The sequence below is a fragment of the Neovison vison genome, chromosome 12 (genome assembly GCF_020171115.1).
Source record: "Neovison vison isolate M4711 chromosome 12, ASM_NN_V1, whole genome shotgun sequence".
Classification (NCBI taxonomy): Eukaryota; Metazoa; Chordata; class Mammalia; order Carnivora; family Mustelidae; genus Neogale; species Neogale vison.
Genome location: NC_058102.1, coordinates 21163928 through 21306934, shown reverse-complemented (window position 1 = coordinate 21306934; position 143007 = coordinate 21163928). Strand labels below are relative to the sequence as shown.

At 36.6% G+C, this 143007-nt stretch overlaps 1 protein-coding gene and 2 pseudogenes across 3 annotated transcripts; all 3 read right to left on the bottom strand.

Annotated features, from left to right (window-relative positions):
* Positions 1-34629: 34629 nt before the first annotated feature.
* Positions 34630-142764, bottom strand: UHRF1BP1L (UHRF1 binding protein 1 like). Of its 3 annotated transcripts, XM_044228341.1 has the most exons (22): positions 142504-142763; positions 130487-130617; positions 106509-106671; positions 104659-104697; positions 103286-103377; positions 98242-98431; positions 97527-97667; positions 96204-96374; positions 89808-89988; positions 87773-87856; positions 79598-79780; positions 78837-78955; positions 73911-74052; positions 69365-69558; positions 66035-67533; positions 65687-65862; positions 60499-60638; positions 59660-59810; positions 56179-56432; positions 55720-55828; positions 39907-40100; positions 34630-37482 (listed from the first exon to the last, which is right to left on the bottom strand). In XM_044228341.1, the coding sequence occupies exons 3-22, from the start codon at positions 106569-106571 to the stop codon at positions 37363-37365; spliced, it is 4242 nt and encodes a 1413-aa protein (XP_044084276.1). In that variant the 5' UTR covers positions 106572-106671; positions 130487-130617; positions 142504-142763; the 3' UTR covers positions 34630-37362. The 3 variants fall into 3 exon arrangements, with proteins under 3 accessions (XP_044084276.1, XP_044084275.1, XP_044084277.1); XM_044228340.1 differs by lacking the exon at positions 130487-130617 and having other exon boundaries at positions 142504-142764; XM_044228342.1 differs by lacking the exons at positions 34630-37482; positions 39907-40100; positions 56179-56432; positions 130487-130617 and having other exon boundaries at positions 55726-55828; positions 142504-142764.
* LOC122892164 lies at positions 52411-54375 on the bottom strand (annotated as a pseudogene).
* LOC122892723 lies at positions 78973-79081 on the bottom strand (annotated as a pseudogene).
* Positions 142765-143007: the final 243 nt, after the last annotated feature.

Here is a 143007-nt window from a genome sequence, read left to right as displayed (position 1 = left end):
CGGCGGCGGCGGCGGCCCGCGCACCCGAGCGCCGGGTCCCGACTCTCCTCAGCTCGGCGGTTAGGCGGCGACGTTCGCGGCTCGAGACGGAGAGGAGCGCGGCGGCTGCGGCTCGGGCGGCCCTGGTCCACGCAGAGACAGGGCGGTGCGAACGAGCCGCGGCGGGCGCGTGCCGAGGGCGGCGGCGACGGCGGCGGTGGTGGTGGCGGCGGCGGCGCAGGGGCTGAGGCAGAGCGGGCGGGAGGACGCCCCGGTCCGCCGGCGGCGGCTCTGAGGCCTGGCGCGCGTGGCGGCCGGGGTGCGGGGGGCGTGTGCGCGCGGGCAGGTGCGGCCAGTGGGTCCGTCCCGAGTCGGGAGGGGGGAGTGGCGGCGGTAGGGGGTGAAGAGAAGGGGGGAGGGGGCCGGCCCGCGATGGGGGCGGGGCGCCGGGATGATATTATCTTCGTTTTCGTGGGCGGGGACCCTCCCTCCTCCAGTCTCCTTGCGGGAGGTTTAACCGTGTGAGGTCTGGAGTTCTTCGGTCGCGGTGACTCCTCGTCAGCGGGGCCGGCGCGGGCGCCACGCCTCGGGTCAGTCACGAAGCTTGAGGAAAAGCCTCCATGACGGGGATGGCGAAGCTGGTGGTGCTGGGAAGGGGCCCTTCTGCGGTTGCTTCTGTCCTGGCAACTCGACCTCCGTTTCGCCCTTCCGCTTACCTCCGCGAGACGAAGGAGAGCTCCCCTTGGTTAGAAAGGTTTGTTTTATCCTAGTTTCGGTGGCACTGGCCACTGTACAGTTTGTGACTGTTCCAGTTTTTCTAGTCTTTAACGAGCCCCACATTTCAGCTGGGCTTTGGAGAGCAACTGACGTCTAAAAATATCAGGGAAAAGGCTCTAATTGAAAATTCCTCCACATGCCCACTGGGATAAGCATTATAAATGGACATGGATTAGAGACCCACTTTTAATTTGCATAAATATCATCAGCAGTTCATTGTGCGTGGTTGGCTTGAATTTGTTCCATTTTTTTTTTTCTCTCCTTGCCCATAGTAGGGAACACGAGTTTATTTGCTTTTGAAACTTACTGTGATACCTTGTGCTTTCTTTGCCTTGCCCTAGGAATACACGATAAATGTTAACTTGTTGAACAGCGACTGTGAGAAAAGGGTCAAGATAGGCCCTTTCCTCACAACGACTCAGTGAACTGGGTATTACCAACGTATATCCATTTTGGAAATGAGGAAATAGTGGCTCAAAGGGTTAATTAAATGACTCAAGATGTCGCACACAGTAAGTGGTAGGTCGGATCTGGACCCCAGAACCGATCCTCTGTAGAGCCTGTGTTCTTCGCAATACACTTTACTGCCCCCATGAAAGGGTAAAATGGGCTGACAAGGAATTACTACAAACATTGCTGAACGGGTCCTTATGTGCCAGGCACTTTGCCACATGTTTTATCCGTATGTTTTATCAACCTTCCTAAAAATTCCATGAGACAGGTACCATTTTTATCCTTACAGTTGAACAAACAGGTTAGCCCAATATGCGGCTAGAATGGAACTGAACCCAGGCTTAAATCCAGAGCTGCCTGCTATAGGCAGAGATTTTAAATAAATAACTGGGGAAAACTTATAACGCGTTCAGAGATAAATAACAAATACAGTTTTTTAAATGTTCATGGAATTCAGTGTTTTGAGATTTCATTTGGTTCAAAGTAGGAGGTAAATTACGGTTATTTATAGGAAGTTTACTGAAGGAAATTTCGAGCTAGTGTGGCTTTTTGTTTGTTTTTGTTTTAGAATCTGCTCTAATGATAAGATGACATTATATGTGCTAATAATATGATCCTTCACATAATGAGACTAGCAAACAAGTTAAAGAAACCAGTTAAAGTAAAGAGCTATTGAATTCATTTTGAAGATGGCTAGGGAACTCTTTCTTCCATTTTCCTAATGTTTTCACCCAAGCAAAACACACCTTTCTCAGAATATACGATAAGTAGTCAGTTGGTTAGAGCTAAAAATTCACCCTCAAGTTTTTGCAAGGAACATTTAATCATGGCTGATGTAGTGATGGGATGGCTAATGAGTTATTATCAGAAATCAACCCCATTGGGAAAACCATTAGTAATGTTTAACTCTAAGAACCAGTTCCACAGTTCCAGGCACTCTAGTGGTTTATTATATTCAAAGTCAGCTTTTCAGCTATGAATGCCTTGTTTTTACTTACATCATAGCTTCTTGACAAAGAGGATAGAGGTTCGAATGCTTAGAAACTAAATGCAAATTTAAAGTGAAAACATTCTTCCAAAAATCTGAAGAGGCAAAAAAAAAAAAAAGAAAAAAAATTTTTTTTTTTCAACATCCAGATTTCATCAAGATAGTTTGCATCTGTGTATAAGTGGAAAAAGCCTGAAAATCTCAGGAACCATTTAAACAGGCCACATCTCAATTTGCACATACGTAAAATTCAAAAGTCGTATCTGATGGTCTCCATTGGCCTTTACAGTCCTAACAATTTATGCATATGATGAAATACAGACTTAGTCCATTAAATTATATGCATAATTGGAGTTAGAAATCAAGTAAGGAGATAGATTTGAATCAATTTCTGTTCTGTTTTTAATTACAAAAATAAAAATATATTATCCTCCATTTTTTTCATTGAAATATTTTCCATAAAAATCTATCTTTACTGGGATGCCTGGGTGGCTCAGTCAGTGAAGCTTCTGCCGTCGGCTCAGGTCATAATCCCAGGGTCCTGGGATCAAGCCCTATATCAGGCCCCCTGCTAAGATGAGAGGCTGCTTCTCCTGCTCCTTATGCTGTTCTCCCAGCTTGTGCTCTCTGGTGCATGCTCTCTCTCTCTCTCTCTCTCTTTCAGTAAAATAAATAAATAAAATCTTTAAAAATTAAAAATAAGTCTATCTTTACTATTCTCAGTGAACAGTATTTACAATAGTAGTAAATACATATTATGGTTCAGGAATGATACTAGAGTCTTTCTCATTTTATATATATGACATATATCATATTGTATGTGTATATATATACACACACACTTGTTATATATATGTTGAAACATGTCATTATTTACATATACTGTTGTATATGTTTTATACATGTGCACATATTAGTGCACATACTAGTCAGGATTAAATGAGACAAAGAATCTAGTATCATTTGTAGTACATGATAACATAATACACATTTTATTTCTTATAGGTACATGATCTGTATCCTGTGAGGTAGATAATATAATTATATATTACAATAATATATGATATCATATATATTTTAGATACATAATACAATAATAATAACGTAATTCGTGCAGAACTTCTGAATCCCTTAATTTTTTTAAAGATTTTTTATTTATTTATTTGACAGAGCGTGACCACAAGTAGGCAAAGAGGCAGGCAGAGAGGGGGATGCAGGCTCTCCACCAAGCAGGGAGCCCGATGCGGGGCTTAATCCCAGGACCCCAGGATCATGACGGGCCGAAGGCAGACGCTCAACCAGCTGAGCCACCCAGGTGCCCCTGAATCCCTTATTTTAAATTCTAAAATATACAGATCTAATGCTATACCTTTGGGCAAGCTGAGAATTACTGCTCCAATGTACAATGTACATATGTGCATATTGAGGTCAATTAATAAAAGAAGGGACTAGGAGTTAAACTAGAAAGGGGAGACAAAGTAAATATAGTGTTTGTATACACACACAGAGAGAGATTTTGGAAATATAAAATAAATGAAAGAACATGAATCCAGATCAGTTTAGAACTATGCACCAAGGTCTCTTTGTAGTGAGGAAGAGAATATCCTTATGACATAAAGTAAACTGATCTAAGATAGGGTAACCCTGTGATTTAACGTAGTGGGTTTGGAAAGTATCTACTTTCTTTATTTCGAGCTCGGCATATCTGAGGCTATTATGATGGGCTCTGGGACAGAAGGCAACAGTTCAGCTTATAGAATATGAAAATACTAGACAACTGAACAGAAGCCAAGTCCTTGCTCTCTACATTACATTTAAGTTTGTCTCCTATATCTGCCTAGCATAAACTTTGCCACTTGTCATCTTCCTGAGGAAATCCAAACACTAAATGTATCATGATGTTTGCATTCTAAATTTATGGTCACGAGTGTTGAAGGCCATGGAATGTGAATCACCCGTATTCTACTGGGTCAATTAGTATCTAATATCCTACAAAGTGTGGGGATTACTACTAAAACTAGACTGAAAATGAGACTAGGAATTAGCTCTCTGTAAATTGCATCCTGAGACTTGTCTGTGGAGAAAGTTAGCTTACAAATTTGACTTAATATGCCCAGCCAAGCTAAAGCTTGTCTCACATTGGAGTCAAAGGACTAGAGAGAGGGATAGGTTTCCAGACTCCCTTTGGAAAGCATTCTGAGATAGGTCCTGATCCAGCTATGCTCACCATCTTGGGGTAGAAAGCAGAGGAAAGCCCACTGCCTTTTAGTAAGCATGGCAAGAGAAAAAGAAAGCCACAATTGAACCTGTGTCTTGTTTTGAAAGCACTGGAACCCCAGCCACTGGTAAAGGCGTTCCAGTGGATACAAATAGGGAAAGAAACCAAAAGTGTTCAGTGTAATACAACTCCCTCTTGGAAAGATAAGGAGAAATTTCTTCCCTGTTAGGGAAGTTTGATAAAAATGAAGATCCCCAGGATCTTCATACCATACAACATTCCATCACCATCCTGTTTTTTCTGTCATTATCTGCCTCCTCTCTCAGAGCCACCATGCCTATATGCTACTACTTTTGAAAACCTATGTGCCCCAAGAGTGACCCAGCACACAGCCCACTGAAAAATGTAGTCTTGTCTCCACTTCAAACTAGTTATCTCAGAGAGGAGTCCCCTGAAATTCCAATAAATTTTCACCATCTCTTTTTATTTTCCTCTGAGGAAAATAGCTAACATTCTGATAAACCTATTATACAATCTCTCAGAGGGGCAGCTAAGAAGACACAAGAACACAGTATCCACTTTTAGCATCTTAACTCATCTTCTCCAAGGCTAATCCCAATCTGTCTTCTCCTTACACCTCATCCTCTACTTTAGTCTTTCTCCTATAGCAAGGCTTGCAAATTTTCCTGTAAAGGTCCATATAACATTTTCAGCTGTGTGGACCACACAGTCTCTGTCACACTACTCAGCTCTGCTGTTGTAGGATGAGCGTAACCATAGGTAACATCCAGATGAATGAGTGCGGCTGTGATCCAATAAAACTTTATTTATGGATGCTAAATTTTGAATTCTGTATAATTTTCATGTGTCACAAAATACTCTTCTTTTATTTTTTTCAACTATTTAAAAATGTAAAAACTATTCTTAGTTTACTGGCCGTAGAGGCTGTGGGTAGGATTTGGCCCACAAGCCATAAGCCTACAGATTTAGGAGTAATTTATTCTAAAGCCCCTTTGAGAGATACTGCTTCTTTGCTTGGCCTGATTATTTAGAGAGGGGAAGGGGGACAAGAGGCTAGAATCAAACTGTTCCTTCTAAGGCAGCCAAATGTGCCCAACCTGGACAGACAGGAACCCTCTCCATCAGCAAATCCTCTCTGATTCTCTCATATCTCAAGAAAGACCCATTCTCAGAACCTCTGTTGTGGTATTCTTACTAAGCATTTTTTTTTTTTTTTTTTTTTTTGCACTCCATGGATGTGCCCTTGTTTGCCATGATCACAGCAAATAGCTTACAGGAGGGCCAGTCTCCCCTCAGCTGAAACAGCCTATGAGAAGAGAGCTGATGCTGTTATCTCTGACCTCAGACAAGGACCCAGACCTATTAGGAGGGGAACCAGCTGGTTGGTGCTGATGTGTCTGAAGGAAAACAATAAATTCTGCATATTAGAAAAACTGCCAACTGGATTCAGCTACTGCTTCTAAAACAAACTGCCATACCAGGTTGAAGAAGTGCAGTGGAAGAAGGGCACTCTCTCGGGTGCCCTCTATCCAGAGATCCTAATGAGGACCTGAGAGCAAAGCAGCCATGTGGTTTGCAGAACAACACAAGAATACAGGAGAATGGGTTTAAAATTAAGAGATAATAACAAAATAACTAGCATAACTATCCCTTGAAAATTAGGTTAAACTAGTTCCAACTCTTCCCTCCACCATCTCTAATTTCACAACCAATGTCCTGTCCACAGCTTCAGAGAATTCCTGATTTCCTATCCTTACTCCTTAGGCTCTTGGATTTCTGTGCATGCCTAAATATTATGGACATTTTGGATTTTACTTCCTGCTCTACTCTAGTGGAGAACTCTATCCATTACTAGGTCCCATGAAAAATCCAATTACTTTCTTTGAAAAATTTGAAGAATGATACATTGTTTCTCACAGAATTTCACCAGTCACCTGCTAAACCTTTTATTCATCTCTTCAATCAGAGCTGTCTTTTTATACCCCCGTTTAAAGTTTAAAGGCTCCTGAATCCAAAAGTTGACTCCCCTTGCCAACAGAGCCCTCCCACTCACTGAGAATTATAGTCCAGTTGTAGCCTAACACATTCCAACTGTTTTTCAGGGGCAAACATCCTCCCTTATTTTGGGTGAATAATAATTTCATTATTTCGTTGTGTTTACAAGGAACTTAGAGGCACCTGCTTGAAACTTTAGAAGACTTATTGAAAGCATTGTGTGGATGTGGAATGGATAGTAAATGGAAATTAATAATACAGTCTCCATACAAGCATTTTGTTAGGAAATTAGAAGCCTGTCAGGGATTGCCAACCATTATATTAGAGTCATATCAATTATGTATAATCAGTGCTGTGTTTATAAAAAACATCAGAAAGCCCTTATAGACTTTTTTTTTCTCCAAATGATGCAAGTGGAAAACTATTCCAGAATCTCATTTTTATTAGTCATCAGTTGTTGGTAGAACGAAACACACAGAGGATATACTGTTAAAATGGAGTGTTTACATTAAATAACATGTTATTTATATGTATTTTACATTCCACTACATAATAAAATCAATCATGATCTCACCAGATTATTTTTTTTAAGATTTTATTTATTTATTTGACAGAGAGATCACAAGTAGGCAGAGTGTCAGGCAGAGAGAGAGGGGGAAGCAGGCTCCCCGCCGAGCAGAGAGCCCGATGTGGGGCTTGATCCCAGGACCCTGAGATCATGACCCAAGCCGAAAGCAGAGGCTTAACCCACTGAGCTGCCCAGGCGTCCCTCGCCAGATTATTTTTTTTAAGTTAGTACAATTTTTTTTTCCTACTTCTCCAAAGTTTGATTTAAGGCCAGTCTACCTTATAATTAAAACCAGAAGAAAAATGACAAGAGGGCAGATTAGAAGCAGTGGACTTAATATTTATTAATTTCTAATAGCTTATAACTCAGTGTTTACTTTTCTGTTTTTCTCAATATTTATTTATCTGTGTGGGGCGGTTGGGAGATGTATCATCTGATTTTAAAAGTGGAATTCTTGTTGAATACATCAAATTATGGTCATTTTGAGTTGTCATTCTGCTGCTTACACTAACGAGAGAATCAGAGATATTGAAAATAATTGAAATAAAGTCAGAGAATTAAGAAATTAATTAATTTCAGGGGATTGTTAAGAAATTAATTAATACATTGATTCTCATTAAGAAATACCATTGATAATGGGATTCCTCTCTGTCTAGATCCTCACCAACATTTGCTGTTTCCTGTCTTGTTAATTTTAGCCATTCTAACTGGTGTAATGTGGTATATCATTATGGTTTTAATTTGTAATTCCCTGATGCCAAGTGATGTGAAGCATTTTTTCATGTCTTCTGACCCTTTGGATGTCTTCTTTGTAGAAATGTCTGTTCATGTCTTCTGCCCATTTCTTGACTGGATTATTTGTTCTTTGAGTGTTGAGTTTGATAAGTTCTTTATAGATCTTGGATACTAGTTCTTTATCTGATATGTCATTTGCAAATATCTTCTCTGATTCCATAGGTTGCCTGATGGTTTCCTTTGTTGTGAAGAAGCTTTTTTATCTTGATGAAGTCCCAATAGTTCATTTTTGCTTTTGTTTCCTTTACCTTCAGAGAAGTGTCTAGCAAGAAGTTACTGTGGCTGAGGTCAAAGAGGACACAGGTCTGTGATTCATCAGTCTTGCACAATTCACAGAGCTCACCATAGCACAGGATTTGATGGATTCTCGTCTCATATTTAGGTATTTCATCCATTTTGAGTTTATTTTTGTGTATGGTGTAAGGAAATAGTCCAATTTCATTCTTCTGCTTGTGGCTGTGCAATTTTCCCAGCACTATTTACACTGTTGGTGGGAATGCAGCCACTCTGGAAAACAGTATGGAGGTTCCTCAAGAAGTTAAAAATAGAACTACCCTATGACCCAGCAATTGCACTGCTAGGTATTTATCCCAAAGATACAATTGTAGTGATCTGAAGGGGCATATGCACCCCAATGTTTATAGTAGCAATGTCCACAATAGCCAAATGGTGGAAGGAGCTGAGATGTCCATCAACAGATTAATGAATAAAGAAGATGTGGTTCATATACAATGAAATATTACTCAGCCATCAGAAAGGATGAATACCTACCATTGACATCTTTTTTTTTAATTAACATATAATGTATTATTTGCTTCAGGCATACAGGTCTGTGAATCAACAGTCTTACACAATTCATAACACTCTCCATAGCACATATCCTCCCCAATGTCCACCACTCAGCCACCCCATCCCACCACCCCCCTCCCCTCCAGCAACCCTCAGTTTGTTTCCTGAGATTAAGAGTCTCTTACAGTTTGCTCCCTCCCCATCCCATTAAAATAGACTTTCTTTTAAGAGAAAAAAACCTTGTCATTTTATGCAACTTTATAAAACAATTATAAGACATAAAAACCTTCCCTTAATTATCTTTTCCTATAATGGTACTTCTTAGTGATACCACATGAAATAATACTATAGAAGTTATTATACAAAAAGACTATCTGCTAACTATCAAATTGAAATCTAGAAATACCATTGACATCTATGTGGGTGGAACTGGAGGGTATTAAGCTAAGTGAAATAAGTCAATCAGAGAAAGACAATTATCATATGGTTTCATTCATATGTGCAATATAAGAAACAGTGCAGAGGATCATAAGGGAAGGGAGAGAAAACTGAATGGGAAGAAATCATGGAAGGAGATAAACCATGAGAGACTCTTGACTCTGGGAAATGAACTGAGGGTTGCTGAAGGGAAGGTGGATGGAGTGATGGGTTAAGTGGGTGATGAGCCTTAAGGAGGGCATGTGATGTGATGAGCACTGGGTGTTATATGCTACTGATGAATTACTGAACACTATATCTGAAACTAATGATGTACTATATGTTGGTTAAGTGAATTTAAATAAAAAATATATTGATAATGTACTAAAAATGTTTTGGATTTTAAAAATTAAATATGAAGCTTCTTGTCAATTAATTCTGAATAATTCTAACATTAAGGGAGGCAATTTGTGAGACAATGTTTTGGGATTATTTTAATTAAAAGGAATACTGTATATAACATGATTGAGTTGATATTGCTATCATCATCTCAAATCCTTCCATTGATTTATAAACCTTATACAGAAATAATGCCTTCCATTTGGTTAGGAGTAAAATTGGATGCTGAACAAATAATTGAAAAACATCGCAAAAATATTCAAAGGAATAGGCTCATTTGGGTGAATGGGCCAGCATATGGCAAGTGTGTTTCAACACAGACAAGTTTTATACTACTTTTTATAAGAGAAAACCCCAATTCATTCTTCAACAAAGAGCTTCATAAAATTTTCTTAAACTGTCTAGGACAAAATGTTTATAGAAGTAATGCAACAAAAAAGTTGATCAACCGAAATCTAAATATTAGAAAATAAATTTTTATATCCAGAGAACTTTTTTTCTTCAGCTAAGAGAGCAGTAGAGATGATTTATTGTACACATGTTACATTTAGCCACAAATGAAAACAGGATTAGTCCTGAAAGTCATGGTTCTTGGGCAGAGGACCAAAAGGGATTATTTTGGTAAAAGCAAGGTGGGTCCCTCAAAAATGATCATTGGCATCAGATGGCAATGTATGTTCTAGATCCATTGAATCAAGCTCTAGAAAGTAGGGATGCATGCAGTCCAACAATTTATACCAGCATCCCTGGCCTCTGGATTTTTTTTATTTCTGCTTCTGTGGCTTCCATGGGTGCACAAGCTAGCAGTTTACTTGGACCTCTGCCTCCTCTTTCTTCTTTTAGGCTTCAGCCTGCACATTCGCTTCTTCCTCCACTTGGCTCTCACGAAGCGGAGGTTTCCAAGAAGATGGCGCTAAGGCCAAGAGCTATATCCAAAGTATTTTAAATATCTTCATAAATTAAAGTACAATTATAGGTGTGGTATTTTTATACTGTCACATTACAAAGCTGGAGCTAAGTTTCCTAAAGTTCTGATCTCTTCATGGTCCCATTTTAGGAGCGGCCACAAAAGACACTGGCATAATATTTGGAAGACTAAGGTAAAATAGTGTACTCTGAAGGATGGTGCAGCGTAGCCATGCACTATTGAATCTCACACAGTTTGTCATTGATCTGCTGTCTCAACTTATTGGTATAAAGCAGATGCTAAGCCTCTTCCTTCAGTATCTTTTTCAATATCTCTTATTTTCAAATTCCGTGAGTGCTGGGGCCAGGTGCATGTGTAGTTCCATGGTGTAGGGTGTCAGATCCTGCTGTAAGCCACCCACATCATTGACATTAGAGAAAGTGAGAAACAGATGCAAATTCCTGTTTGTCTTCATGAGTTCCATTTGTCCTTGTGGGTTCCAGTGTGTCCTTATTCTCTCTGTCACTTCCCACTTACCCAACTGCTGGTCCTACTGATTTACAATAACTTTGGCCTACACCCTTAACTAAACTTATTTATCAGCTCCCCAAATCATATAAGGTAAATTTCTATTTAAAAATCCTGTTATTTGGGACACCTGAGTGGCTCAGTGGGTTAAAGCCTCTGTCTTCGGCTCGGGTCATGATCCCAGGGTCCTGGGATGGAGCCCCGCATCGGGCTCTCTGCTCAGCAGGGAGCCTGCTTCCTCCTCTCTCTCTGCCTGCCTCTCTGCCTACTTGTGATATCTCTGTCCGTCAAATAAATAAATAAAATCTTTAAAACAAAATCCTGTTATTCTATATCACTAATAATAGTTGTACTTTTCTAATGAAACCCTAATTGATACAAAAATTAGTATTGGACATGATCAGGAGACTAGAGTCTTTTTTTTTTTTTAAAGATTTTATTTATTTATTTGACAGAGATCACAAGTAGGCAGAGAGGCAGGCAGAGAGATAGAGGGGGAAGCAGGCTTTCTGCTGAGCAGAGAGCCCAATGTGGGGCTCAATCACAGGACGCTGGGATCATGACCCGAGCCGAAGGCAGATGCTTTAACCCACTGAACCACCCAGGCACCCTAGGAGACTAGAGTCTTACGAGTGGATTCCCTACATTGGTTTATTCAGAATTGATTGTTTGATCTGATTAGATTTGAGACATTAATGATCCTGTAGTCAGTGGTAAAGTGGACACTGGTAGTCCACTAAGATACAGTGATATTGAGGGTTTTGGTCATTGAAACCACCTTTAGGTAATATTCTATGGGAAATAATGGCTAAAACTTCTTTAAAGTTTTACCTGTGCCAGATATTTTTCATGGATTTTTCTCTAAATCCTCACAAGTTCTTGAGGTATATGCATCTAAAATGGCATCTTAAAAAATGCAGACTTTTTTTCCCTTCTTGTAGCATCTGCAGGGAGGGAACTTTAGGAACATTGCCTTAGGTATTCTAACCTTGGGCAACCAGTAGCTACGCGTTTGACCAATTCTGCCCCTTGACCCAAAGAGTAGCTTTCACTGAATTGCATTGTAATGCCATGTCCTTGGCTTTTATCAGCAGCCATCTGACATCTGGCTCTCATATGATATGTAGGAATGTTCTTGGAAACCCTGTCCCCTGCTTTAGGGAATTCTAAACTCTGTTAAGCCCCACATCTATAAAAAAAAATTGAACTGTACTAGGGAAGTTCTGCTACCTCTAAATTATTTTTTCTGGTAGTAATAACTAAGAAATTGACTGTTTCACTTTCCACTTTAGCTCCTAGAAAACTAAGTCAAATTAAAGTTTGACATATTTGTGATCTTTTTGCATCCTGGTCATTACTCTTTAATATTTCCATCTTGATTTTATTGAAATTTAGCAGTATTTTCTCCAGTATGTTTTTGTTATAAGAGATATGTATGTGTCTGTATTATTGAACTTGCTATATGTCAGGTACTGCTCTAGGTAACAGAGTGGGGAGTAAAAACATAGTCCCTGCCTTCATGGAGTTTCAGTTGAAAGTGATAATGCCAGGGCTCCTGAGTGGCTTAGTTAGTTAAGCGTCAGTCCAGCTCTTGGTTTCACCTCAAGTAATGATCTCAGGGTCTTGAGATCAAGGCCTGTATTGGGCTGCCCACTCAGTGGAAAGTCTACTTAAGGTTCTCTCTCTCTTCCTCTCCCTCTGCCCCTCCTCCAGCTTGCAGGCATGCACTCTCTCTCACTCTCTTTCTCAAATAAATAAATAAATCTTTAAAAAAAGAAAGTGAGGGGCGCCTGGGTGGCACAGTCAGTTAAGCACCTGCCCTCCACTCCGGTCATGATCCCAGGGTCCTGGGATCGAGCCCTGCATCGGAGTCCTGCAGCTTTTCCCTCTCCCATTCTGCCTGCTGCGTTCCCTCTCTCGCTGTGTTTCTCCCTGTTAAATAAATAAATAAAATCTTTAAAAAAAAAAACAAAAAAGTCATAATGCCAGAAATTAAGGAAAGATATACCTTTCTCTTTTTCTTTTTATAATCATTTCATATTATCACATGAAAGCAGGCATAGGGAATATTGTGGAGCTTAGTTTTACCTTCAAAAAGTACTTTGAGAAATAAACCTACTTTGGCCTTGAGGATACAAAGAACGTATGAATTTCTCGTCTTTTCATTCAGTCACCACCTACTGAGTGCCTTCTATGTGTCGGGAAATCTGCTAGATGCTGGTGATTCAGCAGTGAACAAGGCAAATATGGTCACAGCCATAGCAGAGCTTACGTTCTATTCCAGAAAAGAGACATGGGACAAGTACTAACAAATGTGACAACTTTTATAAAGAAGATGCCATAAACGCTATAGGTGTGAATAACGGGGACATCTAATTAGGTCTAATTAGTCTCCAAAGGAGATAGTCAAACTGGGACCTGAGAGATGAGTGGCACCTGGGAACAGGAGGGGGAGAAAGAATGTTCCATGCAGAGAGCTATGTGAGATTCACTACGCTTTGCCTTTGTCTAAAGGGCAGCTGGGAATTATATTTCTGAACTAAATCTCTGTGTTACCTCCTGCCATCTCTTTCTTTACCTCCACTGCTTCCTTGCTTTATTCACTCACATCTCCTAATCATGTTTGCACTGCTTATGAAATTTAAGTCTGTTGATGTTATTGAATGTTCTCAGTTTCAAAATTACATAAAATATTATCCAAATACTTTTTCAAAAATTAAATAAATTTGCTTTTTCACTTGTATATGGTCTCTAATTTCGTTTACTTTTTAATGGTTCTTTTTTTTCTTTTGCTTTATTTTAAGTAGGCTCCACACCCAACATGGATCTTGAACTCATGACCTTGAAATCAAGAGTTGCATGCTCCACTGACAGAGCTACCAGGCATCTCTCTAACTCCTTTTTAAATGAATATTCGCCCACTTCAAAGAAGCTTTCCTCTTTCTTCATATGAAGAAAACCAAAATAAGTAAACTGTGGCTTGTACTTTTTAAATGTCTATGTATACTTTATGGATCAATGAACAGGAATGGGTATAAACTGCATGAAACAACTTGAAAACAAGGCTAAGCTGAATATGAAAAAATGAATTATTAACTCTAACTATAATTATCCAACATGCATATGTTTTTTAATTCTTATACTAACAAAGAAACATGTGCAACTAATTCTCTATTTATTTGCCACAATCCAAAGTCCTCCCACCTTCCATATTCATGGGCCAGCATCTTGTTACCCAGCTGAGGTCCACGCCTGCCAATTGGGGGATCAAGCTGGGCTGGATTTGCAGCCAAGAACAGAAGGGGAGTAATTGTGAGGTTTTCCTGGCCTCAGTAGCTAATATTATCTGACTAATGTATGTGTCTTCTTCTACATTGGTACCTAAATGCTTTCCAAAGCACTCTTTCCATTAAAACACAAATTATGGTTTTGTATTAGAGAAAGCACCAGAATTGTGATTACAAGACCTGGGTTTCAATCCTGGTGTGACCTCTTCTTAGCTTAGAAACTTCGAGAGCCATGACTGTCTATGGAGAAATATTTATACCTCTACAAGTGCATTAGTTTGCTAGAGTTCCCATAACAAAGTACCACAGACTGGGCAGTTTAAACAACAGAAATTTATTTCCTCACTGTTCTAGAGCTAGAAGTCTGAGATCCAGGTGTCAACAGGATTAGTTAGTTTCTTTTGAGGCCTCTTTCCTTGCATAATACAGCTGGCCATCTTCTCCCTATGCCTTCACATGGTCTTCCCTCTACATGCATGTGTTCTAATCTCCTCTTCTTACAAACACACCAGTCATATTGGGCTAGAGCTCATTCTGATAACTTCATTTTTACTTAACTACATCTTTAAGGATGCTCTCTTCAAATGCACCCACATTTTCAGGGATCTAATGGTTAGCACTTCAATAATGAATTTGGGGAGCACATGATTCAGTTCATAATAGGGTTGGTTGATGTTTTGAGGATCAGACTGAATGAGATCAAAGAAATGAAGGCATTTGTTTCTTAGTAGATGTTCAATAAACGCTACTTAAATCTACACAAGTAATTTTTGAAATACCCATTATATCTAATGTTATCTAATGTAATGTTATAGAGAAACATTTGGTGTTGAAGGTAAACATTAAATAAGAAATCTGTATTTTCTATAGAGATACACAACTACAATCTTGTAACAAAAGTAATTCAAACGCTTGACTTCATGCCTTTGCTGCCTTTGAGATTCAGCAGTGATCAAGGAGAAGTTACTTCCCTTCAGTATCCATATGATCATATTGTCCATCAAGATCAAAAATTTTTCTTTTTGGGAATAATGAGTATTTTAAACACTTAGTAATTGGAATTAAATTTATTCAAGGTTTTATTTTTAAACAAGAGTCAAACTTTTAAGTTTGATTGCTTGATTCAGAAATCCAAAATGTGTATAAACGTGTATGTATGTATGTATGTATGCATGCATGTTATAGTAAAACTTTAAATTCAGAAAAATCCTCTGGTAGTATTATTAATTCCATTAATACATCAATAAGTACTAAATTAATATATAAAGTAGGTGAACCTCTTAGTACTTTTGCAGGGAACTATTGTAGGCAGTAAAGAGAAGACAGATAAGGATCTCCCCGATACCCCAGTCATTGGATTACTTTTCTTAAAAAACATCAGCCCTGTTTCTTGATGACTTTCAGTAGCTATGAAGCATCACATTTACTAATAGAAAAATATAGATATCACTTGATTCAAATAAATTTGATCTAAGATTTTTAATGAAAGAGGATAAAGAATTAAATCACTTACAGAATCTAAAATCTGAAACAAGCATTTTGCTTGTTTCCTGTTTGGCATATGTTGTTTTAGGTGAAGAAACACGAAGTAGATCATTACAGCCCAGCATGATAAGAAAGACATTGCAAACATTAGAGATTAGAAAAATGGGTGGGGGTGTTGGGATTATTTTCTAGTATCCGTAATTACAGAGGCAGAAGAAAGAAAATTCCAATGAATCTCAGGAATGAGGAAAGAAAATACTGAGACATTCAGATTGCTGGAGTAGGTAGGGACTTGTTGAACTACTTTTCTTAAAACACTATAAATAGACTAGCACACTAAAAACATCTTCAGGTAAAACATTTAAAACTCATCCTATTGGATAGCTTTCTTCTCTAAATATACATCAATTCACATATTTTTAAGAATGTAGCAAGATAAAACTTTAAAAAAAATCCCCCTCTCCCATTTCCCTTCCCTTTGTCCTCACCATCAGTAACCTCATTCCCCAACAAAAACAAAAACAAAAAACAAAACAAGATAAAACAAAAAATTCATGTACCCCATTTTTCAGAGGAAGCACCTGGTAAATAACTTGTAAGTTTGTTTCTTTAGTTTTTGCCTTCCAAAATACTACGCCCTTAGACAGATGAGGCATTTCAAACACAGAGAGAAGGGAAATCGAGGATGACAACTTTCCTCACTTCAATTCCTTCTTGGTACAGAAAGATATTCCTGGGTTAGGGAGATAGAAAAATTGCAGGAAGGGAAATATAAGAAAATGGAGACCATCTACCCCGTATAGCTTAACTATTAGTACTGAGAACTGAGGTCATCTGTGTCAACATGACTTAAATTTTTACTCTCAGAAATTCTTTACCAGGAGGATAATTCTATGAACCAATAAATAATGTCAATGTTTCCTTCAGCGACTTCATTATAATAAATTTAGCTGAACAAATATTTTGCTCATCTGAGTAAAGAGCCCCTTCCTAAAACTGTAGAGGTGAAAAGAAAAAAAAAGTGCTTTCATGGAGAACTATGCAGCATTTAGAGCATACCCTTCTAGGTTATATAATTCTGATTATAGGGAGATTCTGTTTCTTTCATTGCCTTTGAGCTATTTCACAACTCTATAAATTGCAGATAACTGATAGCAATGCAAAGTAATTCTTCTCTGTATACCCTTAAATAAATTGTCCAACAAATATCTAGTAGAGATATTATTGTATGGATAAAAATCTTGCATCTTCCCTAATTCTTTAAGCTTGCTTTATATTTTGATCTAAGAGGCAAATGACTTCTTTCATGACAATGCTCATAAATAAATAGCATTTTGAAGATATGTAAAACTGCAAATTAATCTGTTATACATATCTGTTATATATTTCTATATATATTTCTATATAACAGATATGTATAACAGATTTATTTGCATATATATTATATATATTAATTTGCATATATATATATATATATATAAAGATTTTATTTATTTTATTTATTTGACAGAGAGAGACACAGCAAGAGAGTGAACACAGCCCAGGGAGCAGGAAAGGGAGAACCAGGCCCCCATGCCAAGCAGGGAGCCGGATGCAGGGCTCAAACACAGGACCCTGGGATCATGACTGAGCTAAGGGCAGATGCCCAAGGACTGAGTCACCCAGGTGCCCCTTAAACTCTATTATATTTATCTAAAAAGTGGAAAGGGTTTTTTAATTATGCAGCCTTGGAAATTTTTATTTTTATTTTAAATCTTAAATGATTGTTACATTTCTTCTTAAATGACTGTTACTATGATAAAATATTTTTGCAGAAAACCATTTGTGAAATGCATTATCGATGGTTGGCAATGTGTTCATTTCTTTGTTAACAGAAATGCCATCCTTTTGGACTGCTCCTAAAGTCATATGATTAGAAGTTTGGGTTCAGAATCAGAAGTAAATAAAAAATATATTATCCTTCTAATGACAGATGATGATAGAGGTAGCAAATTTGATGGAAAATAAATAGCTAAATATAGATTTATTCATTTATAAATTTTTATTCCCTGTATATTATATTTGTTTTGGCAAATAATATGCTGTTTTTCACAGTAATTTGAGCAACACTTAACTCAAAAATATGGCTATAATTTTAAGGTATAGACATTGTGATCTCAAAATTAGCTGAGCAAACATATTTTTGATTACTTACACATTCTTTTTTTTTAAGATTTTATTTATTTATTTGACAGATCATAATAGGCAGAGAGACAGAAACAAGGGGTTTTTTTGTTTTTTTGTTGTTTTTTTTTTTTTTTTTTTTAAAGATTTTATTTATTTATTTGAGAGAGAGACAGTGAGAAAGAGCATGAGCGAGGAGAAGGTCAGAGAGCGAAGCAGACTCCCCATGGAGCTGGGAGCCCGATGTGGGACTCGATCCCGGGACTCCAGGATCACGCCCTGAGCCGAAGGCAGTCGTCCAACCAACTGCGCCACCTTTGTTTTTAAAGATTTTATTTATTCATGAGAGAGAGAGGGAGGGAGGCAGAGGCAGAGGGAGAAGCAAGCCCCCAACTGAGCAGGGAGCCTGATGTGGGACTCAATCCCAGGGCCCTAGGATCATTACCTGAGCTGAAGGCAGAGGCCTTAACCCATTGAGCCACCCAGGCACCCCGATTACTTACACATTCTTGAATTTGTTACAGATGTATGAGATTAAGAGGCAATTAAACTTCAAATAAATGGAGTTTTACTGGAAACTTTATTATTTATTTTTTTATTAATTATTTTTTATTATGTTTACTATTCCTTTAAATTAATAATCCCACAATTCCTAGTCTATTACTCAAATCATGATAGCTCTCAAATTTACAATATGATTGTATAGTTTTAAATATTATAACTGTACCGAACAAAGACAATTATGTTTTATAGGAAATGAATTATTAGGCATTTTTTTAAAGTAGGGCTCAAACCCATGACCCTGAGATCAAGACCTGAGCTGAGAACAAGAGTCAAAGACTCAACCAATTGCACCCTTTAGGCATTTTAAACTGAAGCATATTAGCAACTCAGCAACAATTTCGCTATTTGCTAAATAGCAATCCTTTCTTTTCTTTCTTTCTTTTTTTTTTTTAAAGAAACCACCTTGAGATTTAATGCATATACCCTTCAAATCATTATTGAAACATATTTATAGAACATAAAATTCACCCATTATAAGTGTTCGGCTGTATGAGTTTTGGTAAATATATCAAGATGTGCAACCGCCACTGGAATCAAGTTTTTAGAACAGTTTAATCACCTCCCAAATTCTCCTATGTCCCTTTGCAGTCAAACTCCATCATCCCAAGCCACAAGGCAAGCACTGACCGTCTTTGTGCTGTTATATTTCTGCATTTTCCAGAATTTTGTATTTGTATTTCATATATCTTTTGTGTCTGGTTTCTTTTACTTACCCTTATGTTTTTGAGATTCTTCCACATTGTTCTATAGACCAATAGTTGTACTATTTTCTTAGGTAAGTTATATTCTATCAAATACATATGCCTTATGTTCTTATACATTAACCAGTTGATGAATAGTTGAGTTGTTTCTATTGTTTAGTTATTATGAATAATGCTGCTATGAACATTCATGTACAAACCTTTGTGTGGACATATATTTTCATTTCTCTTAGGTAAGTATCTAAGAATGGAGTTACTGGGTCATATAGTAGGTGTATGTTTCAATTATTAAGATACTGACAAACTTTTCCAGTGACTGCACCATTCTGCATTTCCACCAGCAATGTAGGCGAGTTCCAGTTGTATACATCCTTCCCAATACTTGACATTTCATTCTTTTTTTTTTTAAGATTTTTTTTTTAAGTAATCTCTACATCCAACATAGGGCTCAAACTCACAACCCTGAGATCAAGAGACATGCTCCACCAACTGAAACAGTTGGGTGCCTCTGCCTTTCAGTCCTTTCTTTTTTCTTTTTTCTTTTTTTTTTTTTAAGTAGGCTCCATGTCCAGTGTGGAGCCCCTTTGGGGACTTGAATTCACAACCCTGAGCTCAAGACCTGAGCTGAGACCAAGAGTTGGACACAAGCTACTGAGCCACCCAAGCACCCCTCAGTCTTTTTAATTTAAGGTGTTCTAATGGGTATGTAGTAGTATCTCACTGTGGTATTAATTTGCATTTCCCTATTTACTAATGAAGTTGAGCAGCTTTGTGTTACATACCTGTACAGATATTTTCCTATTTCTTAAAATTGAGCTGTTTATCTTATCATTCAATTGTAAAAGTTCTTAATTATATCTGTAGACAAGCAAAAGATTTCAATTTTTTTAAAGCCTAGTTATCAGTCTTTTTTTTCATTTATGGTTCATGTTTTTTGTGTCTTATAGATTAGGTCACAAATCTATGCTTTTTTCTCCTATGCTTTATTCTGCAGGATGTATGAGCTATTCCAAAAACATTTCTTGAAAAACTATTATTTTCCTGTTGGATTTGACACTTTTACTGAAAATCGATTGACCACATAAGTGTAGGTTCATTTCTGGATTCTCAGCTCTGTTCCATTGATCTATATGTCTATCCTTATGAATCCTTTCATTTTTAATACTGCAGAACAGGATAATATTTAAAGAAAAATAATCATGTTCAATACCTTTCACTGAAGCATACAACTTATCAAAATTTAAATACCATAATAGCCAAACAAGTATGATTAATCTTTCTAAAAAATGTATTCATGTGGCATCTGGGTGGCTCAGTCGATTAAGTGTCTGTCTTTGGCTCACGTCATGATCTTGCAGTCCTGGGATGGAGGCCAACATCAGGGTCCCTGCTCAGCAGGCAGTCTGCTTCTCCCTCTGCCCCTCCTCCTGCTTGTGCATACCCTCTCTCTCTATTTCTCTCAAATAAATAAACAAAAATCTTTAAAAAAGAATAATAATTTTCAGGGGTGCCTGGGTGGTTCAGTTGGGTAGGCCTCTGACTCTTATCTCGGCTCAGGTCGTGAGGTTAAGCCCTGCATTGGGCTCCATACTGGGCATGAAGCCTACTTAAAAAAAAAAAAAAAAAAAAAAGGTAGAACTTTCAAGTTTTCAAATTTAAGAAGGTTGAATAAACATGATTTTGAGACAATTAAAGTGCAGTAAGAATATACATTGTTTCTTTAAACTGGTTCAAGTCTTTAACCACAGATGAATCATATCTATTGGTATAAAACAATACTAGGTAATGTAATGATAGAATCATTGTCAGTAATTTTGAGAAATGGAGAAGAACACAGGAGTTGCCAGAACACTGAAGATGAACAGATGTTTCCATTTTCAAAACATAAAAAATACATTCCAGAAACTAAATGCTGATAAGCATGATACTGAAAGCTGGAAAAATTATAAAACAGATGAAGCATATAGTTTACCCACATCTTTTCAAGCGATCATTAGAAAATAAAATGGGTTTTATACCAAACTAAATTATTTAAATTGCACACCTGAAAATGGCTCACACAGATCCTGAATTATTGCAAATGAATAATAAATATCTTTTTTAAAAATAAAGCAATACTAAAGTATTCTCTGGTAAAATCACATAATGGAGAGAAAGGAAAGAAATGAAGGGGAAAAAAAAAAACAAAAAAATTATTTTAAAAATATGTACAATTCAGGGCACCTGGGTGGCTCAGTGGGTTAAAGCCTCTGCCTTCGGCTCAGGTCATGATCTCAGGGTCCTGGGATCGAGTCCCGCATCGGGCTCTCTGCTCAGCAGGGAGCCTGCTTCCCTCTCTCTCTCTCTGCCTGCCTCTCCATCTACTTGTGATTTCTCTCTGTCAAATAAATAAAATCTTTAAAAAAAAAAAAAAGAAATTCACATGTTTGTATAGTGATAATAATATAGAAAAAAAGTGATGATGTAAGTAAAAAAAGAAACATTTCAGAAGAAAAAGTCTCGAATGCTTTAGAAGCAATAGTATTCGGCGTGAAAATTGAGAATTTGGCCACAGTTGGCAGCCGGTATGATTCACTCATGCAAGGTAGTATCTATAGGCACAGACATCATTAGACTGATAGATTTAGGGACTTTCAGGTTCAGAGGGTGTTCAGGTTTTCCAGGAAGCAGACACGGAGACAGAATGAGGAGCCTAAAGTGATTATTGGCGGGGGGGGGGGGGGGGGACGACTTCCATAAAAGGAAAAGACAAGCGTCAGAGGAGCCATCAGATACGTTGTAGACTTCTGCGATGCTACTGACAATCTGGGCCAGTCCAGCTCCAGAGTTAAGATCACTCATGAGAGGAGTCCCACCTTGGATGGAAATGGATGGATCCTCGCCTACTACCTTGCTCTGTCATTCACTGGGGGTCACTCAAAACGCGCATGGCCTCAGGTTGAAAGCTGAAGTGGACACTGAAATCATTAACAGCTGGCAGCTATCAGCCAAGCACATACCTGTCAACTGGGCAACACATCCTTTCTTGAAGGGGAATCTGAGTGGGTATATGACACAAAATGTACAAATTCTCTTTTGATTACTTTGTAATTTTTTTAAAAGATTTTATTTATTTATCAGAAAGGGGGGGAGAGAGAGCGAGCACAGGCAGACAGAATGGCAGGCAGAGGCAGAGGGAGAAGCAGGCTCCCTGCTGAGCAAGGAGCCCTATGTGGGACTTGATCCCAGGACGCTGGGATCATGACCTGAGCCGAAGGCAGCTGCTTAACCAACTGAGCCACCCAGGTGTTTGATCTTCACAGTGAAATAATAAGCAAAGACACGGGTTTCAGCAGAAAGAGAGAAGAAGGAGTTTTGCAGTTCTGTGGAAAGAGGAGAGGAAGCATGAAATAGTTGAAGAGCAGAACTGTTGAGTATGGAGGTATTACTAGGCAGCCGTGATATTCTAGTGTTTGGTGGATAAAAATTAAAAGCAGATTGGTCGTCTGCCTGCTTCAGTCTTTTAAGCATCTGCCTTCGATTCAAATCATGAGCCTGGGGTCCTGGGATCCAACCCTGTATGAGGCTCCTTGCTCAGTGGGGGAGTCTGCTCCTCCCTCTGCCCCTCTTCCCCCTTGTGCTCTGTCTCTCAAAAATAAATAAATAAAATCTTAATAAAAATAATCTATTTAGGGATGCCTGGGTGGCTCAGTTGGTTAAGCAGCTGCCTTCGGCTTGGGTCATGATCCCAGCGTCCTGGGATCGAATCCCACATTGGGCTCCTTGCTCCACAGGGAGCCTGCTTCTCCCTCTGACTCTGCCTGTCACTCTGTCTACCTGTGCTCGCTCTTGCTTTCTCTCTGACAAATAAATAAATAAAATCTTAAAAAAAAAAATAATCTATTTAAATTTAAAGCAAGATGAGCAGAATTATCAGGAAAAGAAGCAAGAATTGTCGACATAATTGAAGAAAACTTAGTATTAGATTTGAATCTACCAAGTTAAAAAGCCAAATGCTAAGAAAAATAGAAACCAATGATTATACATGATGTAGAGGCTTTTCTTTTTCATTTTAAATATTTTGGGGGCACCTGAGTGGCTTGGTGGGTTTAGGCTCTGCCTTCGGCTCAGGTCATGGTCTCAGAGTCCTGGGATCAAATCCCATGTTGGGCTCTCTGCTCAGCGGGGAGCCTGCTTCCCCCTCTCTCTCTGCCTCTCTGCCTGCTTGTGATCTCTCTGTCATATAAATAAATTAAAAATATATATATATTTTTTACACTAATTCTATCAATCAAGAGAACCAAGTTGTATGTAAAGAAACAAGTATCATGGGGCACCTGGATGGCTCAGTGGGTTAAGCCTCTGCCGTCAGCTCAGGTCATGATCTCAGAGCCCTGGGATAGAGTCCCGCATCGGGCTCTCTACTCAGCAGGGACCCTGCTTCCCTCTCTCTCTCTGCCTACCTGTGATCTCTTTCTCTCTCTGTCGAACAAATAAATAAAATCTTTAAAAAAAAAAAAAAAAAAGGAAACAATCATTAACAGCTGGAAGCTATCAGCCATACTGATAGCTGACCTCGTACTTCCCTGAAGGGGCAATAAAACAACATACAAAGTTAAACGTTGTTTACCGGGAGAAATAAACAACTCAGTGTGATCAGTATAAACAATAAAGCAGATATATTATTTCACATTAGAATTTTTGATTTGGCTCTGAGATTAATTTAGTGGCTCAAGGATGTGGGTTCTTTTGACATCATTCTGATTCACCAAGCTTAGGGTATCAGTCTTGTCCTCAGTTACTCATCTTTTTGTTCATAAGATGGTCCTACAGTACCAGGTATTACAAGTAGACATATGAAGCAGAAGAAGAAAGATCTCACTGGCTGGAGTCACTTCAAATGCCCATTCCTAAACCAATCACTTTTAAGGGGAATGCAGTTGGCTTAGTAAAGTGCATGGCTGGGTGGAGAAGGGTGAATTACTCAACAAAAGCAGAGTTCTCTTAATAAGAAAGAAGGGGAAATGGCTGTTGGGTAGGTAACCAACAGTGCCTCCTTCATGAGGGGAAAAAAACATTATAACTTGAAATTAAAAACCCACTCAGCTATCTTTTTTTTTTTTTTTAATGAGGGCAAATTCTTGGACATAAAAATACTTAGAAAAAATATACCACCCATAGTCCCTTGCTTAAAATTTTTTTGAAAATATTACATCTGACTGAGAAAAGAATAAAACAACTCAGAAAGGGCTGAGCATGTTATGTTATCATGTTTAAAGTCATGTTATGAAAGAGTTGGTGATAATCCAGTAAAACAAAATTTAAGTCTAATTATTTGTTTTTAATAAGTATCTCTGCAAATTATACTGAAAACTAAATAGTTAAATGATATTAAAAACAGAAGTGTTTAGACAAGCGAAGAATTGGAAAAAGAACATTGCAAATGGAAGGGACAATAATGTGAGCATTTCCTAAGGCTAGAGTGGAGATAAGCGCAAGATAGGTTAGGCAGGAGTCAAATCGTGCTAAGCCTTGGAGCCATGTTAAGGATTTGCAATTTTAAGTATACTGGAAGTCAATGATGTATTTTAGGTAGAGGAGTGACATATCTGCATTAAGATCATTTTAGTTACTCTTTATTTTCTTATTTCTTTAAGGGAGCCCAATGAAAAGCTTAAACTCAGGGCCTTGAGATCAAGACCTGAGCTGAGATCAGGAGTTGGACACTTTGGGTGCCTGGGTGGCTCAGTTGGTTAAGCATCTGTCTTTGGCTCAGGTCATAATTCCAGGGTCCTGGAATGGAGTCCCACATCGGGCTCCTTGCTCAGCGGGGAGCCTGCTTCTCCCTCTCCCTACAGCTCCCCCTAGCCACCTAGGTGCCCCTTTATACTACTTATTTTGTGGCACTCTGTTATAGCAGCCCTATGAAACTAATAGACCAGGTTGAATTACATTTGGTCACACGGTAAAAATTATTAAGTGGTCACATGATGAAAATCATTCCCGTGCATACACTCTGAATTCTTTTTGCCTTTCTCTTATTTTATTGTACTTGGTTAAAAAAAACAAAACAGGGGCACCTGGGTGGCACAGTGGGTTAAGCCGCTGCCTTTGGCTCAGGTCATGATCTCAGGGTCCTGGAATCGAGTCCCGCATCGGGCTCTCTGCTCAGCGGGGAGCCTGCTTCCCTCTCTCTCTCTCTCTCTGCCTGCATCTCTGTCTACTGTGATCTCTCTCTGTCAAATAAATAAATAAAATCTTAAAAAAAAAACCTGATTAAATCTAATTTTTAGCTCTATGACTATACCTGTATGGTAAAACCTGGCTTGAGTAAAATACACAGCCATTGGTCTCACTTAAGGTACAGGATTATATATTGCAATCGGATGTAATACTGTTTGGAAATCATATTGTATTTCTCTACTTCATTCATTCTTCTTCACTTCTATAAAACTCTTTTCATATCTTCTCTCTCCTAAAGCCTCCAACAGCACCTCCCTAATCTTCACTCTTGGCTAATGACATCACCACCTATTTTAATAAGAAAATACAAACCTACATAAGAAAATTTCAAACTCCCATGACATCACCTCACTCACCTGGATTTGTCCCCATTTTCTTTGCACTCTATCTGTGCTACTGGCTAAAACCAGTCATTGTACTTCTGTACTGTATGCCATCCCCTCTTGCCTATTCAAAGACATTTCTCCAAAAATGTCTTTTTTTGCCTCCATCGTAAAACTTCCCCTCAGAAGTGGAGATGCAACGTGGAGGATTTGGAGGGTAGGAAAAGAACAAATGAAACAAAATGGGATGGGGAGGGAAACAAACCATAAGAGACTCTTAATCTCACAAAACAAACTGAGGGTTGGGGGGGATAGGGAAAGGTGGGGTTATGGACATTGGGGAGGGTATGTGCTATGGTGAGTGCTGTGAAGTGTGTAAACCTGGCCATTCACAGACTTGTACCCCTGGGGCTAATAATACATCATATGTTTATTAAAATTTTTTTTAATTATAAAAAATAAAAATAAATTTCCCCTATCAGATCATTCCTATTAGCTACTATTTCTCCCTTCCTTAAACACACATACACACACCTTTTCTACCCCTCTTCCCTTTCAGTTAGAGCCCTCTCTTTCTCTTTTCCTTCATGAAATGGCATTCCAGTTTATACTCAATTATTACTTCATCAAATCTTGCCTTATTAATGGTGCTCTTTTCAAATGTGTTCCAGTTTGGATTGTGAATTATATGATCAGCCTATGTTTTAACGTAAAATTCCTTCAAAGAGTTATGTATGCTCATTCTCTCCGTTTTCTCACCCTTTATCCTTGCCTGTGTCCCACTGCAGATAGGTCTTGCTTCCTCCAATCTAGGGAACTGCTGTTTTGAAAGCCACCAACCATGTCTGTATTGTTAAATCTAATGGTCAATTTTCACTCCTCATCTTTTTGACCTTTGAGCAGCATTTAACACAGCCAATCATTCCCCACTTCAACAATTTCTTCACTTGGCTTTCAGGGCACCACATGCTTGTGATTTTCCTACTGTCACTGCTTCTGGGTCTCCTGTCCTGATTCTTCCTCACCTCTCTAATCTCTGAACACTGGAGTGGCAAAGAGCTTAGTCTTTAAACCTCCTCTGCTTTTATCTATACTCTTTCCCTCCTTGCTACTCTCCCAAGCTACTTAGGGAAGGAGCTAAAATCCATCATACTTTTCCCACAATACCCCACCCACATCCCCGCCAAAGAGATGTGCTCAAGATGATTCTTAACTTTGCCTAAGGAAGAGGGTTATTTGCAGGGATTTTGTTTTGCTGAATGTAGGTGTGTGATCACAAACCAATGATTCAAGTCCAGAGAGGTCAAACACTCCACTAGGCAATTCAGTAAATTGCTCAGATCAGAAACCACAGACCAACCCTAGATTCATATTTCACTAACCACATCCAATCCAATAGTAAATTCCCAATGGCAGCACCTATATTCAGGTTCCAACCACTTCTCACCGTTTCTGCTCTTTCAACAGTTCTGTCCCTATTCCTTTCAGTTGTTGATGTCACACACACACATTACATCTTCATAAATTGTATCTCTAAAAATATAAGCTACTAATTTTTGAAAGCATTAGTCTCTTATATAGAAAACAAAATATGGAGATACAAACCAAAATGCCAGTAATACTAGCTTTTAGACTAATAACTGTTTTTTAAAAAAAGTATTAGTCTCTTAAATCTTGTAGAAAACAAAAAGTACAGTTACACACCATTGTTACAATAATACTAGCTCTTATAATTGCCTCTGCATTTACCTTCACTAAGATTTAATTTCTTCATATGACTTTAAGGTACTTTATAATGTCTTTTCATTTCAATTTTGTTTGCTTTGTTTTTAAGATGACATTCATGACAGTTAAGAGTGCTTCTGAGGACACAAACTTTGTTTAAGCACTTTGGTAGTTTCTATTATGAGAAATTCATGGCTTTTAATGCAATTCTACTGTTGAGGACCTATCCTAAGAAATTAATGCAATATGTAGATAACCTTTGAGCACAAAAATGTTCATTTAGAGTTATTTACAATAGTGAAATACTGGGGAAAATCCCAGTGATTAATCATAGAGCAATCGTTAAACAAATTTTAGTATATCTATTCAATGAAACAGCATATAATTAAAAATTATAAAGAACTGAGTGATATCAGGTAAATGCTCATGATCTATTAAGGACAAAAAGTATTTAGTGATTACATAAATGTAAATGTGAAGTAATTTGTATAATTGGAAAAAATAATGAGAAGTAACATTTTAAAAATAGTATACTCAGATGATATTTTAGAACTAAGTGGAGGGGTGACTGGCTGGCTCAGTAGGTAGAGTAGTTGGTAGAGCTATGGGACTCTTGATTTCTGGGTCATGAGTTTGAGCCTCATGCTAGGAGTAGAGTTTACAAGAAAAGAAGGAAGAATGAAGGAAGGAGGGAAGGAAGAAAGGAAAAGAAGTCCTAGCCTCAGCAATTAGACAACAAAAAGAAATAAAATGCATTCAAATTGGCAAAGAACTCTCATTCTTCACAGATGACATGATACTATGTGTAGAAAACCCAAAGATTCTTCCCCCAAATTGCTAGAACTCATACAGGATTTCGGCAACATGGCAGAATATAAAATCAATGCACAGAAATCAGTTGCATTTCTGTACACTAACAGTGAGACAGAAGGGAAATTAAGGAATTGATCCCATTTACAATTGCATCCCAAATCACAAGATACCTAGGAATAAACTTAACCAAAGTGGTAAAGGATCCATAATCTAAAAACTACAGAACACTTATGAAAGAAACTGAGGAAGACACCAAGAAATGCAAAAGCATTCCATGCTAATGGATTGGAAGAATAAATAGTGTTAAAATGTCTATGCTACCCAGTGCAATCCCTATTAAAATACCATCGATATTTTTCATGGAGTTGGAACAAACAATCCTAAAATTTATATGAAGCCAGAAAAGACCCCAAATAGCCAAAGGAATGTTGAAAAAGAAATCCAAAGCTGGGGGCATCACAATGCTAGACCTTAAGCTGTATTACAAAGCTGTAATTATCACAGGCACAAAAACAGACAGATCAATGGAACAGAATATAGAACCCAGAAATGGACTCCAACTCTATGGTCAATGGATCTTTGATAAAGAAGGAAAGAATGTTCAATGGAAAAGGACAGTCTCTTCAATAAATGCTGCTAGGAAAACAGGGCAGCCACATGTAGAAGAATGAAACTAGACCATTTTCTTACACCGCACCCAAAACTAGACTCAAAATGGATGAAAGACCTAAATGTGAGACAGGAATCCATCAAAATCTTAGAAGAGAACACAGGCAGCAAACTCTTCAGCCTTAGCCATAACAACTTCTTGCCAGACACATCTCCAAAGGCAAGGGAAATAAAAGCAAAAATGAACTATTGGGACATCAAGATAAAAAGCTTCTGCACAGCAAAGGAACAGTCAGAAAAACTAAAAGGCAACCTATGGAATGGGAGAAGATATTTGCAAATGACATATCAGATAAAGATTTATAAAGAATTTATCAAACTCAACACCCAGAGAACAAATATTCCAGTCAACAAATGGGCAGAAGACATGAATAGACATTTCTCCAAAAAAGACATCCAAGTGGCCAAAAGACAGATGATAAAATGCTCCACATCACTCAGCATCAGGGAATATAAATCAAAACCACAATGAAATACCAACTCACACCAGCCAGAATGGCTAAATTAACAAGTCAGACGTTGGCTAGGAATGCTCTTACACGCTCCTGGAAGTGATCAAATTAAACCAAAGGTGGTTTAGGCAGGAATGCAATGTATTCTGACATAAGATAAAAGGGTACATCTGCTGAGGAATTTCTGGAAAGTTTTATTTAAAGGGAAAAGAGGAAAAACACCCTTCTCCACCTTAAGCCCCCTCCCCACGCCTGTGGATGTGGCTTTGTAGAGGTTTTTTTGGAGATGGCAGTGACACGTTGTAACCACACACTGTAACCATGAGGCTAAAATCCCCTGCACTGAGGATGGCAGAAACAATATAATCCTTCATAACATCAGTGAGCATCCAGAACCACCCTATCTCCAGATGTATGGTTTTGTAATACTAAACAATAAACTACTTCTATTTTAAAACTTTCAGGGTATCACTACTTTTAGGTGGGTTTTCTTTTAAGTTGTAGACGGAAGCATCCAAACTTATTTAAATGACAAAATTTTAAGAGGGACTCTGGCAAATTGGGGTACATCCAAATGACAAATAATGCAGTCTTTGGAAACTGTCTTTCAATGAGTAAGAGATTAGGGATGCTAAGCCTCGAAAAGAGACTTGGCAAGAGATATACAGCTTTTGCAATGTAGTGAGAACTGCAGGACCAACATGTAGTAAAAGGGAGATATTCTAATTCATGAATGGGGGGGGGAAAGATCAATTAGAACTACTTAAAACAGAAAGGTTTATGGGGTAGAATGTTTTCTCATTAGGAATTTCAGCTGTAATTTGGTGATTTCCCCATTGGAAACTCTGGACTGATATTGGGTGAGAAGCCAACGAGAGGACTCTTAAGTTTCCTTCCAACTCTTCCACAATTTCATTCTTTGACTTAATATCACCATATTGATTGTACAAGCAGGAAGGAAAAATGAATGTAAAACCATCAGTGTATATTTTTATATTATTTGTGATTCAATTTCTAAAATTCATCACACTATAATGGTCTCTGGGCATATTAATGAAGTTACACAAAAAGTGGACCAATACAAAATCAAAGTTAAAGCCTACTCAGCAAAGCGTACTTTTACAAGAAATTAAATTCTGAAGGCCAAAAGGTGGGGAGGGGACATATTAAAGGTACATGTAAAAACTGCAATGTATTAACTGTGTCCCACTGAAATTATGGAAAAGGCTTCCATACATGTTCACAGTAATTCTCAAATATCTGTACTAATGCAGCAAAAACTTACCACTTTTAGTAAAGATATACTTGGCTTTGGCATGTTTTTATATTGATACTATAATATGGGAATGCCTTAAATTCTGGAAATTTATAGAAACAGGATATTAAAAAGTTGATTACCTTGGTTATTCCCTATCCCTCTCTAGACATTTAGCCTTTGTTAACTCTAAAATTTAATGTGAAAAATCTCTTGTTCAACTGCAAGGGATGAAGTAAAAATAACTTCAGTGTGAAGAAAACAGCAAATGATTATCACAGCCATGCTAATAATGCTAATAAGTATTATGAAGCAAATATATTGAAATTTGGACAGAGTGCTAAGATGCCACATTATTGCTATACCAATAAAATGTCTACAATGGCAGGGGATGTCCTCACTCACTTTTCATGTTGAAATTAGAATTTTAATAGTTGTGGGCATATCATTTATTCAAGAACTGAATTTCTGCATGTGTCAATTTTTGCACATTAAATTTCAGAATTTCCATATCAATTTTTTGCTTTTAGTTTTAATTCAAGTGAATTGTTTACCATAAATCTTTTTCAAGTGCTTTATTATTGAGATACTATCCACTGTATTTCCTTACATTGTATTTGTCTACTATGGTTACTTCCAAAATTTCCTGCTCTAATTATACCATGTATCCATTTTAGAATTTTTTTTTCTTTTTTAAGATTTCATCCATTTTATTTGACAGGCTGAGCAGAGAGCCCGATGCGGGACTTGATCCCAGGACCCTGAGATCATGACGTGAGCCAAAGGCAGCAGCTTAACCCACTGAGCCACCCAGGCGCCCCACCATGTATCTATTTTAAATGGAGTGATTTTAAGTGTGAATGATGGACTTTGATCAGACCCCTATAATTTGACTCATATCCTGTAGAGATACTTCTGGTCTCTACTCATTTAAGCTTCCATATACCTATTTTTCATTCTCATTTATTCTTGATGACACTTGCGAGTCATTATTTTTCTGTCTTATCAGCCAAAACAATTCTGCTGAATGGCTGCAAGATAAAAACTAAATCACCTCACTGTACTCTCCTAATCTCCATAATGCACAAGTATTTCTTCACTAAATGAGCAAATATTTTTTCATATACACAGTAAAGAATTAAGAATGAGAAATTTTACTGGGGCGCCTGGGTGGCTCAGTGGGTTAAGCCGCTGCCTTCGGCTTGGGTCATGATCTCAGGGTCCTGGGATCGAGTCCCGCATCGGGCTCTCTGCTCAGCAGGGAGCCTGCTTCCTCCTCTCTCTCTGCCTGCCTCTCTGCCTACCTGTGATCTCTCTCTGTCAAATAAATAAATAAAATCTTTTAAAAAAAAAAAGAATGAGAAATTTTACTTAACATTGTTTAGTATAACTTGTAAGGAATAAATTGACTTTTGATTGATGACATAAGCAAATTGAAAATAAAATCTAATTTGTAAGTTTTTATATACTGCCTTTTTGTCTAAATGGTTTCAAACCTTTTAAGACCCAGTTAATTCTTCTTGGTGATTTAGTGATATGTTTTCTTCTAAGGCCAAAAAATTATCACACATGTTTTATTATACAAATAGAAAAAAAGACATTAAGCAGATTTCGTATTTTTCCTAAGTTTCAAAATTTCAGACCTGACAAAACTATAGTGTTAGCAATATATATGCTAAATTTCAATATTGTAACAGTAACATGAATTCCCCTCCACTATACAGTGATTCATTAGATAATATCTAATGGTTGATAAAAACTATCAAGCTTACATTTTTACTTCCTGTTATCTTAATTTTTGTATTTCTCAAAAAAGACAGCCAAAAATTTAAAAATTGCGAATTATAATTTAATGAAGAAACGAGTGTTTTAAAAACATAAATTAGTGCCTTAGTTTCTATATCCTGTGTAATTCCAGCTTTTAGTATTTTACATTTTTTAAAAGATTTTATTTATTTATTTGACACAGAGAGATTACAAGTAGGCAGAGAAACAGGCAGAGGGGGAGGGGGAAGCAGGCCCCCCACTGAGCAGAGAGTCGGATGGCGGGCCTCGATCCCAAGTCCCAGGACCCTGAGATCATGACCTAACCTGAAGGCAGAGGCTTAACCCACTGAGCCACCTAGGCGCCTAGTATTTTACATTTTCTAAAAGTAAACTTAGCATAGCTCAAAATTTACTTTCCTGGGATGCCTGGGTGGCTTAGTCGGTTAAGTGTCTGCTTTCGGCTCAGGTCCTGGGGTGGAACCGCGTATCAGGCTTCTTGCTCAGCAGAGAGCCTGCTTCTCCCTCTGCCTGCTGCTCTCCCTGCTTTGCTTGCTCAGGCCCTCTTTCTCTCTTTCCCTCTGACAAATAAATAAATTAAATATTTTAAAAAATTTACTTTTAGCATCTCTAGGCACAAGCTGAAATGAGATTGTTTGTACTTTAAGGAATTAGGCACAACTGATCCTGGGTATTAGTCAATTTGTCAAAATTTAAAACTATTTCAGCCACTACTCTTTTGGCCTTATTTCCATTTTGTTTAGCTGATAGGACTGTCAGATCTTGACAGCCACAACACCATATGTTACAACCAAAGCCAGATGACATTTTGGCATTGTAGCAGTTTTATGAAGAGATGTGGCAATTTTCTATTTTGTGATGGTTTGAGATAAATCAACTATAAGTTCAGATATTAAAAATTCTAAAGAAAACAGTATGGCAAATTTCTCCATTCCCCATCTTTTCCTTACCCTATGGACTCAAAGAGTCTGACCCTTGAAATAACTACCACCACCTACTTTCCTATGGTCCATCTCCTCTCATTTCAACTGAGAGGTAAAACTTAATACCTAAAAAATATCCTTGATACCTTATCCACTCATTTTATTCTTTCAATGTATTTACTGAGCACCTACTATGTACTAAACATGTATGAAGCATAAGGAATCCAAAATTGAACAGACAACAAAAACACAGTTCCTGTCCTCATGGAGTTTATAGTCTAGAGTCTACATTAACCAAATATGTATAATTACAAAGATGTTCAATGCTAAGTAGAGGTGTGTGTTCATGTGATAATATACAACAGTGGATCTTACTACGTGACTGAAATTAAGGAATCCTTCCCTGAGGAAGTGATGAATAAACTAAGATCTGAAATACAAATAAGAATTCAACTCGGCCATGAATAGGGGAAGGTATTTCAGGCCAAAGGAACATGAACAAAGGCTCCTTTGGTAGAAGCAGCAGTTTAATTCTCACTTATTCTATAGACTTCAAGTGCAATGAAGTACCAATTAGTAACTGAAACATGGTGTACAATGAGGCTAAGCAGCAGTAATAGCAACTAACCTCTACTGAATGTTTTTATTTTTTTTTAAGATTTTATTTATTTGATGGAGAGAGACACCAGAGAGCACAAGCAGGAGACATGGTAGAGGGAGAGAGAAGGAAGCAGGCTCCCCACTGAGCAGGGAGCCTGATGTGGGGCTCAATCCCAAGATCCTGGGATCATGACCCAAACGAAGGCAGACAATTAACTGAGTCACCCAGGTGCCCCTATTGAGTGTTTTTAAAATTCTGTGCGAGCCACTGTTTTAATATTTTGAGACATTAACTCTTTTAATGCTCAGAATTATACTAAAAAGTAAATACTGGCTCTAACATATAGGTCACATAAATATTTTTGTTTTCCTGTTAAGAGCAAGAAAAAGGCATTACAATGTCTCAAGGGGTGAGACAGGGGTAGGTGGGTTGCCTTCATTAAAACTGCACTTCAAAAGAGAATTCTGCCTGCAGTAGGGTGGATCAGAGGAGGGCCATAGTAGCTGTAGGAAGAAGAGTTAGGAGGCAACTGCAGTAAAGCAGATAAATGGTGCTGATTATAGTCAGGGAGATGGGGAGAAGCGGAAAGATGCAGACACATTTGAGAGGTGACAGGACCTGGTAAAAAACTGACGGAGGGGGGTGGGAAGAGTTCGGGAAAGTGTTTAAGAGTAGTTCTAGATTACTAGTTTGGGAACCAGGGTGATAGTGGTACCATTCACGGAAATAGGAAATGCCTTGATTAGAGTGTAGGTTAAAAATAAACTTGAAGTCAAACTCCTATAGGGACAAATATCAAACAACTACAATAAAAATCCAGAAAGGAGTTTCTGGTTAATATTCCACATGTATTTTTGTGCAATCACACATAGCCATTCCTACATCGCTTAAATTAAAATAACACTTCATCAAAACTAATGTCACATGGTGGTCTTTTGAAATTCCAGGACAAAATGAGAAAAGAAAAAAATACAAAATACCAAGAAAATGTTTATGATGTACACAAAATTAAAAGGCAAAACATGATTACCATTTCCTTCCCTGATCACTAACATCTCTGCTAGAGATTTAGGGGAAAAAAAAAATCAAAATATGGCAACTTTTTTTTCTAATTTATGGTCATTAAATAACTGGTAAGTTTATCATAGGGTTATTCCTATACTTCTCACACTGAAAAAGGTTGGCGATAACATAAACAAAAATTCTCCCATTATAGTTTGAAAAAATATACGCACATCACACACACAATTAAAAATATATTGATCTTTAAAAGAAAAACAGACAAAAGAAAATAAGGGATTCCTCTCTCCACCTCTGGCAAAATCTGTGAATTAATGAGGAAGGTAAAATAAAAGCATATAACTGGGATCTAAATCAAAAGGTCACATTAGTGTGAATATTTCAGTCAAATCACTTGTTCATTTTAAGCCTTAGGGTTTGTTTTTTTAGTATATGTGCTGCCGAAGCGAGCACCTTAGGGTTTGTTTTTTTTTAACTTCTAATATATGAGTAATACCTACCTCCCAGATTTGTTGTGAGAATTACATGAGATGTTTTTCAAAGTGCTTTATGAATTTTAAATCTCTATAAAAATAGTACTCACTATAAATTTTAAAAAATCCAACAAAGCATACAAGAATGCTCAGATCCATGTTAATTATCTCTACTGTTTATGTACTTTTCTTGAGAAGGCCAAGTAAACTGAAAAGGAATAAGTAAAACATTCAGCTTCTGTAAATGCTAAATAATCATACCATAAATTTAAAACTTCTATGGAGCAAAGGGGTCAATCCTGAGAAACTGTCAGATCTGAAGATATTAATGTCCATCAATCCTGCTTTTCTATAAGAGGCTGTTTTGTTGAATACTTATCTACAAATCAAAAGCACTCTAAACTATGGATATGAGCTATGTTTTAAATCCTTAACTAGACCTCTGCTTTTAATCTAAGACTATATAGTTTTAGGTTAACATGGTTTAATGTGATTTTTAAAATACTGAGGGTAAAAAAAAAAAAAAAAAAGTAATTTAATTTGTTCTTTGTTGTAACCTTAGCTCCCAAAACAGGGTCTGTACTATTAAATAATGAAAATGGATGTTACAGAAGGGGGAAAAAAAAAAAAGCCAGTATTATTTTCAGTGAAATCTAAATCACCCCAACACTTAATGTAAATGAAAGATGTATTTTCATCTAAGTATTCAGATACAGGGATGGCTGTATAAGTCATGCCTAACAAGCAAAGCACCATAAAGTATCATAATGTTGTTTAAAATTTTCAAGTATCTTAAAGAAAGAGTAGTCTGAGCTGTTTCATGTTATAGCTTGGATATATTTGTTTTAAGAATGTTAATTTTAAAATAGACCCACTTAATTCTATCAGAAATATATTGTAAATCTTTAAAAATGTCGGTTTCTTAAACACTCATAAACTTATTTCGTAACGCATGATTTTCTCTCTTGTGTTGGTTTCAACCTTAACAATCCCTAGAAAATAGAATTCAAAGTTTACCAATTATTCTTATTATAGAAGATAGTATTTATGTCACATACACTTTTAATCAAAACTAGCTTTATAAATACAGTATGTGCAAACATCTACCTAATGGTACTACAAGAATGGTATGAAATTATTTTATGTATATGAAAAAAAATTCTCTGAAAACATTCCCCTCCTTAAACAGAGAAAAGATAAATAATATAAATAGTACTAATTAAAATTTTTATAGTTACAAATGCTGCCAAATTTAGGATTGTTAAATTACTCTTTTACTTCTAACAGTAACTGTTTAAAGGAATGTACAAGTAATATTTTTTAAATCAGTTGGCCATATACTGTAATGTTTTGCTTTTTACAGTTTGTGCTTTTTATTTTTACATTTGTATGATCCTTTTAGTTGAAAATTATTATCTTTAACTTATACAGTTTATTCATCATTTTAAATGATTTCTTTTTCACACTCTCAAGTTACCTTGTAAGATCAGGAGGGTGATGATTTTCAAATCTTTGAACCCAGTCAATATAATTTATTAACTTGATTGGACTTTTCCACAGTAATTAAATAATTATAGATTTAAGTACATAATTCTAATAACATTTAAAATGTAAGCCTCCTTTTAAATTACATTAGCCCTAAAAGCATTTGAATCTTTGTAAATAATAGTAAATTATTAACAAATAGTGATAAATAAAATCAGCAATCTGTGAGAACACAACAGATTTCTATTTTTCTTTTTAAAAAGTGCCTATATTGTGATATCAAAATTAGGAAATGACATCTTTCCATCAGGCATGTGATTACTGTACAGTATTTGTTGACTTCCCTCTATCACACCAGTTTAAAAGAGTTTGATTAAACCCCAAAACACAAACCGAAGATTGTAATGCCGTACCTAATACCTTCCAAACTGGCTTTGGAACAGTCTACTACTTCATCACATTGTATTTTATTTTATTGTCTTTTCATGAAAAGGGAAGTCTTTCACTAACTGGCAACATAACATTATAAATATAACCTCCCTACTCCACAGCTCTAATTTGAATTTTTGACTGCCACTCCTGCTATTCAACTGTCATCTTCTTTATATGATGAAGAAGAGCATCTTTTTCCAAGTGAGCCTCTGCAAGAGCCATTTTCGCTTTGGCCAATTCCTGTTTAAGAGATTCATTCTCTTCCATGAGCTGAAATGATAAATTTGGAAAATAAGAGAATTTAATCATTTTAAGAAAATACAGACTATTCACATAGCATCTAAAGGTGTGACACATGGGGAAGTAAAAATACCCAATGCTGGAGAGAGTGACTTAAGCTGAAATTGCTTGGAGAAGCACTTTAAAATGTTCATAAGTTTTGACTCAGCAATTTAAAACAAGAATTCACTCCTAATTTCTAAATCTATTGGTGGTTTTGTTTAATTTCAGTTTCTCTGGACATCTCTGTGGTTTACACACTGCTCACCTTGCTCCTCCTTCCTAAGCCTCTCTCTTTTGACTTTCACGCCTCAGCTGTTTCAAGTTTATCTCTTTCCACCTACAGACATTTCTTCTCTTCCTCTGCTGCTTATGAACCCTTAAATTTTACTACACCGTTAGATTCCATAATTGGTCATCTTATCACTTGAGTCACTCTCTTAGATGATCTCATCTACTCCAATGGCTTTATCACATAACTTGATCCAGCACGAACCTCTGTCTTGAGCTACAGAGCCATATTCTGAATATCTCTGACCTATATTAAGAATATTCTCTTTAAATATTTTCATCTAGATGGCCAAAAGATCAAGATTAAGACTCAGCTCAGGGGTTCCTGGGTAGCTCAGTCATTAAGTGTTTGCCTTCGGCTCATGTCATGATCCTAGGGTCCTGGGATTTTGCCCCACATTAGGCTCCCTGCTTGGCAGGAAGCCTGCTTTTCCCTCTCCTACTCCTCTGCTTGTGTTTCCTTTCTCGCTGTGTTTCTCACTGTCAAATAAATAAATGAAATCTTTAAAAAAAAGAAAAGACTCAGTTCAAGTATATTATCCTCTTGGAACTATTCCCTAAACCCTAACCATGAAGATTTAATGATAAAAATAAGAACTTTCTCCCCCCCAAAATACATTTATACAAATATATTAATATATATACATTTAACTTCAAAGAATTCTCAGACTTCTTTTCTTTCTTTCTAAAAGATTTTATTTATTCAACAGACCGCGAGAGATCAGAAGTAGGTAGAGAGACAGGCAGAGAGAGAGAGGGGGAAGCAGGCTCCCTGCTGAGCAGAGAGGCAGATGCGGGGCTTGATCCCAGGGCCCTGAGATCATGACCTGAACTGAAGGAAGAGGCTTAACCCATTGAGCCACCCAGGCGCCCCTCTCAAACTTTTTAGTCCCAGCCTAAGAATTCCTGCCTTATAGACCAAGTTGGGTATTTCCCTATATTTCTCCAGTCTCCAACACAACACTTGATATGGTATGTTATGACCTCAAATTACACACCCCCAACTTTCCTACTAGACTTTTGAGTTTCATGATAGGGATGATACATTGTTCAATTTTACATTCTTAGCTCAAAGTTGACATCCAAAAAATCCTGGTGAACAGATGAATGAACTCATTCTTTGTTCTACCATAAAGAATTAATTTTAAAGCCTCTGCCTTCAGCTCAGGTCATGATCTCAGGGTTCTGGGATCGAGCCCCGCATCGGGCTCTCTGCTCGGCAGGGAGCCTGCTTCCCTCTCTCTCTGCCTGCTTGTGATCTCTCTCTCTCCCTGTCAAATAAATAAAGAATTAAAATTCTACTACATATTGTAATAACAAGAAGAACAGCTCAAATGTTAAAATATTAACAAATATTAAGAGGAAGGATAAGAAATGACAGTATATTCACAACCATGTTACTCTGCCATTAACAATAAATATGAAGCATATGTAGCAATATGGAAAAGTATTTGTTAAACCATGTTAAGTTAACAAAATATAGTGTATTACTAGAATAGTAATTGTTTTGAAAGATTTTAGAAGAGCCTGAGAGGAAAAGCTTTTAAAAATATATTGATAGCACTGCAGAAAGTCAGACTGTATTAAAGTTGTTTAAAAATATTTTCCAATTCTGGGACGCCTGGGTGGCTCAGTTGGTTGGACGACTGCCTTCGGCTCAGGTCATGATCCCGGAGTCCCGGGATCGAGTCCCACATCAGGCTCCCAGCTCCATGGAGAGTCTGCTTCACTCTCTGACCTTCTCCTTGCTCATGCTCTCTCTCACTGTCTATCTCTCAAATAAATAAATAAATAAAATATTAAAAAAAAATATTTTCCAATTCTGAAATATTACAATACTTTTGCAAAGTTAACAATTAAGACGAAAAAATAATTATGCTCCAGGAATCTTTTCCAGATTCCAAGAAGTAGTACTCTCCTAGACTACAACCTCTGTGAAGACGGAACATCCCAGTCTCATTCAACACTATTTCTATAGCATCTAACACAGTGCCTAGGCAAACACTCATAAACAAGCACTCAAGAAACATTATTCAAATAAGTAAATAAATAATGTTTTAACGTTTTCATATCTAATATTTTAATTGCCCAAACTGAATGAGAATAAATTAATTTTCCTATTACCTGTTCCCTAGTAAAGTCAAAGCAGCATTCAGGAAAGTTAACTGACTGAGAAGGCCAAGGAACCTCTGGACTCGTCTGAGTGGCTTGAGTGACACTGTGTTGTTTCTTCAGATCATACTTTTCACTGGTAAGCAGCAGTGAGTCACTTTTGACTTTTTTTTTCAAATCATTTCCAGTGTTAAGCATCTGAGAATCTGATCAAACAAACAAAATGCTCAAATAACATTGTAAAATATATGATAAATACTAAGTTCTATTGTTAAAAAATACTTTAAAAAATATATCTCTATTAGTATGAAGACATTATTATTAAACAGAAAAGCAATAAAATCAATAAACAAAAAATCTTGTTTACTGAAAAGATAAACAAAGTCAACGAAAGTTTAAACTGACAAAAAAAAAAAAAAGAAATTACCAGAATCAGAAATTAAAAAGGTTACATTACTATCAATCTTACAGAAATAAAAATGACTTAAAGAAATACTATGAACAATTGTATGCCAATAAATTAGATAACTTACATGAAACAGAATAACTACCAAACTACTAAAATGGACTCAAAAAGAAATGGACAATGCAAATATACATATAGCAAATAAAGAGGTTGAAATAAGAATAAAAAAAACTGACCACAAAGAAAAGTCCGGGCCCAGGGGGCATCAATGGTGAATTATATCAAAGGTTTAAATAACAATTAATTACAAATCTTTACAAACTTTTCTAAAAATTGAGGAGAAGCATTTCTGAATTCATTATGTGAAGCCAGACAAAGAAATCACAAGAAAACTAAAATCAATATCCTTAGAAATATGAACATAAAAATCCTCAACAAAATATTAGCAAACTGAACCCAGCAATGTATATAAAAAATTAGATACCATGGTCAAGTGAAATTTATCCCAGGAATATAAGAGTAATTTAATATCCAAAAGTCAATTAATGTAACACATCACATCAATACAATAAAACAAGAGCCACATGATCATCTCAATAGATGCAAAAAAAATTTAATAAAATCAACACTTTCCCATGAAAAAAACACTCTGCAGACAAGGAACAGAAGGAAACTTCCTCAACTTGATACAGATCATCTACAAAAAACCCACAGTTAATACCATACTTAATGGTAAGAAACTGAATGTTTTCCCACTAAGATCAGGAATAAGACAAAGATATTTGTTCTCAACATTTTTACTCAACCTTGTCCCAGAGGTTCTAGCCAATGCAATTAGGCAAACAAAGTAAAAGGAATCCTGATTAGAAAAGATAAAATGAAACTATCTTTATTCACAGACGACATGATCTTGTATATAGAAAAAAAAAAAAAACAACAACTAAAGAGTCCACTAAAAAACTCTTAGAACTAACAAATGATTTCAGACTTCCTTGCAAGATACAAAGTCAATATACAAAAATCAACTGTTAATTCTAAATACTTGCAATAAACAATCAAAACTGAAATTCAGAAACAATTTATTTAAAATGTCATCAAAAGGAATAAAATACTTAAAAATAAATTTAACAAAAGAAAGTATAAAATTTATGCTCAGAAAACTACAAGTTTTCAGTAGTCTCTTTGACATCAGCCACAGCAATGTTTTTCTAGATAAGTCTTCTGAGGCAAGGGTATCAAAAGCAAAAATAAACTATTGGGACTACATCAAAATAAAAAGTTTCTGCACAGCAAAGGAAACAATCAACAAAACTAAAAGGCATCCTAGGGAATGGGAAAAGATTTATTTATTTACTTATTATTTATTTATTTGAGAGAGAGCAAGCAAGTGTATGAGCAGCGGAGGGAGGGCAGCAGGGGCAAAGGGAGAGGGAGAATATCAAGCAGACTGTGCACTAAGCATGGAGCCAGAGGTGGGGCTCGATCTCACCACTCTGAGATCATGACCTGAGCTGAAACCAAAAGTAGGACACCTAACCAACTGTGCCACTCAGGTACCCTTAGGAGAAGATATTGCAAATGACATTGCCGATAAAGGGTTAGTATCCAAAAAATATAAAGAAGTGATACAACCCAACACCCAAAATCCAAATAATCCAATGAAAAAATGGCAGAAGAAATGAACTGAACAGATATTTCTTCAAAGAAGACATTCAGATGGCCAAGAGACACATGAAAAGATGCCCAACGTCACTCACCATTATCATGGAAATGCAAACCAAAACTATAATGAGATATCACCTCATACCTGTCAGAATGGCTAAAATCAAACACACAAGAAACAGTAAGTGTTGAGGATGTAGAGAAAAAGAAACACTGTACACTGATGGAGATAATGCAAACTGGTGCAGCCAATGTGGAAAATGGTATGGAAGTTTCTCAAAAAGTTAAAAATAGAACTAGCCTTTGACCCAGTAATCACAGTACTGGGTATCTACCCCCCAAAATACAAAAATACTAATTCAAAGGGATGCATGTACTACTAATAAGTTTATTGAAACATTATTTACAACAGCCAAACTATGGAAGCAGCCCTAATGTCCACAGATAGATGAATGGATAAAGAAGATGTGGTCTATACTAGAATGGAATATTATTAGCAGTAAAAAAGAATGAAATCTTGCCATTTGCAATGACACAGCTAAAGCTAGACAGTATAATGCTCAACAAAATAAGTCACTCAAAGACAAATGCCATGCAATCTCACATATACGTGGAATTTAAGAAACAAAACAAATGAGCAAATAAAAAAAGAGAGACTGACAAACCAAGAAACAAACACTTGAGTGTACAGAACAAACTGATGGCTACCACAGGATGGGGTGAAATAGGTGATGGGGCTTCAAGAATACACTTATCATAATAAAAAAAATAAACAAACCCAAAACTATTATGATAAACACTTCATACCCACAAATGTCTATAATCAAAAAGTCATTTAATCATGACTGTTGGCAAACACGTGAAGTTGGCACCCTCAAACACTGGTAAATATGCAGAATGATGCAGCCACTTTGGAAAATAGTCTAGCAATTCCTCAGATTATTAAAAATTTACCATATGTCCCAATAATTCTATTCTTAGATATATACCCAAGAGAAACAAACTTATACTATAGCAGTATAATTCATAATAACCAAAAAGCAAAAATGACTCAAATGTCCATTAAGCAATGGCTGGATAAACAAAATGCAGTGTGCCCCATATAACAAATATTATATTATTTGGCCATACAAAGGAATGAAATACTAATATACACAACACTAATGAATTTAGAAAATATCAAGAAAAAGAAGTCACAAAAGACAATAATATTGTGTGATTTCACTTTTATGAAGTATCCAGGATGGGCAAATCTATTGAGATGAAAAGTAAAGTAGTGGTTGCCTATAGCAGGAGAAGGATTAGGGAGAGACTGCTGGTAGGGATGGGGTTTTTGTTTAGGGTGAAGAAAATGTTCTAAAACTGTGGTGATGATTGTACTATTTGTGAGCATACTAAATACCACTGAGTTATGTATTTTAATTGGATGAATGGTATGGTATGTGAATTATATCTCAAAAATGTTTTTATTAAAAAATAATTATAAAACACAAAGCAGTGAGTATCTTCACACATCAACATATTTTCTTACTTTTTGGATTACACATAGAGCACTTTGGTTGCCAGGGAATAGAAGCCCAACTCAAAAAACTTGCTTTTAAAAAAGAAAATGCACCTAAAACTAATGTAACATTATGTGCCAACTCTGCTTCAATTGGAAAAAAAAAAAAAGTTTTAAATAAAAAAAGGAAGAATATTTGACTTGAACAGGGAGTCTAAGTGATGGTGCATTCAGTCATGGCTGGATACTGGGGTTCATAAAATGTCCTCAGGACTGTCATTTTAGGAACCTATTTCTTAAGTCCACGTTTCCTTTCCTTTGTGTTGGACCAGTTACATGATGGCAAAGGTGGTTACCGGTGACCCCCAAATGAGTAAGCTCTACAGCCTGTGACCCTTTCTCTCTCACTGTCCTTATCAATTCACCAAAAAGACTCAACACTTGGGTCACAGTCAACACGTGTCACTATGTCCCAAAGGCTGAAGTCTTTTGATTGGTCAAGCTATACCTTATTCCCACTTTTGTGATAGGGTCACATGATTATCAGTCCACCAAAATAACATGAAATCAGTGAACGGCAGTTTGCCAAATCAAATTATATTGAGTGGACTGAAGAGTAGTATCTGCTTAACATAGTATTCTCCTTAAAAAGATTCCAAGATGTGGATAAAGTAAAAAACAAACATTTTTTAAAGCTTTAAATTTTTAAAGCTTTAAATTTTACTGCCAAATTACCCTCCATGAAGATTCTCTCAATTTTACCCCTATTCTGTATATATATAGATAGACAGATTACATTATCTATGGAATAGTTCTATCTACATGGTTAAGTGCCATCAAGTTCAGTTTTGGTCTGTTCTTGGCTTCATTTTACAGTGGTCTCAAATCAGAAACTATTTTTTATAATACTGTCTTGGATCGATTATGTTCTTAGTAGTATAAGTAGAAAAAAACTACAAAAATTGTTGTACTGGTTCAGACTAGCATACCATTCAGCTTGGTATTGACTATAAGAGAAACCTAAACACTATGCCATGGGAAAGCCAAGTTCTCCAGTCTTTCAACCATAAAAAACTAGTAATTTAGTAATTTATAACATACTTTCATTCTCAAACTTTTAAAGGAACAAAACTTCTTTTAAAATGAAATCTGACCTGGAATGCTAATATAAACTAAAGATAAGAGTTGGGTTACATTGACTATAGTTAGGATAGTAGAGGACCCAGGACTTAATTCTATTTAGCTTACATCCCACTACTCATGGGATACTAATAATAATGAAAAAAACACTAAGTAGTTCTGAAATCCATTTATTTCAATCATTGTGAGATGGAATGAGGAGAGAAATGGGTAGGAGAGGGAGAGAAGGGAAGAGGAAGACATATGCGGAGAGGGGAAAAAAGGAATGAGATAGAGGAGGCGGAAGAGAGATGGAGAGTGGAGAAGGCAGGGGAGGAAGGATGGGAAGAAAGAGGGATGTATGGGGTGAGGGGAAATAAAGAGGGAGGGTATTTAGGGAGGAGGAGACAGGAAGAGAAAAGGAAGAGGGAAAAAAGGAAGGAAAAGGGAAAGGGGCAGCAGGAAGAATGGAAAGAGAGGGGAAGACAGAAAAACTGTGACTGAAGCGGGTGACTGGAGTCTGTTACAGTAGAAAGGCCTATTTCCTTTTATTTGCTTTAAAAGCGTTTCTTCCAAGTTTTTAGGACAAATTTTCATGAACAAATCTATGCCATTCACAGAGGAAATGTGCAGTATCTTACAGTAACCTACTTATCCCCCAGCACAGGCTCCTCCAACTTAAAGAAGTTACCTGCCACGTCTAAACTTAAATTTCTTCATTTGCAAAACAGAGGTGATAAGAATACTTGCCTCAATTATCTCAAAGGGTCTGTAAGAATGAAATTAGTTAATACTTAATGTAAAAGAACGTTATAAATTGGCAAGCATTATTCAAATATTAATCATTAATAATACCACAGTAGGTATTGATAAATATTTGACTTTTAAATACAGACTTTACTAGTTATTTGTTTATTCCAATAGAAGATTTCTATTCATTTTTCTTCTCTGGTCTCTTCTTCTCTGGACTCTTCAGAGTTTAGGTTTTACACAGTTCACCAGGTTTCATAACCTTCCCAGTTAGGAACCATTACAGCAATAATTCTAGGAAAGTGAACGGCAGAGTTTCTTATCACAGACCTTTAAATGTACAGTACCACTCCCCTACAGCATTCTGATAAAATCTAGTAGTCCCTTCCTCACAATCCTTTTGGTTGAGAACCAGTGCCAAAATAGCTATTGCTCCCGATGGGAGTATGCCAAGCCCCACCTGTACTGGGTTGGAAAAATGCTGTGAGCCAGTATACTACTATTAAAAGTAATTAATAATACCATATATACATGGCATGGTATATACACATACATCACATACATATATACACTCACCAACAAACATTTCCTTTTTCTCTTATTAGTAGTCTTATTAATATCTAATTAGTCATATTTCACTGGAACAAGAAATAAACTGTAGTTTAGTGATGTAATTTTTTGAAAAATTATAAGTCTCTCTAATTTAAAGCAGTTATTTAAAAACTGCTAATTGTATTTAAGAATGTCCCAAGAAAGTGTGAAGTACTATGATAAGCAGCAAAATAGGTACGAAAGCACTTATTCCTTTATGATTAGACCTTATTTAATCACATTAGAGCAGCTGCTAGTGTACCTCAGAAAAAAACTCAAAGAACAGGAAGAAATGAAGAACAGCATCAGGTAAGCTGCCATTACTTTATCACAGCAACAAACACCTACAACTAATTTTGAAATAGCTACCAATAAGATTCTTTTCAATTCTCTTCCTTGCTAAATACATCTGCTTCAGGGGAGGAAAAAACCCAGCATAGCTTACCATTCCTTAAAGAGCTGTTTGAGAAAGTCAGGCCATTCAAATCATCCCCCAATGCCTTTGTAACTTCTAAGCAGCACATAAAATTGTTAATAGTGATTTATTATGTCTGGTGTATTAGTTTAAGTCATATTTATAATACATTACCATACTAGCTATATGGGTGATATACTAGGCTATGTGTTACATTATATACTTCATGCACTGAAGACTAATGCAATTAATTTCCACATCATAAGAAAAATAACACAACATCAGTCATCAAATATTAACAATCTACTTCATGACACTGCTTTTAGGAACACATTAAAATAAAATATGATACACTCTATATAAAAACAAAGCATATCTGTTTAGGTTTAAAATATGCTCTTTCCAGTGCCAATGGAAAAAAAACTTTAAAATAAATTATCTTGGAGTTTGTACAATGCTAATATCCTGAGTAACACAACATACTTTTCCATCATCCCAATAAGTTTCTGAAAGGTATATCTACAATAATTTACATGTATGAGAGCTGCGGTTTAAATTCATATAGTACTCTGAGTCTTGATATTTTGATGCCTGAGTTCTCACACTTTGAGTTTATATTTTTTAAAAATCTAGGATATGCCTTTTCTTCTAACATGTCATCACTACCTAAACTGCTTTGCTGAAAAGATCCAAATAAGCGTCAATTTAAAGACATTAAGAAAAAAATATTCATAAAATATAATACATTTAATGAAGATCAGCTTCTAGTTTTCCAAAATGTAGAAATGAGGTAAATATATGTGAGACATGACATAATGAAAAAATAAAAAGATATTATCTTGCCTTCATTAGGGTAGACTAATAATTCAGATGTGGTTTTTTTTGAAACTCACACTTTTTTAAAAAATACTTTTTTATAAACATATAATGTATCATTAGCCCTAGGGGTACAGGTCTGTGAATCGCCAGGTTTACACACTTCACAGCACTCACCATAGCACATACCTGCCCCAAAGTCCATAACCCAACCACCGTCTCCCAACACCCCCCTCCGGCAACCTTCAGTTTGTTTTGTGAGATTAAGAGTTTCTTATGGTTTGTCTCCCTCCTGATCCCATCTTGTTTCATTTACTCTTTTCCTACCCCCCAAACCCCCCACATTGCATCTCCACTTCCTTATATCAGGGATATCATATGATAGTTGTCTTTCTCCAATTAACTTATTTCACTAAGCGTAATACCCTCTGGTTCCATCCACATTGTTGCAAATGGCAAGATTTCATTTCTTTTGATGGCTGCATAGTATTCCATTGTATAGATATACACCACATCTTCTTTATCCATTAATCTGTTGATGGACTTCTAGGTTCTTTCCATAGTTTGGCTATTGTGGACATTCCTGCTATAAACATTCGGGTGCACGTGCCCCTTCGGATCACTACATTTTTATCTTTAGGGTAAATACACAGTAGTGCAATTGCTGGGTCGTAGGGTAGCTCTATTTTCAAATTTTTGAGGAACCTCCATGCTGTTTTCCAGCATGGTTGCACCAGCTTGCATTCCCACCAACAGTGGAGGAGGGTTCCCCTTTCTCCGCATCCGAGCCAGTATCTGTCATTTTCTGACTTGTTAATTTCAGGCATTCTGACTGGTGTGAGGTGGTATCTCACTGTGGTTTTGATTTGTATTTCCCTGATGCCGAGTGAACACACAACTTTTTAGAAGACAAATGCAAACAGAATTTCCATACTGAAATGATCTTCATGCAAATATATATCTTTGCCTGATCAGTGATTTGCTTTTGCCTTTAACTAATGCATTAAAATACAGTATGCAATTGGCAAAATATATACCTAACTGTAAAACATAGATAAGAAATGAAGGAGAAAACACTCAAGTGGAGAAATTTCAAAGCACCTTGATTTTTTCTGTTTATTTAATTGAAAAAAAAATATTTTTTAAGTGAACTCTACATCCAACATGGAGCTTGAACTCACAATCCCAAGATCAAAAGTCACATAAAACACCTAGATTTTTAAATCAGATTTTATTCATCAAATTGATACTTAATTCTATTTCTCCAATATGTGTATGCAAGTGCATTTTTCCAGGTATTATAAACCTCTTATATACAACAATATTGTGTTTGTTTTCTTTAGCAAACTGTAATTATTTGGTAAGTAAGGTTATGCATTTAGGGATGGCAGAAATACCAAGAATCAATCTTGAGTAACAGAATTTTAGAGTGGGGAAGCCTTAGAAATAATCTAATCTCACTCCATTGCCAATAATTCCCCAAGAACTACTTCAAGGATGTCTTAAAAGCTATCAATTTATCATTATTTAATATAATATTAAAATCAATATTTTATTTTCTGCTGCTCTTTCCTGTTAATGACAAACCCAATTTCATTCAAAGGAGAGAAATGGTCTGCACGTTGTTATATTTCCTTGAGATTCAATAAACAGAAGTTTCATAGGCATTTAAAGTTACCTGTTTTTGAACCCAAATACATACTCATATAGACACATGCACATATACATGTATAAACACATATATACATAAAATTAGAGCTGTTAAACATGTTATTCCAATTCCCCGTAACTGATTTTTATGTACTTATTTCCTAAATATTTTTAAATGTACTCTGAAGAATGTTAAATTTTCTCAATAAAATTATAGTTTCTTAAGATATGATTCCAAACAGGTTTGCTCTATATTTTTCAATTATGTTGTTCGATGGATCAAGGTTTATGAATGGTGTGTATTTTCGGAGGTCTTTTATCAATATGAAATCTTTCTTTGGGGCCAACACCTTTAAGAGGCACTTCACCAAAGAAAATATACAGATGGCAAATAAGCATATGAGAAGATGCTCTACATCATATACCATCAGGGAAATAAATGCATATTAAAACAACTTACCACTAAATAATGATTTAGAATGGCCAAAATGCAGAACACACAACAAATGCTAGAGAGGATGTGGAGCAGTAAGAACTCTCATTCACTGCTGGTGTGAATATGAAATGATACAGCCACTTTCTTACAAAATTAAACATACTCTTATCATAATGCCCAGCAATCACATTCCTTGGTATTTACACAAGGGAGCTGAAAACGTCCACAAAAAAACCTGCACATGGATGTGTATAGTAGTTTTATTTACAACTACCTAAAACTGGAAGAAACCTCAATGTTCCTGCATAGGTGAGTGGATAAATAAACACATACAATTACTCAGCTCTAAAAAGAAAACAGCTATTAAGCCTTGAAAAAAAATGGAGGAATCTTTAATGTATATTACTAAATGAAAAAAGCCAATCTAGGAAGGCTACATAACAGATGATTCCAAGTATATGACATTCTGGAAAAAGTAAAACTACAGAGACAGTAATAACACTGAGGCTGGGGTGGGGAGGGAGGATAAACACGCAGAGTACAGAGGATTTTCAGGGCAATGAAACTATTCTGTACATTACTGTACTGGTGGATACAGATCACTATAAGTTTATCCAAACTTACAAACAATGTATAACACCAAGAATGTCTGTAATGTAAACTATGGACTTTGAGTGATGATGTGTCAACCAATCATAACACAAGTAACTCAGATGGGAGGCTATGCATCTGTGGGGGCAGCAGGTATACAGGAAATCTCTATACTGCCCACTCAGTTTTGCTATAAACATAAAAATGCTCTAAAAAATAAACTCTAAAAAACACCTCTCTGTCCCATTCTCTACATTTAGTTTTAACTTTAATGTTATCTAATACTCACTTCCTTTTTCCTAGCCTTTGGTATATATTTTTTTCCACCACCTATTTTCAGTGCTTTTGTCATTTTATTTAGGAGGACTATCTTCTTGCCACACATACTTGGAATTTTTTCTCCTAACACTATCTTAGTGCCTCTGTATTTTAACAAAGGAATTTAAACCATTCAAATTTACTACACTGTCTTCATTGCTATATTCTAATGTTTTCTACTTACCACCATGCTTCCTTTTTATTCCATTTTTAATTTTCTGCCTTTTGTTAGATATTTTTTTAAGATTTATTTATTTGAGAGAGATAGAGTAAGTGAGAGAGAGCACAAGAAGGGGGAAGGGCAGAGGAGGAGGGAAGACCCCCCACCTCCAAGCAGAGAGCCTAACATGGGGCTCGATCCCAGGACCCTGGGATCATGACCTGAGCCAAAGGCAGGGTCTTAACCTACTGAGCCACCCAGGCGCCCTAATTTTTCATTTTAACTAAGCAATTCTTTCCATTAAAAAAAAAAAATTTGTCCTTGGGCAACAGGGTGGCTCAGATGGTTAAGCATCTGCCTTCGGCTCGGGTCATGATCCTGGGGTTCTGGGATTGAGTCCCAGGGAGCCTGCTTCTCCCTCTGCCTCTGCTTCTCTCTGTCTCTCATGAATAAATCTTTAAAAATAAAAAATAAAAAAACCTGTCCTTATTTTTGCCTTTAAAATAAAAGTTAAGGTTCATATTATTTTCCCACAGAACTCTGAATATATTACTTAACTTAAATAATTCACATGGCCCATTTATCCAGTTAGAGCGTGACCCATAGGTTTTCAGTATGCTCACCAACAGTAACACCATCACCATGATCAATTTAAGAACTTTTTTTTAAAAAAAGATTTATTTATTTATCTAAGAGAGAGAGAGAGAAAGAGAGTGAACAATCAGAGAGAGGGACAGAAGGAGCAGACTTCCTGCTAAGCAGGGAGTCCAGCACAGGGATAGATCCCAAGATTCTGAGATCATGACCTGAGCCAAAGGCAGACAACCAACTGAACACCCCAGGTGGCCAGAAGATTTTCATCACCCTCAAAATCCACCATACCTATTAGCAGTCTCTCCCCATTCCTTTCCATCCTACCCACAAGCCCTAGGCAACCACTAACTTAGTTTCTGTCTTTACAGATTTGCCTCCTCTGGGCATTTCATGTAAATGGAATCATATAATATGTGGTCTTTCATGAATGGCTTCCTTCATTTAGCAAAATGTTTTCAAAGATTCCATGCTGTAACATGTATTAGTACTTTATTCTTTTTATTACTGAACAAATAATCCATTATATGGATATATCACATTTTCCTTGTCCATTCATAGCATGATACTTGGGTTGTTTCCACTTCTGGGCTATTTATTATGAATACTGTCCTTGTCAACATCAACATTTGTGTACAAGTTTTTGAGTGGACCTCTGTTTTTACTTGAGTGGAAGTGCTGGGTCATAAGTAATGGTTTAACTTTCTAAGCTACTGCCAAATTATTTCCCAAGCACCCACACCATTTTACCAGCCCAGCAATGTAGGAGGGTTCCAATTTCTGCACATACTCCCACCACTTGTTATCATCTTTCTGATTAGTCATCTTAGTGGGTTTGAAGTGTTATCTCATTGTGGTTTTGATTTACATTTCTATAATGGCTAATGATGTCAAGCATTTTTCCATGTGCTTTTGGCCAGCCATTTTTATATATTCATCAGAAAATTATCTGTTCAAATCTTTGCCTATTTTAAAATTGGGTTATTTATCTTTTTCAGTTTCTGTTCATTTGTTTTTCAAGGAACAATTAATAACAATGTAGATAACATATACTTATCTAACACAGTATTTTTTTTTTTTTTAATCACTGAAGCTAAAGCAAAACATCCTGTTCACTGGGTAAAAAGGGCCTGCTTAATGTGTATACACTGCAGTACAATATAAAAAATACAAACTAATTATAATTTCAGAACTTCAGAATTTGAGTGTTAGCATTCCCTTTTTTTCACATGGGAAAAGAAAATACTTTTGAAAATCATTTGAGGGGCACCTGGATGGCTCAGCTGGTTCAGCAGCTGCCTTCAGCTCAGGTCATGCTCCTGGAGTCCCAGGATCAAGCCTCTCATTGGGCTCCCTGCTCAGCATGGAGTCTGCTTCACCCTCTGCCCCTCACCTTGCTTTTACTCTCTCTCAAATAAATTTTAAAAAATCTTAAAAAAGAAAAAGAAGAAAGAAAATCACTTGAAGCTTGGAAAAATTCCACAGCTATATTCTTAGGATCACTGTGTAGGGTCTTTATGATTCATATGAGACAAGGGGAGCTTCGAATCAACATTTCAGGGAAGACATTCCAGTCCGCATGATCTCATCAGTCAGGAGAATGTTGTTGGCAATCGGTGCAGAAGCAACGTAGCTGTCTCTTTACAAAATAGTTACCCCATATGCCTACTTTAGCTGCTACCATTGGCTCACCTGTGTTCAAGTTCACACCCACAAGTCGACCTGATTCTGAACTTTAACATTTCCCGAAGGTCAAAACCAGAGTTCTGAGCAAGAATAATGAGCAGTGCTTGGAATAATGAGCAGTGCATCAGCAAATGCTTGAACTCCCAAGCTGGACCTTCTTCATTACACTGGACTTATATTTAATCTGGCTTCTGTTTGTCATTACTACTTCACTGCACCAGTACCTGGAACTACACAGCCATCATCAATAGCATTTTTTTTTTTAAAGACTTTATTTATTTATTTGAGAGAGAGAGACAGTGAGAGAGAGCATGAGCGAGGAGAAGGTCAGAGAGCGAAGCAGACTCCCCATGGAGCTGGGAGCCTGATGTGGGACTCGATCCCGGGACTCCAGGATCACACCCTGAGCCGAAGGCAGTCGTCCAACCAACTGAGCCACCCAGGCGTCCCCATCAATAGCATTTTTAACAGCCCTCAAACCGTCTCCTATTGCATCTTTGCTCTGAGTGAGTGTGTGCTTATTTGGCCCTTTGACCAACAGTGTGACAGACTGAGGATTGTTATATTTCTATTCTCCAATGTATACTAATAGACAAGTCCTGCATGTCCCAAACAATCAAGATTTAGGTCATTAAAAGAATTTAGAGCTACTCCACCACAAGTGAGACTCAGCCTTTCCATATTCCTCCTTTTAGGTCTACACAGAGCTACTATGCTTTTTTTGGCAATAGCTTCTAAGGAAAAGGGGTCAATTCCCTTTGGATTAATAACAAAAAATCCTTTATCTGAATCACTCAGACTTCCTTTTCCATTTCTTTTATTTTTTTAACTCGATCTTCAATGAAGTTTCTTTGGCTTTTACAAGCTTCTCTCTTCTGCACGCTTGTAAAAAAAAAGAAGCTAGAATTCACTTTTATTTTTTCATATTCTAATGACACATTGCATATGAGGATATACGCATTTTCTACTTTTTTCATATCAGGATGCCATGCCCCATGGTCCAAAACAAAACCTCCGTTTAAGCTTGTATTCGTCTCAGATTTATGTTCACCTCTATGATCTCAAATATGAAGAGGTCAATAGGTTCATCTTGTTGGTTTTTTTTTTTTTTAAGATTTTATTTATTTATTTGACAGACAGAGATCACAAGTCGTCAGAGAGGCAGGCAGAGAGAGAGGGGGAAGCAGGCTCCCTGCTGAGCAGAGAGCCCGATGCGGGGCTCCATCCCAGGACCCTGGGATCATGACCTGAGCCAAAGGCAGAGGCTTTAACCCACTGAGCCACCCAGGCGCCCCAGGTTCATCTTGTTTTTTAAGGCCAAAATGGAGTCCACCTCAGCCTCTGTTAAGACATCAGCAAATTCAGCATGCACTTTAGCATGTAGAGATGTTCTGGCCACATCTCTAAGTATTTCCCTGTCCATTTCTTTGCTTGCTTTGACTTTTCCTAAAACTGAAGTACCTTTTCCTTTACAGCTTCATATTCGTCTATTATTATCCTGGGATGAAGACTTTCAGAAATCTAGCCCTTGAATGATCAGGACACTGGAAGTGTAACCATCACCAGTTATGTCATCCTGGGCTGTTACTACTTTGACTATTGAGGAGGCTGCTGGGTGTTGAATTTGCATTTCATAAAACATCACACTGCCATCTTTAGTAAGCTTAATGTCTCCAGCACCAGAAACAAACATCTTCATGGTGCCATTAGACCCCGGGTGGGTCCTCAGCACATCCTGCAGCCTCTGGGCCACACTGATGTTGACAGCCATGGCCTCCTGGGCTCAGGCCACCTTGGTCACTTCAGAGTCTTCAGAGCCACCACAGCTAATCAGCACAGGAAGAGGAGAAGACCCGGCATGCAGAATGCCCCAAAATATCTCCTTATCTTTTCCAGTTTTGCATTAGAAGAGTTCTTTATATAGTCTGGATACCAGGCCCTTACCAGATATATGACATAAATATTTCTTCCATCCTGTGGGCTGTCTTTTCATGTTCCTGATAGTATCATTTGAGGCACAGAAGTTTTAAATTCTGATGAAGTCCAATTCATCTACACTTTTCTTTTGTTATTTATGCTTTTGGTGTGGTATCTAAGAAGGCTTTCTAAGCCAGGGCCATTAAGATTTATTCTTATGTCTTCTTTTAAGAGTTTTACATAATTTTATCTCTTACTTTAAGATTTCTGATCCACAAAGAGTACATTTTTGTGGATGATATAAGGAAGAGGTCTAACTTCAATCATATGTATATCATGTAGTTTTAGCACCATTTGTGGAAAAGGCTATTCTTTCCCACATTGAATTATCTTGGCACCACTGTCAAAAATCAGTTAATTATAAATTTAAGAGTTTATTTCTGGTCTCTTAATTCTATTCCATTCCAATAGGTTTTATAAAACTCCTTTTCCACTCAATTAGCTAGAGTATATTTCTTGCTTACAATCATGACTACTGGGGCGCCTGGGTGGTTCAATCGTTAAGTGTCTGCCTTTGGCTCGGATCGTGTTCCTGGGGTCCTGGGATTGAGCCCTGCATGAAGATCCCTGCTTGGCAGGAAGCCTACTTTCGTCTCTCACTCCCCCTGCTTGTGTTCCCTCTCTTGCTGTGTCTCTCTCTGTCAAGTGAATAAATAAAATCTTTAAAACAACAACAAGAACAAACATGACTACTGCCTGTTTATAATCATCAAATGTTTGAGTACTGTTGGATGTATGCTTAACCCATTTTCTTGACTACGGTTGGTTTTTTTTGATGTGCCATAATGACAGGCCGTGATTGGGTGGGAGGAAGAGGTTGCTGGGGTGAGAGATACCAAATTTTGTCAAAAGGACATAACACAATCATTCCCTTCGAGGGGCCTGGCAGCAGCAAAATCTATCCTCCATGTTTAAGTGAAAACCTCCCTGAAGTCTGCTATTTGGTTGAAGCACAGGAAAGGGTCCCAAAAAGAAGTGCCAACATTGTTCACCCTATTGTCTCAGGGATCTATTCTAATTTCAGCACTCTTTTCGGAAGATTTCTCCAAATATATATACATTTATAAACAGGAACTATGAGTAAACAATCAGCATATAAATTATTTAATTTTAAATTTCAGCAGGAATTCAATTACAATGGTTTTCATATATATACCTCTGATATGAAAAGAGCCATCATCATTTCTCTCCACCACAAGATGGTCAATATGAACGGTTACAGGAGCTGGTTCAAGGGATATTGTACTACTACGAGGACTGTCGTCCTACAGAAAGGAGAAACAACATCAGCACATTGTTAGTGAAGTAAATAATAAAATTAATCATTTCCTTAACAAATGTTACTTCAGTCAATATTTTTAATGAGTTAGAAATTAATCTTTATATACTTCAGTTGATAGTGAAAAATTGCCTATTCTATTTCTTTGTTTTTCTAATTCCTAAGAAGGATCTCTTCATCATTCCCCCACAAAGACTACAAATGCACAAATGCATTTCAATAAATGCTAGTAGAGTATATACTGTAGAGATGACATATTCCTGGACATGAATCAAAGTCCAGGTAAGCAAAGTAAACATTTACAACATGAAAACATAAAAATACTTATTAACATACTTTTAAATTAATTTTTGTGTTAGAAACTTGTATCTTCATTGGCATCACTGTTGCAACAGTTTCATCTTCCAAAAAATGTTGAATATTAGTAAGAGAAGATGTAAAAAACTCAGTGCTAAAGTTTTCTATATGGCATTGCAGAAATCCATTTTTTTCTGCAAGCAAAGAGTGTATTACAGCACCAGGCCCACTCTCAAATCTCAGAGTAATCTCAGGAGAGGATTTGGAATGAATTATAGATTTATGATCTGAACCTACAGAAAAAGAACACATAAAAATTATAACTTATAGCACTATTCAGAAGGGTCACTCTCAATTATTTGTCATTAAGACATTATTGTCATATTGTACAATGTCGAAGCAATAATATCTTAAAGTTTTAATATTTACCTTTCATTTAAGTAATATTTACAGTACATGTATAGTATACCATACACAACCCTAACTTCAATTTTTATAGATGACCTTCCACTGAAGTAATGTTGACTTGTCTATATATTCTATTTCTTTGGTACCATGCAAACATATGCCAAGATATAAATCTGATATGATGCATACCTAAGAGACTTACAATCCATCTTAGTATATATCTATCTATACATCTATAAGATAATGGACAACTGTAATAAAGAAAAAATGATGACATTTAGAGTGATTCTTAAGCCATCTCTCAAGAAGTAACAAAAGTCTGAGGTTTTGCACTTTTCTCATTAAAATTAGGTCCTTAAATAATTAGAACAGGAAATAGACAAGACCTCATTAAAATGCCTCTACTAGAAGACAATTTTAAAACTGAAATTTTAGCAAAGGATATATATAAATATATAGCAAATAAATACACACACACACACACACACACACATATATATACAAATTTATATTTATATAACTATGCCTTGGCCTTATTCCAAAAAAGAATCTGAGGTGGCTTACAGAGATGAAACACTGAATTCAAAAAAAATTTTAAAATTTCAATATAGCACCCACAGAATATCTGATTTTAAGAAACAAGTTTTCAATGCAACCATTTAAGTGAACTGACCCTCATAGTAAGTATTTTGTTTATAATACCTAGCTCCAAAAAGAACAGGAGGCAACACGTTTATGGCATAATTATATAAAAAATAAGTAAGCAATGGAAAAGGATAAAAGAGAAATGGATAGATAGCAAGATTAATAACTCTAAACACATTATTTACTTTTCTGTGCCACAAGTGAACCAAAAATGAACTTTCTAGCAGCAAAGAGAAAGATATGATCAGTTCCACAATTCACAGAGCCCCATGAGTTAAAAACAAACTAAATGTTCTGGAAAAGTGAAACTTTTTCAGTTACTGAAGTATCAAATTTATCAGTCTCAGTGGTCTTAAGAAGACCCTACTAATTAAATTCATGATGGGGAGATGTTTATTTTCCCTCAGCATGGATGTGAATGCTTCAGTCTTAGAGAAGTCAAATGTGACAAATGTAAACATATTTGTGAAGGGAAGGGGATGTAAGAAAATAAATATACTTATATTTATGTACCAAGGACAGATCTCCACACACAACCCATAATGGAGAGTTGTTTTTGTAACTTTATTTCAGGTACAGAATGATGTTTAATCAATGTTAGTACTACAGATAAACATTCAAAATAAATAAATAATATAGATACAAGAAAGAGTTCAAATAAAATTCTAAAGAATTTTTTTAACAATTAAGAACTCAGATTTTTTTTAAAAATGAAAGGTAAAACAGCCACAAATTGATAATGGTCAGTGTTCTTTTCCTATATCAAGACAAACAAGAGTTAATTAATTTGTCTGTTTAATAATAAGAGCAATCAGGAACAACTTGGTAAATGTGATTTTGTTCTGGCTTTTATCTACTTATCTACTATCTGTATTAGAGACAGAGAGAAAGAGATACCCACTCACTCTAAGGACCTGAGAGCCAGAAATAATTTCAAACAAAAACAGTATTTACTTGGAGGAGAGATCTTAGTCAAAACTCATTCCTCTCTTCTACCTTTTATGCCATGAAACTATTACATAAAGGTCTTCCTATTAGAGAACTCCAAAATCCATACATTATAGAAAACCAAAAACAAACAAAGCAAAAACAACTTTGCAATTTTAATTGGTCATGTCAGTAACAGCAGACATAAACCGCAGATCAATCCTTGTTCATATGGCTTATCATTTGAAATGTTCAAACTAAACTATTTTTTTTCTCCCTTTCCTTTTATCCCATTTCCCTTTGCTCCTTTCTTTTCCTTTGTTTTCTTCCTTTTTGTTTTTAGTTTATCCATAACAGCCAACTGAGACAGTTGAGAAAAATAAGGCATTAGTACTGACTATACAACCCATACATACTAGGTATTTCAAAATGATTTCTTCAGTCAGGAACAACACGAAACAAACTAAAAAGACATGGTACTAAGTGACCCATAAAAATAAGCAAAAACTGAGCAACTGGACATAATTTAAGAGTGCACAATTTGAAGAGTGTTTGGGTTGGGAACAGAAGAGTCTAGGTTTTGAAATTTCTTTTGTCCACTATGAAACCTTTCCAGTTATATATTTAGCTTCCTCTATTGTACAAAATTCTTGCAATTTTTTAACAGATACATTATAAACTGCAAGGCCTATACATAGAAAAAAGCCAGGAGACAATTTTTTCTATGATGCTGGTTTAAAGACAAATGGCACATTTACCTGCAATTCCCAGATGTGAGGTGATAGATACTTATTTGATATCATGCAGGACTATGTATTTCAACATGTTATGTATCAGATTTAGCATTCTGTATATATAGCAAAGAAAAATATTACAGCTCAGTGACTTTTTAAAGACTTAAAAAATTGAACATTGTCATTTCAAATGCTTAGGAGAACTATTCTAATAAATCAGTTTCTTCGAATGACTGAAAACCATGAGTGATAACTCCATATAAACTTTGAAAAAAGAATGGTTTTATGTGGTTTCCTCTTCATACACTGCATGTTTTGTTGTTCACAATTCTTTTTAATCCAAGTGAATGTGCTGATCTTGGAACGAAGGATCATAAGAACATGATACATGATTTTTTCCAAACACCAAGTATCATGCTAGATTCAGGAAATGTTTGCTTATAAGCAAGATAATGGAATATAAAAACTGACATTTATTCCAGCATAGAACTAAGTTTGACATTCTAGGATTATTTTATTCTTTTCATATAGAAAAGAGCTCAGTTTTCTTAAACCTATTATATTAAAGAATGAGAAGACCAAAAAAGATGACACTTAACCAAACAAAAAGAAGTTAGAGACTACATCTTCAACACATATTTCTAATAACAATCAAAATACTTTATGAAAATAATCTAAAAGAAATCTCTTACATTATTATAAACAAATATAGTTTTCCTTGAATTCATTTATACCAAAGATAAAACTGCTAAGGAAACATATATATAAAAAAAACAAAAAAAGTTTAAATCATATTAAAGTCTTACCTACTGGACGATTACACAGGTAATGCCGAAGACTGATATTGCCTAACTGATCTGGTGTCACTTGGTCCACTTGAAGACAGATTTCCATATCTTCCCCTCGGATGTCAATTTCCCCATTAACACCAGTAATTTTAAACACCACAACTGACATCTAATAATGATTGCATAAATAATATTAGCATACCAAGCAATTCAAACAAAATTTAAGAAATGACACAGGAAACTACTATAACCTCTAAAAACAAAATTGTGACCTATTACAACAGAAAATATACTTTTGACCACGAAAACATGGTTATACATTACAGTGACAAACTTCAACTTCCTTTCTTCCTATTCAGTCAAGAGAGAATTTTTTAGGTCACAAAGATTAATTTTATGACATTTCTGTATGAAATTATTTTCACTGAAGGTTGAACATATTTTCTAAGTCATCTGTAAGAACATTTCACTAGGTGGGAAGGGCTTAAACCAGTAACATACTTCTTTTGTAGAAAGTTCCTCATAAGGACTGACTACTATCAACCATCAAACTTGCTTTCCAAAATGTATTTAAATGGAACAATAACAAAGGTCAAAAAATAAAAGATGGAAAACGACAGAAATTCCCTCCTCAGTACAAGAAAAACAGATTTAGAGAAGCGAAATTCAGAGAAAAACAATTCAGTAAGAAGAAGGAAGCAGTTTCAAGAGTGGGAAGAGCAAAGTGAATTACTACTACTACGGAAATTCACTTTATATATTAATGTCTTGAAATGTGCCTATATTAAATATGAAATAAAGGTAAATCAGCCTTGTGGCTGGCATTTCTCTTCACAAAATCTCTCTGAAATGATTACCAGGTCTTGATTTTCTTGAGCACCCTCTGAATTTGTACTGATGGCATCTGGAGAGGTTTCACCAAAATTCTGTAGATTTGCACTAGCATTTGCACTCTCTGCAAGGTTCTGGTAATTTGTAGTCTCATTCTTCTTAATACCTAAAGTAATAAAGAAACTAACAAATTAAAATCAGTTTTACACATGATCCAAATATGTTACATTTATCTAATCAATATGGGGCATCCCTTCAACTCTTTCTCAAGCAAAGGCTTATTTCAAAGATAATAGGCGGGGGCGCCTGGGTGGCTCAGTGGGTTAAGGCATCTGCCTTTGGCTCAGGTCATGATCCCAAGGTCGGGCTTTCTGCTCAGCAGGATCCTGCTTCCTCCTCTCTCTCTGCCTGCTTCTCTGCCTACTTGTGATCTCCGTCTGTCAAATAAATAAAATCTTTAAAAAAAAAAAAAAGATAATAGGTGGGGCTCCTGGGTGGCTCAGTGGGTTAAGCCTCTGCCTACAGCCAGGTCCTGATCCCAGGATCCTGGGACTGAGCCCCGCGTTGGGCTCTCTGATAAGCGGGGATCAGAGATCCCTGCTGCTTCTCCCTCTCTCTCTGCCTGTTGGGCTCCTCACTCCTCCCTGCTTGTGTTCACTCACTCTCTGGCAAATAGATAAATAAAATCTTTAAAAAAAAATGATAGGCAAAGAAAAATTAAACTCTGATTAGCTAGCAAATATTAAGAAATAACGTCCAGGGCGCCTGGGTGGCTCAGTGGGTTAAGCCGCTGCCTTCGGCTCAGGTCATGATCTCAGGGTCCTGGGATCGAGTCCCGCATTGGGCTCTCTGCTCAGCAGGGAGCCTGCTTCCTCCTCTCTCTCTCTCTGCCTGCCTCTCTGCCTACTTGTGATCTTTCTGTCAAATAAATAAATAAAATCTTTAAAAAAAAAAAAAAAAAAAGAAATAACGTCCACAAAAAATGTTAGAGATACTAAAGCCCTAGACTTAGTATGAAAAGAAATCTAAAACACTGACCACTGCTTCCTCATTGCCGGCAGAGTGCTAGAGTAGCAGATTCCTAGTCAGCCAGCTTTCGCCTCCGCAGGCCATCCTACTTTGAACAGTCCCAGCTTAACCACTTCATTTCCCCTTTCAGTAGCCTACAATAACTTCTAATTCTCATCTACATGAAGTTAATGCCACTACTACCAATGTGATCATCCTCCATTCTTACCTACCTGCCTTAATTTCTCAGTGTGCTGTATCTCATTATTTCTCAAACTCTGTGGTCAAAGACAATCTTTAAAATACTTTAAAAAAAAATACCATAAAAAAGAATTACTACAAAAAGTGCATTGGAAAAGTGCAAGTCTTAGAGAAATAAGCCTATCAGAGAAAGACAACTATCATATGATCTCCCTGATATGAAGAAGTGGGGAGGCAACGTCGGGGGTTTGGAAGGTAGGAAAAGAATAAATGAAACAAGATGGGATCGAGAGGGAGACAACCCATAAGAGACTCTTAATGTCACAAAACAAACTGAGGGTGGCCGGGGGTAGGGGGGTAGGGAGAGGTGGTGGGGATATGGACATTGGGGAGGGTATATGCTATGGTGAATGCTGTAAAGTGTGTAAACTTGGCGATTCACAGACCTGTACCCCTGGGGCTAATAATACACTATATGTTTATAAAAAATTTTAAAGATTATTAAAATAAACAAATAAATAAATAAACTACAAGTCATGACACAGCCTCAGTTTTTAAATTATTATATAGTTAACCCTTGAACTGTGTGAATGCTAGGGGTGCTGATCTCCCATGCAGTCAAAAATCCACATATAACTTCTGACTCTCCAAAAACTTAATTACTAATAGCCTACTATTGAATGAAATCTTAATTATAAATTTATTATAAATTATAAACATCCAATTAACCTATGTCACATGTTATATATATTATGTACTGTATTCTTACAATTTAAAAAAGTGAGAGAAAAGAAACATTTTAAAAATCACAAGGAAGGGCACCTGGGTGGCTCAGTGGGTTAAGCCGCTGCCTTCGGCTCAGGTCATGATCTCAGGGTCCTGGGATCGAGTCCCGCATCGGGCTCTCTGCTCGGCAGGGAGCCTACTTCCTCCTCCTTCTCTCTCTACCTGCTTCTCTCCTACTTGTAATCTCTCTATGTCAAATAAATAAATAAAATCTTTAAAAAAAAATCACAAGGAAAATACATTTACAGAACTGTGCTGAGTTTATTGAAAAAAAAATCCACATATAGGTGGATCTGCGCAGTTCAAACACATGTTGTTCAAGGGTCAACTGCATTTATGACTACACATTCAACTCCTAACTCAGTGCCTGGAAACACAGTTGGTGCTCTATAAATCATCTACTGAAAGAAAACAATGTTTAAAGCCACCAGGGAAAATACATATAAATACAATTCCCATTTCACAGAGGGCTCTTAGAGGGTAAGAAGGCTTCCCTAATGAAACACTATATAAACTAAAGTGAAAAAGAGCATTCTAGGCACAGGTACAAAGACCCTGAGGTAGAAAAAAGTTTGTCATAGTGAAGAAACAGTGAAGAGTGCATTTAAAGGAGTAAAGTGTACTACAGTACATCTGAAGTATAACAAACACACGGGTGAACAGCAGAACCAGTTAAGCTGGGGCCGTATCACGCAGAGCATTGTCAGTAATGTTACGGTTTTTAAACTTAATGCCTCAAAGCTGTGAGAAGTTATCAGAATTAAAATGGGGATGAATGTGATAGTATTTATATTTTTGTTTGTTTGTTTGTCTGAAGTAAGCTCTATACCCAACGTGGGGCTTGAACTCATGACCCTGAGATCCACAGTCACGTGGTGTAGACTGCATTAGCCAGGCACTGTGGTAATTACATTCTTAAGAGTCTTTGCCTACAGAACAAAGAATGAATTATAAATTGACAAGAACAGAAATGGGAAGATAGTTAGGAGCCTGTGGTGGGAAGGCAGTCCCACTACATGTTTGTTCATAAATACTGTTCATAAATATGTATATATATTTAAAAACATGTATACACATGCATATCTACACACATATGTGTTGTGTGTACATATATAAACATACAAATATGCATACAAAAACACACAGAAAACCGTCTGTTAATATATATACAAAAAGTTGATGACAGTTATTTCTAGAGTGGGGAACAGTATCAAGGGCAGAGTAAGGGTGGTATTAAAGTGACACTTTCAATTTTTATTTCAGATATTTCCATAATAACTGATTTCTTTATAATGACAAAGTATTCACATATTTTTTCATATATTTCTTATAAAATTAAAACAAAAGAACACAAAAAAACAAGAGTCTTTTCCTAATGTAATTGAATTCCTCTGACATAAAGAAAATCATCATGGATCAGGAAAACTATTAAAAGCTCATGGTACAGGGGTACCACAGTGGCTCAGGTGGTTAGATACCTGACTCTTCATTTTGGCTGGGGTCATGATCTCAGGGTCATGAGATCGAGCCAGCCTGGAGTCCCATGCTGGGCTGCATGCTGGGGCTAGAGCCTGCTTGGGATTCTCTGTCTCTGCCTCTCCTTTCCCTTTTGCCCCTCCTACTGCTCACGTGCACGCTCTCAATAAATGAAGAAATAAAATCTTTAAAAAAGAAGTCATAGTACATTTTCATGTCAATTTAATACAGACTTCAAAAATATTTTCAAAGAAGTTTAAATGGTATTAGAAAATGATGAAAAATTATAAAAAGCAGGTTAAAAAATCATATATATATAGCATGACACCAAATACATACATATATGAATATATACACAGAGACATAGAATAAATGATGGTATTTCCAATTGCGGGAACTTTGGGTTATTTTATTTTCCAAATTGTAGTTGTCTGTATATATTTTCCATTGAGTGGTAGTCCCTTTTATTATTTAATTTTTAATAATAATAAGGAAACCACTGATGCTTTCTGAGAACAGTTAGGGATATTTTCTATAGGAATAGTCTTTTTAAAGTACATTTTGATCATAAAGCAGAAATCTGCTAAGGTAGGATTTTTTTTTTTTTTTAAAGATTTTATTTATTTATTTGACAGACAGAGATCACAAGTAGGCAGAGAGGCAGACAGAGAGAGAGAGGAGGAAGCAGGCTCCCTGCTGAGCAGAGAGCCCCATGTGGGACTCGATCCCAGGACCCTGAGATCATGACCTGAGCCGAAGGCAGCGGCTTAACCCACTGAGCCACCCAGGTGCCCCTGCTAAGGTAGGATTTTAAACCATAAAGGGGACTGGGGAACTAGGCGAAAGAGCTATCCGTGAATCTAGAATAGAGCTCTATGACCCGTGTCAGTACCTCTTCTACACATATGGTAATCATTTCCAAAGTCGGGGGATCTAGTATAACATACTGGTTGGTTAAAAGCTTAGGCTCTTGGGTCCATCTAGCTGATTTCAAAAACTGCCCCTATTTCTTCCTGACTGTATACTAATTTCCGTAAAGTTTCAGTTTGTGAACCCATGAGCCTTTCCTTACCCTAAGCTGTTTTCAACATCATCAATAACAGGCTTACTATCCTTCATTCACAAAGTAATTTGTATTTACCTATGGTCTCTTCTACTTCAGTATCTAGCAATTAATCTCTAGCTGTGGCCCATCCTTTCATTCCTGTTCACAAAGGCCCCAATGTCTTAGTAATAGGAATACATTTAATACTTTCTCAGTCATTCCTAGTGGTCTTTACTGGGGCATTAGTTGCCTCTGAGTAAAATGGGGGAATCATGTTGTTCCATCATTCGTAATCGTGACAGAATACTTGTTATGGAGATAAGCAGATCCAGTCTAGAAAAATTCCAGTCACAGGACGAACATAACTGAGAATTCATCAAGCAAATTAAGCCCATCTGACCAAAATTCCACATAAAGGAGTCTCTATGACAAGAGGCTAATAGCATTCACGTGGTTTGCTTTATGCTCTAAATGACTATATACAAATAACTGCTGGATGTGGCCATAAAAAAGCAGCAACAGAAAAACCATTAGAAAGTTAGGTACAATACTCTTTGTAGTATATAGGTATGTATGTGTGTAAGTAAAATAAGTTTTGGGGGGGCTATAATTTATTATTGGATAGAATTAAAAATACTTAAACATCACTTCTAAGATTTGTATATTTATTATGAATTCTTAAACTTGTATTGCTTTACCTTTTTCCAAAAATATATGAGTATCACTTCCATCACTTTCCAACAACTGTTCTTCCAATATCATACTGTCAAGTGAAATGGTATCTAATGAAGTCTGTGAGGAGCTTCTCTTCATGTTCTTGTAAGAAACACAGAGTGGAGCCACACTGGGTGGGATACGGTCCTTAGGCTTTCCACTGTTAACAAAATTATTAGAAAAACATCACATAAAACCCATTTTTAGGTGTTAACTCTAGCAATGCCTTATTTTATCATGAGGTTTTCTGTCCAAAAACAAAATATGCCTCCCACCACACACATATGGATAGAAAACCAAAAATCCCCCAAATTCCAAAAGTATGTTGTTACCTTAAAGATGACTGAGATGTAAATGTTCTAACAGTGGGTGCTTCTTCTTGATTGATTTCTAGGTTCTCAGAGAGTGAAGCTGTTTCTGGAAGCAAATCTTCCGCTTTAAAGACTGACTCTATAGTTTCATGTCCTCCACTACTTGAACTGTTTGAAAGTATGTTTTGATTACCATCATTATCAAAGGAAAGCAAATTTGAGTCTTCTCTGTGGCTTAAGACACCATTTGAACCTGTATAAGAGGAATCCTTTCTGTCATTTGTTTCTGATCCAATTTCTCCTGATCCACTTTTACAGATAATTCCACTACTTTCATCTTCACTTATCTTCCCTAAATTTTTATCTGATAAACAATCCGGAAAAGAAATACCTTTTTGCAGATTTGTATCACTAGCTGATTTAAAAAGCAAAGGATCCTTCAAAGGCACATGGCTCAGGTCAACACTCATAGATCTGTTGTCCGACATGTGATTAGCAGTTACACTTCTAATTTGATTTACACCACTACTAACTTGTTTCCTTTTTGAAGACAAAAGTTCTCCATTTTCTGTAGGCAAATAGTCAGGAACTGTTGGGCTCACACTTTCAGCAACAGGAGACTTGAGAGTATTTCCTTGATCCACTGGATGTAGCAAAAGAGCCACTTCTGCACTTTTCAGTAAAATTCCAATACAAATGGATGCCTGACTAGCAGGAGTGCCCGTCACAGCTTCGACATCTTTCCTTAAGTTCTCCAAAAGCAGAATAAGGGACTCATGGAGGAAAAGCAAGAGCAGATACTGGTAGTGATTGATCTGCATACTGACATGTCTATGAATGTGAACCAGGACGTGAACATCTGCATCTGACGATGAAGAGGTAAATCTTAAAAATGTATCAGAAGGTTTCTGACTACCATTTGTCAAGGGCTCAGATTCTGTACTGTAATACTCTTTCAAGAGCTTTTTCCGCTTCAGTCGGCCAGTCAGATCACTAGATTCACTCTGTGATGTATTTAGAGATACCTGATTGCATGACTGTAGCTCTTTTTGTGACACTGCATACCTTGTTGGTTGGCAAATCCAGATGGAAAGAGGGAAAGAGTCTACAAAATTTATCGGTCGCCCTTTTCCACTCTTTGTCCCTTCATAATCAATCCAAAATTGAGAAAAGTACACAGCCCAAACATCTGTGGCAGCAGAAGTTTTAAGAGTGTGTTTATTCAACTTGGGAGTAATATTTCCTTTATAAACTTCATGCATTTTAGTATCTTGTTCATGGGCATGTCTCTGGAAGATTGGGTGCAAAAGATTAAAATTGTCATCAGATTTGGGGAAGCTGGTATTTGCTTTACTGAAAAAATCACAATCTTTAAAGTCTTGAAACAAAGCTTCTAGATCAGAATGTCGACAATTTGGACAATGCCTTGTATTTGTGGCAATCATTTCAGAACTCTGAATAGAAACTGCATGTGGTTGATCTTGATGACATTCAGATTTCTTTTCAGAAGGAATGACAAACTATAAGAGAAAAAACATTACTCTAATTTACAAATCCATATATATGTCTTGAAGATAAAATAATCACAAACATAATTTAGCTCAGGATTTCTTTTGGTGTTTCCCCTCAAAATACTAATTTCCTCCAGACATAAAATATTAACTCTCTCCCACCAAGTATTTTTATTAAAGCAAGTAAAAGGGACTTAACTGATTAACCACTAAGGGGAAAAAAAAAAAAAAAACTTAAAAAAAAAACATAAATAATGAATAGTGGACCTAACATACATGCATATTTGCATACAACATATCACAAAACCAAATAAAAATTTTTGTTGTTAAAATAAAAAAGTGAGGGGCGCCTGGGTGGCTCAGTGGGTTAAAGCCTCTGCCTTCGGCTCAGGTCATGATCCCGGGGTCCTGGGATCGAGCCCCGCATCGGGCTGTCGGCTCCACGGAGAGCCTGCTTCCTCCTCTCTCTCTCTGCCTGCCTCTCTGCCTACTTGTGATCTCTGTCTGTCAAATAAATAAATAAAATCTTTAAAAAAAAAAATAAAAATAAAAAAGTGAAACTAAATTAAGTAAGTATTACTAAAAGCTTACTATACCCTAAGTATATAAGTGCTAAGCTTGGAAAAAGGAACTTTTTCTTAGGTTATTTTAAATCCAAGAGATTTGGAGGATGACTGGATGGGTAAATAGAATGACTGGAGAGATGTCATTAGAATGACTTTTTTTGGGATAAAACTATTAAGAAAATAAACTTAAAAGGATAGGCCAAACTATTTGCTAAAATAATTTTTCAGAAATAATTAACCTCAGTCCTCAAAATATTCACATCAAAGAGTTCAAAGGGACTGGTTTTAAAACTGTGCAAACTGAGAAAGTGTAAAGATCATTACAAAACTGTCTCAGTATAACTGTAAGTGTTAAAAAATGTGTTTTTTATGCTGAATACAGTAAGATCTTTGAAAAGATCTTTAAAACATTTCTGTGATGTATGAGTTTTATTCATAACCTCATTTTAAGAAGAAAATTAAAGGTATAAAAATATACCTTTAAGAAAAGAAATTAAGGATATAGAAATATAGAGTATAAGCAACACAACTAGAAACTGAAATTTTTTATCCATGTCCAAGTCTTATCCTATTTACTATACTATACTAGCTGTTTTATTTAAAAAAACTTCCCTCCTGTAGAATTGAGATATCCATGGGAATCAGATTATCAACTACTTGGCTGTAATACAAAGCAACTTTCTATTATCTTTGGGTATCAGTAACAGAATGACTGTGAAAAAATTAAACACAGATCTAACTTACTAGTTTCATTATATTAATTACCACTTTTGAAAGGAAAATTTTATCCAGTCTGGAAGTAGGGAAAAACACAGATTTAAATTTTATTTCGGCTTACCTCCAAATGGATGAGCAGTGACAAAATAAAATAAAAGAAGGTAGAGAAAGAAGGGGGGAAACAGTCTCTTAAAGCTTTTTTAAATGAAAATCAAAACTGAAATTTCAAAATCAAAATTAAGATTACAATAAAGTCGATTTATATTTGAGCACCCATCTTAAATCCTGGAAATCTAAAGCTATTAACTTCTCTAAAAACAGTTTTGTGGGGTGCCTCGGTGGCACAGTCCATTAAGCATCCAACTCTTCGTTTCGATTCAGGTCCTAACCTCAGGGTCGTGAGCTCAGGCCCCACACTGGGCTCTGCACCCAGTGCAAAGTCAGCTTGAGACTCTCTGGCACTGCCCTCACTTCTGTCTCAAGTAAATAAATAAATCTTTAATAAAAAAAGAAAAGAAAAATGGTTTTGTTGTTACAGCCTCTTGTTTATATGGTACCTTTAGCATTAAGCCATCAACTCGAATATCAACATGCTCATCAGATTTTGAACTGTCATTCAACTTGTATACAGCCATAAATTGATTAAGACTCTGTTTTAAATCCAACAGAAATTGATTTAACCACAGAATACTTCTTTCATCCACAGTAAACTGTAGTGCATTCAGTTGGCTATAAAGGTTGGCAGATGGAACTGTGGAGAAAAAAAATTTTAATTTTTACTGAACAGGTATCTAAATCTTCCCTGAGAGAAAATATTTTTAACAACATTTATTCTTTTTAAATTAAGATAATATGGTTTTGAAATTTTACTAAAAAAAAAAAAACTCAAGTGACAAGTGGATGATAGGAAACATTTTTAGATAGATAAAACAAGATTTTTCTATGTATCACTAACTGAAAATATATTACTTAAACTATCTGTATGAATACAAGTACTGTTTAGATCTCTTTTCCTAATGTTATAGTCACCAAGAAGCAAACTTTAAAAAAATCTTACCTTCTTGATTAAGTATCACATCAAAGTTTTGGTTCTTAATCAGATAGTTCTGTAAGGACTTTTACTATATGCATACAATCCAAACCTTCTAAAATAAGAGAACCAATGACTAATACCTTATGAAAGTGGTAAACGAGGCAGATCTCCTTGAGAGGCCATGTACTTTTATTCTCCACTTAATCCTAACCCTAGAATAGTGCTTGGTGCAAAGTAAAAGCTCAAGTAGCTAGTAAATAATAAAAAGAATATACACTTTTTCATAGTCCCCCCCGCCAAATATTAGAATGCTCAGGGGTTGGATAAATATATTCATGCTAATTTATATTAAATAAATATTCACAATTATAGTATACATCACTTCCTGAAATCCCTTTTTTATACCCTAAAAGCCATTATTATTTTCAGAGCATCTTTATATTTTAGAGCATTTCTTATTTATAAAAAATGTTTTATTCTAAACATTCAGACCTACTTACATTTAGTAAAGCAAATAGCATGCATATCTAGAACTTTTTGACAATAATAATTTAGGAAAATAAGCCCAAGGTATAGGATATTACTAAAGAGACAACATTATAAATGTCCTGAAGAGGACATTTTTGGCATTCCATTCATTCATTTATTCATTCATTCCTTCATTTTCTTTCAACAAAGAGTCACTGAACACCAACTACATTTTGTGTATGGTGATAAGCACAAAGTAACAAAAAGTCTGTAGGTTTTATTCAAGACAGACACAGAGGCAGAAAAACTGCAATTCAAGTCCAACAGATACAGCCAATTGGGATGTGGAGGTGATTGTATTTGAAAATAGAAAGGCAGTGGGATGCTAAGGAGATCACATTGCTCTCTAGAAGGTAGGAAGAAGCCCTCTCAAGTATAGACTGAAAGATGACATCTACAGAGAGGACTCGGGAGTAAATGTAGTCCCCAAGGCTACAGTAAAAAAGGAAAGAAGAACCCGGGCTCTGCAGATCTGGGACAGAGAAAGAAATCTGGTGTACTAAGCAGTAGAAAAATCCACACGGTATCTAACAGGGGACTAGTGAAATAGGCTATTATACAGTTATTAGAAGTATGTAAAATAAATCTGTAGAAACCTGGAATATGCTCACATCATCAAGGGGAAAGGACAGGATAAAAATAAAATATATAAAAGAAACACATATATAAAGAACAGGACTAGGAACACGATACTTGTCGTTATGGTCTGAACTGTGTCCCCTCAAAATTGATATGCTAATAAAGTTCTAACTCAGGGTATCTCATAATATAACTATATTTGGAGACAGAACTTTTAAAGAGGCAATCATAGTAAAAATGAGTTCACATGGGTGGGCCCAGTCCAGTATGATCAGTATCATTAGGAAACACACTGAGGAAAGACCATGTGAAAAGACAGAAATCTATAAGCCAAGAAGACGTCTTTGAAGAAATGACCTTGCTGACACTTGATCTAGAACTTCTAGCCTTAAGAATTATGAGGAAATACATTTCTTTTGTTTAAATCACCCAACTGGGGCGCCTGGGTGGCTCAGTGGGTTAGGCCTCTGCCTTCGGCTCAGGTCATGTTCTCAGGGTCCTGGGATGGAGCCCCACATTGGGCTCTCTGCTCAGCAGGGAGCCTGTTTACCTTCTTTCTCTGCCTGCTTCTGATCTCTCCCTCTGTGTCAAATAAATAATAAATAAAATCTTAAAAAAAAAAAAATCACCCAATCTATGGTACTTTGTTATAACAGCCCTAACAAATTCATACACTCATGTTTTAGCAGAAGTCATCTCTAAATTGTAGCCTTGGGAGCAGTTTTTTATTTCTGGCATTAAAAAAAATATTACATTTACAATATTTAAAAAGTGATGTATTTTTAAAGTTGGGTAGCTTAACAAAGAGATGAAATATCAGGGCTGAAAATGGATCTTTGTACATGAGGAATGAACATACTCTATTTTTGTGTATGCTTGAAACTTTTGAATAATGAACAGTTAAATTAAACACAGTTAAACATAACCTAGCAAATCCACTCCTAAGAATCTATGGGGCTATGGTTTAAATTGCTGAGAAAGAAATTTATATTTTTATCAGAAAAAATATATGTATTATAAAATGAGATTATATTCCTTTGGCACCTGTTAACAAAACTGATAGAAATAAATAAGCCTAGATTAGAAATCAGAAATCCTTGTACTACTTAAAGAAAACAATTATTTGTGAGAGGTGAGGAGGGCTGGAAATCATGGGATTTTCCAGTTATAGACAAATGGTTGTAAATATCCTAGGAAGGCAGTGTAATATAGTTGGGGAATGGGGGGAAGACACACAATGAACTTTGCTTTATGACCCATGCTTGAGTTTCAGCTGTGCCATCTTACTAAAGTGCTGAGCAAATGTCATAATTTCCTTGTTTTAGTCAGGAAGGTAGAAAAGAGAAACAAATGAGAATACACAAAAGACTACTGAAAAGCATGAAGATGGTAAAAATTAGATCCCAAAACTTTGGTACAAACAAGGATTACTGGTTATACAGTTAAACAAAAAGGTATCACATAAACAAAGGCAAATTTTAGTTTGCAGAAGTCCTTGATGATCTGAGACAATAGTAGAGAAATTTGCCATTCAAAGAATACAAACATATCATTATTTTAACTTTAGTACCCCCAAATAGCTTACAAATAAAAATTCACATAACTTAAGTTGTTTCTAACTAAAGACAAGGGCCAAAGGGTATCCAAAGTATATAGCTGTGCACAAAAAAACAGCAAAAAAAAAAAAAAAAGTATTTCTCTATAGCGAAAAGAATAACTCCATTGTTTATTTTTCAATGAAATATAGTTTCGGGTGCCTGGGTGGCTCAGTCAGTTAAGCATCTGTCTTCAGCTCAGATCGTGATCCCAGTAGGATCAAGTCCCCATCCAGCTCCCTGCTCAGTGGGGAGTCTGCTTCTCCCCGCTGTTTGTGATCTCTCTTTCCCTCTTTCCCTCTCTCTCTCAGATAAATACTATCTTGGGGCGGGGGGAGGGGGTGGTGGTGGTGGCAAATACAGAGTTTTATATAGCTGAAATATAAATAGGATGTTACTAAAGGGAAAAAAATGACCTTATTCTGCAAATAGCCTAACTTTGCTAAATTCTTTAACAGCTATTAAGTAAAGAAATGAGTCACACCTCTGGGATAAAATGAAGCATGAGTTCTACATGATTCCCAACATCAAGGATGCTATAACCTCATGCACCGGGTGGCTCAGTTGATTAAGTGTCTGAGTTCAGCTCAGGTCATGATCTTCTGGTCCTTCAAACCCTGCCTTGCCTCAGGCTCCTTTCTCAGTGGGGAGTCAACTTCTCCTCTCCCTCTACCCCATCCCCCTGCTCATGAAATCCTTAACGCTCTCTTTCACTCTCTCAAATAAATAAAATATTGTTTAAGAAGATTTTTTTAAAAGGATACTGTAAGCTAGTAAGAGAACAAAATATGAACAATCAGAATATGTAAAAAATGCTATACTATACAGGCACCTAGATGCCTCAGTCTATTAAGCCTCTACCTTCTGCTTAGGTCATGATCTCAGGGTTTGGGGATCAAGCCCTGTGTGGGGCTCCCTGTTCAGCAGGGAGTCTGCTGTTCCCCCAGTTGTGTTCTCTCTTTTTCACTCTCTCACCCACTCTAATAAAACCTTTAAAAAAAAATGCTATACTACAGTTATATACTAAGTACAAAGACAAGTAAAGAACAACGGACTTTCGTTTCTTTCTTCATGCTTATAAAACTGAAAACCTGTGGTGCCTGGGTGGCTCAGTGGGTTAAAGCCTCTGCCTTTGGCTCAGGTCATGGTTTCAGGGTCCTGGGATGAGCCCTGCATCGGGCTCTCTGCTCAGCGAGGAACCTGCTTTCTCTTCTCTCCCTGCCTGCCTCTCTGACTACTTGTGATCGCTGTCTGTCAAATAAATAAAATCTTTAAAAAAAATAAATAAATAAAACGCAAAACCTTAGGAAGAAAAAAACAACTTCCTAAGTAATGGACAAGTAATAAAAAAGCAGGAAACTCTCTTACTTGGAAAATCTTTTCCATCTGGATAGTAATATTCTGTGAATTCTATATAGACAGCTGACATTTCTTGTGGAAGATACAGGGATTTCTTATTGCAAGAAATCATACTCTTGGGGGAAGAACGACATTGATCTGCTGTAGAGACCTGAAAACAAATAATTAAACACACTGAAGTACACTGAATAAAAACCCTTTCCAAACAATTTATGCCATATGAACATCACTTCAAACTCCTAAAACTACTTCAAATAATTTGTTAATTTCCAATGCAAACTTTATTTTTAACTTCACATTAAATTATTTTTGGTAATACCAATCAGCTATTCGAAAAACTATAACCTCTTAAAGGCTCTTATAAAGGCTTATCATATCAACTCTTTAAAATCGCCCTTGCAAACTTATTTTGAGCCATTAAAATATCAGAGTATTTCTGTAACAGAAGTAAATGGAATAGTCAGAACACAGATCCAGGTCCATAAGAACAGACCGCTTCCCTGGTGTGTATTTACATTAATACTTTATTATAATTTATTATTATGAAAAATAATGTAGCCACATACAGAGTTTCAAGCTGGGATAATAAAAAAAATTATGGAGATAGATAATGGGGATGATGTGGTGATGGCTGTACAACTCCGTGAATAAACATGCCAGTGAATGTGACACTTAAAAATAGTGAAATGCATCAAAACATTATGTTGCACACTTGAAACTAATGTTATGTCAATTATACCTCATTTTTAATTTAATTCAATTATGCAACACATAGTACACCATTAATTTCATAGGCAGAGTTCAATAATCCATCAGTTGTGTATAACACTCAGTGCTCATCACATCACATGCCCTCCCTAATGCCCATCACCTAATAACCCATCCCCCCATCCATCTCCCATCCAGCAATCCTCAGTTTCTTAAAGTATCTCATGGTTTGTCTTACTCTCTGATAGCTTCCCATTCAGTATTCCCTCCTTTCCCCTATGATCCTCTGCTCTATTTCTTATATACTTCTTATATTCCACATGCAAGTGAAAACATGTAATTGGCTTTTCCTGACTTATTTCCCTCAGCATAATACCCTCCAGTTCCATCTACCTCAATGTAATTGGTAAATATTCATTCTGATGGCTGAGTAATAGTCCACTATATATATATACACCACCTCTTCTTTACCCTCTCATCTGTCGATGGACATCTTGGCTCTTTCAACCATTTGGCTACTACGGACACTGTTGCTATGAACATTGCCGTGCATGTGCCCCTTCGGATCACTACATTTGTATCTTTGTGGTAAATACTGAATAGTGCAATTGCTGGGATGTAGGGTAGCTCTCTTTTTAACTTCTTGAGGAACCTCTATACTGTTTTCCAGGGTGGCTATAGCAGCTTGCATTCCCACCAACAGTATTAAGAGGGTTCCCCTTTCTCCACATCCTTGCCAACACTTTTTGTTTCCTGTCTTGTTAATTTTAGCCATTCTGACTGGTGTAAGGTGCTATCTCATTGTGGTTTTGGTCTGTATTTCCCTGATGCTGAGTAATGTGGAGCATTTTTTCATGTGTCTCCTGGCCATCTGATGTCTTCTTTGGAGCAATGTCTGTTTATATCTTCTGCCCATTTATTGACTAGATTATTTGCTCTTTTGGTGTTGAGTTTGATAAAAGTTTGTTGTGGGCACTGCTAACAAGGCCCAGTGCCTTGTTAAAATGTTTAGCAACATCACTGGTCTCTACTCACTATTTGTCAGCAGCAACCCCTTCTGGCTGTGACAACCAAAACTGTTTTCAGAAATGGCCAAATCAATGTCCCCAGGGGGTAAAATCAGCCCCAGATGAAAACCACTGAGTAACATAAAAATAAATTTATATATCAGAATAAACCATGACAATTCACACATGACAACACATACCTGAAATCCTTTATTTAAGAATGTTATACATTCTGTTGTTGGTCTCAAGGATTGTAATATTAGACCATGTTTTATGATAGCCTGAACAATATAAATGGGACAATATAAACTTAGCTATGAAGTTATATTCACAAAATAGCCAATACTTGAGAGTTCAATAAGACGAAAAAAAAAAAGTATTTTAGGGTGCCTGGGTGGCTCAGTGGGTTAAGCCTCTGCCTTCAGCTCAGGTCATGATCTCAGGGTCCTGGGATAGAGTCCCACATCGGGCTCTCTGCTCAGCAGGGGGCCTGCTTCTCCCCCATCTCTCTGCTTGCTTCTCTGCCTACTTGTTTTTGTTTTTTGTTTTTTTTTTTTTAATTAAAGATTTTTATTTATTTATTTGACAGAGAGAGATCACAAGTAGACAGAGAGGCAGGCAGAGAGAGAGGGAAGCAGGCTCCCTGCTGAGCAGAGAGCCCGATGCGGGACTTGATCCCAGGACCCCGAGATCATGACCTGAGCCGAAGGCAGCGGCTTAACCCACTGAGCCACCCAGGCGCCCCGCCTCTCTGCCTACTTGTGATCTCTCTCTATCAAATAAATAAATAAAATCTTTTATAAAAGAAAGAAAGAAAAAAAAGACAAAAAAAAAATTTTAGTTTCTCCCACTAAGAGCATTGTGTAATAAGCAATTTGGCCTTCAAAGAGAGGTATGCCCTTTATCCCTGCTTCTGGGAGATAATTCTAAATTCAACTGATAGTTTGTGCTTACAGTGATTAAGAGTGGGGCTGGCCAGACCTGACAGTCTTAGTAGGCTTTAGAAGGTGAGGACTTTGGGTAACCTGGTATTAATCCACATAAAGATTGAGTTCATCTACAAGGATAATACTTAATGCATATTGTTACATATCCATGCCAGGAAACTATCATGTCCTGAGGACAAGAAGTTTCATATTTGGAACGCTCCTAGTAAATTCAGGTTCTCTTTCTATGGCTAAATCCAATTTATATCCTTTCCCTGTAATAAATGTAATTCTTAGTATAAATGTGTTTCTTAGTATAATTTATTTCAGTGAGTTCTTTGAGTTCCTCTAATTCTTTTTTTTTTTTATCCAAAAGATATTTATTGGATTAATTTTTTTAATTTTTTATTTTTTATAAACATGTAATATATTTTTATCCCCAGGGGTACAGGTCTGTGAATCGCCAGGTTTACACATTTCACAGCACTCACCATAGCACATACCCTCCCCAATGTCCATAACCCCACCTCCCTTCTCCCAACCCCCCTCCCCCCAGCAGCCCTCAGTTTGTTTTGTGAGATTAAGAGTCACTTATGGTTTGTCTCCCTCCCAATCCCATCTTGTTTCATTTATTCTTCTCCTACGCCCTGAACCCCCCATGTTGCATCTCCATTTCCTCATATCAAGGAGATCATATGATAGTTGTCTTTCTCCGACTGACTTATTTCGCTAAGCATGATACCCTCTAGTTCCATCCATGTTGTCGCAAATGGCAAGATTTCATTTCTTTTGATGGCTGCATAGTATTCCATTGTGTATATATACCACCTCTTCTTTATCCATTCATCTGTTGATGGACATCTAGGTTCTTTCCATAGTTTGGCTATTGTGGATATTGCTGCTATAAACATTTGGGTGCACGTGCCCCTTCGGATCACTACGTTTGTATCTTTAGGGTAAATACCCAATAATGCAATTGCTGGGTCATAGGGTAGTTCTATTTTCAACATTTTGAGGAACCTCCATGTTGTTTTCCAGAGTGGTTGCACCAGCTTGCATTCCCACCAACAGTGTAGGAGGGTTCCCCTTTCTCCGCATCCTCGCCAGCATCTGTCATTTCCTGACTTTTAATTTTAGCCATTCTGACTGGTGTGAGGTGATATCTCATTGTGGTTTTGATTTGTATTTCCCTGATGCCGAGTGATATGGAGCACTTTTTCATGTGTCTGTTGGCCATCTGGATGTCTTCTTTGCAGAAATGTCTGTTCATGTCCTCTGCCCATTTCTTGATTGGATTATTTGTTCTTTGGGTGTTGAGTTTGCTAAGTTCTTTATAGATTTTGGACACTAGTCCTTTATCTGATATGTCATTTGCAAATATCTTCTCCCATTCTGTCAGTTGTCTTTTGATTTTGTTAACTGTTTCCTTTGCTGTGCAAAAGCTTTTGATCTTGATGAAATCCCAATAGTTCATTTTTGCCCTTGCTTCCCTTGCCTTTGGCAATGTTCCCAGGAAGATGTTGCTGTGGCTGAGGTCGAAGAGGTTGCTGCCTGAGTTCTCCTCAAGGATTTTGATGGATTCCTTTCTCACATTGAGGTCCTTCATCCATTTTGAGTCTATTTTCATGTGTGGTGTAAGGAAATGGTCCAATTTCATTTTTCTGCATGTGGCTGTCCAATTTTCCCAACACCATTTATTGAAGAGGCTGTCTTTTTTCCATTGGACATTCTTTCCTGTTTTGTCGAAGATTGGTTGACCATAGAGTTGAGGGTCTATTTCTGAGCTCTCTATTCTGTTCCATTGATCTATGTGTCTGTTTTTGTGCCAGTAGCATGCTGTCTTGATGATGACAGCTTGAGTTACTCTAATTCTTTAATTCACAGGTAGTTTAGGGGAGACTCCTGAACTTGCAGTTGCTGTCAGAAGTCTTGTGAGGATTTGGCAGTCTGCAGGACTATGCTCTTAACCTCACAGTTTGGTTAATTCTGCATAACCATATAAACAAAAATTAAGGAACTGACATTTTCTATCCTTTCTAGTTTAACTATTTCATAAAACTGGTCAAGATGAGGGGTTTTTGTTTGTTTTTTTTCTTTTTAAGTAGGCTTCACACCCAGCATGGAGCCCGATACAAGGTTTAAACTCATGACCCTGAGATCAAGATATGAACTGAGATCAAACCCAGGTGCCCCTGTTCAAGAATACTTTTATTAAATAAAATGGTGACATGAGTTTATAAGAGATGCTTGCAGAAGGTATTTATCAGAAGATCTAATTAAAACACAAGGCATACCTGGTATATATTGAAATCTGCAAGTCTAACGACAACAGAGCTAGACATTAACTTAGCTTTGGACTGTTGAGATAATACTGAAGGTGTTCTGGAAGTCCCTTTCAGAGCTGAGTCTTTCTCTGTGGGAAATGAAAAAAACTTTCAATTTACTGCAAAATTATTTTTATAACAATCACTTTTTCAATTAGCAATAATCGCGCCTCGGATAAACCTCATTGGCTACGATACTGCCACTGCGCAAAGCTTAACAATCACTTTTTAATAATTAAAACAGCTACTAGAAATATACATGAACTCAATTTGTCAAACAAGATAATATATGTGAAAATACTTTATATATAAACTAATGGAATATAAGTTATTGCAATGATTCCTCTTTATTGTGTGTGAGTATTCCTTAAACAATAGTCATACTTACATCACATTTAAGATATTCTTATAAAATAACTTTTACCTGAAATTCTTGTTTAAAAAAGAGAACTATTAGCCATTTAACAGTCTCAAAGATTCCATCTGGATATTATTCTTATTGATCATTATTAATTTAAAAAGTGCTTTGGTCCTCCTATGGTCTGGATAAGGTTCAGAACTTTTAGATATCAATTATTAATTATTAAATGTTAATTATTAGATATTAATTATTAGATATTAATTTATCCACAGAAAATATCATACTATGATCACACACACACACACACACACACAGAGGCACAGACACTTAATACCAGAGGAATGCCATAATGTTGTTATAGGTAAAATACCTGTTTGTGTGTGCTGGGGAGAGGCATGTGTTGGGGATTTAGGAGGTGAACCTACATTATGATCCTTTACAGCCTGCTTAAGCATTTCAACGTTGCACTCAAATTCATGTAACAACTCGTTGGCCCATCCATTTTTTGTTTTGGTTGCATCACTAAAATACATCCAATGATTACAACTATCTCCTGTAAAATGAATGACAGGTATTTTGCTGAAAAAATGCACAAAATTGATTTATTTTATTATAGCCCCGAATGAGATTTGTTCATTTTCCAAGGGAGACTTTCTCAAGGGAGCAGCCTTCAAGAGCTTTTAAAAGCCTACAAGAGCTTTTAATCTGCCTAGAACGTAGGAGCAAAAAAAACATTCAGAATACAGGAAAAGAATGTCAAAAGCAAACTGTCTAAAAGGTTTCTATCAGGACCCACCATTGGTAGAACAACATTCGAAGTTTCAGTTACAAATAGTACTGCTGGTCAACCTTCACTGAATGGTCAACTACCTGGCATATCTCCACTACAAAGAACCCCAGAAAATGCTACCACAAAAAAAAGTCCTTTCATCAAAAATTTGTTATAAAATAGTGGCTAAAACCTATCCTTAAAATGATAAAATAAAGACTATGAAAACACTAAAGACCAATTAAATATTTTAAGATAGACATCAGTCATAAAGACATAGATATATCTATACCTATGTAGTTTTTTTGGAAGAAAAATAAAAGATCAGGATTATTAGGTTTCTCTGTAGCAAAAACTGAGAAAAGTAATATGTACATAAAAGGGTTAATAAAATCTTGATGACTAAGAATTTTACCTCCCAAAATAAGAGTTGTTTCTGTAGTAAAAGAATATTTTATGTATATGTAAGTAACTAACAAATTAGGAGAATAGAAGTACAAGATAGCCTTCTAATAAAAATCAAAACAAACATTACAATCTTTAAATTCTATCAGGTACAGATAGAGAAATAACAAAGAATAGGGGATGGAAATTTATGAATATCACTTTCATAAAGTCCTGAAAAATACATTATACTTGCTTTTTCTTATTTTTGTGAATTAAAGAAAAAAAAGCCACACATCACCAAATAGCAGACTGGTATAAGGTCAAATTACTTAATTTGGCCATAAATATATATACTTCTTGTTTTTATTATTTGGGAGAAAAAGCCTATCAATATTCAACTATTCAAAAGCATATTATGTATTTCTTCTCAGGCTTTTGGCTAAGATCAAGTAAAAAAAAGTCTATTAATGAAACTTAGATAATACAGAAAAGTTAAAAAAAAAAGTTCTAGGAATCTTCTTACAATGCAGCTGAAATTACTGTTATATTTTTACTATATACTTTCTTGATTTTTTTTAATATGCTAATAATATACTAATTTTTAAATTCAAAACACATCAATAACTTACTTTTGCCACAATGATAAAAATAAAATAGCATAAACTATGTCTTCTACATTCTGATATTAAATTTTAAATCAATTATTTAGAATACTGACAAATGCTAACAATTATACTTTCTAATAATCTACACAAAACTCTACAAAATGCATAAATATTTTCTATGGCATTTGTATCTTCTTGTAAAGATATTACTGGGGAAAAAAATAACAAATGTCTTCGTTTCTTTTTTCCTTAAAAAAATGAAGTTGAGAGAGAGGGAAGATGGCAATAGAGTAGAACTCCAGCTCAACTCAACCCAAGAATACAATTAGGTTACAATCAAATCATCCTAAGTAACCCAGAAATTGATCTCAAGACTGGCAGAATGCCACACTAAAGGAAGGGAAGAGGCCACACTGAAGGTAGGAAGTGTGGTGACATGGTCTGGGAGATAAAGATCACTGTGGCTACTGTGTTGGGGTGGGAGCCAAAGTCACAAAGAAGGATGAGAGACAAACTCACACACAGGGGAGCACATGAGGAAAATGAATCCCCATAAGCAGCTGACTTGGAAGGCAAGAGGGGCCGAATTTCATGACTTTCAGCAACCAGAAACACTTAAAGCCTGGAGTTCTGAAGGTCAGCATGCCTGGCTGTGGAAAAGCTCAGAGGAGACTGAAGCAGCTCTTGTAAGGAAGACAGGCAAACAACCCACAAACATGGGATTGTATGTATCCCAAAGCATGGGAACAGTAGTCTGAAGAGCACCTGAAGCATGCACTAGGGAAGTTATTCACTCACCTTGGATTGTGTCCTAGAGAGAAAGCATTCATGGAGAGACCCCTCTGGCAACAAAGGAACAGGCTAGCACCACTTAGTGTTACTAGCACCTCCCACGCTCCCCAGCAGAAGCACAGGGTCACCTTTGGGAATCAGCTTACTGTGGACATTCACTGCCTAACTTGCTTACACCAAACCCTGCTCCACACACTCCAGTGAAACTGCCCCTCCTACTCACACATGCCTCAATCCCAGTGTAGTGAACCCCCTCCTCAGAAGACCCGTCCAAATCCCTGCTCACTCTGCATCACCCTAAATGGGAGTTTTGAAGAGCCTCTGTGGCTCTTCAGCCGTGGCAACAGGTCTCATTTCACAAGGAGACCAGAGAATACTTAGCTAAAATGTTCCATATTTAGGCCAGGGATAAAACACTGCCAACGAAAGGCAAAGAGAGCCTCTGCAGACAACTGGCTTGATGGATAAAGCAACAGGAAACAACAACATAGCATTCCCAGAAGCACAAGGACCTGGTGAACAGGGAAAAACAGAAAGCAGGGCACTCTAGAACCTCTTTTTCATAAGGCCATTACCCTCAAGAACAGAAGACACAGCTGATTTTCCTAACACAGAGAAACAGGCACAGAAACTTAGACAAAACGAGAAAAGAGAGAAATTTATCTCAAGTGAAAGAGTAGGACAAGGGCACAGCCTGAGAGCTAAGTGAAACAAATATAAGTTACATCTCTGATAGAGAATTTAAAGTCATAATTATAAGTAGATTTAAAGTAATTAAAGTTAATGATTATTCACTGGACATGAGAAGAGTGGAAGGCATGAGTAAGACCCTAACACAGGGATAAGGAATGACATAGTAGAGATAAAAGGCTCAGTGAATGAAGAAACACACCTGATGGAATAAGCAGCAGGACAGAAGAAGCAGAGGAACAAATCAGTGATCCAGAAGATTAATGGAAAGTAATCAAGCTGAACAAAAGCGATAAAAAAGAATTATCCAAAATGAGAACAGACTTAGGGAACTCAATGATTCCATCAAACACAATAACATCAAACATAGTTTATAGGAGTCACAGAAAAAGAAGAGAGAGAAAGGGGGGCCAGAAAATTCATTTGAAGAAATAAAAGAGGCAACCCTCTTGGGTCCCCTCCCTCTTCGGGAGCTTTGTACTCTATCATATTCAATAAACGTTACAATCACTCAATAAACTCTGCTTTTGCTGCCCACCAAGAAAAGAAAGAAAACAAAACAAAAGAAAGGAAAAGAGAAAAGAAAAAAGAAAAGAAATGAAAAAAAAAAAATAAAAAGACAAGGCTAAAAATTTCCCTAATGTGGCAAAGGAAACAGATATCCAGATCTGAGAGGCACTTTCCAAGTACACATGGAATATTCTCCAAAATAAATCTCAACAAATTCAAGAATGTTGAAGTCATACCATGAACCTTTTCTGACCATAAAGCTAACTAGAAGTCAACTACAAGAAAAAATCTGGAAAGATCACAAGTACTTAGAGGTTAAGTAACATGGTACTAAACAATGAATGAGTCAACCAGAAAATAAAAGAAATAAAAAAGTAAATGGCAACAAATGAAAATGAAGATATAAGTGTCCAAAACCTTTGGGATGCAGCTAAAGCAGTTCTAAAGGGAAGTTTATAGCAAATTAGGCCTACCTCATGAAGCAAGAAAAATCTCAAATATACCACCTACTCATCAAAAGGATCTAGGAAAAGAAAAATGAACAAAATCCCAAACTAGTAGAAGGACATAATAAAGATAAGAGCAGAAATAAATAATAAAGAAACTAAAAAAACAACAGAACAGATAATGAAACCAGGAGCTATTTCTTTGAGGGAAAAAAAAAAATCAATAAAATTGATAAACATCGGGGGCACCTGGGTGGCTCAGTGGGTTAAGCCGCTGCCTTCGGCTCAGGTCGTGATCTCGGGGTCCCGGGATCGAGTCCCACATCGGGCTCTCTGCTCAGCGGGAAGCCTGCTTCCTCCTCTCTCTCTCTCTCTGCCTGCCTCTCTGCCTACTTGTGATCTCTCTCTGTCAAATAAATAAATAAAATCTTTAAAAAAAAAATTGATAAACATCTAGCCAGACTTAAAAAAATGAAACTAGACTCAAATAAAATCACAAATTAGAGAGGAGAAATACCAACCAAGACCACAGAAATACAATTATAAGAGAATATTATGAAACACTATATGCCAACAAATTAGACAACCTAGAAGAAATGCATAAATTTCTAGAAACGGGGCGCCTGGGTGGCTCAGTAGGTTAAAGCCTCTGCCTTCGGCTCAGGTCATGATCTCGGGGTCCTGGGATGGAGCCTAGCATCAGGCTCTCTGCTCAGCAGGGAGCCTGCTTCCTCCTCTCTCTCTCTGCCTGCCTCTCTGCCTACTTGTAATCTCTGCCTGTCAAATAAAATAAATAAAATCTAAAAAAAGAATAATAATAATAATAAATAAAAAACTTCAAAAAAGATCTTTAAATTTCTAGAAACATATAAACTACTAAAACTGAAGCAGGAAAAGAAAATTTGAACAGACTGTTAAGCAGCAAGGAAACTGCATCAGTAATTTAAAAAATTCCTGACAAACAAAAGCCCAGGACCAGATGGTTTCACAAGCAAATTCTACCAAACATTTAAAGAAGAGTTAATACCTATTGTTCTCCAAACTACTCCAAAGAATTAGGAAAAGGAAAGAAAACCTTCCAAATCCATTCTATGAGACCAGCATTATCTTGATACCAAAACCAGGTAAAGATACCACTGAGAAAGAGAACAATAAACCAATATCCCTGATGAACATAGATGCAAAAATTCTCAACAAAATATACTAGCAAACTGAATTCAACAGCACATTAGAAAAACCACTCACCATGAACAAGTGGAAGTTCATTCCTGGGTTGTAATGGTGATTCAATATTTGCAAATCAATCAATGTGATATACCACATCAAAAAGAGAAAGGATAAGAACCATACAATCATTTCAACAGGTGCAAAAAAAAACATTCGACAAAGTACAACATCCATTCATTATAAAAGCCCCCATCAAGGTAGGTTTGGAGGGAACATACCTCAACATAATAAAGGCCATATATGAAAAACCCAGAACAACATTATCTTTAATGGGGGAAAAACTGAGAGCTTTTCCCCTAAGGTCAGGAATAGAGCAAGGATGTCCACACTCACTACTTTTATTCAGCATAGTACTGCAAGTCCTAACCACAACAATCAGACCACAAAAAGAAATAAACATCATCCAAATCAGCAAGTAGGATGTGGAACTTCTAGTATTTGCAGATGACATGATACTACATTTGGAAAACTTGAAAGACTACAGCAAAAAACTGCTACAACTGATGAACGAATTCAGTAAAGTCACAGGATAAAATATCAATGTATAGAAATCTGCTGTATTTCTATACAAAAATGAAACAGCAGAAAGAGAAATTGAAGAATCAATCCCATTTACAATTGCCCCCAAAACCATAAGATACCTAGGAATAAATCAGTCAAAGAGGCAAAGGAACTATACCCTAAAAACTATAAAATGCTGACTAAAAAAAAACTGAAGAAGGGCGCCTGGGTGCCTCAGTCAGTTAAGCAGCTGCCTTTGGCTCAGGTCATGATCCCAGAGTCCTGGGATCAAGTCCCGTCCTGGGATCCCTGCTCAGCAAAGAGCCTGTTTCTCCCTCTCCCTGCCGCTCTGCCTAGTTGTGCTCTATCTCTGTCAAATAAAAAAATAAAATCTTAAAAAAAAAAAACCAGGGACGCCTGGGTGGCTCAGCTGGTTAAGCAGCTGCCTTTGGCTCAGGTCATGATCCCAGCATCCTGGGATCAAGTCCCACATCGGGCTCCTTGCTTGGCAGGGAGCCTGCTTCTCCCTCTGCCTCTGCCTGCCTCTCTGTCTGCCTGTGCTCACTCTCTCTCCCTCTCTCTGACAAATAAATAAAATCTTAAAAAAAAAACAAAAAAAACAAAAAAAAAAAACAAAAACTGAAGAAGACACAAAGAAATGGAAAGACATTTCTTTCCATATAGGGCCTCTGTCCTTTTATTGGTTTATTCCTAGGTATCTTATGATTTTGGGGGCAATTGTAAATGGGACTGATTCTTTGATTTCTCTTTCTGCTGTTTCATTATTGGTGTATAGAAATGTAACAGATTTCTATACACTGATATTTTATCCTGGATTAGAAGAATATTGTTAAAATGTTATACCATCCAAAGCCTACAAGTTTAATGCAATCCCCATTAAAAACCAAAGGTATTTTTCTCAGAACTAGAACAAACAATCCTAAAATCTGTATGGAACCACAAAAGGCCTCGAAGAGCCAAAGCAATCTTGAAAAAGAAAAGCAAAGCTGGAGGTATCAGAACTCTGGACTTCAAGTCATATTACAAAGCTGTAATCATCAAGACAGTATGGTACTGGCACAAAAACAGTATCTAAAGATAGATAGATTAATAGAAGAAAACAGAAACCCCCAGAAATAAACCCATAACTATATGGTCAATTAATTTTTAACAAAGGAGAAATTACTATCCAATGGGAAAAGAATAGTCTCTTCAAACAAATGGTATTGAGAAAACTGGGCAGGACCATGCAAAGGAAACAAACTGGACCACTTTCTTACACCAAATACAAAAACAACTCAAAATAGATTAAAGACCTAAATATGAGACCTGAAACCATAAAAATCCTAGAAGAGAACAGGCAGTAACCTCTTTGACATCAGCCACAGCTACTTTTTTCTAGATTCGTCTCCTGACACAAGGGAAACAAAGGCAAAAATAAACTACTGGGACAACATTAAAATAAAAAATTTTGCCCAGCAAAGAAAACAATCAACAAAACTAAAAGGCAATCTATGGAATGGGAGAATATATTTGCAAATGATGTATCTAAATAAGGATTAGTTTCCAAAATACATAAAGAACTGACATAACTTAATACCTAAAAACCAAATAATCCAATTAAAAATAAGCAGAAGACATGAACAGACATTTTTCCAAAGAAGACATTCAAATGGCCAACAGACATATGGAAAGATGCTCAACAGCATTCAGCATCTGGGAACTATAAATCAAAACTAATGAGATAGCACTTTACACCTGTCAGAATAGTTAAAATCAGTAACACAAGAAACAACAGGTGTTGGCAAGGATGTGGAGAAAGAAGAATCCTTTGCACTATTGGTAGGAATGCAAATTGGTGCAGCCACTCTGGTAAACAATATGGAGGTTCCTCAAAATGTTAAAAATAGAACTACCCTAGGATCCAGCAATTGCACTACTGGGTATTTACTCAAAGAATACAAAAACACTAATTCAAAGGGATACATACACCCCTAAGTTTATTACAGCATTATTTATAATAGCCAAGGTATGGGAACAGCCCAAGTGTCCAGAATAGATGAATGGATAAAGAAGATGTGGTATATATCTAAAATGGAATTATTACCAGCCATAAAAAAGAATTAAATTTTATCATTTGCAAGAACATGGATGGAGCTAAAGAGTATAATACTAAGCAAAATAATTCATTCAGAGAAAGACATAGCATGATTTTACTCATGTGGTATTTAATAAACAAAACAAAGGAGCAAAGGGGGAAAAAAAAGAGGAACACATTAAAAAACAGACCCTTAATTACAGAGAACAAACTGACGGGGGGCTGGATGGTGGTTGGGTAAAACAGGCGATAGGGATTGAAGACTGCAATTGTTGTGATAAGTACTGAGTAATGTATGCAACTGCTGAATCACTATACTGAACACCTGAAACTAATATAATATTGTATGTTACCTAACTAGAATTAAAATAATAAAAAATAAAAATAAACATACATTAAATTAAAATAAGATAAAATAAAATGAATTAAAGCAAATAATAAATATAAAAGGAAATGAGATAAACTGTCTATATAACTTTAAAGCAGCATTTACATCTGTTAAAGAAATTATTAAGCATACCTGCTTTGTGATAAGGATAATAATCTATAGTTAACTGTGTAAAAGACAGTTGCATAGCTCCTCCAGTAATACGTCTATTTGACTCTGGAAAAAGAAAAAGAATAACAGAAGTGAGAGAAAGAGAAAGAAACATTAAGCAAGTATCAGAAACACTTCATTTATCATATTTGCAATCCAAGCAGTGATTAACTGTTTCTATTATCACAGATAATACATTAAGGATTTCAGGAAATGCAATTCAATCTCATCAGTGTTTACTGAGCCCCTATCATTTGCAAGGTACCAAGCTAAAAGGTGAGGACACAAAAAGAACAGAACTTTTATATTCACAGCCCTAACCATATGCCAAGCACTGTTTTAAATACCTTATTTAGGTATACTTGCTCATTTGTTTTTCCTTACAAGCCTGAGATAGATGATATCATCATCATCATCATCCCCATTTTCCAATTAAGTAAAATGAGACACAAAGAGAGGAATTAAAAACACCAAGGTCATTTTAGCCAAGAAATATAGAGCTGGTTTTGAACCTAGGAAATATTAACCACTACACTATATAATCCTATCTCTCACTGAGGTGGAAATTAAGCCTACTGGTTAGGTAAGTTGTCCAAATAAACACAGCTATATGAAGATTAGAAAGTAGATCACAACTCGGTGTGACTCCAACATAAAAATCAAATTTTAAAACAGCATGAATAAATCAACTGGAAGTAAGAAAAATATACATTAAGATACCACTAAGTACAAATGAATATAATTCATTTCAGACCTTTCTGGATTTTAGAAGAGATCTGTAAGATGAGGGAAATATTGTGGTGGAGTTTTCCCCTTAAATAACACAATTCAACTTATTCTATGAAGAAATATAGTGATAAATGTACAAAAAGCTTAGAAGACTATTCTTTTGCTTATTACTTAACCCTGACCCTTCATTTTGTTATTTTGGGTTATTTTAACTTTTCCACTTTCCTTTCATCTAACTAAAGCAGAAGATGCCAACTTTAAATCAAATGACACAAAGGTAGACAAAAGAAAAGAGAACAAATCCTTCTCTAAACTCCAAACCTTCCTCACCTTCTTTCACCCTTTCATCCAGTCACTGATACCTGGCTGCCTTATCTGATGAAGGCAAGGTAACTTCTGCTAAACATCTGGGATCCGTCTCAATATTTACTCTTTCAGCTTTAAAAATACAGAGCAACAATTTTCAGATACATGAATCAGGTCTGAGGTAGAATGGTCAGATATTAACATCCCAGTTTTAAAGAGATCCTTAGCTTGATCCTCAAGCTCACCAAAGTTCGAGAACTACTGTCTTGGAAGGTGGCCCAATACTTATGGGCAGGAACACTCTCCAATGGAAACAGAATGCCTAATACCTACATCATGGAACCACAGATTTTCAAAGCGACCAAGACAGCTTCCCACTTACTCCACTGTAATTCTCCAAAATAAGAGAAACAAAAGCTAAAAATAAAGAAAAAACACTTACTAACTAGAATTTAGCTTCCTAAGCAAATTTTGGGAGGATTACTGCTAAAGAGACACAAGAAATGATAAACAACCACACAGCTGTGTTTACATGCACATGGGGTCAGAAAAATGCAGACAGACCACCATGGGAAAACGTGTGCAAATAATTGTGAATTGCATATGGACTCAAATTTAGTTTATAGACAATTTCAAAATTATGAAAAAGTTAATTCAAAGGCAAGTCTAATATTTCATCATCCTCCAAGGTGTCACCTATTTAGTCCTTGATTTCTTTTTTAAACCTAATTATTACTGGTAGTATCAGGTGAAATACTAGCTAACAATTGTGCTAAAATAATAAGAACTAAAAGCAAAATAAAATTTCATACTGATATATATTGCTTAAAATTACAACTTTCACCTGTGTATCTCACATGAATGATAAAATTATGACCAGCTATCACAGCAGACATACTATATATTACATATTATAAACAATCCAGTATTGTAGGAAATCCTAGAAAAATCAAAATAGTTTGAAATAAGCAACTTTTATTACCTTTTTCTTTAGCATGAATATCATCACATATGTGTAGATCTAGATGAGAAATTACCAAGTGATGAGAGGTTTCTTTAACATCAAAGTCATTGAATAATTTCACAATTGCATCATTTAGATCTGGAGCATTTGAGGTCTGTGGTGTCTTCGCTTGTTGGGTAGATGGGGTTACTGTAGAGCTCTAAAAGATTCAAAACTGCCTTATCACTTTAAGTTAAATATTTGAAATTCCACAAATAAGAAAACTTATTTAAATATCTTTAGTAATGAAATCATGAAAATATATTTTCTTTTCTTTTTTTTTTTTTTAAAGATTTTATTTATTTATTTGACAGAGAGAGATTACAAGTAGGCAGAGAGGCAGGCAGAGAGAGAGAGAGAGGAGGAAGCAGGCTCCCTGCAGAGCAGAGAGCCCAATGCGGGACTCGATCCCAGGACCCCGAGATCACGACCTGAGCCGAAGGCAGCGGCTTAACCCACTGAGCCACCCAGGTGCCCAATATATTTTCTTTTCTATCAATAACTCAATTCCCCCCAAATGTTTTCTGAATTATATGAGAATAAAGTTAAATCTAAAAACTGGAGAACTACACACAATTTGAAAATGAAACCAATATATTTTAATAAATACTTGAATAGTTATATACTTTAAGTCCTTATTCTAGAAAATATTAACTATTCAAGGCACCTTATTCAAATAGTATTAGTTCTACATATTAGAAGAGAAACAGGTGCACCTGGGTGGCTCATTCAGTGGAGGAGTTTTCCCCTTAAATAACATAATTCAGCTTATTCTACGAGGGAATACAAAGAGTGAGAAATGTAAAAGAGCCTAGAAGACACTTTTCTCTATTCTTTTGCTTATTATTTAACCTGGACCCATCATTTTGTTATTTTGGTTTAAAATTTCCATTTCAGCTCAGGTCATGATCTCACCTGTTGTGAGACGGAGCCCCATGGTAGGCAAGGACTTAGCAGGCAGTCTGCTTGAAGATTCTCTCCCTCTACCCCTTCCCCAGCCTGCAGTCTCCCCAAGCCCCCACTCTCAAATAAATAGATAAATCTTTTTTAAAAAAATAAAACAGAGGGGCGCCTGGGTGGCTCAGTGGGTTAGGCCGCTGCCTTCGGCTCAGGTCATGGTCTCAGGGTCCTGGGATCGAGTCCCGCATCGGGCTCTCTGCTCAGCAGGGAGCCTGCTTCCCCCTCTCTCTCTCTGCCCGCCTCTCTGCCTACTTGTGATCTCTGTCAAATAAATAAATAAAATCTTTAAATAAATAAATAAATAAATAAATAAAACAGAAACAAATGTGAGCCCTGTATATTATATTGGCTGTATATACTATTATATATCCTGTAAAAATAAATCACTTCTTTGCAAAGTGCTTGTGATATGGTACAGAGTACTCTAAGTGCTCTGGTGCCTCTCGTAAGAGACGCAGCATGTCCTTTGAACGTGGATATCTGAAGAAGCCAGAAAGCAGAGGAGATTTGTAATAGACTCGTAATTCAAATTCTTTTTTTTTTTTTAAGATTTTATTTATTTATTTTACAGAGAGAGAGAGTGAGGAGGAAGCAGGCTCCCCACCAAGCAGAGAGGCTGATGAGGGGGCTCGATCCCAGGACCCCAGGATCATGACCCAAGCCAAAGACAGAGGCTTTACCCACTGAGCCACCCAGGCGCCCCTCAAATTCTTTTCTTCCCAAAGTGAAGAAGCATAGAATATTACTGAAGTATAAAGACTGATGTGAACCTAAAAGCCTAAAATTATTCTATATATGTAAGCATATACTATAAGATCATCTGTTATATAAGCTACAGAACTGTACATGAAACTTTGGTAATAACAAAATGAAGGCCAAATTTTTCATCAAAAAATATTAACAAGTTTCTAATTAAGAACAATTCACTAATAAAAGTAGAGCTAGTGATGTATGGAAAATTAAAGTATAAATATTTTGCATTATACATATTTATGTATTATCTATTAAGAACTATATGCAAACAAATTTCAAAGTATACTCAGTAAATGAGAATTTCTCAAAGAAAATGATCAAGACCCACAGTGATTAAAGAAAAGGAAAGATGAAATATAATTGTGAAGCCTTAAATTCCAGGGGCTCCAGGAAAATTTTCTTACTAATTGTCAATGTAATTTCCATAAGACAAATCACTTATTTTTATCTTTACTTTTTTTTCAGTTGGCTCCAGGCCCCACATGGAGCCCAACACAGTGCTTGAACTCAGGACCCTGAAATCAAGACCTGAGCTGAGAACAAGAGTCAGATACTTAACCAACTGACCTACCCAAGTGCCCCAAGACAAATCACTTTAATGTTCTACTTTCAAAGCTTTAATAGACTACTCTTTATATCTATGACTGTGCAATTTTGAAGGAAAAAATTCTCATGTATTTCTTTTTTTTTTTAAGATTTTATTTATTTATTAGTCAGAGAGGGAGCATAAGCAGGGGGAGCAGCAGGTAGGAGAAGAAGCAGGCTCCCTGCTGAGCAAGGAGCCTGATGTGGGACTCAATCCCAGGACTCTGGGATCATGACCTGAGCTGAAGGCAGTCACTAAACCGACTGAGCCAGTGTCTGTTTAGTGAGGAGAGGCGCCCTCTCCTGTATTTCTTCAACAATGTTTTCTATCTTCTTTGTCAAACAAACAAAAACTGATATAAACAAAAACATAAACATTAATCTTTCTACAAAGCCTTTTCTTAATGTGGTAGATTCAGTTTTTATATGCTGTTTGCTGGGAAGAGGGGGAAATGGGCCATTATGATCTCTTTTGCCTTCTGAATTATCGTAACATTTCTTGGTTTTCAATGTAGTCTTCCCTTTTAGAGAAGGAAAGGATGAAGCAAATAAAAAATTTATGACAGAAGATATCTCTCAATTTGTACAGCTGAGCAAAGGAACACTGTCAACTACTTCACTCTCTCATCCACTCTCTTGGCCTTCAAATCATGACTGTGGAAATGTGGTTAAGTAAATCTACTAAGAAATATTAGGAAACAAGAAAAAAGAGTAGTTATAAAGACTAACAACATGAAGAAAATTGTATACATCCATTTACTACATTCTAAAACTAGGAAAACTGCAGGTGCCTAGGCAAAAAAACCTGTATGGAACTCAAAATGCTAACACTGGGTTTATTATTGTGATAGGATTATAGAACTTCATCCTTGTTTCTAGTTTTCTCATCTGTATCTTTATCTGGTTTCCTAATCTATATTCTATCTAAATATATCCACATATTATATAAATAAGACCTACATAAACACCAACACTCTGTCTACTAGCCTTTAATTTCAATTACCATGTCTGTTACCGACATCCTAAATTATTCTGTGTTACAGTTTAGTGTTCTGTTCATCAAGCTTATAAAATTAGACTCCCCCAGAGAATTATAAAGATATCTCACTGGCTATTTAAATAGTATTTATTGGTAGAACGACACAAGGTTCACCGTCAATTCTTCATTTCTTTTTATGGCTAAAAGTTCTAGAAAACTATTCAAATAAATAGGTAAATCGGAATGAAAACAACTTTATTTTAGCAATATGATATGACTCTTTGAATTCCTTCAAGTTATATGCCAGGATTCATGAAATGATTTTTTAAAAAAATTTTAAATAATCTGGGGCGCCTGGGTGACTCAGTGGTTAAGCCTCTGTCTTCGGCTCAGGTCATGATCTCAGTGTCCTGGGATCAAGCCCCGTATCGGGCTCTCTGCTCGGTGGGGAGCCTGCTTCCCCCCTTCTCTCTGCCTGCCTCTCTGTCTACTTGTGGTCTCTGTCTGTCAAATAAATAAATAAAATCTTTAAAAAAAAATTTTTTTTAAATAATCTAATAGCAGATATGTATAGATCCTCCTTCAAAAGTGTTGAAAGGAGGGGCGCCTGGGTGACTCAGTTAAGCAGCTGCCTTTGGTTCAGGTCATGATTCTGGAGTTCCGGGATCAAACCCTGCATGGAGCTCCCCACTTGGCGGGGAGTCTGCTTCTCCCTCTGACCTTCCCCTACTCATGCTCTCTCTTACTCAATCTCTTTCAAATAAATAAATAAAATCTTTAAAAAAATTTTTTTTAATGTGTTGAAAACAAAGAAGTGGAAGTAGAAACCACCTGACTTGCTACTTTGTCATTAGTCATTGACTTCCAATATGAGTAACAGTATTTCAAATTACCTCTGTCTTGTCATGAGTAACAGTATTTCAAATTAACTCCTCTTGTCAACCCAAGCTTTTAAAATTTTATCCCCCTCTTCTTGGACAAATCCATCATAGTAATGAGTAAGAAGTAAGAAGAAGGTCTTTCATGTGTCAAGTAGGGTAAGAGCAGTTTGAGAAAGGGAGAATGAATCTGACATTTTACCATAAGCACATTCTCTAACAGACTAAGTTTAAGAAAGAACACATCAAAATGGAAAGGTGTGTATCTTGAGAGGCATGTGTATGTTACATACATGTGTATGTAACTCTCAAAGACTTCTCTAGTAATGCCAAACTCATTTTTTTTATTTTTTTTAAAAACTTTATTTATTTATTTGACAGACGAGATCACAAGTAGGCAGAGAGGCAGGCAGAGACAGAGGGGGAAGCAGGCTCCCCGCTGAGCAGAGAGCCCGATGGGGGGCTCGATCCCAGGACCCTGGGATCATGACCTGAGCCGAAGGCAGAGGCCCAACCCACTGAGCCACCCAGGCGCCCCAATTGCCAAACTCATTTTTATCAGAAAATACCATGCTCTTTAACAATAGATTTTGCAGATTCCATTCCCTCATCTGACACACCCCTTCCCTCACCTATGAACTATTTATTTTTTTTAAAGCCTCTGAAATCATAATTTAAACTGGAGAAGATTTTTTTTTAATTTTTATTTATTTATTTGACAGAGAGAGAGATCACAAGTAGGCAGAGAGGCAGGCAGAGAGAGAGGGGAAAGCAGGCTCCCTGCCGAGCAGAAAGCCCCATGTGGGGCTTGATCCAAGGACCCTGAGATCATGACCTGAGCCGAAGGCAGAGGCTTAACCCACTGAGCCACCCAGGTGCCCCGAACTTATTTTTTTTTTTTTTTAAAGATTTTATTTATTTATTTGACAGAGAGAAATCACAAGTAGATGGAGAGGCAGGCAGAGAGAGAGAGGGAAACAGGCTCCATGCTGAGCAGAGAGCCCGATGCGGGACTCGATCCTAGGACCCTGAGATCATGACCTGAGCCGAAGGCAGCGGCTTAACCCACTGAGCCACCCAGGCGCCCCCGAACTTCTTATTTTTAAGACTAATTTTTATTATCCTCTCTTTGTGAAACCTTTCCAAACTATGCAGTTGACTATAACTTCTCTGTGCTTCTATGATTCCTTCACTCCCCTTTTTATTTGCACTCTAGTGGGGATGCCTGGGTGGCTCAGCCAAGCTGCTGCCTTCGACTCAGTTCATGATCCCAGGGTCCTGGGATCAAGTCCCACATGAGGCTCCTTGCTCAGTGGGGAGCCTGCTTCTCTCTCTGCCTCTGCCTGCCCCTCTGCCTGCTTGTGCTCTTGCGTACTCTCTCTCCCTCTCTCTGAAAAATAAAGAAAGAAAGAAAATCTTTAATTAAAAAAAAAAAAAGAATTCTGTGTAGAAAAAACTTCATAGAAATTTAAAAAAAAGATGAACTACAATGATTTGTTTTATATATGTCTTCCCATTATACTGAGATCCCTGAGAACAGGGTCTAATAATATTCACTTTTACATCTACAGTGTCTAGCCCTGTTCCTTATCACATAGCAGCTAAACAGTAACTAAGGCCAATTCAGTAGTCATATGAAAGCCTAAAATGTATGCTACTTCCATGTACCAGGCCAGATCACCAACAAGCCATATGTCTGAGATATATTACTCGGTTTCCAAAGAAATAGTTTCACAGAAATAGGATTTCACAATATCCCTTGTTTTTATTAAGAACAAATACAATGCTAACAGTTTTCTGTTGAACTTCAGCAACTCCCAGGGTTTTTTTGGTTTTTTTTTTTTACATTTTTTGCAATATTAATTCTCGCATTTCTCCCTGGACTATACCCAAGTTTTTTCCTTTTGCCCTTACTTTAGTAAGTTTAAATTGTATTCTACTTCCTGAAAAGAGGTATTAGTAACACCAAACTTTTACATCATCATTAATTTTTATGCCTAGTACAAAACTCTGAATAAAATAAGCATTATATAGACAGAAACACACTTAATATATGTTTTTACATGGATTCTATATGTAGAAAATTATGCAGTAAACATATCTAGATAAAAGATTCTTGGACTCAAAGTCTCACAATCTATTTCACATAAAGAAAACAACTAACCATTCTGATTTTTAAACCATTTACAGATTTAAGTGTTTTTTCTCTTAAAAGCATACCTGTGTAGGTTCAGGAGCCATGCTCTTCCTTTGTTCTGTTGATTTTTCTATTGCTTCACTGAGAGATTTTGCATATTGTACCATAGCCTTCAACTGGGAATCCGTTAAAACCCATAATAAGTCATCCAATATTAGAACTAACTTTGTTGCAATAACATTGCAGTCCTTTAACTGTCAAAAAAAATCATTCATAAAATTAAGCCAAGACATAAAACTCACAATGCACTAATGTTTTAAAAATATTTAAAATGTTTGAATGAAATATGGATCCTTCCTTCATTCACGAAATATTTATTGTGCTCCTATACTATAGAAGGAATATCTCCTTGTATTGGAGAAACAGTGGTTAAAAAAAGACTCACAAATTCCTGTACCTTAACAGATGCAGGTGCATATTATACAGGTAGAGTGCTTATATAATTTAAATTTGCATTTATAGCTAACAAATCATAAAATTACCTATATTAATTGTGCTAATTCTAGTATTTAGAGAAACATTAAAATTAAAAACTGAAATGCTATTTTAACCACATTTCACAATATTGTATTAAGTATTATACTCTGAAAAAAATTTTTAATTTAATTTGGACTATTATTTGGGTCTAATGATATAAAACCTATTGTTGAGAATTTAATTGAGCCACGTTTCAAAAAGTCATTGCTCCTTCATTAAATTTCATTTCAATCTATGGTGAACTCTCACATTCTGATGTCTTTAAGTAACTATCTTCCCTATTTATTTAAATTAGCATTCATATCTTTTTTTTTTTTTTTTAAGATTTTATTTATTTGACAGAGAGAAATCACAAGTAGGCAGAGAGGCAGGCAGAGAGAGGGGAGAAAGCAGGTTCCCTGCGGAGCAGAGAGCCCGACGCGGGGCTCGATCCCAGAACCCTGGGATCATGACCTGAGCCGAAGGCAGAGGCTTTAACCCACTGAGCCACCCAGGCGCCCCAGCATTCATATCTTAATAACCTTCTGAAAGCTAGTAGTTTTGGCTTCTGATAATGGAGGTTTTGCTGTCTACATACTCCTAAGTACGACCCAAAAGAAGAATGAAATTATAAGACAGCTAATGTTCGGAAATATTTGACAATGGAGAATCTATTAAATTTATCAAAAGTAAAAATCTAAATATTAAATCTAGAAAACTGAAAAATGTTATCATTACACTGGGTTTCTTCAAATACTGCTGGAGAAACTATATTTCCTTTTATTTTGCTTTGTTTTAATATTCCAATGTTTCAACTGAAAATTATTTAAAATTTCCTCTCAATTCCACTAGTTACCACATGAACTGAAAAGATAACCCTGATGACTTACTCTTCTTTTAAGTGTGACTCTGATTTTTGATTGGTTGGTTATTAATCGAACGGGAGCACACATAATTTCAAGATGTGAACTTTGAGTAGCATCTGCCTCTATTCGAATCATCTGCCAATTTATTTCTTTAAATGTCAAAACCTAAGGAGAACAAAGAGATTAGCTTCAGTTACTCAGGCAAAACAAAATGAGAGACATGTAGATTTATACAAACAACAAAAAAGCTAAACAAATAAGATAAATTAAAATTTTATGTCTTTACCAATTTTATGACACTCTTGCTATATTCACTATGCTTTTATTTTAAATCATATAGTTAAAATAAACTGTATAGTTACAATCTTCAATTATATTCATTATTCATAAAGCTGTTAATACTTTTTAAATTTTGATATGAAATACAAAAAGCATTTGAATCTTGTGAACAAGAAAAATGTAAGTAACATTTTGGTTTTGTATATTTAAAATTCAATTCTGAGTAGCTGAGAAGTTAAAATGGGGTTCATTAACTATAAATGGAAAGATTATAGAAAAACACTAAAATATGCACATTTTTAATTAAATAACTAAGAGAAAGGAATAGTTAAAAGGTCAGAGTAAATGAAGTATGTGAATCTAGGTAACTATATGTATGAAGTAATTATTTTTAAATGTCCTCTTTTATTTATCAGTAACTAAAACATTATTTAAACAAAGAATGAAAAAAAATGTTTACCTCTCCTCTTTGTGGATCTTGAATACGAGTAAATCTTAAATCTCCATGTTCCCAGTTTGCATTTACACTATAGATCCTTAGCTGGGAAAGTTCAAAGGATGCATTGAAAGCTTTTGCCCCAATGCGGATAACAATGGAATTTACAGAAACAGTAATACCCTCAACTACTTTTTCAGCAAAGCCATATTCACTGGAAAAAAACAAAGCAAAACAAAATATAATGCACTAAAGCCAAAATAAATCATTAAAAGGTTATCTGTCAATATTCACACACAAGTGCACAAACTGACCATTATATTATTCATTTTTATGTAAAAATTTTTTGGTTAAAACAATAATCTAGGCTGATTAGATATAAATTATAAAAATGTTCTTCTCAAAAATGATAAAAGATTTTTAAAATTTAAGGTTTCTCTCTTTTTGGTAAGTTTTAATTTTATCTCCAGTATAGTTAATATGCAGTAATATATTACTTTCAGGTGTGCAACAGTGATCTAACAATTCTACACACTATTCAGTGGTCATCTTAAGTGTACTCTTTATTTTTTTTTTTTTTTTAAAGATTTTATTTATTTATTTGAGAGAGACAGTGAGAGAGAGCATGAGCGAGGAGAAGGTCAGAGAGCGAAGCAGACTCCCCATGGAGCTGGGAGCCTGATGTGGGACTCGATCCCGGGACTCCAGGATCACGCCCTGAGCCGAAGGCAGTCGTCCAACCAACTGCGCCACCCAGGCGTCCCTTAAGTGTACTCTTTAATCTCCATCATCTATTTTACTCACCTCTCCCCTCTGGTACCCATTAGTTTGTTCTCTGTACTTAAGAGTTTGTTTCTTGGTTTGTTTCTTTTTTTCCCCTTTGCTCATTTGTTTTGTTTCTTAAATTCCAAAATCATATGGTATTTGTCTTTCTGACTGACTTATCTTGCTGAGCAGTATAAGCTCTAGATCCATCCATGCTGTTCCAAATGGCAAGATTTCATTATTTTTTTTATGGCTGAGTAATATTGCATTGTAGATATAAAGCCCTTTTTCTTTATGCATTCATCAATCGATGGATACTTGGGCTGCTCCCATATCTTGGCTATTATAAATAATGCCACAATAAGCATAGGGGTGCATGTATCTTTTCTAATTAGTGTTGTTGCATTCTTTGATGCAATTCAGTAGTATCCAATGTTGTTGTATTCAGTAGTGAAATTACTGGATCGTAGGGGTAGTTTTATTTCTAATCTGTTGAGGAACCTCCATACTGTGTTCCACAGTGGCTGCACCAGTTTTTATTCCCACCAACAGTGCATTTTCCCCCCCAAATCCTTGTTAACATTTGTTCCTTGTGGTTTTGATTGTGGCCATTTTGATAGGTGTGAGTGAAGATTACTCTTTATTTTATTATTATTTTTCTTTTCAGAGAGAGAGAGGGCACGTGTGCAGGAGCAGAGGAAGGGCAGAGGGAGAGAGAGAATCTTAAGCAGGTGCCACGCCCAGCAAGGAGACTGATGCAGGGCTCCAACTTATAATCCTGAGATCATGACCCAAGCAGAAATCAACAGTTGGACACTTAAACAACTGAGTGAGCCAGGCTCCCCTGAAAGGTTCCTTTTCAAATTACATTATTGTAATCACTATCCAAAACTGCCTACTCTCAAGTTGCCAGAAGTTCAAAGTAAGTAAGAGAGCTAAGTCCCTGACACAAAGAAGGTTACAGACTATAACTACAATATAATCTCAAATTCAGGAATAAAGTCTGAAAAAGTTTACATTTTCTAATCCAATTCAGCAAATATTTACTGAGCATCTATGATGTACACAATGCTGGGATGTAAAGAAAACCAAAATAGTGTGGTATTCCAGGGCTCGCAAGTTACTTGGGGAAGAAAAACACATATACCCTAGGAACTGAAACATTAGGCAATCTGTAATTAAGTGCTTTAAAAAAAGGATTCATCACTACATTTGTTAGAGGAAGAAACTGTTCATAACTAGGGAAATCTATCCAGGAAAGAAAAATACATTTCCTACAGGGAGTGATGGTAAGAAGGGAAATCTTCTACTAGGGAAAAGTACAAGTAAAGGCACAGTGAAGTGGGAAAGTAGAGGCAACATTTTGAGAATAATTAGTACAGTATGATTGGAATATAGACTACCAATATATTTTGGCAGGAAGGGTAGTGAAAGTTTGTCCAACTGACACATTACTTCAATTATTATCACTACGACCATTATTCCTAAATCTCTCTCTATCCAGATCTCTCCCTAGAACTTCTAAGTGTTAAAATTCAAATGTCTACCAGAATTTACATCAGGTTGCCTCCCATACATTTCAAAGCCAACATGTATAAAAGTGAACCCATCATTTTTATTGATCATGTACATCCCTCTCCTAGACCTGATGCTAAGCTTCTTGATTTACTATCTTACTGAATAAATTATCTAAACTTCCTAATCCTCAGATTAGGTACTACTTTGCATATTACATGTGGGTTACATGAAATAATGCATATGAACCAAAAAGCCCATCTCTTCACTCATGATACTTTATGAAATGTTACTATTATTCACGGTATTATTGAGTCCTAAAGAGGAAAAACTCATTAGCATCCCAGGGAGAACCTCCTTTAGTCCCAAGGACAAATACTTGGTCACTTGGCTAGAAATATTCTTGGAGTTGGAAAGAATATATTACTCTATAATTATCTGGCAATGCCCCCTGGAATATCCAATCCCATCTGTTCTAACTTGTGCATTAAAAAGTGTTACAGTTGTATTGGATGATTTACCGCCAGAGGGATGAAGCCTGAATCAATGACTAAAGTCTACAAGTTTCCGGCTATGTCATTCATTATAAATTTAAAAAGTGAAATTCTAGTTTTCAAACAAGTCTCTACACATGGGTGTAGATCTCTATATGAAGTGATAAAATCAAATTTCTGAACTTACAAATTTACTAGATCATTAATCTATGGGAACATAATCAACTGATAGGTCCTGCACTGAAGAAGGTAAGGCCAGCTTGTTAAGTATTAATTTCCCTGTATTTTAATCTTATAGAGACAAAATAAAATAGATCAGAGTTTCTCCAAGTTGTATAGGTATAATGAACTTTTTAAAATACATAATTACAGGGGCGCCTGGGTGGCTCAGTGGGTTAAGCCGCTGCCTTCGGCTCAGGTCATGATCTCAGGGTCCTGGGATCGAGCCCCGCATCGGGCTCTCTGCTCGGCGGGGAGCCTGCTTCCCTCTCTCTCTCTCTCTGCCTGCCTCTCCATCTACTTGTGATTTCTCTCTCTGTCAAATAAATAATAAAAAAAAAAAAAAAACATAATTACATTCTTGGTAACTATTCTAGACTTCGAGAATCATAATTTCAAAAAAAGGAACCTAAAAGAATATAGATTTAATAAGCACCCTAAGTGATTGCTATAATCAGGCAAGTCTGGAAACTGTGGAAACAGATTAACCATACGGCCATACATAAAAACCTAAGGATTATCATCATTATGATTACAAAGCCAAAATTATAAAACTTATTGGTACTATAAAAACGTGAGTTAGGAAGAACATTATCAACAATTCCAATTTTCCTAATCTTCTTTTCTACTTTCAATAATCTTATAAACACCTACACTTTTTCTACTTTTTTGACTCTACCCAACTTGACCAATGGCCTCAATCTACTCTTATCACACAAGAAATTATAATTTAAACCTTAAAATCTCAAATTGCTGGCTGATGGATAAACTGCAAAGAAGTTACTGTTCCCCAGTCACTATTACCTGTAGGCCAAATATAAACTATACAGCTGATAAATCTGGCCTTCAGTCAACTCCTAGCAGTGGTTTGTTGGATCATCATTGGATTCCTATGTGTGGCACTAACGATCAGGCTATAGATATTCTCACAGAAAGCACTAATGTAAAGGTAGTTCCAACCTTGGTGAAAGAGGAAGTGTGTGTGTGTCTGTGTATCCAATGTATATATTCATTCTCTTTTTTATTGTTTTAAAGATCTTATTTTTAAGTAATCTCTACACCCAACATGGGGCCCTAACTTATAACCCTAAGATCAACAGTCACATGCTCTATCAACTGAGCCAGCCAGGAACCCTGTGGAGAAGAGTTTTATCATTGGTTTAACACAGCACCCAGAATACTGTAAAATGTTCAGGGCTGCCATGTTCTACAACTTGAGAAGGCACTGATCACATTAAATCTATATGAACATTTTACACAGACAAAAAGTAGTACAGAAATTCTGCTTTAAGGAAATGATATGAGACCCAAATTGATGATATGAGACCCAGTAATAAACAGGTAATTTTCTAAAGATCTATTTTTTTAAGGGGCACCTGGTTGGCTCAGTTGGTTAAGCGTCTGACTTCACCTCTGGTCACGATCTTGGAGTCCTGGGATCCAGCACTGCATCAGGCTTCCTACTTAGCAGGGAGGCTGCTCGCTCCTCTGCTCCTTCCCCTGCTTGTGCCCTCATGTTTGCTTCCTCAAATAAATAAATAAAATCTTAAAAAAAAAAGGATCAATTTTTTTAAGATCAAATTTCTCAAGAAAATTTTGCAAAATGGTTCCCATGCTTCTACTTTCTTAGCATTTGATTTTTGTCTATCAAAATCCAATGTGTATGAACTGTGAACATTCTATATTTAATGAATTTTAGGATAACCCAAAAGGCCTATAATTTTTTAAGGCATCAATTTAACCCTTAAAAGTCTTTCCACTGATGCATAGAATAAATGATAGACAAAGAAACTATTAAGAAATTAAGAGACTATCTGATTTATAAAATGCTTTTAGTTCATCATTACTATTTAATATCAAGGAAAGCAAGATGAATAAAAGAAGCTAAAAATCAATTCTACTACTCTGGCAACAAAATACCAAAACTGCAAAATGTCTGATGGGAAAAGAGGACTGAAATAGAAACTGTCTGAAGTTAGGAAATTTTATTTTATGTTCCATTACTACAGATCACAGAGCTGACTACAGAAAAGAACTCCCTTTGCAAGTCATGCAGATTAATGGAAATAGCTTACCTTTGTCCTGAAGCAGTTGCAATTGGTGATGGGCCATTAGGGTTTCGTGGTTCTTCACATGTACTCATTTCCATTATTACTTTATCCAGGGACTAATAAAAATAGATTAAAAATGTAAAAAATTAGATATTTTATGAAAATATCATGTAACACTACTTTCTTTTTCATTTCTTTGGGAACAACATAAACAGTTAAGTAAGCAGAATCACTTTAAATCTCTCTAAAAGTCTAAAAAGACAAATACCAAAACAGAAAATGTGCTCAGTCCTTTCTCAAGGCACTTACTATCTGATGAAAAAGCTGTGCGTATATAGGAATATGAAACAAAAAAAAAATTACAAGTAGCCTTATGCTGCTGAAATCAGATTTTACAGAAACTCAATCTCTAGTCCCAAAATGTATGATATTATTAATTGCTAAATGAGATTATATATTAATGAATGGGATTTAAGCACCTGTAAAAGCTTATCCCAATCTAAGACTTGAGATTTAAGACAAACAACAGTGAAAAATATGAAATATGCAAGAAATGTGAAAAAATAAGCACTGCCATAATGAAAAAAATTTCTTTCAAGGTAACAGGTTTGAAGATCAAATGTCCTTAGTAGTCATCTTTATTCTCTATTTTAAAAAAGTATTTATTTTCTGATATTGTCATTTACTTGTTACTGGTCTCTTCTATAAAAACATCAAGTTCCCTCAGAGCACAGGGAACGTGCTCAATAAATATCTGTGGAATGAATGAATCAATAAAATGACCAAATGACCGATCTTTCTTCAATTTTCCTTAAAAAAGGAAATACTGGGATGCCTACGTGGTTTAGTCAGTTAAGCATCTGCCTTTGCCTCAGGTCATGATCCCAGGGTCCTGTGATCAGCCGCCTGGGCTCCCTGCTCAGTGGGGAGTCTGCTTATCCCCCTCATTCTACCTCTCCCCCCCACCCCACCCCCGCACTCCTCTGTGTCTGTGCGAGCGCATGGGCGTGTGCACTCAGTCTCAAATAAATAAATAATAAACTCTTAAAAAAAGGAAAGTATATTCAGGTCCGTATTATTTAATTTAGTAGATCAATAAAATCAGAAACACAGAAGGTTTGAATTAAATGTTACTAAAACTGTCATAGTATGTCAATAAACAGCTAAGTGACACAATAAAAATATACCAACTTAGAACATAATACAAGACCCTCCCATTTTAAAGTTCACTCTTTTCATTTAAGGGCTGAAAAAACTAAGTACCATCCAAATAAAATGAAAGCCAATTTGTAGAAAAGCCAGAATATTGTGTTTCTATGAAATAAAAGATTAATACAAGCAGAGCAGTTAGATGATATCCATATATAAATGTTTATTTGAGGCGAGTCAGAACTCACCAAACAGATGGGATGTGTTTTCAATTTTGTCCATGGAATCTACCAAAAAAACAAACAAACAAAATTTTTTTCTTTAAAATCAATCTTTAAAAAATAATTTAAAACAGCAATCAACACAGATGCTCTCTAAATATAGTGACAGACATACCAAATTTTATCAGATGACTTTTTCTCAAATTGCTAAGTAATTAACTGAGCAACTCATTTAGACTCTTACAATCAGATGTACCTATTTTGTATAAGAAAAGATTACTAATCATATTTTCTTAGTCATCTTTTAAAATAAGAGTTTTAGGCCCTCATAAGTTTCTTTTTCCCCAGACTTTTAAAACACATTTTAACTTCATGATTGATTGATTTAATTTTACAGCTCCATGCTGACCTATGGCTTGAAGTCACAACCCTAAGATTAAAAGTCACATGCTCTTCTGACTGAGCCAGCCAGGAGTCCCTTAACTTTGTAATTTAAACTAAGATTTCCCAGCAGAGCATAACCAGTCTTATATTTATTGAACGGTTTTTTAAATTCTAAAATTCTGACCATGGGGGGCCTGGCTGGCTTCATCTTAGAAGAACATATGACTCTTGATCTCAGGGTCATGAGTGCAAGCCCCATGTTGGGTGTGTATATTACTTAAAAATAAAGTCTTAAAAAAATTGTTTTTAATAAAATAAAATTCTGACCAATCTTTTTATAGATACAAAGGTGAGGTCACTCATGGAAAATGTAGGCAATATCAAATAATAATATTCAAACATACACTAAAAAGTCACATCTTTATAGACATTCGGGTTAAAGGTGACCATTGCACAATATAGGAAGCTTCCCATACTCTTTTCTTTGGAGTCCAATTTTAATTTTATGAAACAGATTACTCATGCAGTACTTCTACTGAGAAGACTCTCAAAAACACTGGTCTTTAAGAGTAAGAAGTGATACGACAAATGACTAGAGTCAAAAGTATGCAGGAATAAATTTTAATAAGGAATAATAATAAAAAACAAGAATCTTTGAGGAAGAAACAAATGAGGAAAAGAAATAAAATTTCAAATAAAAATACAATGTACAGAATAAGATAAGGATTTATGTTTTCATATCTTTATTTGAAATCATGTTTCCTTACTACAGATTTAAACTGTCCCTATTAACAATAAATCCTATGAGAAAGTATCTTTGAATATACACCAAATTTAACCAATTATCTTATTAACTACCAATATTTTATTTTAATGTTAAGACTAAACTTTAGGGGCGCCTGGGTGGCTCAGTGGGTTAAGCCGCTGCCTTCGGCTCAGGTCATGATCTCAGGGTCCTGGGATCGAGTCCCGCATCAGGCTCTCTGCTCAGCAGGAAGCCTGCTTCCCTCTCTCTCTGCCTGCCTGTCCATCTACTTGTGATTTCTCTCTGTCAAATAAATACATAAAATCTTTAAAAAAAAAAAAAAAAAGACTAAACTTTAAACAAAAATTAAACTATAAATTAATTTGGGAGAAGGGTGGTGGGGTTATGGACATTGGGGAGGGTATGTGCTATGGTGAGTGCTGTGAAGTGTGTAAACCTGGCGATTCACAGACCTGTACCCCTGGGGATAAAAATATTTTATATGTTTATAAAAAATAAAAAATTTTTTAAAAATTATAAATTAATAATATATTAACATATGACTTCAATTAAATTTATCTAGCACACATTCATGCAATTACCTAGACATACGTATCTGTCTTCTTAAATTATATTAATGCAAATGCCTTTTTAAAGAACCATCTAAAACAAAATATTTTAAGCGATAGAAATGAAATAAAAACTGAAAACAGAAAATGCTTTCTTTCCACAGATATCCAAGTCTTACCCTAATAGATGCTTTATTACAAAAAACTTTGTTGATAGCAAGCCATGTCGGCAAATCCAACATATTCTGGAGCACCTCTTCATCCAACTCCAAATTCTTCAGTTCACCTTCTCCTTTGAGGGTACTTAGATTTATCTTGTCAGGAGATAAATTTTTAGTAAATCTGAAAGAGAATATATATTGACATTCATTTTAGTGTCAGTTACTGTACCCCATTCTTGCAAATATACAAAGCATGAAAAATGTAATAGCACAAAGAAACACAAAACTTCAGGCTCTATTTTTAATCCATGTTTTTCAATGAGGTTTTGTTATTATTGTTTTGGTCTCTCTTATCTATAGCACTCTTACATAAAGCCTACAGTGTTTTTAGCATATATTTGAATATCATATTCCCACATACATAAAACTCTGGTTCTTACTGCCTTTCAAATTTATGAATATTTAAGTAACATCCAGTTTTTTCCAGGTACTTTGCAAGGTAGTGAAGATAAGACCATCCCATAACCATGTTTTGTTCATTTTCCTAAAGACCACATCACAAAAAGGGATATTTCTATTTACTAACCAACCTACCAGGAAGGTTAAGGGAAAGGGGACCCTTTAGAAGTGCAACTGCTACCCATTCATCATCCCAAGAACAATATCAAAGGATATTAGTACTCCTTTTAGAATCATCCAGAGATTCCCAGCTTCAGAAACTGATCCAGATTGAAGAATAAATTAGACTACACAAATCTTTTTTTAAAGGTCTCTGAGGAAGGGGGTTATGCAACTCTACTTGACAGGCAATCTTGGTGTTTTCTACATGAGACTGAAAAATACCAATTACTTATAATCCTGAATTGGATGTACAAATACCATTTACTCCTTTCTGTAAGAGTTAAGATAAATGAAGTATAAAGTATTTAGTAAAAGTGTCAAAAATCACATGAGAGACTAGATCCTAAATTCTAATTAAAGAACACAGATTCCCTATGGTGAATGAAAAATGAAAATTCTTAAACTTAAGAAAAAAGACTGGAAATAACAATAATAGTTAAAACAATACTGGACGTTTTCCAAGGGCTTAATGTGTACCAGGTTCTTTGTATACAAGCATTACTACTTTTTCGAATTCATATGATAAACCTTTAAGGTCAATACTATTTTTATTCCCACTGTTTTGATAAGCAAACATAATGAGAAACTAACTTAACTTGCCCAATATCACTAATTGGGCAAGTGATAGAGAGTGACAGATAGATATTGTCTCCAGTAGAGACAATAACAGTAATAATAATAAATTATGCATACACATTAAAGTACTGCCAATTACTTTAGTTTATTTGATCCTTACAACAACCCTAGTTCTTCCCTTTTGCAGAAGGGAACAGCGGCCAAAATGAAGTTCAATCCCTTTGTGACTTCTGACCAGAGCAAGAACCATAAAAGGCATTTCAATGCAGCTTCACAGGAAGATTATGTCTTCTTCCTCTCTTTCCAAAGAGCTGAGACAGAAGTACAATGGTCAATCCATGCCCATCAAAAAGGAGAATGAAGTACAGGTTGGGCAAGAACACTGTAAAGGTCAGCAGATTGGCAAAGCAGTGCAGGTTTACAGGAAGAAATACACCATCTACACCAAATGAGTAAAGTGAGAGAAAGCAAACAGCACAACTGTCCACGTGGCCATTCGCCCTAGCAAGGTGGTTATCACTGGACCAAAAGTGAATGAAAGCTACAAAGATCCTTGAATATAAAGCCCAAACTTGCCAAGTAGGAAAGGAAGGGGCAAATATAAAGAAGAAACAACTGAGAAGATGCAGGAGTAAAGTAACATTATATATAACTTTAAATAAAAACTGTTCAAATGAAAACTATAAATAAATAAAACAACCATTAAAGAAAAAAAAAGAAAAACTTCTAACTTCGCCCAGGAAGTACTTTTTTTTTTTTAAGGATTTTATTTATTTATTTGACAGAGAGATCACAAGAAGGCAGAAAGGCGACAGAGAGAGAGAGAGAGGCGGAAGCAGGCTCCCTGCTGAGCAGAGAGCCCAATGCAGGGCTCGATCCTAGGACCTTAAGATCATGACCTGAGCCAAAGGCAGAGGCTTAACCCACTGAGCCAACCAGGCACCCCGTAAGTACTTTTTTCAAAAATAAAACTATTGACAAAATTAACTACCAGTTAACAAGAGTTATCAGCCAGTCTTTTACCTTTTTTGAAACTATTAAAGTAACAAAATATACTGGTTATTTACATCAACAAGAGTATCAATAAATATACACATGCTTCATTTCATGCTTTCTACTAACTCTACACCAGAATTTCTTGAGCTGTATTTTATCGGGATTCATATCTTCTCACAGAAGGTCAACTGAGAAACGCAGAATTTACATTTAACCCATATTTGACGTGTGGATGCTGGGTTGTATTATACTGACCACCAATAAATATGTATTATTGGTTTAATACTATGACGTTTCCTGACAGCCTTTCCCTTCTAATCATAAAGGAATGGCCTACTACCTCAAGGCAGATTATTAGAGCTAGAAGGGCGCATTCACTAAGTACTTACTGAGAATTCACTATTCAGACACATACACTGACAAGCAGTACACTTAAGAAGTGTAGCAAAACAGTAAGATGGCAGGCATAAGCAGAGAACCTTTTAATTTTTAGAAGGATGGACAGAGAAACCCTCAGTGAAAAGATGACATATGGGCAAACATCTGAAGGAAGTGAAGGAGGTAGCTATTACAAACATCTAAGAATACTCTAGACGAAGGAAAAAGAAGGGTAAAAACATGAGGTGAGAAAATGCTTGGTGTATCTGAGGAACAGTAAGAAGGTCAATGTTGGCTGGAGTAAGTGAGCAGAAAGGCAAAGGAAATGAGATTAAGTTAGAGAAATAATGGGGCCAGCTCACGCAGGACCTTTAAAACCACTCTGAGGACTATGGCTTTTACTCTAAGTAAAAATAAGAGTGATTAAAGATGGTTTTAACTAGAATAGGAAATTTTTAAAGATTCATTCATTTTTTATTCGGAGGGAGAGAGAGAGCACAGGGAGACAGAATCTCAAGTAGACTCCATGCTGAGTGTGGAATCCAACACAGGATTTATCTCAAGACCCTGATACCATGACCTGAGCTGAAATCAAGGATCAGATGCTCAACTCACTCAGCCACCCAGGCGCCCCTGGAAACTTTAATTTTCAAAGGTTCACTCCATTGAGACTATATAAAAAAAGGAAGGACATAGAAGCAGGCAGTCCATATACGAAGTTACTGCGATAATCCAGGTGCTGCCCTGGATCAAGATGGAAGAGTAAAAAGTGATAGAAAAGCAATAGTCGAGATACATTCTGAAAGTAAAGCCAACAGGATTTGATTGTACAGAATGACATCAAGGATGACCTGCAAGGTTTTTAGTCTGAGTAAACGGAAGGACAGAGTTACCATTTACCAGGGGTAAAGAAACAGAGGGAGAAATAAGTCTGGAATTGAGGATCCGAATTTAGGATTTGAATAGTTTAATTAAGATATGCCCCTTCAATATCCAAGAAGAGTTGCCAATTTGGTGAATATTCAAATCTCATTCAGTAACCGCAGATACAAATTTGGTCATCACCAATATTAGAGATGGTATTTGTAGTTGCAACATGAAGTCAGGAAATAAATGACTCAAGGACTATGGTCAGAGACCACAAAGAAGGCAAGAAATGTGAAAGAAACCATAAAGGAGATTACAGAAGAAGAAGCAGTAAGGGAGGAGAGTTGCTTTCAAGTTCTGTTTTCTTTATTTTCTTTATTAAGGCAAGAGAACATTAAAGCAAGCTTATATGTTGGTGACAATGATGCAGGAAAAAAAAAAAAACTACTGATGCTACAGTAAGGACAGACAACTCCTAGAGCAAAATCCATGATTAGAAGACAGCAGATGCACTACAGATGAGAAGGGTTGGCCTTGAACAGCTCTGACACTGGAAAGCATGTTAATATTCTATACATGTAATAAATAAAATGAGAAAGAATGAGAAGAGGGGAAGCACCTAAAACTGAAAGTAAACTGAAACAAATGAACCTAATTATACTTCAAAAATACTACAAGCATATTTAAAGGGAAGAGGAAGAGAAGAACAGATGGGCAAAGAATAATCTGAGTAACCAACATTTGACTATATATATTCTTAGTGTTGGGCAAGAAGGGATGTAAGGGTATGTGTGTGCAAATGGGAGGGGTTAGTGAAGAACTCAAAACAACATCTTAACCAGGTATGTACAAGAATGTTCATCTCCGTGACACTTAACAAAGGGAAAAAAGTGAAAGCCCCTAAATGTCCAAAGGGAAATAATCCCTTTATTTATATCATGCTACATACATATCAAGTATGTATGTACTTGTGTCGCCAACCATGTAAAGAAAATGCTTCTATTATGGTGAAAATTTGTGGTTTAAAATTGCATACTGTGATTTCCATTATGTAAAAAGTATATTATAAAATGTCAAATAGCAACTATGGTTGTTGGTAAGACTTTAGACTTCTTCTTTATACTTTCCTATGTGTTTTAGTATTCTAATAATTAGGAGCATATATCACTTTTATAAAGACAAAAGTTAATCAAAAACCCAAAAAGACAGGCCTGGCAGGAGTAAAAGTGAAAGTAACATTAAAATTAATGTCATTAACAAGAAATTCTAACTTCATTTTAGTTTATACCAAAGGGACAACATCATCAAAGAGCATGGGCCTGGGACGCCTGGGTGGCGCAGTTGGTTGGACGACTGCCTCCGGCTCAGGGCGTGATCCTGGAGTCCCGGGATCGAGTCCCACATCAGGCTCCCAGCTCCATGGGGAGTCTGCTTCGCTCTCTGACCTTCTCCTCGCTCATGCTCTCTCACTGTCTCTCTCTCTCAAATAAATAAATAAAATCTTTAAAAAAAAAAAAAAAAGAGCATGGGCCTTACAATCAGACAAGTAAGTCTGAATTCTTGTTTAGCCACTTGCTGTGATACCTCTGTGCCTCAGTTTGCTCATCTATAAAATGGGGGAAATAACATCACCCTCAAACAATTTTAGTGAGGATTAAAGACAATATATAAAGCACCAGGTGCAAAACAGATATCCAAATAAGAGTTCTCTTTTTCCTTCCCTTTTTAAAATTTTGATTATATTATGGACATACTGACTATAGTTTAAACTAAAGCGATATCCAAAGTTCATGCTTATCCAAATAGGACTTCAAAATGGTTAAGTTATAGAGCTAATCTGGAAAACATCTTATATTAATACTGCTCATCTATTAAACTATTTTAAATAAAAAGCAGAAGATATAATGGTAACCTACATTCACAGCTATGAAACAGCTTGTTCCCCACTCAGGGTAAATAGTGTATATATCAAATTATTTATCTTCCATTATTCATGTTAATTAGGCTTTAATTTACATATATTTTAGTTTTGCACAAATGTGTCCCAATCATTTACTAATATAATTATGTTTCTTGCAAAAACAAAACTGGATAATGATTCTTCAGCCACATTTTTCATAACTTAATTAATAAAGGAAAAGCAGACTTCTTTAAGTGTATACTAGGCAAAAAAGGGAGGGAAACTTACAAAAGAGCAGTAAGCGTTGGAAGAGGCACTTTTCTACCTATACTTTTTCCAAGTGTTGCTACAGCTCTGCCGAATAAACTGCCATCAGAAATCCCCAGATAATTGTATTACTCTACTGAATATTATAACTGAGAAGGACCTGATCCTAAAGAGAATAAATTATTATCTGAAATAAACCACTTTCATTTCATAAAGAACCATGTAAAGCTCTGAAGAGTTATATAATCATTTTAAAGCCAAACTTTTAAAAATAGGGCAGAAATTTAAGTCAATGAACTAAACTTCTGAATAATTATTTTTTTTTAACTTAAGATTAAAGAAAGGGGTGGGAGAAATGAAGCATAACATATATACAAAACCAAAGTAGCTGTTAACAAAGACTCAAACGAGGATAAAGGAGAAAGCTGATTGACCTGAATATATGAAAGTTACAACAGCTCAGAAGAAAGTCATACAATATGTAAAAAAGGGCACAACATTTACTGATTTTTTTTATTTTTAAAATTCAGAAACACTCTCTCATTACTATGTACATTATGGCATGAAAAGGGGTTTATTTTAAAATATTTTAATATTTATTATTTATAAATATTTATTTATATTTATATTTATAAATATTTATATTTATATTTATAAATATTTATATTTATATTTATAAATATTTATATTTATTTATAAATATTTGTTATTTATAAATATTAAAATATTTTAAAATAAACCCCTTTTGCATATTATAAAATATTTATTTTAAAATATTTTAAAATAGGGATGCCTGGGTGGTTCAGTTGGTTGGACAACTGCCTTCGGCTCAGGTCATGATCCCGGGTCCCGGGATCGAGTCCCGCATCGGGCTCCCAGTTCCATGGGGAGTCTGCTTCTCTCTCTGACCTTCTCCTCGCTCACGCTCTCTCTCACTCTCTCTCTCAAATGAATAAATAAAATCTTTAAAAAAAATAAATTAAATAAAATAAAATATTTTAATATAAACAAACCCTTCACTCCAACATTAGTACCCTATGAAAAAAATTTTAATGTGGATGTTTATATTTTATTGGTTCAGTTTTACTATCTTTTTAACAATGTAGTAATTTGAAAACATACTTAAAATATGAAAACAGGCTCCCATTTTATCCAAAATCTTCCCTAATTACACGTAATACATGAAAATACATTTACTAGTTTTTTCAGTTATTAACAACAGAAATAGCAAACTAGAGGAATAAAATTTCCAGGCAAATGGAAAGAATGTGTTTGACTTAGATTATGCATTTTAGAATCAATACATAATTATTAGAGTCTAAATTACATGCAAAGCACTGTGCTAAGCAGACACTTATGGCAGAACAAAGTCAGTCCATAATCAAAGATTTATAATTTGCTTAAGGTAACAGGCCACAAATGCATAAAAAGTTAAGAATTACAGCTCTGAAAAAAAAAAAAAAAGAATTACAGCTCTGCAAGAATAAAAATGCAACTTACTAGTCAACCTCTCTATGCCTCAGTTTCCTTATCTGTGAAATGGAGATAAAACAATACCTGCTTTCATGGGGCTGTTTTGGTGAATAACTGGGTTAGGATATATAAAATGCTGGGAAATGACCCTACTACAAAGGAAAACTCAGTAGTAGCTATTACTAATACAAAAACACAGGTCAAATAGGAATATGAACACAAAGACTTGATATAGCCAGTGGTGAAATTTTTCCCCCCAAAAAAGGAATGGGGGTTTTGATAAGGCAGTAAGTATGCAGATCATAAATCAAAAAGCATAAATTTTTTATCTGATGTTACTATAAATTTTAGACATGATTTATTTTAACTTTCATCGGATCCATTCTATAGCTACATCATAAAAACAAAGATAATACAGTTATTTGCTAAAGAAACCTGAAACAGATGTCTCAAACCATCTCTAGGTTATATACACTTAATTGGAGATAGAATTGTAAAATCTTCATGCTCAAAAGAATCCTAACACAGTTATAAACCCTTTTCTTACTAGTTACCTACCTTCCTCTACACTTACCTTTTGCATTCAAATACTAAAACCCTGGGATATTCTTTTCAAAACTCATCAGTAAATATGCATTTCTTGCATTACGCATCTTGCCCTGAAACTGTTTATGGTTCCTGTTATTGAACATGTTATTAAAGATTCACATCAGTGTCTACTATTCTTCTAAACTTAATATTTGGCTCTGATACCTGATAATTACTTCCTCAAATAACAGTTGTAACTAGAAATAATAAGTTCTATCCTGTGATATTTCATGCTCTGATCTGAACTAGATTTTACAGGGAATTTAGCAACACATGTTAAACTGTTTGATTATGAAACTTAGAGTAGCCACAAGTAATCTGAAGTTCCTAGATGGACTTCAAGGGATCCAAGACATTTTATATATTTTCAAATGGGGCTTTTAGAAACAAAAAAGGCTAATTAAGAACCACTGACTTAGGGGGCCTGGGTGGCTCAGTGGGTTAAGCCGCTGCCTTCGGTTCGGGTCATGATCTCAGGGTCCTGGGACAGAGTCCCGCATCGGGCTCTCTGCTCAGCGGGGAGCCTGCTTCCCTCTCTCTCTCTCTCTGCCTGCCTCTCTGTCTACTTGTGATCTCTCTCTGTCAAATAAACAAATAAAAATCTTAAAAAAAAAAAAAAAAAGAACCACTGATTTAAAGAAAAAGGATTAATTTTAACCAATCAGAAAATAAATTACTTCCATATTATAAGTTGGTTTTCAATACTGTTATTATTTAATATAATTGACTTGTTATAAACAAACCCCTCATACGGTGGCTGCCCAGCTACCAATGATTCCATCTTCCCAGAGAAAGGCTATATATACAGGAGAAAAGTGCATACCCAAAACATACTTCTTTGGGTACAGGTGATTGATATAGAAGCTGAAGAGGCATCTAGGCCATTAAATCAGATTCTTTCCTTCAGAAATTTGAAACTACAACACTTAGTACCAAGGTGACAAATAACAAAGGGATATGACTGACAGAGAAACACAGATCCAGTACTTTAGAATTTAAAGATACCATAAAGATTCTTCTCCTATCACTGCTCCAACCTCTTAAATTGGGTCAAATTCACACCTATGAAATGAACTAGTAATTGACATCACTAGCTAGTTTCTCAAGACTGTGCATCCCTATAAAGATTAAATTCTCACTGTATATGAAGAGATATTATAAGAACCAATTATCTTTGCTTAAGCAAATTTAATAGCCTTTGCTTGATTTTATTCAAAACAGTATTTCTAGAAGAAAAAAAAGTACCTTAAGACCACACTAAAATCATACAAGAGAGGATGTTTCTGGAGAGACTTCCCAAAATCTGAAAGACTACCAAGCCCTTTGGCTGGGAACAAAAAATTATTAATCTGCAACTAATTACACCCTTTCATAGTCCATGGGTTTCATCATGCAGACATAAATATCACTCCACTCAAAACTAAGAAACAGGGGTACCTGGATGACTCAACTGGTTAAGCCTCCGATTTGATTTCAGCTCAGGCCATGACCTCAGGGCCCTGCAATGGAGCCCCACGTGGGGCCCTGCACTCAGCATGGAATCTGCTTGAGATTCTCTTCTCCCTCCCTGTCTGCCCCTCCCGCTTGTTCTCTCTCTCTCAAATAAATAAATAAATAAAGAGAAATGGATGAGGCCTTTCTTTTTTTTTTTTAAAGATTTTATTTATTTATTTGACAGAGAGAGATCACAAGTAGGCAGAGAGGCAGGCAGAGAGAGAAGGAAGCGGGCTCCCTACTGTGCAGAGAGCCTGATGCGGGACTCGATCCCAGGACCCTGAGATCATGACCTGAGCCGAAGGCAGCAGCTTAACCCACTGAGCCACCCAGGCGCCCGGATGAGGCCTTTCTAAAGAAACCCATATTCCCTCACTTATTTATTCCATTATCTAACCCCATTTTTTCACCGCAGTTGTACCACTTTTAATCTGGCACTCTCCTCTTGGGGCTACTTGCTTTCTTGCCCTACTCTATCCCTTATTATCTTCAGGGTCAAAAAGTGAACTAGTTATTTTGAAAAATGTTGATATAAGCTAGGTCAAGAAATACACTTTGTTACAGCCTAGTACATACACATACACACAATTCGGATGAAAATTCCACAGAACAATAGTTTAATACAGTCTGATATTTTCAGTTCTATTTCATTCTTTTAAAACAGTGAGTGATCCCAGGGAGCCTGGGTGGCTCAATCAGTTAAACAGCTGACTCTTGATTTCTACTCAGGTCATGATCTCAGGGTTGTGAGACTGAGTCCTGTGTCAGGCTCTCTCTCCCTCTACCGCTCCCCCAATAACATGCACGCAGGCTCTCTCTCATGTTCTCTCAAATAAGTCTTCAAAAAAATAAAATGAAATAAAATATGGTCACAACGTAACACATATTTCACAAGTTAAAACTCACAGCTTAACAAAAATATATAAGAAGTACATCATGACCAAGTATGAAGATTGGCTTAACATTCAAAAATCAACCAGTGTCACACACCATATTAAAAAGTAAAATCACAGGGCACCTGGGTAGCTCAGGTCATGATCTCGGGGTCCTGAGATCAAATCCCACATCCAGCTCCCTGCTCAGTGGGGAGTCTGCTTCTCCCTCTGCCTCTGCTGTTCCCCCAGTTTATGCTCTCTTGCTTGTGTGCTCTCTCTCAAAATAAATGAAACATCAGTTGGTTGAGCAGCTGCCTTCGGCTCAGGTCATGATCCCAGCGTCCTGGGATCGAGTCCCACATCGGGCTCCTTGCTCGGCAGGGAGCCTGCTTCTCTCTCTGCCTGCCTGTGCTCACTCTCTCTCCCTCTCTCTCTGACAAATAAAAAAAAAAAAAAAAAAAAAAAAAAGTAAAATCACATGATGATCAAAATAAAGACATTAAAAAGCACTAGACGAAAGTCAACACCATACATGGAAAAATAACTCTCAACAAACTAGGGACAGAAGAAAACTTCCTCAGGCGCCTGGGTGGCTCAGTCTAAGCAGCTGCCTTTGGCTCAGGTCGTGATCCCATGATCCTAGAATTAAGCCCCACATCAGGCTCCCTGCTCAGCAGGAAACCTGCTTCTCCCTCTCCCACAAGCAGGAACACGGCTTGTGTTCCTGCTCTCACTGTCTGTCAAGGAAATAAATAAAATCTTAAAAAAAAAAAAAAAAAGAAGAAGAAGAATAAGAATAGAACTTCCTCCAAACTACAAACGACATCTATGAAAATCCTACAGCTAAAATCATACTTAAAGATGGAAGACTAGGGGCTCCTGGGTGGCTCAGTGGGTTAAGCCTCTGCCTTTGGCTCGGGTCATGATCTCAGGGTCCTGGGATCAAGCCCCGCATTGGGCTCCCTGCTCAGTGGGGAGCCTGCTTCCCTGCTCTCTCTCTGCTTGCCTCTCTGCCTACTTGTGATCTCTCCCTCTGTCAAATAAATAAATAAAAATCTTAAAAAAAAAAAAAAAAAGATGGAAGACTAAAATGGTTTATCCCTAAGACAGAGACAAGGCAAAGACATCTGCTCTTACCACTTCTATTCAGCATTGTATTAGAAATTCTAGGGCGCCTGGGTGGCTCAGTAGGTTAAGCCGCTGCCTTCGGCTCAGGTCATGATCTCAGGGTCCTGGGATCGAGTCCCGCATCGGGCTCTCTGCTCAGCAGGGAGCCTGCTTCCTCCTCCTCTCTCTGCCTGCCTCTCTGCCTACTTGTGATCTCTCTCTGTCAAATAAATAAATAAAATCTTTAAAAAAAAAATTTAAAAAAAAAAAAAAGAAATTCTAGCCAATGCAATCTAAGGCAAGAAAAAAATAAAAGACATTCTATTTAGAAAAGTAAAACTGCCTTTTTCCCCAAAAGACACGATCATCTGTACAGAAACCCATACAGAACCCTTATAAAAGTTACCAGAACTAATAAATGAGTGTAGCAAGGTTACAGGATATAAGAGAAATATAAAAAATAAAATCAAATGAAGGGACATAGGAACCAAATGAAAGCATTCCCAATGGCTAAAGCTGGAACAATTTGGGCAACAAAATAAATTATTAGATTATAACTCAAAATATAAAATAAATATACATGAATATATGCAGCTATAAATACAAGATTGAATAAATAACTGGGAAAGAAGAGATAAATCTCCCATACAGAAAATAACTTACGTTTTCCCTACTCCAACCTCAGGGAAGTGGAACATAACCCTTCATTCCTTTTGTGTGTGGCTGCTTTTCTTTCCAAAGTATACAGTATGAAAGTGGGCAAAAGAGTAACTTTACAGTGGAGAATCTGACAAAGGCCAACATCAACAATGTTGTACTTTGATACGACATGATAAAAATGGCATTTTGCCTCTGTGGTCTTCTTGCAAAAAAACCTATAACCCATTCTAATCATGAGAAAAACATTATACAAATACTGACTGAAAGACACCGAACAAAATATCTAACCAATCCTACTGAAAACTCTCAAGATCACCAAAAAGAAGGAAAGTATGAGAAACTGTTTTAGTCAGAAGGAGTCTAAAACAAAATGATGACTAAATATGAGATATTCACAATGAGATCCTCAAGCTAATGAAGGACATTAGGTAAAAAAATTGGGAAATGTGAGCAAAGTATAGGCTATAGTTAATAATAATTTGTAAATACTGGTTCATTAATTGTGACAAATGTACCATACCTTATAATATATTAATAAAAGAGATGGATTCCAATGCTATTAAATCCTGTCCTTTTCATTTTTTAAAACAGTCCATGAATAGCTAATTCTTAAAATCTGTTTTTCTCAACCATAGAAAATCTGTCATGCATGCCTTATTTCAAAGGGGTAAATGAAAAGCTCTAATGATTCATGAAAACTGTTTGAGAGCATAATTCCAAAGCATAACACTGGAGTTAATTCTTATTAAGACTATGAGAAGCCTAATAAAAATCTTTGCTACAAGTCTCTCAACCAGTATTATTTCTTGATTCATAAAATTTTTCAGAATTTCTTACATCCAGTTTCTTGTTTTTAGTAACTTAGCAGAGAGTATTGTGCAGGAGATTACATGGCTGCCTCAAAACAGCTACTGAGAGTATTTACGAACCTGCCAATCTGGCATTGATTTTTACAGAGTGAATGCAAACAAGGATCCAAAGCCTATCTTCTTTTCCCACAGAAAAAATATTTTTAAATATTTTTAAAATATTTAGTATTTAGTAAAAGGAGATGTATGAATAGTGTTTTACTGTATTACATGGTAATCCCTCTACAAAAATTAAAAGATCTATAATAAAGGAAAAGATCTATAATAAAGGAAATCACACACACATACATACAAGTAATGGGGGAGATGGGATGTGAGGTATATGAACACGCTTCATACTAGCCTTACTGCCTTTCTTTTTTTTTTTTAAATAATTTTTATAAACATATAATGTCCTCACTGCCTTTCTATCAATCAAAAACTTTTCCGTCCAAAAATATCTTAGTTAAAAAAATCATTTGAGCTGCATATGGAAGGTTTATCCATTTTGTTGTGTTTAAGTTTCATTTAAAACAAGTTAGTACAATAAAAATATAAATTGATTCCACATCCTAAGAACAATAGGAAACTGAAAATTTTAAAGTACCATTTATAACAGCATGATAAGTATGAAATTTTTAGGGATAAATCTGACAAAAGGTATACAAAATCTATATACTGAGAAACATAAAAATGTTGCTAAAATTTTAACAGACATAAATAGAGAAACACATAGGTAGATCAGATGACTCAATATTTTTTAAGATGTCAGTTCTCCTCAAATTGATTTATAGATTCCAAACAAAAAAATACCATCAGGTTTTTTGGTAGAAACAGGTTGATTCTGTAGAGTATCAAACTAACTTTGGAAAAAATGAACAGAGTTGTAAGCCTTGTACTACCAATTTCAAGACTTCTTAAAAAGCAACGGTTCGGAGGGTGCCTGGGTGGCTGAGTCAGTTAAGCACCTGCCTTCAGCTGATCATGATCCCAGGGTCCTGGGATGGACCATACATCAGGCTCCCAGCTCACTGGGGAGTCTGCTTCTCCCTTCCCCAAAGCCCCTCCCCCGTTCCTCCTCTCTCTCACTTTCTCTCTCAAATAACTAAATAAAATCTTTACAAAATATATTAAAAGGTGCCTGGGCGGCTCAGTTGTTTGGGTGTCTGCCTTCGGCTCAGGTCATGATCCCAGCCAGAGTCCTGGGATCAAGTACCATTTTGGGCTCCTTGCTCAGCATGGGGCCTGCTTCTCCCTCTGCCTGCCACTTTCCCTGCTTGTGCTCTCTCCCTGTCAAATAAATAAATAAAATCTTTTTTAAAAGAGAGAGAGAAGAAAGAAAGAGAAAATAAAATACATTTTTAAAAAAGTTACAGTGGGGTATGTGGCTGGCTCAGTTGGTAGAGCATGAAACTTGATCTCACGGTCATGAGTTCAATCCTGATGTCGGACATAGTGGTACTTTAAAAAAAACAACAAACTACAATATTCAAGATGGTTTGAGACTGGTGTCAAGACAGACCCACAAACAATGGAACAAACTAGAGAGTCCTGAAATAGAACCAAATTTGTAGTAAGGGGATTTTCAACAAAGGCAGAAAAGCAAATCAGTGGTAAAAAGATAGGGGTGCCTGGGTGGCTCAGTTTTGATCTCAGCTCAGGTCTTGATCTCAGGATTGTGAGCGCAAGCCTGCTTATGGCTTAAAAACAAAACAAAACAAAACAGATACTATTCTCAATAAACTGTGTTGGAAACACTGTATAGCCACTGCCAAAAGAAAAAAAAACAAAAAAGGATCTTGATACTTACCTCACACCATAAACAAATATTTAAATAGGTCACAGACCAAAATCTCAAAACTGGATCCATAAAATCGCTGTAAGAAAATACAGGAGAGTGGGGCGCCTGGGTGGCTCAGTGGTTTAAGCCTCTGCCTTCAGCTCAGGTCATGATCTCAGGGTCCTGGGATTGAGCCCCACATCGGGCTATCTGCTCAGCGGGGAGCCTGCTTCCCCCTCTCTCTCTGCCTGCCTATCTGCCTACTTGTGATCTCTCTCTATCCAATAAATAAATAAAAATCTTTAAAAAAAAAAAGAAGAAAGAAAAGAAAATACAGGAGAAAATCTGGTGATCTTGAGCCTGTCAAAGATTTTTCTTTTCCTTAAGATTTTATTTACTGAGAGGAGAGGAGGAGAGGAAGAGGCCAAGGGAGAGGAAGAAGCAGACTCCCTGGTGAGCAGGGAGCCGGGTGCAGGGTTCAATCCCAAGACCTGAACTGAAGGCAGACGCTTAACCAACTGAGCCATCCAGGCGCCCCAAGCCTGGCAAAGATTTCTGTAACATAACAAAAAATGCACAAATCATAAAAGAAAAAAAAACAATAAATTATGTTTTATCAAAATTAAAAACCCCACTCATCAAAGACACTGTTACCAAAGGAGAAGCCAAAGAGGGGGAGAAAATATATTTACAAAACATGTTTTAAAAAGGACTTTTATTTACAATATATAAAGAACTCTTACAACTCAAAAATAAGACAACTAATTAATAAAATAAGCAAAAGATTTAAACAGACCCTCAAACCAAAGAAGACACAGAAATGGCAGATAAACACATGAAAAGATATACAATACAGCCAGTCAATAGGGAATTTGAAATTAAAACCATACCACTACTTACCCGCTAAAATGAGAAAATTAAAAGACTGACGATACTGAGCACTGCTGAAGATATGGAACAACCAGAACTCTCACACACTTACTGGTGAGAACATAAAATGTACACTTCAGAATGCTGTTTACCAGTTTCTTAACTTACATATGTACCCATACATAACTCAATCATCCTACTCCTAGGCATTTACCCAAGAAAAATGAAAACCATGTGTCCTCACAAAGACTTTCACACAAATATTTACAGTAGCTTTATTTATAATAGTCAAAAACTAGAAACAACCTAAATGACCATCATCAGGTGAATGGATAAACACATTATGGCCTATTCACAATGGAATATGAATATATTCAGTAATAAGAGAGAAGGCATATGGGGCACTTGGGTAGCTCAGTTGTTAAACGTCTGCCTTTGGCCTAGGTCATGGTCCCGGGGTCCTGGGATCGAGCTTCATGTCAGGCTCCCTGTTCTGTGGGAAGCCCGCTTCTCCCTCTCCCACTCCCCATGCTTGTGTTCCCTCTCTCACTCTCTGTCTAATAAATAAAATCCTAAAAAAGAGAAAGAGAGAGAGAGAGAAGGTATACAACAAACCAGATTAATTGCGAAATAATTATGCTGAGGGATAGAGGCCAAAAGAAGGTATATGATTCATTCATATAAAATTCTACAAAATACAAACTAATCTAAGTGAAATAAAGCAGATTATATAATAACAAAGCATGAGACAGGAGGGGAAGAAGGAGAGGATTACAGAAGGACATGGGGGAATTAAGGGCTTATGCCAAAATTTCATTAAACTGTATACCTTAAATATGTACAGTTTATGCATATAAATCAGTTATATTTCAATAAAGCTGCTTAAGTCATATATAAAAATGCTTATAGAAGACTGATTTTCATTACTTGCATATTAAAAAATAATCGAGCCAAACAAAATATAAATTGAAAATGCTCAATAAAGAAGGTAATTTATTATGAGTACACCTTTTCTCTCTCTCTCTCTCTCTCTCTCTCTCACACACACACACACACACACCCCATGTATATAGGTGAATATATACATCCTAATAAAAAAGAAAATGGACTAGTTAACTTAATAAAGTACAAGGAAATCAGAATTTTTAAGATATCTGAACCATGGCTTTTTGAAAACATTCGTAATTTGCCATCTGAAGATACAAGAAGCAATTTTTAAGCCACATTAAAAAACTGAGTAGATCACTCAGCAGGAGTCTGCTAGGGATTCTCTCTCCCTCTTCTTCTGACCCTTCTGCTCATGTTCTTTCTCTCTCTAAATAAATAAATAAATCTTAAAAAAATTAAAAAATTAAAAACCAAGTAGATCAATAAGCAGCCTTCATACTATCAAAAAATATAAAAGAACTTCAGGATTTTAACACCTGAAAAGTTCCATTAATCCAAAGTCTTCATCTTATAAAATGTGAAGTCCAAAAGGGTTCAGTCAACTGCTAATGTCATATCACGGCAGAGCCAAGACTATAATCAAATGTGTATAGTTTTAACTTAAAAGGTATTTCAATATCGATTACCATTTCATTATCATACTCACTGATTTTCAATTCAACAATATTTAATAAACATTTCCTGGGCATTACAGGAGTATGTGGCAATTCTTATCTTCAAGGAGCTTTCAATGTCAATTTGAGGCTTATTAAACATTTAAGACAAATATTTTCTTCAAAGAAAACTACAATGTTATTGGAAGAAGAATCATGTTTTGCTCACAATAATTTTTTTTTTAGTATTCTCAATTCACAGAGTTTGTTTGGCTTGGTTATTTTTATAATATACATGTAAAGGAAATCAAGCAATCTTGTCTAGCCAGTTTTTTCACACTTAAAGAAATGAAAAGTTGGGTTTTTTTTTTTAAAGATTTTATTTATTTATTTCACAGACAGAGATAACAAGTAGGTAGAGAGGAAGGCAGAGAGAGAGGGGGAAGCAGGCTCGCTGCTCAGCACAGAGCCCGATGCAGGGCTCGATCCCAGTACCCTGGGATCACGACCTAAGCCGAAGGCAGAGGCTTTAACCCACTGAGCCACCCAGGCGCCCCAAAGAAATGAAAAGTTTTAAAGGATGGAAGAAGTTTTAAGTTGGCAGCCTCTGAACTTTGTTTTACCACAAATATGTTTTATCTGCACAGTGTTTTAAAAAACCTGAATTGGGGGTGCCTAGGTGGCTCAGTGGGTTAATGCCTCTGCCTTCAGCTCAGGTCATGATCTCAAGGTCCTAGGTTCTAGCCCCCCATCAGGCTCTCTGCTCAGCAGGGAGCCTGCTTCCCCCTCTCTCTCTGCCTGCCTCTCTGCCTACTTGTGATCTCTGTCACATAAATAAATAAAATCTTAAAAAACCTGAATCGGTGGCTAACATTTAAAATGAGTAGATGTTGTATTAAAATCTGGGTTTCCTAATTTTGTTGAAATATTGGAAGATCTGACACAAATACACATCCATCTTTCATGGCAAAAACTGAGCAATGATTAATTAGGCTCTTGGGTAACTTAGACAAGACATAATTACTGCTTTCAAAAACCTCATAGTTTAGTATTAGAGACAAGCACATAAACAAATCATGACAGTACATTATAGTTTTACTATGTGCCAAGAACTGTGTAACAGGTATTACAATAAAAATGAAAATAGGATAAGATGGAGGTACACGAGATGTAGTGATCATTTGTTAAAAACACTGTTTAGGGAAGGCTTCATGAAGGAGGCCAAACTTGAACTGTGTTTTTTAAGAATTAAGTTTCTGTAGGGTGAATAGAGGAGGACATCTTAGGCACGGTGACAGAATGTTCAAGGCTACAGGATCACATACAATAGCCATGGATGAAGTATAAGGCATCAGGTAGTTTGTAACAAAATGGAATGCCTTTGAAAGATGGACTGAAGCCAGATCACAAAGGACGCTTGCATCCCGTGCCAAGGAATATAGGTTTCATCCTACGCATCTGTATTGTTCCCACAATGCTCCTAAGAAGACTCATGATTCAACATAGCTGGGAGGAGAAATAAAAAGGGAAGATATAATAGCTGATCGCCCTAATTACTGATTCAACTAAATTACTAAAAGGCAATTATAAGCATAGCCGGTCTTTGTTCCATTAACAAGGAGCCCTACTTTTTGCCTATCTTATGCAGTTAAGTTCCATTTTAATATTTCTTTGGACAAAAAAATTCTACTGTTATAAACAAATTTTTTTAAAAAGCCTGAACATGAGCCATTAAAATTTTTTTTACCAATCTTTATGTGATACACCATACATTAACAAAGTAAAGGATAAAAACCATATGATCATCTCAATAGAAAGAAAAAGCACTTGACAAAATTCAACATCTATTTATGTTAAAAGTTCTCAACAAAGTGGGCACTGAAGAAATGTACCCCTCAACATAATAAAGCCCTTAAGACAAATCCACAGCTAACAACATACTTAACAGTGAAAAGCTGAAGGATTTTCCTCCAAACAGGGGCAAGAGAAGGATGGTACTCTCATCACTTTAATTCAACACAGTATTGGAAGTCCTAGCCAGAGCAATTAGGTAAGAAGAAGAAATTTTAAAAATCCAGATTGGAAAGGAAGAAATAAAATTGTTAATCTGTAAATGATAAATTACAATATATAGAAAATTCTAGACTCTACCAAAAACTACTAATGAGAACTAATAAATAAATTCAGTAAAGTTGCAGAATACAAAATTAACATACAGAAATAGGTTGCACTAATAAAGAGTTATCAGAAAGAAGTTAAGAAAACAATCCCAGGGGCGCCTGGGTGGCTCAGTGGCCTCTGCCTTCGGCTCAGGTCATGATCCCAGGGTCCTGGGATCAAACCCCACATCGGGATCTCTGCTCCGCAGGGAGCCTGCTTCCCTCTCTCTCTGTCTCTGCTGCCTCTCTGCCTACTTGTGGCCTCTGTCTGTCAAATAAATAAATAAATAAATAATCTTTAAAAAAAAAAAAATCCCATTTTCAACTGCACCAAAAAGAATAAACTAGGAATAAATCTGACCAGGGACTGAAAGACTTATACACTCTGTAAGACACTGATGAAAGAAATGGAGGATAGCACAAATAAATGGAAAGATATTCTGTCCTTATGGAATGAAAAAATGTTGTTAAAATGTCCATACTACCTAAAGCAAACTACCAGTTCAATGCAATCCCCACCAAAATACCAATGTCGTTTTTCATAGAACTAAAACAAAGAATTCTAAAACCTGCCTGGATCCACGAAAAGACCCGCAAGAGCAAAAGCAATTTTGAGAAAAAACAACGTTAGAGGTTATTATGCTTCCTGATTTCAAATACTACAAAACTGTTAGTAATCAAAATAGGTTGGTACTGGCATAAAAACTTAGACATACATATCAATGGAACAGAAAAAGAGAGCCCAGAAATAAACCTATACATACACATTCAACTAAGCTATGACAAAGAAGGCAAGAATACACAATGGGAAAAAAATATCTTTTCAATAAATGGTGTTGGGAAAACTGGACAGCCACATGTAAAAAAAAAAAAAAAAAGAAATTGGGCCACTACATTATACCATATACAAGAATACATTCAAAATGAATTAAGGACTTAAATGTGAAGTCAGAAACTATGAAACTCCTAGGGAAAAAAAAACAAACAAACCAAAAAACCAGATAGTAAGCTCTTTGCCACCAGTCTTAGCCGTATTTTTTTTTGAACCAGTCTTCTTAGGCAAGGGCAACAAAGGTAAAATAAATAAATGGCATAACATCAAACTTTTGCACAGCAGAAAAAAACCATCAACAAAAAGAAAAACCAATCTAACTGAAGGAAAGAAGATATTTACAAATCATATGTCTGATAAGAGGTGAATATCTAAAATATATAATGAACTTACACAACTTAATATATTAAAACAAAACAAATACTATTTAAAAATGAGGAGAGGATCTGAATAAACAGTTTCCCAAGGAAGACATACAGATGGCCAATGGACACATGAAAAGATGCTCAACATCACTAATCATCAGGGAGATGCCGATCAAAACCATAAGGAGATACCACCTCGCACCAGTCCGATTGGCTATTATCAAAGGCCAAAAAAATAACAGTGTTGGTGAGGGTATGAAAAAAAGGGAACCCTCATACACTGTTGGTGGGAATGTGAAGTGGTATAGCCACCATGGATAACAGTATGAAAGCACCTCAAAAAATTAAAATTAGAACTACTACACAAGGGATGCCTGGGTGGCTCAGTTGGTTAAGCAGCTGCCTTCGGCTCAGGTCATGATCCCGGCGTCCTGGGATCGAGTCCCACATCGGGCTCCTTGCTCTTTTGTCAGGGAGCCTGCTTCTCCCTCTGCCTCTGCCTGCCTCTCTGTCTGCCTGTGCTCACTCTCTCTCCCTCTCTCTCTGAAAAATAAATAAATAAAATCTTTAAAAAAAAAAAAAAGAACTACTACACAATCCATCAATACATCTTTGGGTATACACCCAAAAAAAACAAAAAAAAAACCACCAATTCAAAGAGCTATATACACACTCAGTTCACTGTAGCAGTATTTACAACAGCCAAGATACAGAAGCAATCTAATTATCCATCAATAGATGAATAGATAAAGAAGATGTGGTACACATACACAATGGAATATTACTCAGCCACAAATGAACTCTTGCCATCTGCAACATGGATGGACCTAGAGGGTTTTATGCTAAATGAAATAAGTCAGACAATGACAAATACCATACGACTTCACTTACATGTGTAATCTAAAAAACAAAGCAAATGAACAAACAAAACAAAAAGAGACTTATAGATATAAGAAGCAACTACTGGCTACCAGACTGGGGAAGGACTGGGGGTTCTGCAAAATAGATGAAGGGGATTAAGACGCACAAATTTCCAGTTATAACATAAGTAAATCATGAGGATATAATATACTGCATAGGTACTACAGCCAACAATACTGTAACAATTTTGTGCGGTGACAGATGTTAACTAGACTTATTGTGGGGTTCAATTCAAAATGTATAAAAACATCATGATGGGGTGCCTGGGTGGCTCAATTGGATAAGCACTCAAGTCCTGATTCTGGCTCCAGTCTTGATCTCGGGGTCATGAGATTAAGCCCTGTGTCCAGGCTCTGCACATAGCAAAGCTTGGGTTTCTTTCTCCCTCTCCCTCTGCCTCTCTCTCTCTCTCTCTCTCCCTCTCTTTCTAAAATAAATAAAGGTGCCTGGATGGCTCAGTCATTAAGCGTCTGCCTTCAGCTCACGTCATGATCCCAGGATTCTGGGATCAAGCCTCATGTTGGGCTCACTGCTTAGCAGGAAGCTTGTTTCTCCCTCTCCCAGTCCCCCTGCTTGTGCTCCCTCTCTCGCTGTCTTGCTCTCTCTCTCTGTCAAATAAATAAATAAATCTTTTAAAAAAATAATAATAAAATAAAATAAATAAATACATCTTTAAAACAAATACATCACTATGGGGGCTCCTGGGTGACTTAGTCAGTTGGGCATCTGCCTTCAAGTCAGGTCATGATTCCAGTGTCCTGGGACTGAGCCCCAAGTCAGGCTCCCTGCTTAGCAGGGGAATCTGCTTCTCTCTCTCTCTTTGACCCTCCCCTGTGCTAGTGCTCTTGCTCACTCTCTCACTCAAATGAATAAATAAAAGATCGTAAAAAAACCACTATGATGCACATCTGCAATTAATGGGACATTCTGTGTCAATTATACTTCAATTAAAAAAAAGATGGTTACCAAGAAATTAAATGGTAAGATTAGCATTTTGAACGTATCTCTCCAGTAACAATGCCAAGGATAGAAGAGAAAAGTACGAGACCAGAAGGAAATGAGAATGCTTATTTGCAAGAATAACATAAGACATGTCGAGTTAAATCTGGGTCATGACAACAGAGATACTCAAGTCTTTATTGACGTCTCCTTTGTGCCAAGAAGCCTGCGATGTGCTAGGTTCAGGAAAAAGAAGGTAAATTTAAGAGTTATTTAATAAAAGGCATCATAATCAATTAAAATGAGATGATAAAAAGAGGAAAGGAATTAAGTTTGGTAGGTGACTTCAATGAACAAATAGATAGCTGTGGTTTAAACAAAGAATAAAATTGCAACACCTCATCTTCAATAAGATAAGCACAAATCAGGTCAAATAAAGATACGTTAAGGAAGTATAATTTAAAAAAAAAAAGCAAAGGATAACAGCTATGACTATACTTTAAGAGCAAAGCTCCCAGAGGATTTACTAGAGTTATATACAAAACCAGAACCATCTTTGAATGCCTTTATAAACAACATCCTAAACTAACAATACCCTAAAGATAATCTCAAAGGTTTCCCTAATGGTCTACCTGAGGCTAAAGCTTGGCATCTATCCCTTGGCAATTTTGGTTTAGATCCAGACACCCAAACGATATCAAAGAATCAAGGTGCACAACAATGCTGGAAAATAATACTTAATTGATATTTACACAATTGCTAACATATGGTCAATAAGTGTATCAAATGTCACATTACTCCTCTGTAATGAGTTGCACATTTCTGCTCATGGGTAATCTTTTTTTTTTTTTTGAAGTAATTTCTTCACATAACATGGGGCTTGAACTCACAACCCCAGATCAAGAGTAACATGCTACGGGGCGCCTGGGTGGGTCAGTCGGTTAAGTGTCTGTGTTTCGTTCAGTCATTTTCCCAGGGTACTGGGATCAAGCCCCACATAAGGCTCATTGCTCAGCAAGGAGCCTGCTTCTCCTTCTCCCTCTACCTGCTACTCTGCCTGCCTAGAAGGCTCTCATGTGTGCTCTCTCTCTCTCCAATAAATAAAAATTCCAAAAAAAAAAAAAAAAAAAAAAGAGTCACATGCTCCAACAACTGAGCCAGCCAGGTGCCCCAATCATAGTTAATCTTGAATTACCAATTTCTCACTAGACTTTACGGATATGTTCAAAGTATTAATGTGGATAAATTTCCTAAACACTCTTAAGTGTTCAATGATATACGTTTCTTGGTTTTTCACGAAGTCCAATTTGAAAGAAATTCAGTGCCATTTCCGTGAATCTGGCTTTATAACATAATTACTTTCCCTGATAATGAAATTTTAAAAGGAGTAAGGGGAGAGGGGAAGTATTAAATGGGGTGGCAAGTCCTTACTTACATTCCTTAAGAACTCTATTTTCACTGCTGTTCTTAAGAATTACTCAAATCTCTTTGATAAAGATTATAATTAACATTAAATACACAAAATAAATTCTTAAGTCCTTCAATGAGAAGTGATGAAAACATTCTCTTTATCAAAAGAGCCTTCATACCTCATTAATTACATTAGACTATGAAATCTTACCCATTGAAGGATTGATCAAATTTAATTGCTACTCCCAAATAGCTGACTATAAGTTATAAAACTCTTTTAACAATAGAAAGAGTTGGTTATAACTTTAAGTGCATTGCCAAACCTTATATATTAGAAAAGATAATCTAAGAAAGGAACTGCATGAGCCTGTAGCTACGGTAAAAAAAGGGAAAAGGAAAAGAGTACTTGACTAATACAATAAGAATTAGAAAATATTCTCAAAGTATCTTTATGTGGGGCAAAATAAGTGCTTGCATTTATGAAAAGAAAGAAAAAGAAACCGAAAACGATGGGGAATAGAAGTATTACCTGAGGGCAGGAAATTCAGACAAAAGGTCCCTATTCCTGGTGAAAGCAAGTAGTCAGTTGCCAGGGTTTCTTAGACTCCTTGATTATGAAATTCACAGCACACCAATCTCCACCACAGCCAGCAGGGATCGCTGCAGGGAATGGGTACACAGGGGGACACAGGAGGGAGCAAGTTTAAGGGAAGGAAGAGGAAAGGAATGATATGATAAAAATATTTAGCTGTGATGCACTTAAAAAAATACAGTTGTATTTCACACTGGAATAACTAAAGGCAAACACTGCTTAAATTCTAAGATAAATTAATCATTTGTGATTTCCTTCATTCTCTCTACCACTGGTATTACTACTACTCTGACAATATTTTCAAAAATTTTCGTATTAAAAATATCAACAAAAATGAGATATCTCTGTGGTACAAAAGTTATGCGAAGACTGAACAGTAATTCAACATTAAATCAAACCAAATAGGACAAGCACTCTAAAAGACAAGCTATTTACAAATATAAATTAACAAATTAGTTTAACTGCTAAAAACCCCATTTAAAACTGTAATCTTCATTTTATGGAGAACACTAAAGAGTAAAGTTAGCTATGAAAAGTAACTCACAAACCAAGGAGAGATCCAACAATAAATTTTATGTTTATATACAAAAGCAAATCAGAGAACTAGAATATTTATCAAAAAAAAAGTTTTTAATCTAAATTTCTTGGATATAAGTCATCTGCCAAAAATGTATTCAGGGCAACCAATTTATATCCTATATATTCTATGAAGGGCAAAGTTAATCTACTCTCTAGTTAGCTGAAAATGTTTCTGAACAGTTACTATGTGTAACAATACTGTGCCAGATGCTAAAGATACAACAGTGAACAAGAGAAACACAATCACTGCCTCAGACTGCAGTCTGTAAGGGTGATTCTGCCCTTAAAGAGATGACAATCTAGAGGGCACCTCACTGGCTCAGTCAGTGGAGCACGGCACTCATGAGTTCAAGCCTTATGTTAGGCATGGAGTCTACTTGAAAGAAAGGAAGAAGGAAGGAAGGAAGGAAAGAAGAAAGAAACTAACTTTAAAAAGAGATGACCATCTATGAACTAAAAACATAAAATTTTTGTTGTAATAAGATATTTTAAGACCAATGAAGACTAGCCTACATAGTTAAAGCTGCCCATGTAAGATGCACCAGTAAAACGAAGCCTGAGAGGATAACCTGGCAGGAAGGAAGGTAGACAATTTGGCTACAGTAATAAGACAACAAAAGATGGATGAAAAACAAAAAAGGGAAAGAAAGCATAGTACTGGAAAACAGTAGAAAAACTGCAGCCAAGTTTCTAGGATCTAAAGTATCCTTAATGGGGTGCCTGGGTGGCTGAGTCAGTAAAGCATCTGACTCTTGGTTTTGGCTCAGGTCATGATCTCAGGACCCTGGGATGGAGCTCAATTACCCTACTGACCTTGAGGAATCTGCTTGAGGATTCTCTCCCTCACCCTTCGCCCTCCCCCTTCTCCTGTGTACATGCTCTGGTGCTACAGTAAATACAGAAATCTTTTTAAAAAAATTTTTTTAAATGAAGTATCCCTAACTTCTCTAAATAACTGCCTTAAATATTCCCTTGGAATGCATGCCACTGTCACAACTTAATAACTACCCACTTTATATCACATAAGCTGTTGTTTATGTATTTTTATTTCATTATTTCTTTATAGTTTCTCTGGACTTAGATCACCTCTGACTCAATGTCTCTACTTCCATTAAAGTTGCATACAGGGACGCCTGGGTGGCTCAGTTGGTTAAGCGGCTGCCTTCGGCTCAGGTCATGATCCCAGCGTCCTAGGATTGAGTCCCACATCGGGCTCCTTGCTCGGCAGGGAGCCTGCTTCTCCCTCTGCCTCTGTCTGCCTGTGCTTGCTTGCTCTCTCTCCCTCTATCCCTGACAAATAAATAAATAAAATCTTAAAAAAAAAAAAAAGAAGTTGCATACAGTACTTTGTGCCTGTCTCTTAAGACTTACATTTTATCCTGTTATCTATTTAATCATCTACCATACTCTTTTCAGAAGCATTTATAGTTCTTCTCAATTTCTCTTATATATCTTATGGATCTTCTATAAGTATTGGTGGAAAGAATAAATGAATGATTTATCAATGGGAATAGTCATAATACTCCTTAAAGATAATACAAATCTTAGATTTTATGATGTCCCTTTTTATAGTACAGTTCATTTATATATAAGGTTCCATCTCTGCAGAAGAAAACTTTGGAATAGGAACTGAATTTAGTACCTAACAACACAGTTTTAGCAAATTTTAAAATGACTGAATCTTCTGGTATTTCTAAGTTTCTCTCTAAATATTAATTCCTAACAATAAAATTACAAACAAATAGTTTACAAATAGATAACAGTAAAGGAAAACAACACTTGATGTTATGCTAGCAGTGGCAAAAAGAAGCCAGCGAGCTCTCTTTTAATGGTATTTTTGGGTAGAAAAGAGTACATATACATATAGCTCTTAAAGAAAAGACTATCTAGAGATTCAAAATTTATATATAACATTCATTTTGTCTGGGAGAAGTCTCAAAATAAGTAAATCTAATGTCTGAAAAAATAAATAATAACTACTCTATCCTGGATCATATTTGTTGCAGCTCTCAACCTTGTTTTAATAACTTGGTCTTGATGTGATAACTGCTCATATTTCACTCATGGAAATAGTCATAAATTACACCTGTAACTTAAATTCAATCTGAGCTCCAGTTACTAATAACTTATAACAACTAGTTAAATGCCAATATTTAACAGAAATATTAAATTATTCATCCTAACATGTGCAAAATAACATATAGCACTTAGAACATATATAACTGATAAGAAATCAACTTACTAAGGAAATATTTAGATTGGAAACTTCAGTGTTAAGGCAAAGTGTAATATTGCAAAAAAAATTTTGCAATTATAAAGAAATGGAGAAATTGTGCTTTCCCAATTTCACAGAACTGCTAAGTCAAAGGGCTGTTTCCCAACCTTCAAAGCACTACAGAGCCAAAGGATTCCCAAATAATAAAAGAATCTCCTAAGGGATACTGCAACAGGATGGTGAAATACCACAAAAGAGCAGTAAGACTGAAATTTTATAATAAATAAATGCTGATGGGGCGCCTGGGTGGCTCAGTGGGTTAAGCCACTGTCTTCAGCTCAGGTCATGATCTCAGGGTCCTTGGATCGAGTCCAGCATCAGGCTCTCTGCTCAGCAGGGAGCCTGCTTCCTCTTCTCTCTCTCTCTGCCTGCCACTCTGCCTACTTGTGATCTCTCTCTGTCAAATAAATAAATAAAATCTTTAATAAATAAATAAATAAATGCTGAAAATAGAGTAAAACTAAGCAAACTATTGGGGAAGAACAACAGCCTGAGCAGGCAGCACAGAATAATCATATTAAAAGAGTGTGGGGAGCGCCTGGGTGGCTCAGTGGGTTAAAGCCTCTGCCTTCGGCTCAGGTCATGATCCCAGGGTCTTGGGATCAAGACCCGCATCGGGCTCTCTGCTCCTCGGGGAGCCTGCTTTCTCCTCTCTCTCTGTCTGCTTGTGATCTCTGTCTGTCAAATAAATAAATAAAATCTTAAAAAAATAATAAAATAAAAGAGTACTGGATCAGTGACTTAACCACTCAACACTACCTGTCAAACCTTGGGTAAGTCATTAATCTTAACGTCTTAATAATTTCCTTCCCAGAGACCGGAAAAAATCCCTTCTGATTCTAGAATGGTTAATATTACAACATCCAATGGACCAAGCATCCAAGTCTCCTTTCAACTAAAGTTTACAAATCAATCTCCTGAAATTAACTTCTGAAGAATCAATATCTGGTTTTAGTTGGAAATCAGTGTAACAGAAATGGGCACATGCTTGATACTTCTACATAGCATACTTAATAGCAAAAAATACAGCACTATAAAGTCCATCCCTTAAAATTCATCTCACAATTCAATTTCGCTGTAATTATGTACTGCATAAACCAAAGAATAACCACACCCAAAACATTTGACATTGGTGCTGCCAGACATGTGAACCACACTAACACCATGATGGCTACTCTGTGACCTGAAGACCTCTTGAATACAGCCCCCATTCCCATTCTTTCCTTTTATTTAATAGCACCCCTAAGTACACCCTTGGGGCATAACATTTTGGATCCGCTCTGGAGGTGTAACTATGATACTTACCTATTCTTACACATGCTCCTCCCTGGTAGTCTCCTGGCATGTACTCCCCAGCCCCTAGAGCGATAGAGGCAGGTTTCACAAGAGGCAGGGTTGTGGAGATCTACCTGCTTTGCAGCCCCGCAAAGACATACTTCTGTCCATAAGTCTCCTTAAAAAACCATTTCTCATCAAACTGAACTTGGTGTTTTTCTTCAGTCATGGTTCCTTAGGCCTTTTAAGGTTGCTTTGCATTTACTTCCATTTCACAGAACAGAGGACTAAAATGTGTAGTCTAAATTAGTTCACAAAAAAAAGGGATCTCCAAGTTAATACATGGAAAACCAGACTCCTTATCTCTCTATCTTAAACCTGCCTCTCCTGCAGTCTTCTACATAGTTAACAGCAACTCCACCTTCTCAGTTGCTTGTCATGACTGTTCTTTCTCTCAATTCACCTCACCTGTCAGCAAATCCTGTGGTTCTACCTTTGAACTACAGAACTTGACTAAACTTGACAGAACTCAACAAGTCCACTGCATCAACCTAGTCCAAGCCAAAACCTTTATCACCTAGATAGTTAACACTTTTAATTGGGTTCCTGCTTCTGCCCTTGAGTTCCTATTATTTATTTCCTACATGGCTGCAGAGTAATCCTTGGCTCAAAGCCTTAAGTGGTTTCCAATCACACTCAGAGTAAAAGCTAAAGTCATTACAAGGCCCCACAAGGTCTGGCCCTCTTTTCTCTCTGATGCATCTTCCTCTACTTACTTCACACCTCACTCCACTCATGCTGGTGGCTTTGATATATTTCAAAAATGAGAAGCAAGCTTCCACTTCTGGATTTTTGCATTTACTTCCACTACTTCTTTCATATCTCTTTTCAAATACCACCTTCTCAATTAGGCCTTCTTGATCACCAAATCTAAAACTGCAAACCACCCTTACCTCTCTGTACTTCCTATCCCCTTTCCCTGTGTTATATTTTTAATAGCACTTACCACAAACTGGTATAATGTTCTTTACTTTTTTACTATCAGCCTCCTTTGATTAAAAGTGTAAATTCCAGAGGGCAGGGATTCTTGCCACAGCACTATGGACTAGTGCATGGTACAAAGTAGTACTCAGTAAATATCTGTTAAATAAATAACTGTTATATATCTTGTGTCAAAGTCAACAGTATTGGGGGTTATTTTTAAAAGAATATAGTCAATTTAAGTAACTAAAAATTACTTTTTAAAAATTCCCAAAATTACAAAAGTAAATTTATTTCTAGTCCCAAAAGGTAATAATTAACTTGATTTTTTCCCCAGTTGCCCAGTCCAAGTAAATCAAATCTCACAAACTTCGTATGGCAGTCTATTTCTAGAAACAGGTTTCATTTAGTGATCCTACTCATGCTTCCTATGTCACAGTAAGAATCACTGAAGGTTCCCAAGAACTGAGACCATGTCTTACCCATCTCTGTATCTCCAATGCCCAGGGTTCAAGAACCTGATAAACATAAACTCCCAAAATTATTTACTGAGCTTTAACATAAAAGTGAAAGATGTAATTAGCCTATCAATAAACATATAAAATTATCATTTGAAAAAATAATTTCTGAAGGTCTAAATCATGTTGTGTTTCCCTTTAAGAATGTTTAATTCAGGGGCACCTGGGTGGCTCAGTGGTTAAAGCCTCTGCCTTAGGCTCAGGTCATGATCCCAGGGTCCTGGGATCAAGCCCCGAATCGGGGCTCTCTGCTCAGCAGGGAGCCTGCCTCCTCCTCCTCTCTCTCTCTGCCTGCCTCTCTGCCTACTTGTGATCTGACTGTCAAATAAATAAAAATCTTAAAAAAAAAAAAAAGAATGTTTAACCCGGAAATGATTATAGATCTTAGTCATTACAAAGCCTCACAAGGTCTGGCCCAGTTTTCTCTTTGATCTCATCTTCCTCTACTTACTTCACTCCTCACTCCACTCCAGAAGATTATATCCACCTTAACGTCTCTTCGGCAATTCAGTTCCATGGCCTTAATGGATACCCTGCTCTATATTAGGCCCAACCCTCCTCTGAAATTTTAAACTTTAATACTTCTAAACAAAACCTCCAATACTTCCAGTTCTTTCATTTGTTTTTCTCAACTGCTCTCCCACCCAGATAAAATTTCCAATCCTTTGAAGATTCTTTCCAGACTATCAGCTGCTGTTCCCCCCTTTACTTTCTTGCACAGTGTAACCTATTCCATGAATACACCGCAAAGCACCCTAAACTCCCTATCACTTTGCCATTCAGTCACAAGACCTGGCGAGTGTTCAACCATTCCTAATCTACTTAACAAATATTCCAAATATTCAACAATCTTCTCAAGCCACCCTCTCTATTTGTTCCCTCCCCTTAGTTTAGGGAACATTATCTTGCTGAGATCGTCAAGTGGTTTCTCCTAGATCATCAGAACTGACATGGATCCAATCCCTTTCCAAGTATGGTCCCCAAGCCTTCCATAAATTTTGTGGAATGATATCCTTATAATACATTACTTTTCTATTTAAACTAATCAGAGGTCCTTTGTAGACTGTACTTCCACCACAGTCAGGAGTTCCTGAACCCTGATTTCCAAAACCAAACTGATAACCAAGCATCTTTAATGATCATGTCCCTCTTCTGCCTGGAATTCTTTATTAGCAGGCACCTCCTGGGATGAAGTTCAACTTCTTTCACGTAGCATATGAGGCCTTTTGAAATCTAATTTAGTTCAGCGACTATTAAAGACACCAAATGGAACAGCAAGCCACACTCAAAACAGTTCTCCCTATGACCGTATCTTTCCTTTATGACCCTTTGTCATTGTTAACTATCTATGTTGGTAAGTAGAACTGGGCCAAACAGGTTCTCTCCCAGGAATCTCAAACTTGACAGGAAAGACCACAGATTGGGAGTTGTGATAGGTGGAAGCAGTAGTTCTCAACCAAGAGATATTTTACTCTCAGGAAACATTTGGCAATGCCTGGAGTGCTACTGGCATCTAGTGGGTAGAGACCAGACATGTTGCTGAACATCCCACAAGGAGCAGCACTTCACAACAAAGAATTATCTTGCCCAATAAGGTTTCAGGAGCTGGTTAGGTCCTGCCCTTTCCCAGACTTGATGACCCACCCCAACAGCTTTCTGTTCCATTTCCCCTATCACCTACGTTAAACAGAGTTTTTTGTTGTTTGCAGACAAAATAACCTCAAGGAGCACGGTACCCTAGTTCAATCATCTGACATGCTTGTGTACTTCAAACCAGTTTCTCAATCTCAAAACTAATGGCATTTGGACAATATAATTATTTGTTGTGGCAGACTGTCCTGTGTAGGCAGCCTGTTTAGCAGCATTCCTAGCCTCTATCCCCACCCTACAAGTCATGACAATCGGAAATGTATCCAGACATTGCCAAATGCCCCCTAAGGGGCAAAATCACCTCTGACTAGAGACCAGGATTTTAAACTATACGAAGACTCCACCCAGGTGTGGTGAATGTCTGTCCTGCCCGTATCAGCATAGTGTATATAAGCCAAAGGGAAAGCATGGCGGGAAGGGAAGAGGGCTCATTTGTATCTAAATCTTCCTTACTCCTTTTCAGGTCCTGGTTTAAATATACCCTATCTTCCAGCTTCTGTTTTCTTTCTCATCTCCTTTGCTCTAGCACAGAAGTACAAAGCCACAGTAACATGAGGCCTTAAAAGGTAACTCCTGTTCTTATTTCCTTTCTTACATTTGTTATAAATTCTCTTTGGACCTCTCTGTTCCTTTGTGAAAAAATAAGTCTCCTGATGAAGACTCCAAAACATATTCTGTGCTGGTTATAGTAGAAAGATCAGAATAATTTCTCTTCAAAGGCTTTTCCTGTTTCACTTCTCCTAAAATTTAAGTAGTCCAACCCCCACCCCCACCACACACACACACACACACATGCTCTCTTCACCCTCTTGTCCTACCCCCTTGCCCAATTTGCCCAGCTCTGCTCTCCCTCCTTCCCAACTTCTTCATTTTCAGATCAGTTCCAAGTACACAAACTATTTTTATTAATAATGCAACAGATGCTTAGGATACAAACTAAACAATTAGGCAGGGAACAAGTATACAGATATTCATTTCTCAAATAGTTCAGCATTTACTTACAGCATCTATTAATCTCTTATGAATTTCTCTTTTATACCTTTCCACTATACCAGTTTCTCAAGCCCCTATATCTGCCTAACACTGGTTTTAATGTTACAATTTCACCATACTTCAATCTCAAGGCTTAGAGTAAACATTCTTTCTCCTGTTCATTCCTATAAAGTCTTACTCCTTATTGGAAGACCCCACTGAGAAAGGGTTATTTTCCTAGTCCTTCCCTTCCAAAACAACAAAAGGCTCATTTATTCAATGATTCCGTTACCTTCCTAAAACCCCACAGGAAGTGGTAGTACCCAGTATCTGTAATAATACTGGTGGCATATAGTGTTACTTCAGTTAAGAAAATGTGAGGGAAAGTCAATGCTTTGGTGACATTCATTAAAAAAAAAAACAAAAAACAGTTCAGGGGCGCCTGGGTGGCTCAGTAGGTCAAAGCCTCTGCCTTCGGCTCAGGTCATGATCCCAAGGTCCTGGGATCCAGCCCTGCATCGGGCTCTCTGCTCAGCAGGGAGTCTGCTTCCCCCTTTCTCTGCCTACTTGTGATCTCTTTCTCTGTCAAATAAGTAAATAAAATATTTAAAAAAAAAAAAAGACTATGGACTCTGAAAAACAATCTGAGGGGTTTGAAGTGGGGGGGGGAGGTTGGGGTACCAGGTGGTGGGTATTATAGAGGGCACGGCTTGCATGGAGCACTGGGTGTGGTGAAAAAATAATGACTACTGTTTTTCTGAAAATAAATAAATTGGAAAAAAAGAAGTTAAAAAAAAACAAAAGAAAACAGTTCATTAAGTAGTTCATTTTCATAAAAAATAGTTCATTAAAAAAAATTCATTAAAAAAAAGTTGTTGAGTGCCTACATTATGCTAGACTCAAAACAAAATCCCTGGCATCATATAGTTTACATTCTAGTAAAGAAGACAAAGAACAAGCATATATATATATATATATATATATATGCAGAAAAGGATGAGAAGGGTGGTCCAGCAAGGCCTCCTCTGAGGTATCATGAATGGCATCCACTGGCTATAAGAAATTTCTATTATTGCAACATAATGTGTTCTAAGTATTTCCTGTTAAAAATATTCAACTGTCCTCCAGATGATTACTTCAATATAGAGACATCTTTATTACTGGATCATTTGTAAAATTAAGCTTGAACCCAGGTAATTTCAAAAGTTCACCCCTACTTGAATAACTGTAACTTATCACAATCCCCACCTTGTTTCATCTATTGCCATACTTTACATTAATAAAGAACTATTTTTCTTAGGAGATAACAGCAATTAGCACTTAAGAGTAAAAAAAAAAAAAAGTAATATATTAACCAAGAATATGAATTTGACACTCTTCTATCACCTGAGTTGTTTGGAAATATAAAATAACCAAAAATTCAAGTGTTTTCAAAAACTCACCTCTGTCCTTAGCCATAAAAAAAAAAAAATGAGATCTTGCCATTTGCATCAACATGGAGAGACCTAGAGGGTTTTATGCTAAGTGAAATTATCACACAGAGAAAGACAAAATACCATATTATTTCACTTATATGTGAATCTAAAGAAGGAAACAAACAAAAAGCAGAAACATCCATAAATACAAAGAACAAACTCATGGTTGGCAGAGTAAAGGGTTGGGGGTGGGCAAAATCGGTGAAGGGAAAAGTGAGGTACAGGTTTCCAGCATGTAATGATTAAGTCACAGGGATGAAAGGCAGGGCATAGGGAATTCAGTCAATGGTACTGTAATAGCATTGTATGGTGACAGATGGTAGCTACACTTGTGGTGAGCACCGCATAACCCATAGAGTTGTTAAATTACTATGTTGTACACCTGAAACTAACATTCTCATTGTGTGTCAACTATAAGTCGAAAGAAAGAGAAAAGCATATCAATGGCCCATGGTGCAGAAACAAAAATCCTCATCTCTTTAAAAAAAAAAATCCTCATTACTATTTACCATAAAGGTATTAGAAATCATACAGATTAAAACACTACTCCTAAGAACTCAATTCTGAATAAGCAGTTGTGGTCTGTTTTGTGAAATAAGCTATCACCTTCGCTATTAATTTTTAGGAGTCTTTCTCAACTGGAGTTCTACAGGAGAATTTAACACCCTAAGGCACTCATTGATTGAATTAACTTTCCTTGCAAGCATCTGAATGGAACTAACCATGTACCATCATCCTTGCAAGAAAAACAGTCAAATCATTTTCTGTAGGTCTCAATTTTCCTGTGGAATGGAGTATGACAAAGGGTAGAGGTCAGATATTACCTAAATAATTTAAAAGATAAAAATAAAGATAAAAGCCTGGGTGGCTCAGTGGGGTAAAGCCTCTGCCTTCGGCTGGGGTCATGATCCCAGGGTCCTGGGATCGTGCCCCGCATCGGGCTCTCTGCTGAGTGGGGAGCCTGCTTCCCCCTCTCTGTCTGCCTGCCTTTCTGCCTACTTGTGATCTCTGTCATTCAAATAAATAAATAAAATCTTTAAAATAAAATAAAAGATAAAAACCTTTTTCCAAAATAAGAAAACTCAGTATTGGACCATCTGTAGAATATTAAAACTTTCCAACAAAATAATAATGCCGCTATAATTTGCTACTTTTTCAAAAACCTGTTATATCTTAATGGTTTAAGTTTAGATAACATTTACTAATTCACAGAAATACTGATTTTGTTCCCCAATGTACAACCTGTTGAACTCCATGATCTGGAGAATCAAGAATTGTCTTTACCATAGAAACCTACCAGTATACCCAAGTTTTTTCCTAATATCATTAACTTACAAATAATAGAGAAAAGGGTCATAACCAAGTGCTTTGAATTCGCTGTTAACAAGTTGGAAACAAGATTCCACATTTAGCCTGTGTCTTGAGACAAATATGGAGAAGTCAGAAGTAATAAACTGCCAGCTTTACTGAGTCATGTTTCTGACTAAAACCGAGTTATGAAATGGAAAGAATGACAAGGATTGTGTTTATCACCACAGATGTTGACTACCTTAATTTATGGATCTCACATTTTAAAAAGCAAAAAAGCTGTTTTTGCCAGAATGATGTGGAACCAAAACGACTCCAGAAAGAACTTGCCAAAGCTGGGAACTCTGGCTGTTTATCTAAAACAAATCCTAACTGTGCAAACAGGCACACCCTCTAAGGCATCAGAGAGGGAACGGCGAGGTGGGGGGCGAGTTCAGAAAATAACAAGGTTAACGTTTCATGAAGACAAGCTCAGCCCAGAGTCCAAACTGCTCCAGATGCCCTGGGTTAGCGAGCGGAATCGCTCCGCTCCGAAATAGGCGAGCACGGAGTCGGATTCACCCTGCCACATAAACCATCCCCAGCCTCTGCGCAGGACCGCCCAAGCCGGTCTCCGAGACGCCCCCAGACGCTGCGTGGGGGAACGATCTCAGCGCGCTGCCTCCCCCCGTCGTCCTCCACGCTGCTCCGCGAGCCGGCTGGGGGAGAACCCGTCCAGGCAGCCGACTCTTGAGGCCAGAGCCGTACGCCGCAGGCGCCGGGAGATCGGGGCCGCGACCCCCTGCCCCGGCTAGACCTGGCAGCTCAAGAGTCGGCTCCCGCACGGCTACCAGTTCCCGCCGCCCCCAAGGCTGCAAGCGGCCTTCCGGGCGGGCGAGGGCCGAGGCGCACTGGGCTCCCACGCCCGAGGCTCTAGCTGACCTGGAGAGGTGCTTCAGGATCTGCTTCTTAATGAGCCCAGCCATGGTGCCGCCGCAGGAGGCGTCGCGCTCTCTCCGCGTTTCTCACTGCCTCCTCTCTTCGTGGCCGCCTCCTCGTTGTCCGGACTAACCCGGCCGGAGGAGAGTCGCCTGAGCGCTCACGCCCGGGAGAGACCGGAGGCCCCGGCCAAGGCCACAGCCGCCGCCGCTGCTGCCGAGGACCGGGAGCATCGCGCTCAGGCCGCCGTGGCCGCCGCCGACGCCATCTTGGCTGCAGCATCACCTAAGCGACCTGGGGGCGGGCGGGCGGGCGGGGCGGGGCGGAGCGGACTCGGCGTGGGGCGGGGCAACGCAGGCTCCAACCCGCGCGGGAGGTATGCGGCCCCGCCACCCCCTGTCCCGTACAGGACGCGTGTCCTTCGCCTCCCTGACGCCACAGTGTGCTTTGATTTCCAATCCCCAGAACCTTCTTGTCCTTTATAGTCCTCCGTCTTCACTCTGGTCT

What these genes read in the sequence shown, in the direction of transcription:
- UHRF1BP1L (XM_044228340.1), bottom strand. Translation starts at nt 142,547, where the DNA reads ATGGCTGGGCTCATTAAGAAGCAGATCCTGAAGCACCTCTCCAG. An exon ending in TGGCTCCTGAACCTACACAG is followed by an intron (nt 89,989 to 96,203) that starts GTATGCTTTTAA and finishes TGAATCTTTTAG; the next exon opens with AGCTCTACAGTAACCCCATC. An exon ending in TCATATATTTTTGGAAAAAG is followed by an intron (nt 60,639 to 65,686) that starts GTAAAGCAATAC and finishes TTATTACTTTAG; the next exon opens with GTATTAAGAAGAATGAGACT.